The 144,179-nt window shown below is 38.7% G+C and overlaps 1 protein-coding gene and 1 non-coding gene across 9 annotated transcripts; both read right to left on the bottom strand.

Annotated features, from left to right (window-relative positions):
• Positions 1–78,189: 78,189 nt before the first annotated feature.
• On the bottom strand, positions 78,190–78,293 carry LOC126061857 (U6 spliceosomal RNA). The gene has a single exon (XR_007513907.1). It is a non-coding gene; the product is annotated as a U6 spliceosomal RNA (small nuclear RNA).
• Positions 78,294–89,789: 11,496 nt separating this feature from the next.
• CD55 (CD55 molecule (Cromer blood group)) lies at positions 89,790–134,399 on the bottom strand. 8 transcript variants are annotated; one of them, XM_049858013.1, is made up of 11 exons: positions 134,076–134,397; positions 133,417–133,599; positions 131,805–131,996; positions 131,012–131,111; positions 129,865–129,950; positions 111,507–111,620; positions 110,460–110,846; positions 107,377–107,397; positions 94,441–94,513; positions 92,327–92,431; positions 91,129–91,216 (listed from the first exon to the last, which is right to left on the bottom strand). In XM_049858013.1, exons 1-10 carry the CDS (start codon positions 134,161–134,163, stop codon positions 92,371–92,373), a joined length of 1,305 nt encoding a protein of 434 aa, XP_049713970.1. In that variant the 5' UTR covers positions 134,164–134,397; the 3' UTR covers positions 91,129–91,216; positions 92,327–92,370. The 8 variants fall into 8 exon arrangements, with proteins under 8 accessions (XP_049713969.1, XP_049713976.1, XP_049713972.1 ...); XM_049858012.1 differs by lacking the exon at positions 92,327–92,431 and having other exon boundaries at positions 89,790–91,216; XM_049858014.1 differs by lacking the exon at positions 94,441–94,513.
• Positions 134,400–144,179: the final 9,780 nt, after the last annotated feature.

Below are 144,179 nucleotides of genomic sequence, written 5' to 3'. Positions count from 1 at the left end.
TGATACTTGAAGGGGCTGTAACTCCTCAGAGGTTTCAAAAACAGAGACTCTAAAAGACCCATCATGCTATCACAGGATGTTCCCTTCTATTTCAATTTAAGAGCCCTGTTCCCGTGGGTTCTGACACCAGAATAAGATTTCTGTCTTTGGGAAAATCACAGGCAGTGCTCATTCTGATATCATTACATGTTAATATCAATTTACTTAATGATTTTCTCATTCATTCATTGTACATGTGTTTATTGAACACATAGTGTGTGCCAGGCACTATTCTAATTGCTGGGGATAACAAAAGTGAGCAAAACAGATAAAAATCTCACTCTAGTGTAATTAAGTGATACCAAAGGTTAATTGCAGGCCTCCAATCTCTGTGAATAACTAATTTCTGACATGTTCTAGCTCCCAAAACATGTCAATATCATTGAAACCTCACCTTTTTTTTTTCTAGGAAGCACATTCTGTTGTGGAAGGTGATAGTTCATCAGATCCATAACAAAGCAGAATTTATGTGGGAGATGAAATGTGGGGTTCAGAAAAACAACAAAAGGTCAGTCTCCTTTGCTGATGAGAGAGACAAATCCTTGTCAGTGGTCTTCAACTCTGGATGCCTGTTAGAATCCCATGGGAAGTTTATGAAAATAAAACTGGCTCATTCTCTGAGTTTCTGATTGAACGTGTCAAAGAAAAGCAGCAGTAATTCTAAAGAGCTCCTGAAGGAGTTAAATGTGCTGTCAGGGTTTAGAAGCATTAGGCTTGCTTTCCTTGGCTCGTTTTTCTGATTCCAACTTTGTCATTACAAGTGGCCTTCTGGGGACTAGACCCTGATTCAGAGAATTGAGGAGAGGCTTTGCGTAGGAGACATAAATGTGCAATTACACAAATATGAAATTATATAATTTTATACAACTATGAAAACAGTTTCTTGGGAGTTCTGTTATTATGATTATTTTCACCAGAGAACAATGCATGTTTCTTATGCTGATGAAAGTCAATCACTGAAACTGTAAAATCAAGGATTAGGTCTTGGGATGTGGCCACACAAATACTAACCTTGAGAAACCTTGTTTGGATGGCCAGCCAGCCTGATTTCCCCACCATCTCACCCTTGTCTTCTGCCTTATTATGTCACTCCACATAAAATCCTTTGATTTCTCATTATCCTTAAGTAAAGCCCAAATATCTTAATATGACTGAAGATGAATTTGACAAACATAAGATTTATAATTAGGAACCTCTGGCTTCTTCCTCTATCTTCAGTTTAATGTTATCGAATTGCTGGCATTTTCCCCTGAATACGCCAGATTTGAGCTTTTGGCCTTGAACAAGCTGTTCTCTTACCTAGAATATTCTTTCACCCCCACTACCAGCACCTCTCTCCTGATCAATCCTTACTTATCTTGCAGGTTTCAACATAGAGGTCATACCTGCTGGGAATCCTTCTCTACTCTCTAAGACTAGATCAGTTGCTTTTACTAATTACCTGTTCTAAATATTATTGGAGCTAGAAGGGAGTTTTCAATGGATGCTAAAGTTTGCAATCAAATTTATATTTATTAGAATAGAATAGTAGTCATCTATTGTCAGCATTTTTCATCTCAGATGGAGAGTCATCCCTTTCCTACCCATACGAAGTTACTTTCATTTGTCCAAATGCATAGTGCTTTCTCTAAAAAATTTAGGTCTTCTGTGTTTTTTTTCTCTGTTTAGAACCTTCTTTTCCTCATTCATGAGTTGGACAGACATTAATTGAGCATTTACCTCAGAAGAAAAACCTGGCGATCTACTTCCAAAAAATTAGCTTTTGAAAATCCTGCGAAGCACAGTTCTACTCTGACACACATGGGGTCACCACGAGTCAGAGTCGATTCGACAGCAACTAGTTAGGACCCGTGCTGGGTTTGGAGAAATAGCCTTGACAAAGCACACTAACTCATCTCTATGTAGGCTTCACTTGTTCCAAGAGGTGTCCTGCTTTCTCACGCCCAGGTCTCCATGGCACTCTGGACTGCCCTGTAACCCAGGACTTTTGATACCCTAGAACCCCCTGTTTACTTGTCTGTTTTAAAATCTGTGAAAGTAAATCTAGTTGACTTAATAGCATCCCCAGTATCTAGGCAGGCTGGTACCACAGTTAGGGTTTAATAAATACTTGTGGAAAGAATAAATTTTTTTCTATACTAATGTGAAAGTATTTGAAATTTTGAAGGTGACAGTGAGATATCTAAGTGAATTTATTCTATCTACAGCCAGGAATGTGAAACGAGGGTTTGAGGAGAAGACAGAGTGAAATGTGTATTGGGAATTTGCAGCACAGAGAAGATACAGGAAACTAAGCAATGAATAACCATGACCCTTCTGGGTAAATAACCATGAAGGGAGAAAAAGGGAAGCACTGTGCCTTGGGGGATGTCCTTTGTCTTCTCTACACACCTAAAGCTGTTCACTGTAAGTACTGAGATTCTCTGCCTGAGGGAGCATGGGTCTCTGAGGGCAAGTCAGAACTGGAGTTGGAGGAAAAACATCCCAGCCCTCTTCCCTTCTGTTGGGATAAATTTGAGATGGGCTTTTTACAGCCTCTCAGAGTTCCCTGGTGGGATTGGATGCCAGTTGCCTCCAGTGGTAACTTGTGAGATAATGCATGCTTTATTGGTTTCTTTCCTTCCCCTTCTCACTTCGCCAGGCTGCTACTAGTGTCTCCTGGAAATCACCCACAAGCGGACTACTTGTACTCACATTTGCCTCTGCCTGAGCCCAAAACAAGATAAGGGCTAATGAAAGAAGCAGGTTAAGTGTAGTTTAAAAACTTAGTGTATTGAGATATCTGTAACCTAGAGAAGTATTTTAAATAGGAGAATGTCTACTTCCCTAGTCATGTCCACACTGCACACGGTTCTTATGGTGGAATCAAGGCAATCCAAAAACTTCTGCTGAGTGCTGTGGGGGGATCCCAAAAAAGATGCAGAGGAAGGACTTCTCTTGGCAAAATCAAGAGTAAGCACAAACATTTTTTGTGATTCTGACACCACCGTTTCTTGGAAATTGCCATTTATCCTCCTCCTCCCATCCCACACACAAACGTATTCTAGATCTTCTTAATTTTTGTAGCTTCCCCAAACATATTTGAGATTTGAGGTCAACTTTGTTGTTCCAGTCAAGTGTTCTCTGTCCCACTTTCTAATTCTACACTTTAAAAAGTTCTACTAAAAAATTACACAGTACCTTCGTTTTTTATAAGATCATTACATAATTCCAGCATATGTTTTCCCTAAGTGTTTCCTTTTTATGAATTACTACCCTTTCTAAATATTTTATGGTATGGTTAAACTATATTTTACTCATAAAACTTCTTCTACCAACCCTCTGAAGTTTACATTATATACGGATTTTCACTTTTGGCCAAGTATTCAATGTAACTCTTTTTAGAAGCATTTATTATTTGAACAACTTTATTTTAAAAAAGCCCATAAGCTACTCTTCTCGAAACAACACTGTATATATTTTATGACCTTATTAGTCTTTATCCAAACTCAAAAGTAATTTTCCTAGTCGTTGTATTAGTTTCTGATTGCTGCTGTAACAGATGACCACAAACTTAGTGGCTTAAAACAACAGGAATTTATTCTCTTACAGTTCTGAATTCAGTAGTCTAGAATCAGTTTCACTGGGCTGAAGTCAAGGTGTCAGCAGGACTGATTCCTTCTGGAAGCTCTGAGGGGAAATTTTGTTTTCACTGCCTTTTCAGATTCTAGTGGCTGCCTGTGTTCCTTGGCTTGTGAACCCTTCTTCATCTTCAAAGTGCATCACTCCACCCTCTGCTCTTGTCGTCACGGTACCTTCTTCTCTGCCTCTGACTCTTCCTTCTTCCTTCTAAGGACCCCTGTGATCACACCAAGCCTATCCAGATAGTCAGGATAATCTCCCCTATCTCAAGATCCTTCACTTAATCACACCTGCAATGTAGCTTTTGTCATATAAGGTACCATTCACAGGTTCTCTGGATTAGGACATAGGTTTCTTTGGGTACCCTTTATTCATCTTCCCACAGTAAAACAAGGATCCTTTATGTTTTTTTATAATTTTATTATTTAAAATTACTTTCATATCAATTATTTCTTTTAATCCTCACAGCAACTCTGTAATATACATACTATTTTTTCACTTACGCTATGTTTTAACCTTTTTTTCATGCATTTCTGAAGTCTTCATATGTATTTAACATTCACATAAAATTCTACCAAATTTATATTCCAAAGTTTACTTAAGCCATTTACCTGATTTAGCCACAACTTCATATTCCTATCCAAAAAGGTTGAATTATGGCAACTAGTTAAATTTTAACCTTATACCATTCCTATATGGTCACTATGAGTCGGAATCGACTCGACGGCACTGGGTCTGGTTTGGGTACCCTTTCTATAAAAGTCTCATTTTACAATAGCTGGTTGTTTCCCAATTTAATCGGTTGACCAAAATCCTGATTCCCTACTTATGTGCACCATAATGTTCCCTCTTAGACATTAGTTTATTTGAATACTCTTCTAAAATGTATTGCATTTTTAACTTTAAAATTGCCCCATGACGTTAAATTATTTTAAAGCCAATAATGTGATGCTACTGTAGTAGTAGAGGGAAAGTGAAAGCTTTTTATCTACAAGCACCCCAACGAAGTGTTTTTATGCATCTAAAGGTTTTTTCTTTGTAAAATTGTCCTGTTTGTACAGTAAATATTCTGGTTCTCTTCCTATTTCTTATAGTCTACTTATTATATAAACAGAATCTCACTAAATACTAACCTTGAGATCCTAGATTAAATTTCCACTCAATAGCCTGAATTTAGCCCCCAGCTCTTTTCTTTTACTCTTGACTTGCGTCAGTCATTTGAATCTCCCACCACCTCCTCTGTACATGCCTTCTATGTGAGAAGCAAATCACCATCCAGTTCTTATTGTCAATACAGAGGATATTAACTGTTAATTACATCTCTGTCACCGCTGCCTATTTCCATTTATATGGGGCTACTTCTGTGGTGGCTTGCATGTTGCTGTGATGCTGAAAGCTATGCCACCATTTCAGAATATAGCATATGATCGAGAACCGATGGTGTTGAAGGAAGAAATTCAAGCTGCACTGAAGGCGTTGGTGAAAAACAAGGCTCCAGGAACTGACGGAATGCCAATTCAGATGTTTCAACAAATGGATGCAATGCTGGAAGCACCCATCATCTATGCCAAGAAATTTGGAAGACAGCTACCTGGCCAAGCAACTGGAAGAGAGCCATATTTGTGCCCATTCCAAAGAAAGATGATACAAAGGAATGCAGAAATTATGGAAAAATATTATTAATATCATATGCAAGTAAAATTTTGCTGAAGATAATTCAAAGGCAGTTGCAGCAGTTCGTTGACAGAGAACAGCCAGAAATTCAAACTGGATTCAGGAGAGGACGTGGAACCAGGGATATCATTGCTGATGTCAGATGGATCCTGGCTGAAAGCAGAGAATACCAGAAGGATGTTTACCTGTGTTTTATTGACTGTGCAAAGGCATTCGACTGTGTGGATCATACCAAATTATGGATAACATTGCAAGGAATGGGAATTCCAGGACACTTAATTGTGCTCATGTGGAACCTGTACATAGACCAAGAGACAGTCATTCAAACAGAACAAAGGGTATTGTGTGGTTTAAAATCAGGAAAGGTGTGCATCAGGGTTGCATCCCTTCACCACGCTTAGTCTGTACGCTAAGCAAATAATCCTAGAAACTGGACGATATGAAGAACTCTGTATCAGGATTGGAGGAAGGCTCATTAACAGCCTGCATCATGCAGATGACACAACCTTGCTGCTGAAAGCGAAGAGGACTTGAAGTACTTACTGATGAAGATCAACGGCTACAGCCTTCAGTATTGATTACACCTCAACATGAAGACAACCAGAATCCTCACAACTGGACTGATAAGCAACATCATGATACACGGAGAAAAGATTGACTTTGTCGAGGATTTCATTTTACTTGGATCCACAATCAACACCCATGGAAGCAGCAGTCAAGAAATCAAGACACATTGCATTGGGCAAATTTGGTGCAAATGACCTCTTTAATGTGTTAAAAAGCAAAGATGTCACTTTGAGGACTAAGGTGGGCCTGACTCAAGCCATGGTATGTTCAATCTTCTCATATGCATGCAAAAGCTGGACAATAAATTAAGAAGACTCAAGAAGAATCGGTGTCTTTGAATTATGGTGTTGGCGAAGAATACTGAATATACTATGGACTGCCAGAAGAATGAACAAATCTATCTTGAAAGAAGTACAGCCAGAATCCTCCTTAAAAGTGAGAATGGTGAGATTTCACCTCATGTACTTTGGACATGTTATCAGGAGGGACCAGTCCCTGGAGGAAGATATCATGTTTGGTAAAGTTACTGCCTGTTGCCATTGAGTTGATTCCAACTCATAGCAACCTTATAGGACAGAGTAGAACTGCCCCATGGTGTTTCTAAGTAGTGACTGGTGGATTTGAACTATAGGCCTTTTGGTTAGCAGCCTAATGCCTAACCAAAGGGTTAGCATAAAAGAGGAAGACCCTCAATAAGATGGGTTGACACAGGGGCATCAGTGATGGGCTCAAACACATCAGTGATTGTGAGGATGGCACAGGACTGGGCAGTGTTTCGTTCTGTTGTATGTAGTGTTGCTGACTCGACGGTACCTAACAACAACAGCACTTTTCCTCAAAGGAGCCCTGATGATGTGGTTACGCCCTTGGCTGACAACCAAAAGGTGCGTGGTTCAAATCCACTAGCTGCCCCTTGGAGAAAGATGTGGCAGTCTGCTTCCCTAAAGATTACAGCCTTAGAAATCCTATGCGACAGTTTTGTGCTGTCCTACAGGGTCACTATGGGTCGGAATCGACTGGATGGCAATGGATTTTTGTGTTCTGGTTTTTACTTTTCCTCAGAATGGCATCCAAGGTATGCACTTGAATTTTCCTCTCCTTCAGGACTGAGACTGGGGGCTCAGATTCTGGTACTAGTTCTATCACAAACAAAAATTTGCAGTAAGTCACATTATTCTCCAGACCTTCATTTTTTTTTTTTTGGTAAAAAATCTGCTTCCATAAAGATTACAGCCTTGAAAAACCTATGGAGCATTTCTACCCTGTCCTATAGCGCTGTGATGAGTCAGAATCAACTTGATGGCACCTAACAACAACAAAAAGTTAGGGAGGGTTTAAACTCTATAATCTTAAAGATCTGTTTCAGTGCTTGTACTTTCTGAGTTATAAGGCTCCTCCTCAGCACTGTCAAGACTGATCTAATGACATACCAAGTGTTGGCAAGGATGTGGTGCAACTGAAATTCGCACACACTGCTTGTGGTACTGTAAAACGGAGCAATCACTTTGAAAAAGTGTTTGATATTTTCCTAAAATTTAAACATACAGTTATCATATGACCCACTAATTCCAGTCCTAAGTACTCACCCTACAAAAATGAAAACTTATGTGTATACAAACACTTGTACATGAATGTCCATAGAACTTTATTTGCTGTAGCTGAACACTGGAAACAACACGAATGCCTATCATCAGGTGAAAGGATAAACAAATCATGGTGTATCTAGGAAATTAAACACTATTCAAAAATAAGAATAAACTATGACTATGTGCTTAAAAAACAAACAAAAAAAAAAAAACAACTGATCTAATGAAAATGGGTCTAGAGCCTTGACTTAGAAATTCTGACTTTATCCCAGCTTTTTCAGTGAACCACTCTTGCTCTAAGGAAACAAATCACTCTCTGAGGCCCTGGTGCCATATGTTTGAGTACATACAGTTAACCAGATTCCAGAAATGGATAAAAGATACTACATAAACAATTCCCGTTACTGGCTTATGTTAATGCTGACTGAAGGATATTGTGTTCTGTGAAATTTTACTCATAAGCAATTTTCTTTCTAATAAGTTTTTTAAATGAGTGGCAATCAGACAATACATTTGGATATTTGGACAAAAGATCCTTTGCTCCCTTTTGGAAAATCCCTGTATCGGACCAAGAAAGACCGGTGCTTTCTGCAGGATAGTAAAGGAGTATTCTATTTGATCCCGGGACTTCCAAGACATCTAACAAACACTGATGTTCTTAGTTAATCTAGTGGAATAAGTCTTTATTTTGTTTTATTTTATTTAGTCCTTCTAAATTCCCTTTCAGGTCATATTTTTAGAATATTTATATAAATTATTTTAGTGATAAATTATACATGTAAATTAAATCTTAACCTCTTTGAATACGCCATTAGACCATTTGGCCAATGGCATCATCCTTTGTAAGTATTTGGAATTATAGGATTTAGAGTTGGAAGAGACTTTTAGAAATAATGCAATTCAGTGGGTTCTGAACAGGGCTGGTTATCATCACAATTACCTAAAAGCATGTCAAAGATACAGATTCTTAGTACCACAATCCAGTCCAAGTAACTCAGAAACCCCAGGCGGAATCTGTGTTTTTTCTTGTTTGTTTGTGTTTTAGGTCAAAGTTTATAGCTCCGGTTAGTTTGTTATCAAAAATTTATACACACGTTGTTTTGTGACATCGATAGCAATCCCCACAATATGTCGGCACTCTCTGCCTTTCTACCCCAGGTTCCCCCTGTCCATTTGTCCAGTATTCCTGTCCCTCCCTGCCTTATCCTCTTGCTTTTTGGCAGGAGTTGTCCATTTGGTCTTTTGTATTTGATCGAACTAAGGAGCGTGTTCCTTACATGTGTTACTGTTTGTTTTATAGTAGGCCTCTCTAATTTGGGGCTCAAAAATGGGCTCTGAGAGTAGCTTCAGTTCTGAGTTAGCAGGGTGTCCAGGGGCCATAGTTTTGGTGGTTCCTCCAGTCTCTGTCAGACCAGTAAACGTGGTCTTTTTTTGTGAATTTGAATTTTGTTCTACATTTTTCTCCCACTTAGTCTGGGGCTCTTTATTGTGATCCCTGTCAGAGTGGTCGGTGGTGCTGGGCACCACCTAGTTCTGTGCTCGGGCTGGTGGTGGCTGTGGTTCATGTGGCCCTTTAGTCCTTTGGGCTAGTATTTTCCTTGTGTCTTTAGTTTTCTTCATTCTCCTTTGCTCCAGATTGGATGGGATCAATAGACGTATCTTAGATGTCTGCTTGCAAGCTTTTAAGACCCCGGACACTACTCACCAAAGTAGGATGCAGAACATTTTCTTTATGAACTATGTTATGCCAATTGACCCCTGAGAGAAATATGTGTTTTTAATGATCTTCCCAGGTAATTATTTTGATATAGTTGACTTGGCAGCAATACTTGAAAAACTTTTAGGGGGCCACTGAACATTTTAATCCTCTGCCTTATGCAAGACTCTGCTTTAACATTCTCTCAAAACGCTTTACTTGCTCCCTCTTGACTTGAAATTTATTAAGGTATTCTGTCATTTCTTGTTTTGGCATGGGGACAAAACTTGCCTACTTTCTGTTTTCACCCATTGGCTTTAATGCTACTTTACATTTTGGCACCAGGTTATAATGTCCTTCTCTTCTATGTTGTTGTTGCTGTTAGGTGCTTGCTGCCGAGTTGGTTCTGACCCATAGCAACACTGTGAACAACAGAATGAAACACTGCACGGTCCTGTACCATTCTCACAATCATTGTTATGCTTGAGCCCATTGTTGCAGCCATTGTGTCAATCCATTTCATTGAGGGTCTTCCTCTTTTTCACTGACCCTCCACTTCACCAAGCATGATGTCCTTCTCCAGGGATTGATCCCTCCTGATAACATGTCCAAAGTATGTGAGACTAGTCTCACCATCGTTGCCTCTAAGGAGCATTCTAGTTGTACTTCTTCCAAGACAGATTTGTTCTTTCTTCTAGCAGTCCACCGTGTATTCAATATTCTTCACCAACACCACAATTCAAAGGCATCAATTCTTCTTTGGTCTTCCTTATTCATGGTCCAGCTTTTGCATGCATATGAGGCGATTGAAAACACCATGGCTTGGATTAGGCTGACCTTAGGCTTCAAGGTGAGATCTTTGCTTTTCAACACCTTAAAGAGGTCTTTTGCATCAGATTTACCCATTGAAATGCATTGTTTGATTTCTTGGCTGCTGCTCCCATGGGTGTTGATAGTGAATCCAAGTAAACTGAAATCCTTGACAACTTCAATCTTGTCTCTGTTTATCATGATGTTGCTTATTGATCCACTTGTGAGGATTTTTGTTTTCTTTATGTTGAGATGCAATTCTTACTGAAGATTGTGGTCTTTGATCTTCATCAGTAAGTGCTTCACGTCCTCCTCACTTTCAGCAACCAAGGTTGTGTTACCAGCATAACGCAGGTTGTTAATGAGTTTTCCTCCAATCTTGATGCCCCGTTCTTCTTCTCAGAGTCCAGCTTCTTGGATTACTTGCTCAGGGTACGACTGAATAGGTATAGTGAAAGGATACAATCCTGATACACACCTATCCTCACTTTAAATCACACAGTATCCCCTTGTTCTGTCTGAATGACTGCCTCTTGATCTATGTACAAGCTCCTCGTGAAAGCAATTAAGTGTTCTGGAATTCACGTTCTTCACAGTTTTATCTATAAGTTATTATGATCCACACAGTCAGCGCCTTTGCATAGTCAATAAAACATGGGTAAACATCTTTCTGGTATTCTCTGCTTTCAGCCAGGATCCATCTGACATCGGCAATGATATCCCTGGTTCCACATTCCTCTTCTAAACCCAGCTTAAATTTCTGACAGTTCCCTGTTGATATAGTGCTGCAGCCACTTTTGAATTAACTTCACCAAAATTTCACTTGCGTGTGATATTGTTCAATAATTTCCTCATTCCATTGGATCACCTTTCTTGGAAATAGGCATAAATATGGATCTCTTTCAGTCAGCTGGCCAGGTAGCTGTCTTTCAAATTTCTTGGCATAGATGGGTGAGCACTTCCAGTACCGTGTTGTTTGTTGAAACATCTCAATTGAGATCCTGTCAATTCCTGGAGCCTTGTTTTTTGCCAGTACCTTCAGTGCAGCTTGGACTTCTTCTTTCAGTACCATTGGTCCCTGACCATATGCTACCTCTTGAAATGGTTGAACGTCCACCAATTCTTTTTGGTATAGTGACCCTGTGTATTCCTTCCATCATCTTTTCATGCTTTCTGGTTTGGTTAATATTTTCCCCATAGACTCCTTCACTATTGCAACTCAAGACTTGAATTGTTTCTTCAGTTATTTCAGCTTGAGAAATGCTGAGCGCGTTCTTCCCTTTTGGTTTTCTATCTCCAGCTCTTTGCATGTGTCATTATCATACTTTACTTTGTCTTCTGGAGCCACCCTTTGAACACTTCTCTTCAGCTCTTTTACTTCATCATTTCTTCTGTTCGCTTTAGCTACTTGACATTCAAAAGCAAGTTTCAGAGTCTCTTCAAACATTCATTTTGGTCTTTTCTTTCTTTCCTGTCTTTTAATGACCTCTTGCTTTCTTCATGTATGATGTCCTGGTCTTTTGTTATTAATGTTCAATGCGTTAAATCTCTTCTTGAGATGGTCTCTAAATTCAGGTGGGATATACTCAAGGTTATAAACCCTGGTGGCATAGTGGTTAAGAGCTAAGGCTGCTAACTAAAAGGTCGGCAGTTCAAATCTACTAGGTAATCCTTGGACACCCTATGGAGCAATTCCTTTAGGGTCACTATGAGTTGGAATCGACTCAGCGACAATGGGTTTAGCTTTTTTTTTGTTTTACACTCAAGGTTGTACTTTGGATCTCATGGACTTGTTCTAATTTTCTTCAATTTCAACTTGAACTTGCATGTGAGCAATTGATGGTCTGTTCCACTGTCAGCCCTCAGCCTTGTTCTGACTGATGATATTGAGCTTTTTCTCCATTGTCTCTTTCCACAGATGTAGAATTTCCGTCTGCAGAAGTTGGTAAAAATTTTCATTTTCTTCACCTTTGTCCTTCTATAGGCCAAGCATTTTACTTTTTTAATTCATTATATTATGGATTCAAGTTCTTATACTATTTTCTTCACTCACTACTGAATACAACCCATGTGCTCATGCTCCTTCCAGAATGTGCTGGGCAAAACTGACCTCAGTATCATTCAGTATAACCAGTGCAGAGAAAGCTAAGATTATCACCTCCCTTCTCCAAAATTACTACACTGTATTGTGGTAATTGTATCTTGGATCACTGACTTGTGATCCAAGACAACACAAGCGATTTAGAAGGTTCCATCACATTGTAGACTCATATTGAGTCAATTAAATCCTGAAGTTTTTTCAAACATTTTGCACTTAAGCCATGTTGAACTTATGCATTTCAACATTTGAAAATTTAAAGAAAAAATGAAGTACTGATGTTTGTAGCTATACTTGTAACATTTTTGTTGCTGTTGTGCTTTAGGTAAAAGCTTACAGCTCAAGTTAATTTCTCATTCAAAAATTTATACACATTTGTTTTGTGACGTTGGTTGCAATCCCCACAATGTGACAGCGCACTTCCCCTTTTTACCCCGGGTTCCCTGTGTCCACTCAACCAGTTCCTGTCCTTTCCTGCCTTCTCACCCTGCTTTTGGATAGGGGCTGCCCATTTGGTCTTGTATATCTGATTGAAAAAAGAAGCACATTCCTCATGTGTATTATTTTTTCTTCTACAGTCTGTGAAATTTTTGTCTGAGAAGTGGGTTCTGGGAATGGTTTCAGTTCTGGGTTAACACAGCCTCTAGGGGCCATAGTTTTAGGGGATCCTTCAGTCTCTGTCAGGCCATTAAGCCTGGTGTCTTTATGTGAATTTGAATTCTGTTCTCCATTTTTCTCTTGTTCTGTCCTGGATTCCCTGTTGTTTTCCCTGTCAGGGCAGTCATTGGTGGTAGCCAGGCACCATCTAGTTCTTCTGGTCTTGGGCTGTGGGATCTCTGGTACATTTGGTCCATTAGTCTTTTGGGCTAGTATTTTCCTTGTATCTTTGGTTTTCTTCATTCTCCTTTGCTCCAAGTGGGTTAGGACCAATAAATGTATCTTAGATGGTTGCTCGCAAGCTTTTAAGACCCCAGATGCTACTCACCAAGATGGGATGTAGAACATTTTCTTTATAAACTATGTTATGTCAGTTGACCTAGATGTCCCCCAAAACTATGGTCCCCAGGCCCCAGCCCCAGCAACCCTGTCCCTCAAAGTGGATGAGTCTAGGAAAGTTCTTTGCTTTGTCCCAGTTGTGCTGACTTCCCCTGTATTGTGTGCTGTCCTTCCCTTCACTAAAGTTGACCCTTGTCTACTATCTAGTTAGTGATTTCCGCTCCCCCTTTCCCCACCCTCATAACCATCAAAGAATTCTTTTTTCCGTGTTTAAACCTTCTCTTGGGTTCTTATAATAGTGGTCTCATATAATATTTGTCCTTTTGTGACTGACTTATTTCACTCAGCATAATGTCCTCCAGATTCATCCATGTTGTGAGATGTTTTGTGGATTCATCATTATTCTTTTATCATTGCATAGTATTCCTTTGTATGTATGTACCATAATTTTTTTTATCCCTTCATCTGTTGTTGGGCATTTAGGTTGTTTCTATCTTTTTGTTATTGTGAATAGAGACGCAATGAACATGGATATGCGTATGTCTATTCATGTGATGGCTCTTATTTCTGTCAGGTATATTCCTAGAAGGGAGATTGCTGAACCATATGGTATTTCTATGTCTAGCTTTTTAAAGAAGTGCCATATTGTTTTCCAAAGTGGTTGTACCATTTTACATTCCCACCAGGAGTGCATAAGAATTCCAATCTCCCCACAACCTCTCCAACATTTGTTATTTTGTGTTTTTTGGCTTAGTTCCAGCCTTGTTGGGTGAGACAGCATCTCATTGTAGTTTTGATCTGCATTTCTCCAATGGCTAATGATTGCAAGCATTTTCTCATGTGTCTGTTAGATCCCTGAATAACTTCCTTGGTGGAGTGTCTGTTCATATCATTTGCCCACTTTTTAATTGGATTATTTGCCTTTTTGTCGTTGAGGTATTGCAGTACCTTGCAGATTTTAGAGATTAGACCCTTATTGGATATGTCGTACAAAAATTTTCTCCCAGTCTTTAGGTTCTCTTTTTACCCTTTTGGTGAAATCTTTTGATGAGCATATTAGGAGCTCCCAGTTATCTATTTAGATTTTTGTATTTAAGTCTTTGATTCATTTTGCGTTAGTTTTTGTGTATGGCATGAGGTATGGATCCTGCTTCACTTTTTAAAAAGATATACACCAGTTATGCCAACACCATTTGTTAATGCACTTTGGGTCCCTTGCTCATAGGTGAATGGATTAATGCCAGGGTTCTCAATTCTGTTCCACTGGTCTATGTGCCTGTTGTTGTACAAATACCAGGCTGTTTTGACTACTGTGGAGGTATTGTAGGTTCTAAAATCAGGTAGTGTGGGGCCTCCCACTTTGTTCTTCTTCTTCAGTAACACTTTACTTATCCAAGGCCTCGTCCCTTTTCATATGAAGTTGGTGATTTGTTTCTCCATCTCATTAAAAAATGCCATTGGAATTTGGATCAGAATTGCATTGTATCTGTAGATCCCTTTGGGTAGAATTGACATTTTCACAAAGTTGAAAGTTCCTATCCATAAGCATGGTATGTTTTTCCACTTATGAAGGTGTGTTTTGGTTTCTTGGAGTAGTGTTTTGTAGTTTTCTTTGTATAGGTCTTTTACATCTCTGCTTAGATTTATTCCTAAGTATTTTATCTTCTTGGGGGCTATTGTTAATGGTTTGATTTGGCGATTTCCTTTTTGAAGTTCTCTTTGTGGGTGTAGAGGAATCCAACTGATTTTTGTATGTTTATCTTGTATCCTGAAACTTTGCTGAAATCTTCTATTAGTTCCAGTAGTTTTCTTGTGGATTCTTTAGGGTTTTCTGTGTATAAGATCATATATCATCTGCAAATAGGGATTATTTTACTTCTTCCTTGCCAATTTGGATGACGCTTTTTTCTTTTTCTTGCCTTATTGCTCTGACTAGGCCCTACAGCACAATGCTGAATAAGGGTGGTAATAAAGAGCATCCTTGTCTGGTTCCTATTCTCAAGGGGAATGTTTTCAGTCTCTCTCTGTTTAGAATGATGTTGCCTATTGCCCTTGTATAAGTGCCCTTTATTTTGTTGAGGAATTTCCCTTCTATTCCTATTTTGCTAAGAGTTTTTATCAGGAATGGGTGTTCGACTGTCAAATACATTTTCTGCATCAACTGATAAGATCATGTGGTTCTTTTGTTTTATTTATCTGATGGATTACATTGGGTATGAATCCCACTTGGCCATGATGCATTATTTTTTGGATATATTGTTGAATTCTATTAGCTAGAATTTTGTTGAAGATTTTTGTGTCTATGTTCTTCAGGGATATTGGTCTGTAATTTTCTTTTTTGTGGTGTTTTTGCCTGGCTTTGGTATCAGGGTTATGCTGTCTTCATAGAATGGGTTATGGTGTATTCCTTCTTTTTCCATGCTCTGAAATACCTTTAGTAGTAATGGTGTTAACTCTTCTCTGAAAGTTTGGTAGAATTCTCCAGTGAAGCTGCCTGGGCCAGGGCTTTTTTTTGTTGAGAGGTTTTTTTTTTTTTTTTAACATCTTCAATCTCTTCTTATGTTTTGGGTTTGTTTAGTTTTTTTTTTTTTTTTTTTTTTTTAATCTCACTTTGTGTTCATTTATGTAGGTAATGTGTTTCTGGTAATTTGTCCATTTCCTCTAGGTTTTCAAATTTGTTGGAGTACCATTTTTCATAGTATTCTGTTTTGATTTTCTTTGGGTCTGTTGTGATATCTCCTATCTCATTTCTCATTTGGGTTATTTGCTTCCTGTCCTGTTTTTCTTTTGTCAGTTTGGCCAGTGGTTTGTCAGTTTTGTTGATCTTTTCAAAGAACCAACTTTTGATTTGGTTGATTCTTTCACTTGTGAAGATTGATGAATCCCAAGATCAGCAGGCAAGACCGCAGGTAAGCTGCTAGCTCAAGTCCCAAGAATCAGAGATCAGATGAACAGCTGCCAGCTGTAGGATCCAGAGTGAGCAAAAAGCCACAAGCCTTGCCAGATCTTCCACTTATAATTCATTGCAGGCCACATGACCAAGGAAATTCCCTTTTGACTTGTTGGCTACTAACAGCAGAACCCATGGTAGAGACAATCACATTATATCAGATCTCATCATGGAAGTGATCAAACATCATATGACTGCCAAACCACTGAGAATCATGGCCCAGCCAAGTTGACACACAACCTTAACCATCACACCATGTATTTGACATTTTTTCCTTGTTGTTTCCGTTCTTGGTTTCCAGTTTTATTGCGTTATGGTCAGAAAAAAATGCTTTGTATTATTTCAGTGTTTTGGATTCTGTTAAGACTTGCTTTGTGTTCCAAAACGTGGTCTATTCTGGACAGTGTTCCATGTGCATTGGAAAAGAGTGTATACTTTGCTGCTGTTGGCTGGAGCGTTTTGTATATGTCTGTGAGGTCAAGTTAACTGATTGTGGCATTTAGATCTTCCATATCTTTATTCAGTTTCTTTTTAGATGTTCTGTCCTTCACCAAAAGTGATGTGTTGAAGTCTGCTACTATTATTGTGGAGCTGTCTTTTTCTCTTTTCAGTGCTATTAGAGTTTGTTTTATGTATTTTGGAGCCCTGTCATTGGATGTACATATATTTATTATGGTTATATTCTGGTGTATTGACCCTTTAATCATTATATAGTGTCCTTCCTTATCCTTTGCGGTAGATTTTGCTTTAAAGTCTATTTTTTTTTGGAGGTGAATATTGCCACCCCTGCTCTTTTTTGGTTGTTGTTCTCTTGTTATATTTTTTTCCATCCTTTGAGTTTTAGTTTGTTTATGTGTTTGTGTCTAAGGTGTGTTTTTTATAGAGAGCATACAAACAGATAGTGTTTTTTTTTTCAATCCATTCTGCCACTCTCTGTCTCTTTCTGGTGCATTTAGGCCATTTACATTCAGTGAAATTATTGATACATATGAGTTTACTGCTGTCATTTTGTTTTTTTTTTTTGGTGTTGACAATTTTTTTGTTCCACTTAATTTTCTGTGCTGAGTTCTTTTTCTTTATGTATTTTCATCTTTTTTGTTAATGTTGATTTTGTGTTTGCTGTCTTTATATTTTTTTCTTTTTTCTTTTGATGGGTGAGTTTGTTAGCTTACTTTGTAGTTACCTTGAAATTTATCTTTATTTTTCTAAGTTTTAACCAATCTTTTATTTCTTGATATTGCCTTAACTTCCTCTCCTTATGGAAGTTCTATGACTACACTGTTTATTCCCCCTTTTTTGTTTTGACGTTGTCATCATTTGCGTTTAGATGTCTCTGGTTCCCTGTTAGGCTTGATTTTTTTTTTTTTGTGTGAATTCTGTATCTGGGTTGATAACTTGTTGATCTTCCTGTGTCTTAGTCTTGGATTGTTGTCTGATATTGTTGTTTCTGTAACCAGAGGACTCCTTTTAATATTTCTTGTAATTTTAGTTTGATTTTTACAAATTCCCTTAACTTCTGTTTATCTGAAAGAGACCTAATTTTGTCATCGTATTTGAAAGACAATTTTGCCAGCTAAATAATTCTTGACTTGCAATATTTTTCCTTCAAGGCTTTATATATATCACCCCCATTGCCTTCTTGCTTGCATGGTTTCTGCTTTGTAATCACAGCTTAGTCTTATTGGTTCTCCTTAGTAGGTGATTTTCTTTTATCCCTAGCTGCTTTCAAGAGTCTTTGTCTTTGGTTTTGGCAAGTTTGATTATGTTATGTCTTGGTGACTTTCTTTTGGGGTCTACCCTGTATGGGATTCATTGAGCTTCTCAGATAGGTATCTTCTCATCTTCCATGATATCAGGGAAGTTTCTGCCAGCAAACCTTCAACAATTCTCTCTGTGTTTTCTCTTATCCCCCTCTGTTCTGATACTCCGATCACTTGCTGTTTTTTCCTCTTGATAATGTTCCACATAATTCTTAGGCTTTCTTCATTTTTTAAATTCTTTTTTTCTGATTTTTCCTCAAATAAATTGGTGTCAAGGGATTTATCTTCAGTCTCACAAATTCTGACTTCCATTGTCTCAGTTCTGCTCCTATGATCCTCTATTGAGTTGTCTAATTCTGAAATTTTTTGTTACTCTTTTGGATTTCTAGTTGCTGTTTCTGTATGGTTTCTAGCTGCCTGTTAATATTATCCTTTTGTTCTTGTATTGTTTTCCTGAATTCCTCTATTGCTTTGTGTGTTCCTTGGCTTGGTCTGAGTTTTGCCTGACTTCCTTCCTGATCTCTTGGAGAGCTCTGTATATTAGTCTTTCTAATTCTTTCTAGGGTAATTGCATAGCTTTATCTTCCTCCAGAAGGTTTCCTGGTTCTTTATTTTGGTCACTTGCTGGAGCCATCTTGACCTGCTGCTTTATATGATTTGATATTGACTCTTGTTTCCTAGGTATTATATTTATTTGTTGTTTGTTTACCGTGTCCTGACTTTTTCTTTTGTTTTGTTTTGATATGCCCAAGTAGGCTTCACATGTGAGCTACTTTGGTTGTTGGCATCTTTGAAGCTCTTACATCCTGTCCCCAGGTGGTCAGAGCAGCTACTAAGTGTGTGAGCCCAAGAGTCTGTTCACTTTTCTTGTAGGGGTGCAGCACAGGTGCCATGTCTTTGGTCACTGAGTGTGTAGTGCAGACTCTCACCTACAGTCCTAGGTAGGCAGGGCTGCATAGGGGTGTCTGGAGCAGGCACAGATATCTGGCTGCAGTGGGGGGCTATGTGTGGAGAAAGACAGGGGGCTGACGGCTGTGGTGGAGGCTGTGTCCCTGTCTCTTACAGCTGGAGGGTATTTCAGCTGGTCCTTGGACACCTGGTGCTGTTGGCTGGAGGGACTGGGAGGCACCATTAATTCTCAAACCCCTGTTGTGGTGCCTAGATGGAGTGGGTGGTACTGTCAACCCTCAGGCCACAGGTATGGGTGGGTGAGATTCCTGCTTAGGGGTCAGGTTAGTGTCAAATGTCATGAATCTGCAGTTCCTCCTGGCTGTTGCATTTGAAAATGGGCTTCAGGTGTATGCCCTGCTGTTTCATGCTAATGGGGGCTTGTGGTGTTGAATTGGCCCACACAAGTCTGGGCAGGGATAAAGGGCACTACACTGCATGTCTGTGGACTCCTTATGCCAGTGGCTGGGTGAAGGGACAGAGCCTCCTGCCCCACCCTAAGTTCCCAGCTTAGGAGGCGTGGCTTTTCAAATGCCTCAAGACTGACCTGGGAGCGGAGAGCCCTGTGTTCCTGGTTTAGAAGACACAATTGTTGAGTACCGTGGGACTGGTGTCAGAGTGGAGTGGGTGGGGGGAGGGTGAGGGGAAGGAAGTGCTTCTCTACTGTGAAACTTTGGAATGGGGAGGAGTTATTTTGCCCCCACATTTTTTTTTTTTTTGGTAGGTTAGAAGCTTGTGCTTAACTTCCACAGGTCTGGTGTCGCTCCTGCTTGGTTCTGGAGGTGTGCCCAGATTCCCTGCTGCTTGGCTGCGTCCAATGTGGTGAGGCTCTTCTTTGAATGATGCTGCCTGCCTCAGCCCATGTGCGCTGCACAGACTCAGCTAGCGGGGCCTGGTGAACTAGTGCTTTGTACTTCTCTGCTACTTATGACTTGCCTCTTCTTCCGCCTGTCGCTCAGTCCGATTCTTCAACTTCATCTTTGATGATTAAGGTTCCTAGATTGTAATATATGATATATTCACTTTTTTTTGGGGGGGGGGTCTTTGTTGTAAGAAGGACAATAGGAAGCATCTGACTACCATCTTGGCCCTGCCTCTATACTTGTAACATTTCTTCATGTCAGATTTGAACCTAATGTTTTCCTAGGTCAGCATTATTTTGGAGCCACGTGTCTGTCAATTTGTCATCCTGTGGTGGCTTCTTGTTGCTGTGATACTGGAAACTATGCCAACAGTATTTCAAATACCAGCAAGGTCACCCATGGTAGACAGGTTTCAGCTGAGCTTCCAGACCAAGGCAGACTAGGAAGATCTACTTCTGAAAAAAATTAGCCAGTGAAAACCTTATGAAAAGCAGTGGAACATTGTCTGATATAGTGCAGGAAGATGAGCCCCTCAGGTTGGAAGGCACTCACAATACAACTGGGGAGGAGCTGTCTCCTCAAAATAGAGTTGACCTTAATGATGTGGATGGAGTCAAGCTTTTGGGACCTTCATTTGCTGATGTGGCACAACTCAAAATGAGAAGAAACAAAACTGCAAATATCCATTAATGATAGGAGCGTGGAATGTATGAAGTATGAAAGAGAGACTAATCCCTGGAGAAGGCTATCATGCTTGATAAAGTAGACGGTCAGCGAAAAAGAGAAAGACCCTCAACGAGATGGATTGACACAGTGGCTGCAACAATGGGCTCAAGCATAACAGTTGTGAAGATGGTGCGGGACTGGGCAGTGTTTTGTTCTGTTGTACACAGTGTCACCATGAGTCAGAAATGACTCTACAGCACCTAACAACACAACAGCATTATTTCAGCCAGTTCTGGCTATTCATTCCTCCTTCATGTCAATCACAAATTTAATACACCTGACAGAAATGATCCTTCTAAGTCACTGAGAATGCCAGAGCCAATGGGCTTCTATCTGGGATGAACTATCAATTGCTAGGAATAATTATTTTGTGAGGATTAAAGTAAAAATAAAATAAGTTTAAACACAAACTTGTAGATCATGCATGTACTTCATAGTAGTATTTGGAAGCTGTTGAACCACATCTTTAAACACGTGGACTTCAAAAGGGTTTAATTTCCTCTACCTGTAGTTTGCGAGAAGTGCCCTGGTGATGCAGTGGTTAAGGTCTTGGCTGATTACCGAAAGGTCAATGGTTTGAACCCATCAGCCACTCAGCAGGAGTGATATGTGGCAGTCTGCTTCCGTAAAGATTACAGCCTTGGAAACCCTATGGGGCAGTTCTACCTATAAGTCAGAATTGGCACAACAGTAATGGGTTTGGTATAGTTGGTGAATCTTATTAATATTTCACTCCAGCTATTCTCTGGTTGATCTGACTTACACAATAAAATTTACTTCCCGTCTACCCCCATGGGTTTTTTTCTTAAACTCTCATAAGAGTTCCCATGAGAAATAGGAAACAGGGTACATTGCACTTGCTTTTCAATTCTTCTTTTTCTGATGTTTCTTAGGTTAAGGAGTGTTTTTGACAACAGAAACTTTGAAGGTTAGTTTTAAATCTGTGATTGTTTTTTAGTTAAAGAATAAGGTAATGTTAGCAATAATCAGGTAATTTGAATCAAGACTAAATACATGGTCTTTAAACCAAAATAAAAAAGTTATCTCTTTTATGGCACTTAAAGATACAACTAGTAGACAGTTTGTTTTAGAATTTCTGTGAAGATGGAGATCTAATTCCAAATTCTTTCTATGCTACTTGATAAACCACTTGCAATTTTTCTCTCCTTTGGATTCATATTGCTATTTTGGTAGTTTTCACCATCATCATCTCTGTCCTAGATCTCTACAATAGCTTCCCAAATTGTGTCTCTCATTCTCTCTCTCTTTTTTAATTTTTTTTTTCAGGTTCCAAAACTCAGATATGAAGATGTATGTAAAAAAAAAAAAAAAAAGTATGTAAGCAATAAGAAAACTCTGAATTCCATTAACACAAATAATTATACTATTTTATAGTAAAGTCTACCATACAATTATAATAATGTTACACTAAAATTATAATCTGTTACTCTTATAATACAGAAATTATAAGTTAGGCCCCTTTATTTAAGACAAACAAAAGGTAAAATAATGGCATTGTCTTAATATTCTAAAGTTATTAAAAAATCTATCAATTATTTCTGTGAAATGTAAATTTGGGCTCCATTTGTTTGTATAGTCTGTGGCCCCTTCTTCCAGCACTCAGTTGGTTCCTTTGAAATTTCTGGCACCAGAAGTTTGTAATGAGGAATTGAGAAGTCAAAGGCAGATCAACTGAGGAATACTTTCCCACCTCTCAGGGCAGTGGTTCCCATCCTTGGCTAATCATGAGAATCACTTGAGAAGTTTTTTTTTTTTTTTTTAATATTCTCACGTTTCCCCTGAGACCTATTGAATCAGGTTACCTGTGGGTAGGTTCTGGTCTTTTATAAATTTAAAACGCTCCCCAGGTGATGCTGATGATCAGTCAAGGCTGTGAACCAGCCATAAGAAACTCCGGTAAAAGGGTAAATTTGAATGCCATTGAGAGGAAGTATGCAAGCCTAAATATAAGTTTTACAGTTGCTACTGGCTAAAGACATGTAAATAAAGTCTATGAGAATGAATGCAAACCTATTCCTATTGGACTTATTTTTAAGAATAGTCTAACACCAATGTCAGATTTAAAAACCATTATCGTCATTTTAATGGGTAATGTTTAGCATGATTCCAGGTAGACACATCAAACAAACTAGTCCTATGGCAACATCCTTGACCTTGTTGCTATATTTGTTAGTTGCTGTGGAGTTGATTCCAACTCATGGCAACCCTGTGTGTTACAGAGTAGAACGGCTGCATAGCGCTTTCTTAGTTGTAATCTTTAGGGAAGCAGATTGCCAGGCCTTCTCTTCCATGGTAATGGTGGGTACGTTTGAACCGCCAACCTTTAGGTTAGCAGTCCGTGCAAACTATTTGCTCCACCTGGGGACCTACCCCTTGTTATGTCCTAATATTGCAAAATCACTTATTCAAACATCCTGCTCTCTTTCTATAATTTCCTGCTATGATTCAGCTTACTTATTCAACTACTCCCTCTTGATCATTTTTTAACCTCACGGGGACATTCTGACTCTCTTCTAATCAATCTATCTACTCTTTATTGAGTTCCTTCCCCAATCACCTTGAGACTATAAACCATAAGTTGAATAACAATTCTGCCAGTACCCCAAGATCCTTCACCTCCGTATTTTCTCATCAGAAGTGTTTAGAAACCCCTCAGATTAGATCAATCCTACTTTCTGCTTTCTCTGTACCTCAGCACTGTCATAGAAAATCACGCCGTAGGTCACTCTGGCGGTACTATAAACCCAGGGTAACCAATTTTAAATGCATCCTGAATCTTGCATGACAAAGAAGTTTTTTCTTCTGGTTAACTCACTTTACCAATGATTACTTCATACCTTCTTTATGCTCCTCAAGCCTCTACCACCTTGCCTCTTTCCTGCCTTCCCGATACATACATAGCAGATGAACTTACCTCCTTCTTCACAGAGAACAAAGAAACCATTAGGGGTATACTCTCCCAATTTCCTGCTACCAATCCCATGAATCCGTCTGCACAGATCTTTTTCTTCTCCCCTCCTGTGTCTTTTATTTAAGGTCAAGCCTTAAGTCTTGGATTCTGTTCCCACCCAGCTTCTCAGAAACATTACACTACCAGTTAATTCCTCCCTCTTGCCTGTATATTCAACTGCTTTCCCACATTGGATCATGCCTTGCTAAAATTTAAACATGCTAAAAATGTTTTAAAGTTTTTTTTTTAACCTCTTATATTCAGACTCCTTTCTAGGTAATACTTCCAGAATCAAAATTCTTAATCCCTCGAAGGGTTATAGATGCCCTATCCTCTTCAACGTGTTTTCCTAATACTTTAATCTGGCCTCTGCCTGTCTCATCAAGATTAACACTTACCTCCAAATTACCAAACCCAATGGATATTTTTCATTTCTGAGTAAAATCTGACATTGTTAATAACTCTTCGCTTCTTGAAACAGTTTATTTTGCTGGCTTCTGTGATACTATTATCTACGAGTTTTCTACCTAGTTCTCAGGCCGCATTTCCTTTATATATATATATATATGTATATATGTGTATATGTGTATATGTGTATATGTGTATATGTGTATATGTGTATATGTGTATATGTGTATATGTGTATATGTGTATATGTGTATATGTGTATATGTGTATATGTGTATATGTGTATATGTGTATATGTGTATATGTGTATATGTGTATATGTGTATATATGTGTATATATGTATATATATGTATATATTTGCAGATTCATCTTCCTTCCCTGGCCTTTAAATGTTGGAGTTTCTCTAGGCTCAATCCTAGACTGTCTTTACATTCTATCTCCACAGGCAAATATACATATTATCAAGTATATATAAACAACTTAAATTCTAAATCTAGCTTTCACCTCTCTTCTAAGCCTAAGACCCTTATATGTGTTATTTTTCATCTCAGTGTGGACACTTCAACCGTAATATATCAAACACCAAACTTTTGGCCTTCCCTCTAAAATTTGTCTGTTTGTTCTCTTCCAACGTTTCCAATCTCATTGAATAGTACCAACATGTATCCAGTCGCATAACTCAAAAATCTTGGATTTATCCATACCTTTTTTTTTTACTCTTTTCACACTCTAATATTTAATGCATCTTTGAGGTTCATCTAGGCTTTATTCTAAATACTTCTTTAGTCAGCTCACACTTTCAATATCTTCTGTCACCATATTCCAAGCTACCTCCATCTCTAACCTGAAAAAATACCCTAGCCTTTTAACTGATTCCCCTTCAACTCTAATTTCTCCCCCATAAAAAAAAAAAAATTTCTCCCCCATGCTAACCCTTTTTTAAAAAATTTTGATGAAAATATACACATCAAAACATTCATCAATACTATAACTTCCACTTTACAATGCAATGAGATTGATTACTTTTTTCATGCTGTGCCACCATTATCACTCTCCTTTAAAAAATATTTCACCACCATTAACATAAACTCAGTCCCTCCCCAAAAAATAATTTCCACTTTCCTCCTTTCTCCCATCACTGGTAACCATTAATAATCTTTGGTTTCTATATATTTGCTTATTTCATCTAAGTGAAATTATATAGTATTTGTTCTTTTCTAACCGACTTATTCACTCAGCATAATGTGTTTTCAAGGTTTATCCATATTGTGGCATGCATCAAAACTTCGTTTTTCTTTTTTCTTTACAGCTGCATAGTATCCAATGTTTTGTATGTATTACATTTTGTTTATTCTTTCCTCTGTTGATGGACATTTCAATTGTTTCCGCCCTTTGACTATTGTGGAAAGTGCTGCAATGAACACTGGTATGTGATTTATGTTTGTGTTCCTGCCTTCACTTCTTTTGAGTATATACCTAGGATTGAGATTCTGGGCCTTATGGTAATTCTATGTTCAGCTTTTTGAGGAACTGCTAAACTGCTTTCCACAGTGGCTGTTCCATTTCACATTCCCACCAGCACTGGATGAGGGCTCCAGTTTCTCCACAATCTCATCAATACTTGCTGTTTTCCATTTTTTTGATCAGTGCCATTCTAATAGAATGATATTGGCTGCTAACTAAAAGGCTGGCATTTCAAATCCACCAGCTGCTCCTTAGTAACCCTATGGGGCAGTTCTACTCTGTCCCATAGGGTCACTATGAGTTGGGATTGACTTGATGGCAACAGATTTGGTCTGTTTGTTTTTTTTAAAGGCTAATGGTGTTAAATATCTGGACTCTCCTATGGAACACAACTAGTGGGCAGGTGAATAATTTGTATGTAATCTACTTCCGAATTCCAGTATCTCCTAGTGTTTGAATAACAAGGAAAAAAATTATCCTTTGTAGTTACATTTCTTCCCTCCTTTGTATAAGTCCATATTTCCATTTGCTATCATTTCCCTCTGCCTAAAGAACTTCCTGTAACATTTCTTATAGTGAAGTCTGCTGGTGATTAATTCCTTCAGCTTTTATATACCTTAAAAAGTATTTTTCCTTCATTTTAAAAATTCATTTCACTAGGTATAGACTTAAATCAACAGACTTTTTTTTCCCCAGTACTTTAAAGGTGTTGCTCCACTATCTTCTTGCTCTCATTGTTTCTGACAATAAATCTGCTGTTAACCTTACTGTTCTTTCCCTATACATAAAATCTCCATTTTAGCTGGCTGCTTTTAAGATTTTCTGTGTATAATTGGTTTTGAATACTTTTATTATAATGTGCCCTAGCGTAGTTTTTTTTTTTTTTAATATTCCTTGTGCTTAGGGTTTGTTGAGATTTTCTGATCTCTGCATTATAGTTTTTATCAAATTAGTAATATTTTTGGCTATTATTTCTTCAATTTTTTTTTCTGTCCTGCCTCCTTTTCTTTGAGGACTCCATTACTTGTGTATTAGATCACTTAAAGTTATCCCACAACTTACTGATGCTGTTCCCTCCCACCTCCCACCCCCCCACCCACGTTTTTCATCTGGTTAGTTTCTGTTGCTGTGTCTTCACATTTACTTATCTTCTGTTTGGCAATGCCTAATCTACTGTTAATCCTATCCAGTGTATTTTTAATTTGAGACATTGTAGTTTTCACTTTCAGACGTTCAGCTTGGGTCTTTTTTATATCTTCCGCATCTTCACTTATCTTTTGGAACATATGGAATATGGTCATAATTATTGTTTTAATGTCAGTGTCTGCTGGTTCTAACATCTATGTTAGTTCTGAATAGGTTTCAATTGATTTCTTTATCACCTTATTGTAGGTCATATTTTCTTGCTTCTTTGCATGCCTAATAATTTTTTATTGGATTCTAGATATTTATTGGGTGCTGGACATTTTTTACTCTGTAAATATTCTTGAGCTTTGTTCTGGGGTGCAGTTAACTTAATGTAGCAACAGCTTGATACTTTTGGGTCTTGCTTTTAAGACATTTTAGGTGGGATCGGAGCAGTGCTCAACCTAGTGCCAATCATTCTCACTAAAGAGCCAAAACTCTTCTTATACTCTACCTAATGCCCCCATGAATCTTGAGGCTTTACAGCCAAGATTGTGAAAACAGGCACTATTTCTGTGAGCTATAGGCACTGTCACTGCTAATCATTTTGGGTGGCTTTTTCCCCACCTTTGGACACAGGTATTTTTCTCACATGCATACATGGATTGGTGCTTAACTGAATATGCAAGGGTACTTTCTGCAGATCCCAGGATTCTGTTTTTTGCAGTTCTCTCTTCTCTGTGTCTTTGTATCCTGTGAACCCTACCTGTCTTGGTCTCCCCAGACTCTCAGCATCATCTCCTCAACTCAAGAAGTTCACTGCACTGCATGTGGGTTTCCTCTTCTTGTGGAGCAGCCTGGAAATTCTTTCAGTAAGGTAGGGCAATCACAGGACTCACCTAAGTTGTTTCCCATCTCTCAGGGATCACTGTCTTTCATTATCTGATGCCTAATGTCTTCCAAATCATTGATTCATAATTTTTTTTGTCCACTTTTGGTTGTTACAGGTGGGAGGGTGAATCCAGTCTTTGTTCCTCATCTTTGGTGGAACTGGAATTTTCCTTAGTGTTTAAATACTTCCCTCTACAATATGCCAAGGAGGTTCTGGAATCACAATTTTATTCAGCATAGGCCACCCTTGATTCCAGATATCAGCCAACCAATGCTCAATGAACAAACTGTTAGAGCTACTCCTAAATGCTTAAGCTAATGCATCAAATCCAGAATCTCATTAATGAACCCATATTAAATCTGGCAAAACTATGACACTGTATTTCTTTCATTCTGATCCAATACTGTTATGCTCTACTCACATTCACATTTCCCAGGTTTCTAAGGATGTAAATTGTAAAAATATTGTAATTCTTTTCATGTATATGGTACCTCCTCCCAGATCACACATATGCTCAACCCCTGTGAAGTGATATAATTTGGGAACAGTTATGGGTCTAGAAGCAATGAGAGTTGGTGATGTTTGTTGTTGTGTTAGTTGCCATTGAGTCAGCTTCAAGAGTTGTTGGACTTGAGTCTTAATGAGGATCAACATTTTTCTACAAGATAACTTTTCTGGGACGTTCCTTAAAGTTTCTTCAGATAAGATGAAGTTAATTTATTCAGACAGGAGAGGGAAAGCTCCTTCAACTGGCAAAGAAGAATCAGCAGAATTTGGGAGTTTAAGGTCCTCAGCTTCATTGGAATCTGACGATATGTTTCCACCCCAATTTTCACGGTCTCTTTTTAAGTCAGTGCTTTAACTGCAATATATAAGACATATGAGGCCGTGAATTCGATTTGCACTGAAACTCCACCACCCTAAGGATTTGACTTTAGGTTTGTTTTTCAGAAATTTTGGCCTTTTGGCTACAGGATTTAGAGTCTGTCACTGTGAGGGTTTTCATCTTTTGAGGTTTTTAGAAACAGAATCATAAGTTCCAGCTAGAACCTATGACTCAAAATCATCTTGGAAAGATTGCTACTGAATGTAAACCTTGATAAGAAAAACACATTAGTTAGCTACAATAATGCTACCCATCCTAGTGCAGTGCCTTATCGGTAAGTTCTTTTCTCCTGTTTATGCTTCTGCAGGTTGACACAGTTTGGCTGATCTAGGATGGCCTCAGTGGACAAGTCTGCTTTAGGAAAAATTGGCTGCGCTTGGCTCCAGGCTATGGATTGGATTTAAGTCAGCTCCACATGTTTTTATCCTGGGGCCCAGGATGAAGGTCAGTGGCTGCTCAGGGCATGCTCCTTTCATGGCAGGTTATTGAAGTGCAAGAAGGCAAGTTCAACTGCAGGTGCACGATGGAGGTTTCTGCTTGTATAAAATGTGATAAAGTTCCATTGGCCATAGAAAGTCGCTCGACCAAGCCCAACATCAATGGATGTGGCAGGGTGGATAAACTCACTTACTGTGGGAGGGTAGTGAATATCAGCTAAATTATTTTGGGTCAGATAATTTGACTTCTAGGGATCTATTCTAGAGAAATAATCAGAAGTGTGTTCTAAAGTTACTAGTCCCTGCATTTATAGCATGATAAAAACAAGCAAATAAATTATCTGAATATCCAACAATAAAAGATAGATGAGTAGGGAATATTATTACAGACATTTACAAAAAATAATAAGGAAAATATTTATAAAATATTGAGAAGTGAAAAAAGCAGGATGCAAAAGGAAAAAAAAAAATGTCAGTTATAAGACCAAACTTCCCAGCAGTTGCTTCAGCATACTTGAAGAATAATAAATTTCTTCATAGGGAAAAATTGTTCTTTTGTTTAGGATGATCTCTAGCTCTAAAAAGGAAGGCCACAGGCCAGTCTAGGCAGGGAGAGGTTTAGAAAAACCAGGAGTCAAATTGCTCAGTATAATAAAGTAATAAGAGTTTTCAGATTTAGTATCGGCAGCCTAAAAGATAGGCTGTTGGAACACTTGATCAGGAAAGACAGAAGAAGCAAAAAGAGGCTCAACTGCATGGCAGCAGGCCAGGGACTAAGTAAAGATTGCTTCTCTAATAAAAATAAACATCCTTTAATTTCAGGGAAACATTTGATCTTACTTTTTAACTTTACATTTCATATATTTCTATTACATGATGTTTTTAATTAGGAGAAAAGAACATGGTAAACACTCAAAATCAGGTAACATTTGGATAAAAAATAATCATCACTTTACCCATTGGTTACAGAACTGGGGCCTGATTGTTTAACTAATTTGTTGGATTTTAAACTGGGATCAATGTGGGTGGGTGAACTTGAGCAACAGTGACATCCCTTATTCATTTTCCAGTTTTTTGGAATAAAATACCTCTGCTATTACTAACAGATTCCTGGGTGAAGCATATGGTTCGTTCTCAACTACTAACCAAAAGGTCGGTGGTTAAAGCCCACCCAGGAGCTCCATGGAAGAAAGGAATGGCAATCTGCTTCCATAAAGATTATAGCCAAGAAAGCCCTGTGGAGCTCAGTTCTACTCTGTAGCACATGGGGCCACCATTAGTCTGAATCAACTTGATGGCAACAGCTTTAGGTTTTTTTTTTTACTATTATTAATACTCCATAAAATACTTTTTTTTAATGAACATCTGTCATCAATATGTTTAGGATGCTTTGGAGAACGTAGGAGTGGGAGCTAGCTGATAAGAGGAAACAATAGCAGGTGTGGCAGGTGGATTTAGGTGCTCTAGAGCAACACTGCAGGCCCTGGTGGTACAGTGGTTAAGTGTGTGGCTGCTAACCAAAAGGTTGGCAGTTTGAAGCCACGAGCCACTCCTTGGAAACCCTATGGGGCAGTTCTACTCTGTCTTGTAGGGTTGCTATGAGTCTGAATCTACTCAACAGCAATGGGTTAGAGCAATACTGTGGGAGAAAGATGTGGCAGTCTGCTTCCATAAAGATTACAGCTTTAGAAACCCTACAGGGCAGTTCTGCTCTGTTCTATAGGGTCGCTGTGAGTTGGAATTGACTGGATGGCAGTTGGTTTGATTAGAGGAATACTGTCCAATAGAACTTTCTGCAATGACGGAATGCTCTATATCTGTAGAGTCTAGTACAGTAGTCACTAACTACATGAGCCTATTGAATATTTAAAATGTAACTACTGTACTTGGGGAATTGAATTTTCAATTTTGCTTAATATAACACCTAAAATTGAAATAGCCACATGTGGTTAGTGGCTACAGTATTTGGCTATAGCACAGAGCATCTAGACAAAGCCAAGACCAGTGGGGTGAAAAATAAATAACCAGAAGAACATAAATTCAAAAAAGTCAGTTCTAGTAGAGGGGGCACTGGACTTCTGGAAGTCACATGGAATAGAAACTTAAAACATCTAGTTACTAAAGAAAGGGCAGCTCTAAAATGTTGGAAGATATGGAAACAGTAACGTAACATGTACGTTGTAGAACTTAAAGTTGTAAAATGCATTTCCGAAAGTAAAGATTGTAGGAATATATATCAAAATGTTAGCTTTAAGTGATATGATTAATAATTTCTATTTTTTCTTTGTACATTCTGTATTTCTCAGTTTTTCTCCATGAGCATACATAAGTTTTTATTTTTTAAAAATCTGATTGTTTATTCGCCTGAATAATATTTTGAGTGTTTATGATCTGCTCTGTACCCCTAGCCCCAAATTTCCCCATTTATTTCCCAGATTCAATTGATCAGGTAACTGATTTTGTGACTGTGTGCTTCACTGCTTCTGGGAAGGTATGAGGTTGACAGGAAAGCAGAAGTTGTCTGCAGGATTTCCGGTCTTTTGTTTGATGGTATGAAGGTTTGTAAAATTTTTAAGAGCAATTAGGGGTTTGGAAGAAACAGGGGATGAAATTTCCCTCAGAGAGCAAAAAGATTTCTATGGCACAAGAGAGAGATACATTTCATAGTACAGGGGACCAGGAATGGGCTCTCTGGGAGTGCCGGGGTCTTGCACAACCTCAGAGTTAAATGACGGCACGCGACATCTAGGGAGCAGAAATGACAGGTCTTACAGTCCCTGCCTTACAAGGACATCTTATTTCTCAACTGTGGCATGAAAGCCACAGAGGACGTCTAACAGGTGTCAGACAGTGGCAATGAACATTTTAGTGATAACTCATGTGGCCGAAAGGGCCCAAGTCCCAACCCTGCGTAAATGCCTTGCACTTTGGTACAACCCTGAGTTTGAGGTGAGGATACAAGACGGAATGAAAATGGAATTTTCTACCAGCTGGCAAGAAGGAGTTTAAAACTGACATTAAATTGACTTACAACTTTTTAAAAAGGACATGCAATGGGAAGAAAGAGACTAGTAATATAAGCCCCTTCCTTGACAAAGAAAATATGAAGAAATGAATCTCTTTTTAAGAAAAGAAACCAGTTTGAGTACAAGCATACTGTGAAGCAATTGCTTAGACTTTATCTAGATGCTAGAAATAGATTCTGCTCCTAAACGTTCGCAGTATTTTGTGGGTCTTCAAGCTCAGTAGCTGGATGATGTGGGCTGAATTTTCAGCCGCCCATTCAAGTTGCCTTTTCTTTCTTACGGATTCATCCTTCTGACATGAGAAGTCAGCCCTCAGATATGTAGAGCCTGTCTTTATCTCTTTTTAAAATATATACATTCTAACCTCAATATTCCCACTTTTATGCCTTTTTTTTTTCTTTACTACTTTAAGGTTAGCAAAAGATATTTCAGATAGTCTGGGGTCTTGAATGTGGGTAGACTAGGAGCTGGCGAGAGTTCAGGAATTGCAAATGACTTAAGATGTTAAGAATGTAGCAATGAGAACATATATTTTTTCCTTTCCCCTCTTCCTTTTCCTCTCTGTGTCTTTTATTTTCTAATATTATAAAAACTCAGTTTGATACTGATCTTTGGGAAAGCATTGTCTCTGCTGATTTTCCACATTGCAATGGTATGTAAAAGGCATATATTAAGAAAAGTCCTTTTAAGAGTTTCTAATTCTAAACGAAAGTAGCAATCTATCTTTTGTGCTCTATTTCTCACACGCTGAGTTCATGGACAGAGATTCATTTTTACTGCCTTTAAATAAGTACGTTCTATCTACAGTTGAGATTTTAGACCCCTCAAAGTTTTAGATAAACTTGCCTCAATTTGCATTTCACCACCTGGGTCCATTCCATGATTTTAGCAAATTCGTAGTATTTCTTCATGGCTTCATCTGTATCCACTTCTCTATCTACAGGAGCCCTAAAGGCATGGTGTATCACGTTGATCTGGTACAAGATTCTACCCCTTTCGGCTTCTCAGTAAGTTTATTTGTTATGATCCAAAATGTGGCTCCAGGCATAAATCCAGGACAACTGTTGTTGTTCGTTGCCATGGAGTCTATTCTGGCTCATGACGTGTCAGAGTAGAAGCCACCCAATTTCTTTTCTTTCTCTCAAGGACCATAGTTCTGCTCTGGCTATTATTTGAGGTCTGAAAAGATTTGCTTTGTATATTTTACCCATTTTTCTTGTTTTTTATCATGGCAAGGCAAGTCTGGTACCAGTTATTTTATCTGGCCAGTGTGGCAGTGTGATTTACTATATTTTTAATTTTTAGAATTTCTGGGTTTTTTTCTTTTAAAATGTGTTCAAATCTTTTCACTGTGACTTTTTCTTGCATTAAGCTTTCTTTATTCCTTACTTCTCTTTGAACATTGTAAACATTATCACTTTAAAGCATTTTCATACTTTTCCATTAACTGTATTTCTTTGGGTATGATTTCTCTAGTTCATTGCATTATCTCTCTTCTAGTTCATCATCTCCTCTTAAAGGTTGTAGTTTTTTACTAGGAAATCTTCAGCAGCAGCTGTTTCCACAGGGATCCAGTACACTGGTTTTTGGAGGTTAATCTGTGGAATTAAGCGTGTTTGACTCTGCCTAAGCCCTAAGATGATTAAACACTCAGCTGCTGACTGAAAGGTCAGCAGCTCAAACCCACCAGTTGCTCTGTAGGAAAAAGATGTGGTAGTCCGCTTCCGTAAAGATTCCAAAACCAAAAATCCAAACTCGTTGCCTTGAGTCGATTCTGACTCATAGCAATCCTATAGGACGGGGTAGAACTGCCCCATAGGGTTTCCGAGGCTGTGATCTTTACAGAAGCAGACTGCCACATCTTTCCCCTGTGGAGGGGGCTGGGGAGTTCCAACTGCTCATCTTTTGGTTAGCAGCCGACAACTTAACCACTGCTACCAAGACTTCTTCCCTGAACCTTACAACCTTGGAAATCCTATGAGCCAATTCTACTCTGTCCTATAGGGTTGCTATGAGTCGGAATCCACTCAACGGCAACGGATTTGGTTTTTTGGTTAAGCCCTAAGAGTTTCAGTGTTTGTAAGACTGTATCAGTTGGGGTTTTCCACATAGACAGGATAATGCAAATTCATTCTCCACCCTGAGCAAGGTTCAGCGGTAGGCTTCCTATTTCTTTTTTTTCTCCCAGAGCACAAAGTAGCTAACCTGCTTGTTGCTGCCTCACTGGCTTAGTGGCCAGAGTATTCTAGATTGTATTTCAGAACTCTAGTGTGTGTTAAAACCACGGCCCCTCAGGAATTTACCTCAGTTTGATTCCTCCATGAGTCACTCACTGGGGTTAACTCTTGCTCACTACCTTGATTTTGAATATTTCTTTCATTTCTTTTACCTGGGGATTTCCCTTTCTTAATTTCAATCTCAGCTATGTATTTAAAAAATTAATTTGGGTTTATTGCATCCAATTTTTCTAATTATTTTGTTTTTAAGATGGGGAAGCTTCCGAAGTAGCCCAGTACTGTATTGCTTTGAGGTGTATGCAGTATTAAACCAAAGAAACCAAACCTGTTGCTGTTGAGTCAATTCTGACTCAGAGCGAACCTATAGGACAGAGTAGAGCTACCCCATGTGGTTTCCAGGGAGCGCTGGTAGATTCTAATTGCCGATATTTTGGTTAGGAGTTATAGCTGTTAACCACTATGCCACCAGGGTTTCCATGTAGTATCAGGAAGTATATTATACTGTCTCTCAAGTCATACATTTTCCCGAATCATCCATTGTCTTCAACTTTTAGTGCATATATTCTTTCTCTCATGGTTTGTTCCATAAAGAATTTAAGTCTGTGAATTTACTCTCTCATTTGATTGTAAGATACTTAATGGCATAGGCCGTGTTATTTTTATTTGTATACTCTAGTACTCCTAATGCAACACTAGCCTAATATATTTGGAATAAATATCTATTGAAAAGAACACAGGAGCTCTTAAAAATTTCATTATGAACTTACATTTTTTTTCAGGTTTTCAGAATTCGTTTTGTATTACATGGACAAGAAAGTTTCCAATGTATTTTTGACTGAGAATGAACTTACATTTATTAAGTTCAATTTCTTTAAAATGAAATTTAAGATAAGAGTTTGCCTTTTTTGTCTCAAAATAATTGTTAAATATTTAAGTATACAAATTTTCTCTGCTGATTTGAAAATATGAAAACCTCTTAGTGAGAAATGATACCTAGTCAAGCAATACTTCAACCAACTAGAGTAGGAAGTGACAAAATAGATTCAATTCTTTTAAATTTTATTTGTTAAAACCATGAAATAATTCAGACATACAAACATATATACAGAATGGCATAATAAACACCCAGCAACCAGCATTACAAACAAAACCTTGCAAGTGGGGGTGTGAGGTCAGGGAGAAGTGAGAGTGGTGCTCTCAGCAGGTTGCTATTGGACTAAGAGGAGAAGCATCAGGATTTGGGCCACAGCAGAGTGGGATGCAGGGGCAGGGAGACCCTTCTATGAAGAGGAGGCAGGAACTGATAGGCACTCTGAAACTTCTTCACACTCATTGCATGTAACTCCACAAGGACTGGGTGTCTCCCAGGAGACTTATGTAGTACAGGGACCGATTGAGTCTCTAGTTGATCTCCTAACTGGAAAGTCCTGGGATAGTTGGAGGCCCTCCATCCCTCCTTACTTTAAGAAAACCCCTAAAGACCCTTAGCTGGAAATTTGTGCAGTGGAATTGCCCCAGACTTTCCTGAAGGAGACAGGACTTCTTGTTGCCTTTTTTTTTCTGCAAAGGAGTTAGATCATTTGAAAAACTTGGAATTCTGGATAGTTTTTTAGGGGATTGTTCTCAGGCGGAGGACACAAAGAGAATGGAGGGGCATGGCATTAATTTTGGAAACCTGAGGAGCATGGCAGGGGAACACTGGTTTGGGCTCCTGGTTCCTCTATCAGGCTCCTAGGAAACTACTCTTCAGAAGGGTCCAGGGTCCTTATGAGAAGCAAGCAGTGAGGGGCAAGGGCAAGTTTTAGGAGCAAGAGGGCCTCAGCAATGAGCAGCACAGCCTTGAAGGACCTCACTGCCTGACTGACATAGTATTTTGTAATATTTTCCCCCATATCAGAGTCCTACAACCATTTCCTTCTACATGCATTTTCTTCTTTCAAATAAAAGAAAGCCAAACACAGAAAAAAAAAAATTTAAGACAAAAGTTTACCTTTTTTGTCTCAAGGTAGTTGTTAAATTGTTAAGTATTTAGTATATAAATTATCTCTCAATTAGTAGCCATTAAAGACAGAGGGCAATGTCCCATCCCACGAGCAATTCCTCCCTCAGAGAGAGGCTCCAGAAGAGCACCCCAAAGAAAAGAACTCAAGCCACGTGATGACAAAAGCTAAAAACATCCACATAGCTGCAATATCTGAGAAACTTATCTAGATTAAAATTTACTGAATAAAAGGAAGAAGAAGGCCAGCAGTGATAAGGGTGATTTTTTTTAATTGTGCTTTCAGTGAAAGTTTACAAATCAAGTCAGTCTCTCATACAAAAATTTATATACACCTAGTTGCTCTCCCCGTAATGAGATAGCACACTCCTTCTCTCCACCCTCTATTTCTGTGCCCATTCAGCCAGCTTCTGTTCCCCTCTGCCTTCTTCCCTCCAGACAGGAGCTGCCCGAATAGTCTCATGTGTCTACTTGAGCCAAAAAGCTCACTCCTCACCAGTATCATTTTCTATCCTATAGTCCAGTCCAATCCCTGTCTGAAGAGTTCACTTTGGGAATGGTTCCTGTCTTGGGCTAACAGAAGGCCTGGGGACCATAATCTCCAGGGTCATTCTAGTCTCAGTTAGACCATTAAGTCTGGTCTTTTTAGGAGAATTTGAGGTCTGCATCCCACTGCTCTCCTGCTCCCTCAGGGGGTCTCTGCTGTGTTCCCTGTCAGGGCAGTCTTCGGTTGTAGCTGGGCACCATCTAGTTCTTCTGGTCTCAGGTTGATGTAGTCTCTGGTTTATGTGGCTCTTTCTGTCTCTTGGGCTCATAATTACCTTGTGTGATAAGGGTGATTCTTATTTGGTCACAAGTAATTCCAGTCCCATTTTGCTTTTAGTAGTGGCTAAGAAGGAAGACAGCAAGTTTGAGGTTAGATCTTTGAGTTTTGTAGCTCATTTTTTAAAGGACTGCATGGGCTGAGGAGTGGGTTTCTAGGCAGAAGTTAAGAGAAATTGAGGTTACAATTGTTCTTCTGCAGAGTCTATGCTCAGAATCTGCTTTTCCACAAATACATACATGCAAGTACTTAACACTTGGGCGACCCAATTATTTTCTCCTTTGAATTTTTTGTTGATACCATGTGTTTTCTCTAATGGAAGACCTACTGATTAAAGGACCAATTCACAATTTTTGTTATGAGTTATGGATTTTGATACCCATTATCTGGAATCCAGTATGTCCCAGCTGACTCCATGATATCCATTATCTAGGATCACATATGTCCTAGCGGTTGCCAGGATATAACAAATTCTACATACATGAATCAATGAATGCATGGTAAGAATAACATAGGACTTCAAGTCTCTTGAAAAGTACCACTACAATGCATTATTTCTTATTAGAAAGACACTATTTAATGTTCAGAAGCTAGAAAAGAAGGGAGCCAGTAACACTTGGAAACAATGAATGGCATAAAAGAGAAAATGGCCACTATGACTGAATGAAGACTGGCAATAGCTTATTCTCAGGATAAATATGTTCTCACAAGAACATAGTAACTGGAAAACATACTTAGGAGGCTTATCTCACTGAAATAAAGGCAAACCTGTCAAAAGGTTAGAAAATTCACAAATCTGAGAGGTATCACCTAAGACAATGCTCAATCTACATAAAAATAAGGCTCCCGCTCAGGATTTTTTAGTTTCATGCATTTCAAAATGCTGCCACCTTGAGGTTAAATGCATTAAATCGGGTTACCTTCTTCCCAAAGAACTCCAGAGGCATAAAAAGTACTTGGCATACTGTATATCTGTGAATCCCCAAAGGGTTAAGGTACCACTGAACTGAGACAAGGAAGCTATGTTTGTTCAGATGTTATGAAACTTTGACAAGAAGGAGAAAAAGATGACTCAGTTTTTATTTCTGTCTATTCCTGTTGTTTCATGGTTTTACACAAGTCAGAATCCCTTTGATGTGAATAGTTGTTGTTAGTTGTCTTTGAGTCAATTCTGGCTAAAGGTGACCCCATGTGTTACAGAGTAGAACTGCTCCAAAGGGTTTTCTTGGCTTTAATCTTAATGGAAGCAGATCACCAGGACTTTTCTTCTGTGGTACTGCTGGGTGGGTTTGAATGGCCAACCTTTTAGTTAGCAGTCGGCTGGTCGATAATTGTTTGCACCATCTAGAGATCCATGTGAATAGAGCATAAGGGGAAAGGGGCTTGTAGGAGAAGAAGGAGGAAACAGGAACCTCTTTAGAGGAAAGAATTTGATTTTACTCTTTGTTACAGCCAGCCTCCAGCCCCAACAAGCAACCTTCTCACACATAGTGTTTTCCACGTACAATGAACAAAACAGGTATTTAGCTGCTTCTTTTTTTGTTGTTATAAACAAATATTTCTTGAATTACACAGAATTTTCTCCTACTCCCTCTCTAAATTATGGCAGAAACCTAACTTAGCAATAATTTATGAAATAATGTTTTTAAAAAGAGGGCTGTAGAGAGAAAATGGGAAGGTGAAAAAATATACATTTGAAAAGATTGTATGTATTTTAAGCCTTTCAGATTTCTGGAGGTTTTTTTTTTTTTGATGGTCAACTACATGCAGTCTGATGTATATACTTTTATGACATATTATCCCATCTTATCTCCTTATAAGCTTCTGACATTCAGTGACCTCATTGTTCACTTTATTATGTACTTTACAATACCTAATATTTCTATTAGACTTAAAGATGTATACAAATTTAGCTCATTTTATCATCCTAATTAAAAATGGGAGCAGGTCTTACAAAAAGTAGTGAACTTGGAGTCAGGAAATGTAGGATAAATTTCTAGCTCTGGCATTTGCTTGTTTATTGATGTGGTTATTGTTAGGTGCTGTCTAGTCAGTTCTGACACATAGTGACCCCATTTACAACAGAATGAAACACTGCCTGGTCCTGCACCATCCTCACAATCCTTGTTATACTTGACCCCATCATTGTAGCCACTGTGTCAATCTGTCTCATTAAGGGTCTTCCTCTGTTTTGTTGACCCTCTACTTTACCAAGTATGATGTCCTTCTCCAGGGACTGATCCTAGTGATAACAAGCCCAAAGTATGTGAGACGAAGTTTTGCCATCCTTGCTTCTAAGGAGCACTCTGGTTCTGCTTCTTCCAAGACAGGTTTGTTCATTCTTCTGGCAGTCCACAGTATATTCAATATTCTTTGCCAACACCATAATTCAAATGTAGGTTTGCCTGATGTAATACGTTGTTTGATTGCTTGATTGCTGCTTCTATGGGAGTTGATTGTGGATCCAAGTAAAATGAAATCCTTGACAACTGCATTGTTTCCTCCATTTACCATGATGTGGTTTATCGGTCCAGTTGCGAGGATTTTTGTCTTCTTTTTGTTGAGGTGTAATCCATACTGAAGGCTATAGTCTTTGATCTTCATCAGTAAGTGCTTCAAGTCCTCTTTACCTTCAGAAGCAAGGTTGTGTCATCTGCATATCGCAGGTTGTTAGTGAGTCTCCCTCCAACCCTGGTGCCCAATTTTTCTTCATATAGTCCAGCTTCTCAGATTATTTGCTCCGTGTACAGATTGAATAAGCATGGTGAAAGGATGCAATCCTGATGCACACCTTTCCTGATTTTAAAACACACAGTATCCTCTTGTTCTATTTGAATGACTGCCTCTTGGTCTATATACAGGTTCCTCATGAGCACAGTCAAGTGTTCTGGAATTCCCATTCTTCACAAGGTTATCCATAATTTGTTATGATCCATACAGTGGAATGACATTGGGCAAGTTTAGATCTCTTTTTTCTTTTTAATATTTTGTTGTGTTTTAGGTAAAAGTTTACACAGCAAATTGTTTCCCATTTAACAAGTTTTATACCAACTGTTCCATGACATTGGTTACAATTTTCACAATGTGTCAATATGCTTATTATTTCTATTCAGTTTGTTCTATTTCCATTGATCTAGCTTCCCGTCCTCCTTGCCTTCTCATTTTTGCTTTTGGGTAAATATTGTCCATTTGCTCTCATATAGTTAATTGTTTCTGGGAGCTCATTACTCCTGGGTGTTATAAGTCAATCAGTCTATTATTTGGCTGAAAGGTGACCTCCAGGAGTGATTTCAGTGCAAAGATCAAAGGGTATATTAGGGCAATAGCCTTGGGAGTTCTCTAGTCTCTATCCATCCATCCAATAGGTCTGGGCTTTTTAGGAATTTGAGTTTTGTTCTACAGTTTTCTCCCATTCTATCCAGGACCTTCTATTGTGTTCCCAGTAGGAACAGTAGGTAGTGGTAGCCGGGCACCGTCTAGTTCTTTTAAATCTCTTTAAACCACATTTGCCTCCAGAGACAATAAATATCTTCCCTATTCCCTTCAAAGTGTTGTCAGGAAAGTTAAATGAGGCAATGTATATAAATGCAGAAAGTACCATAGATTTGTCAAGTGTTTATTGACGTTATTACAAATAAATGAAACTCAGAAAGATTCCATTAGAAAATGAAGGAGAGTCATTACAAATGTGTGTAAATGTTATAGCTGAGACCCTATCATATTTAAGACAGTCCAAGAGCTCGAAGAAGGTGTGGATAAGTGGCCTCAGCTCTAAGGCCTGGTAGGGGCAGAACTAGTAAGATGGCCATATAGTTCGCCAACGTATTTAATACATATTTTTTAAATTATATTTTTAGTTTCAATAGAAAAAGACCTTCTTTTTAATATTTCTCAAACTTGATGTTATCAAAACGGATGGAATAAAGTAAAATTTAAATGAAAGTTATCATTCAGTGGAAAATATTATTTCTTCCCTGTATAAAAACAACAAGATAAATTGTGGTGACCCTGTGGAAATGCAACAGGAACAACCACATTTGTTGTTGTGTGCTGTGGAGATGATTCCAGTTCATAGTGATCCTGTATTGCAGAGTAAAATTGCCCCATAGAGTTTCCTAGGCTATAGTCTTTACAGGAGCAGATCGTCAGGTCTTTTTTCCCGTGGAGTAGCTGGTGGGTTTGAACTACTGATGTTTCGGTTACCAGACAAGCGCTTTAAGTTACGCCACCAGGGCTCCTTCCCAACTGCAGTAACCCCCATTTATTCAACAATTCAGGTGTTTCACACAGGGTTGCCATGGTTTCATTTATTGTACAAATAAACCAAAAACCAAACAAGTTGCCATAAGTGGATTCCAACTCATGGCTACCCTATGTGTGGCAGAGTAGAACTGTGTACACCGTAGGGTTTTCAGTGGCTGATTTTTCATAAGTAGACTGCTAGGCCTTTCTTCCCATGTGTGTCAGAGTAGAACAGTGCTTCACAGGGTTTTCAGTAGCTGATTTTTTGGAAGTAAATCACCAGGACTTTCTTCAGAGATGCCTCTAGGTAGACTTCAACTGCCAACCTTTCAGTTAGCAGCTGAGCACTTAATTGTTTACTCAACCCAGGGACTCCTGTTGTACCAATACTTAGAATCTATGTTTACCACTAGATGGACACATAACCATAATTGATCAAAGTCTACTTGGCTGCTTAAAAGAAGGAAAAAAAACACCTGGCCCGCCAAAAATTTTACATGGAAAGGTATATATACATTGGAAAATATAACAAATTTCTCTTTGATATTTTAATATAATGTACTTGTTTAACTTCTTAATATTTTAGAAAGATGAAAAATTGACAAGTAGGAAAGTTCCAAGTACTTTCTAGATGTCATATTAAGACCTTAAATTTCTGGGATTGAAGAGCTGAAGACAGAGAAGAGAATAAAATGACACCATTCAGTTGTAAAAATAAAATAAAATAAAACAGTATATGTGAAGTTCTTAGAACAGTGTTTGGAATGTAAGGAGCCCTGGTACCTCAGTAGTTTTTTTCTCTATTTGTAGAATGGTAAAAGGGCTAGTATAATAACAAATTTTTTTATATATCACTATTTTCTTCCTCGGTGTTCAGAGTTTTTTTTTTTTTTTTAGAATATGCCTAGGTGGATGTATTTGTTTCTTTAATTCTGCCTGAAATTCTTTGATTCTTTCCTAGTTTGAAGACTTACCTCAAACTAGGGAAAATTTCCTCTGTTAAATGGAGGAATTACTGTCTACAATGAAAATATTTTCGTGTATATCTCCTGTACTTATGTATGTATATGTAAATTTGTATACGTATTTTTTATAGGATATCATAAACGTGAGAGGTATCATAAACGTGAGATTTCTAGGTTAAACACATATATAATTAAATGTCATATACTGCCAGATTACATTCCAATTGTTGAAATCCACACTTTCATTACTAATACGTTTAGTTTCACTGAAATCTTTTCAACAACGAATGCCTAAAATTTTGCCAATCTAATGAACAAAATCGTATACTAGGGGGTCAGCGAAAAAGAGGAAGATCCTCAGTGAGATGGATTGATGCTCGCTTCAACAATGGGTTTAAGCATAACGATTGTGAGGACAGGGCAGTGTTTTCTTTTGTTGTACATAGGGTTGTCCTATAGGGCCGCTAAGAGTCGGAATCGACTCGACGGCACTGGGTTTTTTTTAGGGTTGCTATGAGTAGGAACCACTTGATGGCACCTAACAACAATGACAACAAAATGAACAAAAATTAATTTCTGAATTTTTATTTGCATGTCTCTGAGTACCTGTGAGGTTGAACTTCTTTCCTTGTATTTATTAGTTCTATCCCATTTTTGCTCTGTAATTACCTATTCATATGGTTTACTCAATTACCTACTGGGTTGTTTTTCTTTTCAATTTGTAGGATTGATTTTATATTACTTTTTTTTTAATAATTTTTATTGTTCTTTAAGTGAAAGTTTACAAATCAAGTCAGTCTATCACACAAAAACCCATATACGTCTTGCTACCCTGCCCCTGGTACACTGGCCTTCAAAGCATTCAGTTTATTCAGGAAACTTCTTTGCTTTTGGTTTAGTCCAATTGTGCTGACCTCCCCTGTATTGTGTGCTGTCTTTCCCTTCACCTAAAGTAGTTCTTATCTACTATCTAATTAGTGAATGTCCCTCTCCCATCCTCCTTCCCTCCCCCGTCACGAAACCACAAAAGAATGTTTTCTTTTCAGTTTAAACTATTTCTCAAGTTCTTATAATAGTGGTCTTACACAATATTTGTCCTTTTGCAACCAACTAATTTCACTCAGCATAATGTCTTCCAGGTTCCTCCATGTTATGAAATGTTTCACAGATTCCTCACTGTTCTTTATTGATGCGTAGTATTCCATTGTGTGAATATACCGTAATTTATTTATCCATTCATCCGTTGATGGGCACCTTGGTTGCTTCCCATCTTTTTGCTGTTGTAAACAGTGCTGCAGTGAACATGGGTGTGCATATATCTGTTCGTGTAAAGGCTCTTATTTCTCTAGGATATATTCCAAGGAGTGGGATTACTGGATCATATGGTAGTTCTAGTTCTAGCTTTTTAAGGAAGTGCCAAATCGATTTCCAAAGTGGTTGTGCCATTTGACATTCCCACCAGCAGTGTAGAAGTGTTCCAATCTCTCCGCAGCCTCTCCAACATTTATTCTTTTGTGCTTTTTTGGATTAATGCCAGCCTTGTTGGAGTGAGATGAAATCTCATTGTAGTTTTGATCTGCATTTCTCTAATGGCTAATGATCGTGAACATTTTCTCATATATCTGTTAGCTACCTGAATGTCTTCTTTAGTGAAGTGTCTATTCATACTTTTTGCCCATTTTTTAATTGGGTTATTTGTCTTTTTGCAGTTGAGTTTTTGCAGTATCACGTAGATTTTAGAGATCAAGCGCTGATCAGAAATGTCATAGCTAAAAGCTTTTTCCCAGTCTGTAGGTTGTCTTTTTACTCTTTTGGTGAAGTCTTTGGATGAGCATAGGTATTTGATTTTTAGGAGCTCCCAGTTATCTAGTTTTTCTTCTACATTCTTTATAATGTTTTCTATACTGTTTATGCCATGTATTAGGGCTCCTAACGTTGTCCCTATTTTTTCTTCCATGATCTTTATCATTTTAGATTTTACATTTAGGCCTTTGATCCATTTTGAGTTAGTTTTTGTGCATGGAGTGAGATATGGGTCTTGTTTCCTTTTTTTGCAGATGGATATCCAGTTATGCCAGCACCATTTGTTAAAAAGAGTGTCTTTTCCCCATTTAACTGTGCTGGGGTCTTTGTCAAATACCAACTGCTCATATGTGGATGGATTTATGCCTGGATTCTCAATTCTGTTCCATTAGTCCATGTATCTGTTGTTGTACCAGTACCAGGCTGTTTTGACTACTGTGGCGGTATAACAGGTTCTAAAATCAGGTAAAGTAAGGCCTCCCACTTTGTCCTTCTTTTTCAGTAATGCCTTATTTATCCGGGGCCTCTTTCCCTTCCATATGAAGTTGGTGATTTCTTTCTCCATCTCATTAAAGAATGTCCTTGGGATTTGGATTGGAATTGCATTAAATGTATAGATCGTTTTTGTTAGAATAGACATTGTTATAATGTTGTCTTCCTATCCATGAGCAAGGTATGTTTTTCCACTTAAGTAGGTCCTTTTTAGTTTCTTGCACTAGTACTTTGTAGTTTTCTCTGTGTAGGTCTTTTACATCTTTGGTAGAATTTATTCCTAAGTATTTTATCTTCTTAGGGGCTACTGTGAATGGTATTGATTTGGTGATTTCCTCTTCGATGTTCTTTTTGTTGATGTAGAGGAATCCAAGTGATTTTTGTATGTTTATCTTATAACCTGAGACACTGCCAAACTCTTCTATTAGTTTCAGTAGTTTTCTGGAGGATTCCTTAGGGTTTTCTGTGTATAAGATCATGTCATCTGCAAATAGAGATAATTTTACTTCCTCCCTGCCAATCCGGATGCCCTTTATTTCTTTGTCTAGCCTAATTGCTCTGGCTAGGACTTCTAGCACAATGTTGAATAAGAGTGGTGGTAAAGGGCATCCTTGTGTGGTTCCCATTCTCAAGGGAAATGCTTTCAGGCTCTCTCCATTTAGAGTGATGTTGGCTGTTGGCTTTGTATAGATGCCCTTTATTATGTTGAGGAATTTTCCTTCTATTCCTATTTTGCTGAGAGTTTTTATCGTGAATGGGTGTTGGACTTTGTCAAATGCCTTTTCTGCATCAATTGATAAGATCATGTGGTTTTTGTCTTTTGTTTTATTTGTATGGTGGATTACATTAATGGTTTTTCTGATATTAAACCAACCTTGCATACCTGGTATAAATCTCACTTGGTCGTGGTGGATTATTTTTTTGATATGTTGTTGAATTCTATTGGCTAGAATTTTGTTGAGGATTTTTGCATCTATGTTCATGAGGGGTATAGGTCTGTAATTTTCTTTTTTTGTGATGTCTTTACCTGGTTTTGGTATCAGGGAGATGGTGGCTTCATAGAATGAATTAGGTAGTATTTCGTCATTTTCTATGCTTTGCAATACCTTTAGTAGTAGTGGTGTTAACTCTTCTCTGAAAGTTTGGTAGAGCTTTGCAGTGAAGCCATCCGGGCCAGGGCTTTCTTTTGCTGGGAGTTTTTTGATTACCTTTTCAATCTCATTTTTGTTATTGGTCTATATACTTGTTGTACTTCTGTTTTTGATAGTTTAGGTAGGTAGTGTTTTTCTAGGAATTCATCCATTTCTTCAAGGTTTGCAAATTTGTTAGAGTACAATTTTTCGTAATAATCTGATATGATTCTTTTAATTTTAGTTGGGCCTGTTGTGATGTGGCCCATCTCGTTTCTTATTCAGGTTATTTGTTTCCTTTCCTGTATTTCTTTAGTCAGTCTGACTAATGGTTTATCAATTTTGTTAATTTTTTCAAAGAACCAGCTTTTGGCTTTGTTAATTCTTTCAATTGTTTTCCTGTTCTCTAATTCATTTAGTTCAGCTCTAATTTTTATTATTTGTTTTCTTCTGGTGCCTGATGGATTCTTTTGTTGCTCACTTTCTATTTGTTCAAGTTGTAGGGACAGTTCTCTGATTTTGGCTCTTTCTTCTTTTTGTATGTGTGCATTTATCGATATAAATTGACCTCTGAGCACAGCTTTTGCTGTGTCCCAGAGGTTTTGATAGGAAGTGTTTTCATTCTCGTTGCATTCTATGAATTTCTTTATTCCCTCCTTAATGTCTTCTATAACCCAGTCTTTTTTCATGAGGGTATTGTTCGGTTTCCAAGTATTTGATTTCTTTTCCCTAATTTTTCTGTTATTGATTTCCACTTTTATGGCCTTATGATCTGAGAAGGTGCTTTGTAATATTTCGATGTTTTGGATTCTGCAAAGGTTTGTTTTATGACCTAATATGCGGTCTATTCTGGAGAATGTTCCATGTGCGCTAGAAAAAAAAGTGTACTTTGCAGCAGTTGGGTGGAGTGTTCTGTAGAAGTCAATGAGGTCAAGTTGGATGATTGTAGCAATTAGGTCTTCCATGTCTCTATTGAGCTTCTTACTGGATGTCCTGTCCTTCTCCGAAAGTGGTGTGTTGAAGTCTCCTACTATAATTGTGGAGGTGTCTATCTCACTTTTCAATTCTGTTAAAGTTTGTTTTATGTATCTTGCAGCCCTGTCATAGGGTGCATAAATATTTAATATGGTTATATCTTCCTGGTCGATTGTCCCTTTTATCATTATGTAGTGTCCTTCTTTATCCTTTGTGGTGGATTTAAGTTTAAAGTCTATTTTGTCAGAAATTAATATTGCTATTCCTGCTCTTTTTTGCTTACTGTTTGCTTGATATATTTTTTTCCATCCTTTGAGTTTTAGTTTGTTTGTGTCTCTAAGTCTAAGGTGTGTCTCTTGTAGGCAGCATATAGACGGATGGTGTTTCTTTATCCAGTCTGAGATTCTCTGTCTCTTTATTGGTGTGTTTAGTCCATTTACATTCAGTGTAATTATAGATAAGTATGTGTTTAGTTTTTTTTTCTTTTTTTATGTGTTTAGTGCTGTCATTTTAATGCCTTTTTATGTGTGTTGTTGACAATTTCATTTTTCCACTTACTTTTTTGTGCCGAGACGTTTTTCTTTGTAAATTGTGTGTTCCTCATCTTCATAGTATTTGACTTTATGTTTGCTGAGTTGTTATGTTTTTCTTGGTTTTTATTTTGAGTTATGGAGTTGTTATGCCTCTTTGTGATTACCTTAATATTTACCCCCATTTTTCTAAGTAAAAACCTAACTTGTATTGTTCTATATCGCCTTGTATCCCTCTCCATATGGCAGTTCTGTGCCACCTGTATTTAGTCCCTCTTTTTGATTATTGTGATCTTTTACATATTGACTTCAATGATTCCCTGTTTGGAGTATTTTTTTCTTTTTCAAATTAATCTTAATTTGTTTTTGTGATTTCCTTATTTGAGTTGGTATCAGGATGTTCGGTTTTGTGACCTTGTGTTGTGCTGGTATCTGATATTATTGGTTTTCTGACCAATTTCCTTTAGTATTTCTTGTAGGTTTGGTTTGATTTTTGCAAATTCTCTAAGCTTGTGTTTATCTGTAAATGTTTTAATTTCACCTTCATATTTTAGAGAGAGTTTTGCTGGATATATGATCCTTGGCTGGCAGTTTTTTTCCTTCAGTGCTCTATATATGTCATCTCATTGCCTTCTTGACTGCATGGTTTCTGCTGAGTAGTCTGAACTTATTCTTATTGGTTCTCCTTTGTAGGAGACCTTTCTCTTATCCCTGGCTGCTTTTAAAATTTTCTCTTTATCTTTGGTTTTGGCAAGTTTGATGATAGTATGTCTTGGTGATTTTCTTTTTGGATCAATCTTAAATGGGGTTCGATGAGCATCTTGGATAGATATCCTTTCGTCTTTCATGATGTCAGGGAAGTTTTCTGCCAACAGATCTTCAACTATTCTCTCTGTGTTTTCTGTTATCCCTCCCTGTTCTGGGACTCCAATCACACGCAAGTTATTCTTCTTGATAGAGTCCCACATGATTCTTAGGGTTTCTTCATTTTTTTTAATTCTTTTATGTGATTTTTTTTCAGCTATATTGGTGTCAATTCTCTGGTCCTCCAGATTTCCCACTCTGCATTCTAATTGCTTGAGTCTGCTCCTCTGACTTCCTATTGCATTGTTTAATTCTGTAATTTTATTGTTAATCTTTTGGATTTCTGCATGGTGTCTCTCTATGGATTCTTGCAACTTATTAATTTTTCCACTATGTTCTTGAATAATCTTTTTGAGTTCTTCAACTGCTTTATCAGTGTGTTCCTTGGCTTTTTCTGTAGATTGCCTTATTTCATTTCTGAGGTGATCCCTGATGTCTTGAAGCATTCTTTAAATTAGTTTTTTATATTCTGCATCTGGCAATTCCAGGATTGTATCTTCATTTGGGAAAGATTTTGATTCTTTAGTTTGGGGAGTTGTAGAAGCTGTCATAGTCTGCTTCTTTATGTGGTTTGATATCGACTGCTGTCTCTGAGCCGTCACTAAGATATTGTAGTGATTTATTCTATATTTGCTCACTGAGTCTTATCTTGTTTTGTTTTCTTTCAATATACATAGATGGGCTACAAGATTGTGCTGTCTTGATTGTTGTAGCCCTTGAGTCACTTATGTCCTATTACCAGCTGCTTTGGGCTGTTACCAGATGTATAAGTCTATGAGCCCATTCACTATTCTTGAGTAGAATCTGATTTTGGGTCCTCAAGTGTGTGGTGCAGACTGTCACCTATCCACCTAGAGAAGTAGTGGTGATAGTTGTGTGCACCAGATTCTACTAGCAGTAGGGGTTCACACTCTGGGGGGGGGCAGGATGCTGACAGGCTTCCCCCAAGTGCCAGTGAGGTAGGTATGTCTCTATTCCTGCACTTTGGTGGATGGGCTCTGCAGCTGTACCTTAGGCCCCCCAATGCAAGTACCTCCACAGATTGGTAGGTGTCACCCTCTTTAGACCCTTAAGGCAGGAGGCTAGGTGGTCTGGGGGGAGCTTCAGCCCTAAGTTCCCTGTTGTGGGTCAGTGAGGGCTCTGTTGAATACGCAGAGATATCAGACCTGGGAAACTTGTCTTTCCAGTAATCCACTAAAACAATTACAGTCAGATCCCTATCAGAAATGCCTTTGCATTGTAATAGCCACCTTGTTCCCTGTAGGGATGAAAGCCCAAGACTGTGGTTCACATATGCTTGGCTGGAGCTGGTTCTGTGTTTTTAGTCCAATTAGGGAAGGATTTTTGGTCCCTGGGTTTTTTGTAGCTGCTTCTCTCAGGCCAGGAGAATGGGTTAGGAAAAGACCAAAAAAAAAAAAAAAAAGAAAGAAAGAAAGAAAAACTGCAGTGCAGTTCACTCTCTGGCTCAGGAAATTCCAATGTTAATGAAGCTGCCTGGGAAGGGGAGGGGAGGGCTCAGATAAATAGGAGAGAGTAGCACCCAGGAATATAGACAAAGTTACTTATCTTGCTTTGGATGACTGTTTTATCTGAGATTCCCAAGGGGGGCGCGTTGAGTGTGCACGCTGGCTGGGTAGAGATTGCCCCCGAGGGTCAGGCCCGCATCCCGTGCTTGCTGTCTCAGAAGCCACGGTTAGTTCTTCCGCTCCCAGTCCAAAGCCCAGCGCCAAGGTTCCCCAGCTGGGACGCCGCACTCCTGCTCCAAAACCAGTCACTGCCTCCCGGTGACTTCTCCTCCTGTCAGCCGTGTTGCTGCGCTGCCTGCGTGCACTGGCTGGGCTTCCCCCGAGGTCAGTTCAGGGGGCTAGGGCTACACCCCGTGTTTGCACCGTCTCAGGATGCCATGCTCAGCTCCCCTGCGCCCAGTCCAAAGCCGGGCGCCAAGGTTTCCTGACTGGGACGCTGGCTCCAGGCTCTGAAAACAGTCTCTGCTTCCCCGTGGTTGTTCGTTCACAGTCTCTGTCACTCAGGTCAACTCTTTAGATCTGTGTTTGATGGTCAGGGTTCGTAGATTGTCACGTATGTGATCAATTCACTTGTTTTTCCTAGTCTTTGTCGCAAGAGGGATCTGAGGTAGCTTCTACCTAGTCAGCCATCTTGGCCCTGCCTCCTCTTGTTCTTCTTTTTGTTGCATCAAAATTTATACATCTAGATGATTCTATAGTTTTCCTGAAAGCCAAGCACAACACATAGTTTTTTTTTAAAAAAGCAAGATTAATATGTTCAACATGAATTTTTTTTGCTGTCTTAACCATTTTTAGTGTACAATTCTGTGACATTAGTTAATTCACCATGTTGTGTTACCATCACCACTCTTCATTTTCAAAAGTTTCACATCACCCCAATCAGAAACTCACTAATCCTTCAGCAAGAACTCCCATTCTTTCCTCCCCCCTAGCCCCTGGTAACCACTAACAAACTTTTCTCTCTATGCATTTGCCTATTCCAGATATTTCATACAAGTCCATCATTACAGTATTTGTCCTGACAACACTTGCTTTTTGTTTTGATTTTTTCCCCCACATGCTGAATAGTTCTAATGTCTTGATTAATTTTTTTTTCTTCTATAGCAAATAGTTCTGTTTTTTGGGAGTAGTGTGGCATATTGTCCCATTACAAATTACCTAACCTTAGCTTGAAGGCCATGCTCTGTGAGTGGGACTTTCAGTAGGGGATGCCCATGTTGGCTGTTTAACTGCACACTTAGAAAACAAAAAACGGCAACAACAACAAAAAAACCATTGCCGCAGAGTTGATTCGACTCGCCTGGTTAAAATACACTTTTCTCTCTTCCAAGACTCTCAGAACCACTATTTTGTAAAAGAAAGGAAAATGCAGGAATTTTATCGGGAAAATTATTCTAAAAGGGAGTCGATGAACGTATTTACAAAGGTTTTTAAGTGAATGTGCTAGGAGGCTGGTTAAAGTGGATCTACTGTATAGAGGGAGCCCTAGTGACACAGTGGTTAAGAGATAGGGCAAGCTACAGCTGCTAATCAAAAGGTCGGATTTGAATCCACCAGCTGCTTCTTGAAAACTCTAGGGGGGCAGTTCTACTCTGTCCTGTAGGGTCGCTATAACTCAGAATCCACTGGACGGCAAGGGGTTTGGTTTTTTGTTTTTTTTATATAGGAAAAGCCTTTTTCCTCTCTGGCATTATATGCCACATTTCATTAAAATGTGAGCGTCTATTTCCTTTGTGAATTGTGAATCCATCAGGTTTAAGGAGAATCCATGAAGTTTAAAGTGTGTCCTTGTCAAGTGCTGTCCAGTCAGTTCCAACGCATGGTGAACCCGTGTACAATAGGATGGACCTGCACCATTCTCACGTTCATTGTTATGCTTGAGCCTGTTGTTGCAGCCACTGTATCAATCCATCTAGTTGAGTATCATCTTTTTACCTGACCCTGTACTCTTCCAAGCATGATGTCCTTCTCCAGGGACTGATCCATCCGGATAACATGTCCAAAGTATGTGAAATGAAGTCTCACCATCCTCTCTTCTAAGGAGAAACCTGGCTGTACTTCTTCCAAGACAGATTTGTTCATTCTTTTGGCAGTCCATGGTGTATTTAATATTCTTCGCCAACAGCAGAATTCAAAGACATCAAATCTTCTTTGGTCTACCTTATTCATTGTGCAGCTTTTGCACGTGTCTGAAGTGATTGAAAACGCCATGGCTTGGGTGAGGCACATCTTACTCCTTAAAGTGACATCTTTGCTTTTTAACACTTTAAAAAGGTTTTTTGTAGCTGATTTGCCCAATGATTTTTTGATTGCTGCTTCCATGAGTGTTGATTATAGATTCAAGTAAAATGAAATCCTTGAAAATGTCAGTCTTTTCTCCATTTATCATGATGTTGTTTAGTGGTCCATTTGTGAGGATTTTTGTTTTCTTTATGTTGAGGTGTAATCCACACTGAAGGTGTGGTCTTTGATCTTCCTCTGTAAGTGCTTCAAGTCTTCTTCACTTTCAGCAAGCAGGGCTTGGTCATCTGCATATCTCAGGTTGTTAATGGGTCTTCCTCCAGCCCTGATGCGCCATTCTTCTTCATGCAGTCCAGCTTCTCTAATTATTTGCTCAGCGTACAGATCGAGTAAGTATGGTGAAAGGATACAACCCTGACACACACCTTGCCTTACTTTAAACCACTCAGTATCCCCTTGTTCTGTTCAAATGACTGCCTCTTGGTCTATGTACAGGTTCCTCATGAGCACAATTAAGTGTTCTAGAATTCCCGTGCTTCACAATGTTATCCATAATTCATTATGCTCCACATAGTTGAATGCCTTTGCATAGTCAAAAAACATAGGTAAACATATTTCTGGTATTCTCTGCTTTCAGCCAGGAGCCATCACACATGCTTTCTTCATGTATGATGTCCTTGATGTCATTCCAGAACTCATCTAGTCTTTGGTCATTAGTGTTCAATGCATCAAATCTGTTCCTGAGATGGTCTCTAAATTCAGGTGAGATATACTCACGGTTGTACTTTGGCTCTTGTGAACTTGTTCTAATTTTCTTCACCTTCAACTTGAATTTGCACTTAATTGATGGTCTATTTAACAGTTGGCCTCTAGCCTTGTTCTGACTGATGATATTGAGCTTTACCATCATCTCTTTCACAGATATAGTGCTGTGTACTCCATCTGGCAAGGTCCATGTGTATAGTCGCTATCTATATTGTTGAAAAAAGGAATTTACAATGAAGTCATCACTGGTCTTGCAAAATTCTATCATGTGATCTCCAGCATCATTTCTGTCACTAAGGCCATATTTTCCAACTACCAATCCTTCTTTGTTTCCAGCTTTGGCTTTCCAATTACCAGTAATTATCAATGCATCTTGATTGCATTTTTTAAAATTGCACTTTAGAAGAAGGCTTACAGAGCAAACTAGCTTCTCATTAAACAATTAATACACATACTGTTTTGTGACATTGGTTGCCAACTCCATGACATGTCAACACTCCCCCCTTCTTGAACCTAGGTTCCCCATTACCAGCTTTCCTGACCCCTCCTCTCTTCTCGACCTTGCCCCTGGGCTGGTGTACCAATTTAATCTCATTTTGTTTTATAAAACCAAAAAAACAAACCAAACCTGCTGCTGTTGGGTCGATTCCGACTCATAGAGACCCAGAGTGGAGCTGCCCCATAAAGTTTCCAAGGAGTGCCTGGCGGATTCAAACTGCTGACCTTTTGGTTAGCAGCCATAGCACTTAACCCCTACACCACCAGGATTTGTTTTATAGGTCTGTCTAATATTTGGCTGAAGGATGAACCTCAGGAGTGACTTCATTACTGAGTTAGAAGTGTGTCCAGGGGCTATACTCTCAGGGTTTCTCCAGTCTCTGTCAGATGAGAAAATCTAGTCTTTTTTTTTTTGAGTTGGAATTTTGTGCTACATTTTTCTCGAGCTCTGTCTGGGACTCGCTATTGTGACCCCTGTCAGAGCAGTCAGTGGTGGTAGCCAGGCACCATCTTGTTGTGCTGGACTCAGTTTGGAGGCTGTGGTAGTTGCGGTGCATTAGACCTTTGGGCTAATCTTTCCCCTGTGTCTTTTTGGTTTTCTTCATTTTCACTTTCTCCTTGATTGCATGTTTGATCAATTTCAGATTGCAGATGTTGGTAAAATTCTTCAATTTCTTCATCTTTGACCTTAGTGGTTGATGCATAGATTTCACTAATAATAGTATTAATTGATGTTCCTTGTAGGCATCTGGATTGTATCCTGTCACTGACAGTGTAGTACTTCAGGATAGATCTTGAAATGTTCTTGTTGATGATGAATGTGATGCCATTCTTCTTCAATTTGTCATTCCTGGCATAGCAGACCATATGATTGTCTGATTCAAAATGGCCAATACCAGTCCATTTCAGCTCACTAATGCCTAGGATATCAATGTTTATACATTCCATTTCATTTTTGATGATTTCCAGTTTTCCTATATTCATACTTGGTGAGTCCATGTTCCTATTATTAATGGGTGTTTGAAGCTGTTTCTTCTCATTTTGAGTTGTGCCACATCAGCAGATGAAGGTCTCCAAAGCTTGACTCTATCCACATCATTAAGGTCAACTCTGCTTTGAGAAGGCAGCTCTTCCCCATTCATCTTTTGAGTGCTTTCCAACCTGAGGGACTCATCTTTGGCACTACATCAAACAATGTTCTGCTGCTATTCATAACGTTCTCACTGGGTAGACCCCTGGGTCCTTCTTCCTAGCCTTAGTTTGGAAGCTCAGCTAAAAGCTGTCTGCCATAGGTGACCCTGCTTGTGTCTGAATACTGGTGGCATAGCTTCCAGCATCATAGCAACACGCAAGCTGGCAGATGCATGGGGGAATGATATGTATAGAAATTGTTAAATAGGAACCTAATTTGCTGTGTAAACTTTCAGCAAAAACACAATAAAATATTATAATAAAAAATAATTATTGCTGCTTTTTTTTCCTCTCGAGTAAATTTAAAATCTTGATCTGATATCACAGGCTTTTGTGTTCTGAAAAGGAGATATAAAAGGTGAATGGGGAGGTAAACAGAGGAACAACATATAGAGTGTTAAATTACAGATTCTGGAGTTAAGTTATAATAATTTAACAAAGATTTTATTTGGGAGTAAACCAAATTGCTGAAGTTAAGGAAGCCTGGCACTTAAGAAGAGATACCTAGAACTTCAGTCTGAGAAAGAAAAAAGAAAAAATTAAAAACCGAACCCTTTGCTGTTGAGTTCAAGTCATAGTGACCCTATAGGCCAGAGTAGAATTGCCCCACACGTTTTCCAAGGCTGTAATCTTGAGGAAAGCAGACTACTGGTGTTGGACTGCTTGAGAATGGATCCCGGTACTTCCACTTATTAGTTGTGACCCTTGGCAATTCAATTAACCATTCTAAGTGTTAGTTTTCTTTTCTGGAAAATGGACATCATGATAGTCCTGGAAAAGAAGATCATCACATGCCAATATTCCATTTGTGAAAAGATCTCTTATGTACTTTTCCTTTCTCATATTGTAACTTTTAAACTTCTTAGGGCTGCTGATGAAATTTTAGAGCTTAGTCTAGAAGTGCTGGTGAAAAGAATTTCAGAAAAATAAGAGAGGAAACATTCCCTCTTTCCTTTCAGCTTTGAGAAAGCAGATACTCTTCCTCATCATAAAATTAGCTCTGATACTGGACGATGGGTTGGAGAGGGATGCTGGTGAGGAGGGAGCTTCTTGGATCAGGTGGACACTTGAGACTATGTTGGCATCTCCTGCCTGGAGGGGAGATGAGAAGGTGGAGGGGGTTAGAAGCTGGCGAAATGGACAAGAAAAGAGAGAGTGGAGGGGAAGAGCGGGCTGTCTTATTGGGAGAGTAATCGGGAGTGTGTAGCAAGGTATATATGGGTTTTTGTGTGATAGACTGACTTGATTTGTAAACTTTCACTTAAAGCACAATAAAAATCATTAAAAAAAAAATTAGCTCTGATAAAATAGTGGCTTGGAAACACTCACAAATACTTCAGTCTTACTTCACTCCCTGCTGTGGAGACTTGTGTTAAAGGTGTAATCCTGTTCTTTTTCCTGCTTCATAAAAGTAGGTCATTTAAGACACCAGGACTTCAGATGTAGAACATCTGAAAGTATAGGTTTATGTTTGATTGTCATAATAATTTCAGACCTGGTTATAATGTTTAAATCCACATATCTGTTATAAACACCTGTGAGTCTTATTTTTACTGTTGTTAACCCTTTATTGAATCTTGGAACAGGATGTGCCCACAAACATTTTCTGGTTCTCAGGTTTCTCGTGAGGCTACTTGTCCCACTAAAAGTATATGCCGCCCTCCACAGGGGGCTTGTGTAATGGTGAAAAATGAAAGAATCATTCTTTAGTGAAACTTCGCTAAGGTAGAAGGCTGATGTATAAGACAGCGCATCCAGGAAGTGTGACTGCGTCAAATTTTTTTCTCTTCTGGATTTTGTACAGTTAGATAAGACTCGTAAGCATATTTATGTTTTCATGTGTGATAGGGAGTTCTGGTGGGTTTGGTTTTGTGTGTGTGTGTGCCATATTTGGAAAACCAGAGGTGTCCAATTAACCAAATGGAATATTCCCGCAATAAATTGTGACTCCTGTGATCCCTGGGACATTGTTGTCCCACAAACCATGGCACCAGAGTGCCACTAGCAACACATGGGAACATGTAATCCCAGATAATATTTTTCAAAATTCATATTACTAACCAAAAATTAAAACACAGTCCACTAAACTGCATGTATTCCACTACTGAGAACATATACCTCCAACAAAACAGTCACACCACAAAAAAATTAAGTCTTGAAAGAGTTTTAAAGAGAGGCAAAGCTTTGAAATTTTCTTCTTGCCCATTACTTATAGAGATAAAATAAAACCCATGGCTTTGTTGGATCCCTTATTCAAAGAGAGAATTAAAGAGTCTTTGTCTCTTTAAATTACCAATTGTTTGGGGGATTGAATGATTAAGCTGAGATGGGGGAAGTAAACCAGGATAGAGAGGTGAGATTAACCTCCATTTCAGGCAGAGGGAAGACTGCCTGAAGCCATCTGTCTCTAACCTGCTCCGAGCAACCTTGGTATGAGCTGATTTTTGGTTGAGAGAATGTGCGGAGCCATCAGCATAAGGAGAACTTCCTGTCTATGGTAGTTGCTGGTTGTTACTGAGAATACCAGTACCAGTCGCTGTCCAGTCCGGTTGGATTCATAGAGACCTGATGTGTGTCAGAGTAGAACTGTGCTTCACAGGGTTTTCAACGCCTGGTTTTTCGGAAGTAGATTTCCAGGCCTTCCGTTCAAGGTGCCTCTGGGTGGACTGGAACCTCCGACCTTTCATTTAGCAGTCTAATGCGTTAACCGTTGGCACCACCAAGGGATTCCATTACTGAGGAAGGATCCATAGAATTAGCCTGTGATTTTTAATTTAATTTTTTTATAGCATAAGGCAGTCTTCAAGCCTTTGAAATGAAGGAAGACTGGTTAAATTCTGTTCTTTTAAAATCCATGGTTTTTGTTTGACAGTTCCCCAGGTTAGAACCCTAGTGTGATTAAAGGCATCTAATTAAAGCTGAAAACTGAGGACTCTGCAGAGGGAGGTTGGGTTTTCCTCTGTGAAGGAGACCTGCAGCAGTGCTCCGGAGGTAAATCTCCACCCTCGGCAGGTTCCTTCCTCAGGAACAAGGAACTACCACCCCCTGGTGGAGAAAGGCACCAGGGCTTTTCTGATTCACAGAAGCTCATCGCACGGCTTTCTCTCCTGAACGTGGGCTTCGTGCCTGCTGTCTTTACAGTCACTCCACAAGGTCAGACTTCCCTGCTCTGGTTCGGAGTGTACTTTTCTCTCTGCTTTCTTTTCCTTGGATGAAAAGGAAACCCAGAAACCTTTACTTTGCCGAAGCATTTGAGGAAATTCTTTCACTGAAGGTGACCTATTTTTCCTCCTTGAGTGAACGCCTGTGAATTGAGCAATGGGGAGTGAAATGAGTATATTGAAGATAACCCAGATATATTCTAAATCTAACCCAGTTTTTATGGGAGGAAAATTTGATGAAGATCAGCTTGTGTATCTAATTCTTAAATAGAAAGTCAATAACCTCTCAAAAGCAATGGAATTTCTGTAGTATTGGTATAAGTAGATGACTTAATGCTTATATAAACCTGCAGGAGTCTCAAAGGCTCCAAAATTAAGAAATCAAGACAACACCCCTAATGTTTTAAATGTGCAGCCTCCTAAACAAAAACATTAATAATTAAAACAGCAAAAACTCTCCTAGAAGAGGAGAAAATGAAAGTACACGTCTTGTGACCACTATATTTGCAAAAACAGCCATTATTTATATAGGATGAAGAAATTAATATTTAGAGGACCAACTTTTAACACATATTCTCTATTTGAAAATGTTGCCTTCCAAATAAAAAACTGACTTATTCAATTGCATTATAACATCGTTAGCTGAAGATAAATTGTACTCTAACAAAAGGAAAAACAAAATACATACAGAAAAACTAAATTATTAATGAAAACATTTTTCTATCCTATTGTTTTTTTTGTTTCCTAACCTTTAAATAGATGAGAAAAAGGGAAATATAACTATGGTTTAAAGTCCTCAGTGTCCTTGCTGAATTATAATATAGAGAAAAATAACATATAAAGTAGCAACACTGCAGTAATGAATGGCCATAAAAAGGCCAAAGGAGTAAAACAACCACAGGACATATTAGGCCTAAATTCTTTTCTCTAGTGAGAAGATAAAATCTAAGCATATAATGCCTATATAAAAGACTTCAGAAATGTGCTTTATTTTTACTTATTTTCTAATTTAACAAACATAGTTTACTATGTGCCAGGCACTAGTCCAAGCAAAACAAAAAAAAAAAAAACCCAAATCCATTGCCATCGAGTCAATTCCAACTCATAGTGACCCACAGGATGGAGTAGAATTGCCCCATAGGGTTTCCAAGGCTGTAATCTTTATGGAAGCAGACTGCCACATCTTTCTCCTACGGAGCAGCTGAGCTACTTTTTGGTTAACAGTTGAGCACTTAACCACTGTGCCACTAGGGCTCCTTAGGCACTATTCTAAGCACTGTAGACATGCTGACATATCTAATCTCACAAAATCCTGTGAAATTGTTAAAATTCCTAAAATTAAAAGTTAGTACACAAAATATCCCTTTAAAATGTAATTTAAGTGAATTTATCTAGTATTCTGTAAACTAAGAGGACACAGTGGATGTGGCTACTATATTTATCCACTTACAAGTGATACTTCAGCACTTGCACACTAAAATGACCACTGAGACCCTGCCATACTCGACACTCTCAGAATCAGAACAGATTCATTTATATTTTGTATAATTTTAATGTTAACTTTATTTCTTCTTATTACACTGCATTGAGAAAATCAAGCTTGTGATTTTTTATTTCATTTTTTTAGATTTAATAGGTTTACATCTTTCCAGTTCAGGGCTCTGGGCTACCAACCGTCTACTGCCAACCCTGGAATTTGTGAATGCGTGGGCCCCTGTGACAGCTCTCGTCCATTTCTTCCACATGTGGTACCACCTCTGGACTGTAGCACCTGAGGGAAGGAAGGTGGTAGCAGATGTCCTGTATCCTGCATGCTCCCCAATGCTCACACTGAGGGGCTGGCCCATGGGTCAGTTTTCCAGGGATGGCTGCTTCTATCTCCTTCCAGAGCTTTCAAGATTGTTGCTCCACAAATTTAATGTCCTCTCTTGCCTACAATCTATGTATGGATGCTGTCATGGATCAAACTGTGTCCCCCAAAAATATCTGTCAACTTGACGAGGCCATGATTCCTAGTATTGTGTGATTGTCCACTATTTTGTCATCTGATGTGATTTTCCTGTGTTCTAAATCCTATCTTTATGATGTTAAATGTTAATGAGACAGGACTCAATCTACAATATTAGATTTTGTCTTAAGGCAATCTTTTTTGAGATATAAAAGAGAAGTGAGCAGAGAGACATGGGGACCTCATACTCCAAGCAACAAGGGCTGGGAGTGAGCACGTCCTTTGGGCCCGTGGTTCTTTCGCTGAGAAGCATCTAGTTCGGGGGAAGATTGAGGACAAGGACCTTCCTCCAGAGCTGACAGACAGAGAAAGCCTTCCCCTGGAGCTGGCACCCTGAACTCGGACTCCTAGCATACTAGACTGTGAGAGAATAAACTTCTGTTTGTTAAAGCCATCCACTTGTGGTATAACTAAGATAGATAGGGAGCTCTCCCAGGTCAATCTTAAGCCAGGCTGGAGGAGAGATAGACATTCCTTGTAGGAAAAGGACTGCTTTTTCACTCCACCAATGAATTCCCAATTTGTCCTTCTTGCTGGTGGCAATGTATGAAAGACAGTAAACATTGAAAGAAATCTTATTCTAGGAATTCAGCAATTAGGACCTAGACCTAGAGAGTTCAAGACTTAGATACTACATAAATTCTAAATGGTAAATCTAACATGGCTAGAAAATGAATTATGATTGTTTGCATTTTTCCTACCTAGATAACACTTGTGTTTGTGGCTTTTACCACTGAAGCACACTAACAACCTTTGAGAATCATTGGAAGCCACCAGTGTTCATGGGTGGCACTATGGATGATCAAAGTCATAAGTGATGGTATAATCAACATCAGATGCCATTTATGGTATTCGGTAACCACAGGGGCAAGCAGCTCTATATATAAAAAAAAAAATATATAGCATGGCAATATAAACAGATTCTGAAGAGCCAAGGTAGTGTGAGTAATATTAGTGTTTCTACCTTTTCTGGTGGTAGAAAATGTGAAATACTCAGGAATGGCACATTTAGCACATTTGACAAGAAAAACATGAAGGATCTAGGATTTGAACAGGAAGATATGGCTCCTGGACATTATGAAGAATCTTCATATGCCCTGATTAGACAGTAACAAATAAATAAGTACCCTTTCTCTAACCATTATTCTAAATTTTCATTGATAAAATGATTATACCTCACATGGCTCCATATATTTTGTAATGCCTTTTAAAAGCAAATTGTTTTTACAAACAGGTAGCTGAGATGTCTAAACCAGCAGGGGGCGCTTTAGTTGCTCAGCCTGATTTCTGCAAATTTTTCAGTCCCTGTATCTCCTTTTTTTTTTTTTTTTTTTTATGTATCTCCATGCCTGCCAGCAAATCTGGTAATCACTCTAGTTTTACCTGGAAAAAATAGGTCCTCACTCCAATGCTGCCTTTGTGCACACTTGGGGCTACAGCTCCCCCTTCCCTGATCATTCCTATTCGGCACCCATAGGCATTTCATCTTCCAAAAATTTGACAAAACCTGGCAGCTGTTGGCGCCTGATCCAGGTTATGTCGCAGGCTCTGTGCACACGGCAGTTACCAAACCATAGAAAAAGTGGCACATTCTAGAGACGTGTGCTCCTCAAAGTCACAAAGCTGAGCCTGTTTTCCGGTGTCACTGAGGGACTGGGTCAGAGCCAGAGGCATATTGAAGGTGTGGCAGGTACAGCACGCGCCCTGGGCGCCGCCTGAAGGGGGCACCAATGAGCAGTTTCTGTTAACTCCATCAAGCACAGTAGACACAGAGGTGTAACGCACGGGGGCAAGGAGGGCACCTGCTCCCAGGCGCAAGTCCAAGGGGGGCACCAGACGAGGTGCTGAATGACGTTCTGAGGTGCCACGAATATGAAAGGCGTCCGACTGACGCGGCCGGACAAGATGGCGGAAGGCATTTCTGCCGATGTGTCAACGCCATCAGCATCTATTCATCTTGAAACTGGAGGAGGTGCAATTTAGAGATTGCCCCTGGGGGTTTGTCACCCTCCCTTGGGGCCTGCAGGGGTGCAGCTGCAGTGCTTCCATAGGCACTATTTCCCGAAGATAGCCTCTGCATCAGAGCAGCCACCTGGAAGACCGCTTCTGGGGAAACTGAACTGAATCTTACCTTGCTGAGGGATGCTGAAGGATGTGACTAATGACATGCACTAGATACACTATCAAGGGTAACCACGGGTTTTTTGTTTTTGTTTTTAATTGTGCGTTAGATGAAAGTTTACAGCGCAAATTAGTTTCTCATTCAAAAATTTATACACAGATTGTTCTATGACATTGGTTGCCATCCCTGCAATGTATCAGCACTCTCCCCATTTACCTTTACACCTGGGTTCCCCACTGTCCATTTGTCCAAATTTCCTGTTCCTTCCTGCTTTCGTCTTTGCTTTTGGGCAGGTGTTGACCACTTGGTCTCCTATACTTGATTGAACTAAGAAGCACGTTCCTCACATGTGTTGTTTGTTTTATATCTTTGGCTGAGAAGGACTTCGGCGGTGGCTTCAGTTCTGAGTTAGAAGGGTGTCTGGGGCCATAGTCTCAGGAGTTCCTCCAGCCTCTGTCAGACCAGTAAGTCTGGTCTTTTTTCTGTGTCTGTGAATTTGAATTTTATTCTACATTTTTCTCCCCATTTCTGTTGTAATTCCTATCCAAGTGGTCAGTGTTGGTAGCTGAGCACCATCTAGTTCTTCTGGGCTCAGGATGGTGAAAGCTGTGTTTCATGTGGTCCTTTAGTCCTTTGGGGCTAATATCTTCCTTGGATCTTTGGTTTTCCTCATTCTCCTTTGCCCTGGATGGGATGGGACCAAGAAGTATATCTTAAATGGCCGCTAGCAAGCTTTTAAGACCCCAGATGCTACTCACCAAATTAGGATGTAGAACATTTTCTTTATGAACTATGTTATGCCTGTTGACCTAGATGTCCCCTGAGACAACAGTCCCCTGCCCTCAGCCCCAGCAACTCGGTCCCTCAAGGTATTTGGATGTGTCTAGGAAGCTTCAGTGGCTTTGTCCTGATCAGGTTCTGCTGACTTCTCCTACACTGTGTGTTGTCTTTTCGTTTGCCAAAGTTTGCACTTGTCTACTGCGCAGTGGTTAAGAGCTTGGCTGCTAACCCAAAGATGGGCAGTTCAAATCCATCAGCTGCTCCTTTGAAACTCTATGGGGCAGTTCTACTCTATTCTGTAGGTTGCTATGAGTCATAGTTGCTATGACTTGATCACAGTGCGTACTATCTAGTTAGCGATTTCCCTCCCCACCACTGCCCACTGTCATGACCACCAAAGAAAGTTCTTTTTTTTTTCTGTGTGTAAACCTTTTCTTGGGTTCTTATAATAGTGGTCTCATACAATATTTGTCCTTTTGTGACTGACTTATTTCACTCAGCATAATGCCCTCCAGATTCATCCATGTCGTGAGATGTTTTGCAGATTCATCATTGTTCCTTATCATTGCACAGTATTTCATTGTGTGTATGTACCATAATTTGTTTATCCATTCATCTGTTGACGGGCATTTAGGTTGTTTCCATCTTTTTGCTATTGTGAATAATGCTGCAATGAACATGAGTGTGCATAGGTCTATTCGTGTGATGGTTCTTACTACTGTAGGATATATTCCTAGGAGTGGGATTGCTGGATCATATGGTATTTCTATTTCTAGATTTTTAAGGAAGTGCCATATCATTTTTCGTAGTAGTTGTACCATTTTACATTCCTGCCAGCAATGTGTAACGGTTTCAATCTCTCTGCACCTCTCCAATGTTTGTTATTTTCTGTTTTTTTTTTTTTTTTAAATAATGTCAGGGTGATATGGTATCTCAGTGTAGTTTTGATTTGCATTTCCTCACAAGCATTTCTTCATGTGTCTGTTGGCTGCCTGAATGTCTTCTCTGGAGAAGTGTCTGTTCATATCCTTTGCCCATTTTTTTAAATTGTATTATTTGTCTTTTTGTTGTTGAGATGTTGAAGTATGGACCCTTGTCGAATATGTTGTAGCCAATTTTTTTTTTTTTCCCCAGCCTGTGGCTTCTCTTTTTACTCTTTTGGTGAAGTCTTTTGATGAGCATAAGTGTTCAGTTTTTAGGAACTCCCAGTTATCTGGTTTATCCTGGTATTCGTTCATTGTTATAGTTTGTATGCTATTTATGTCATTTATTAGGGCCCCTAGCATTGTCCCTATTTTTTCTTCCATGATCTTTATCATTTTAGGTTTCATATTTAGATCTTTGATCCGTTTTGAGTTAATTTTTCTGTATGCTGTGAAGTATGGGTCCTGTTTAATTTTTCTACAGATGAACATCCAGTTTTGTCAGCGCCATTTGTTAAAAATACTGTCTTTTCCCCATTTAATGGACTTTGGTACTTTGTCAAAGATCAGCAGATCATAGGTGGATGGATTTACGTCTGGGTCATAAACTCTGTTCCATTGGTCTTTGTGTTTGTCATTGTACAAGTAGCAGGCTGTTTTGACTACCGTGGCTGTATAGTGAGGCCTCCTATTTGTTCTTTTTCTTCAATAGTTTGCTTATCTAGGGTCTCTTTCCTTTCCATATAAAGTTGATTAGTTTTTCCATCTTGTTAAAGAATGCTGTTGGTATTTGGATTGGGATTGCATTACATCTGTAGATTGCTTTTTGTAGAATTGACTTTTTCACAGTGTTGAGTCTTCCTATCCATGAGCATGGTATCTAACTAGATAGGTCTCCTTGGATTTCTTTCAGTAGTGTGTTGTAGTTTTCTTTGTATAGGTCTTTTAGGTCCATGGTTAGATTTATGGCAAAGTATTTTATCTTTTTAGGCATTAATATAAATGGTATTGTTTTCCTGATTTCCTTTTTGAAGATCTCTTTGTTGGTGTATGGAAACCTTGGTGCGTAGTGGTTAATACCTATAGCTGCTGACCAAAATGTTGCCAGTTCGAATCTACCAGGCACTCTTCGGAAACCCTATAGGGCAGTTCTACTCTGTCGTATAGGGTCGCTATGAGCTGGAATTGACTCAATGGCAATGGTTTTTTTTTTTTTTTTTTGGTTTGTTGGTGTGTAGAGGAATACAAATGACCTTTGTATGTTGATCTTGTATGCTGCTACTCTGCTCAATCTATTAGTTACAGTAGTTTTCTTGTAGAACCTTTAGGGTTCTCTCTCTATAGGATCATATCATCTGCAAATAGGGATAATTTTACTTCCTTTGCAATTTGGATGCCCTTTATTTCTTTTTCTTGCCTTATTGCTCTTGCTAGGACTTCCAGCACAATGTTAAATAGGAGTGGTGATAAAAGGCATCCTTGTCTGTTCCCATTCTCAGTGTGACTGCTTTCAGCCCCTCTCTGTTAAGAATGATGTTGGCTGATGGTTTTGTATAGATGCCCTTTATTGTTTTGAGGAATTTCTCTTCTATTCCTATTTTATTGAGAGTTTTTATAAGGAATGAGTGCTGGGCTCTATCAAATGCTTTTTTTACATCAATTGACATGATCATGTGATTATTTTCTTTTGTTCTATTTCTGTGGTGGATTGTCTTCGTTGATTTTCTCATGTTGAGCCATCCTTGTATACCTGTTATGAACCCCACTTGATTGGGGTGTATTATTTTTTTGATATGATGCTGAATTCTGTTGGCTAGAATTTTGTTGATAATTTTTTCATCTATTATCATGAGAGATTTTGATCTGTAATTTTCTTTTTTTGTGGTGTCTTTGCCTGGCTTTGGCATCAGGGTTATATGCAGGCTTCATAGAATGAATTTCTATGTCTAGAAATAGTTTGAGTAGTACTGGTGTGAACTCTTCTCTGAATGTTTGATAGAATTCTCCAGTGAAGCTGTCCAGGACAGGGTTTTTTTTGTGTGTGGGGGGGGGGGGATTTTTTTTTTTTTACCTCTTCAATCTCTTGTTATGGATCTGTTCAGATTTTGTATCTAAGTTTGTGTTTGTTTAGGTAGGTAATGTGTTTCTAGAAATTTGTCTATTTCCTTTGGTTCTCAAATTTGTTGGAGTACAATAAGGTGTGCCTGACCCAAACCCTGGTGTTTTCAGTTGCGGCATATGCATGACAAAGCCGGACAATAAATAAGGAAAACTGAAGAAGAATTTATGCCTTTGAATTGTGATTTTGGTGAAGAATATTGAATACCCTATGGACTGCCAAAGAATGAGCAAATCCATCTTGGAAGAAGTACAACCAGAATGCTTCTTAGAAGCAAGGATGTTGAGACTACATCTCACATAGTTTGGACATGTTAAATCAGGAGGGACATCCCTGGAGAAGGACATCATGCTTGGCAAAGTAGAGGGTCAGCGAAAAAGAGGAAGACCTTGAACAAGATCAATTGATACAGTGGGTACAACAACGGACTTAAGGCTAACAACGATTGTGAGGATGGTGCAGAACCGGGCAGTGTTTCCTTCTGTTGTGTGTAGGGCTGCTAAGAGTCGGAACCAACTTGACAGCACCTAACAACAATAACAACAATTTTTCGTAGTACTCTGTTATGATCCTTTTTATTTCAGTTGGATCTGTTGTAATGTCCCCCATTTCCTTTCTTATGTGGGCTGTTTGTTTCCTTTCCTGTTTTTCTTTTGCCATTTGGACAATTGTTTGTTGATCTTTTGAAAGAACCAACTTTTGGTCTTGTCGATACTTTGAATTGTTTTTTCTGTTCTCTATTTCATTTATTTCTAGTCTAATCTTTATTATTTTCTTTCTTCTGGTGCCTGTGAGCTTTATTTGCCGTTCTCTTTCTATTCGAGTTATAGGGATAATGTTTGATTTTGATCATTTTGTTTATTCTAAATTTTTATTTATTTATTATACTTTAGATGAAGCTTTACAAACAAACAAATGGCACACATTGTTCTATGACATTGGTTAACAACCCCATGACACATCCACACTCTCCCTTCTCAACCCTGGGTTCCCTATTACCAGCTTTCATGTTCCCTCCTGCCTTCCAGTCTCTGCCCCAGGGCTGGTGTGCCCCTTTAGTCTTGTTTTGTTCCATGGGTCTGTTCAATCTTTGACTGAAGGGTGAACATCAGGAGTGACCTCATTACTGAGCTGAAAGTGTATCTGGAGCCATCCTCTAAGGGTTTTTCCAGTCTCTGTCAGGCCAGCAAGTCTGGTCTTTCTTTTTGAGTTAGAATTTTGTTCTACATTTTTTTTCAGCTCTGTTCAGGACCCACTATTGTCAGAGAAATCAGTGGTAGTAGCTGAGCACCATCTAGTTTTACTGTACTCAGTCTGTTGGAGGCCATGGTAGATGTGGTCCAATAGTCCCTTGGACTAATCTTTCCCTTGTATCTTTAGTTTTCTTCATTATTCCTTGCTCCTGAAGGGGTGAGACCAGTGGAGTATACTATATGGCTCCTCACAGGCTTTGAAGACCCCAGACACTACTCACCGAAGTAGAATGTAGAACATATTCTTTATGAACTATGTTACACCACTTAAGGTTGATGTTCCCAGAGTCCACAGTCCCCACAGCTCTCAGCCCAGCAATTCGTTTCCCCAGGGAGTTTGAATGCGTCTATGGAGCTACCATGACCTTGCCTTGCACAGGTTGTGCTGGCTTCCCTAGTATTGTGTACTGCCTTACCCGTCACCAAAGTTTCCACTTATCTATTGTCTACCCTTGTAACCATCAAAGATTGTTTCCTTTTGTATGTAAACCTTTTCGTGAGTTTTTATAATAGTGGCCTCATACAGTGTTTGTCCTTTTGTGATTGACTTATTTCACTCGGCATAGTGCCCTCCAGATTCATCCATGTTATGAGGTGTTTCACAGATTCATTGTTGTTCTTTATCTTTCCGTAATGCTCCATTGCATGTACCACAGTTTGTTTATCCATTTATCTATTGATGGGCATCTAGGTTGTTTCCATCTTTTTGCTATTGTGAACAATGCCACAACGGACATGCGTGTGCATATGTCTATTTGTGTGATGACTCTTATTTCTCTAGGATATATTCCTAAGAGTGGGATTGCTGGATCATATGGTATTTCTGTTTCTAGCTTTCTAAGGAATCGCCATATCTTTTTCCAAAATGGTTGTATTATTTTGTATTCCCATGAGCAGTACATAAGAGTTCCGATCTCCCTGCAGCCTCTCCAACATTCATTATTTCCTGTTTTATTAATTCGTACCAGTAATCCCGGAGTGAGATGGTATCTCGTTGTGGTCTTGATTTGCATTTCCCTAATGGCTAGAGATTATGAACATTTCCTCATGTGTCTGTTGGCCACCTGAATGTCTTCTTTGCTGAAGTGTCTGTTCATATCCTTTGCCCATTTTTTATTGGGATTATTTTTCTTTTTGTTGCAGAAGTGTTGGATTTTCTTGTAGATTTTAGAGATTAGACCTCGTCTGATTTGTAATAGCCAAAAACTTTTTCCCAGTCTGTAGGTTCTCTTTTTACTCTTTTGGTGAAATCTTTTGATGAGCATAAATGTTTAATTTTTAGAAGATCCCGGTTGTCTAGCTTATCCTTTGTAGCTTGTGTTTGTATCCTATTAATGCAGTGTATTAGGGCCTTTAGTGTTGATCCTATTTTTTCTTCTATGAACTTCATGGTTTTTGGCTTTATATTTAGGTCTTCGATCCATTTTGAGTTAGTTTTTGTATATGGTGTGAGGTATGGGTCCTGTTTCATTTTTTTGCAGATGGACATCCAGTTTTGCCAGCACCATTTGTTTAAAAGACTGTCTTTTCTCCATTTGATGGACTTTGGGCCCTTGTTCAAGATCAGATGACCATAAAAAAAATAAAAATTTTTTGGATCAGATGACCATAGGTGGATAGATTTACATATGGGTTCTCAATTCTGTTCCATTGGTGAATGTATCTGTCGTTGTACCAGTACCAGGCTGTTTTGACTACTGTAGCTGTATACTAGTTACTGATATCAGGTAGTGTGAGTCCTCCTACTTTATTCTTCTTCAATAGTGCTTTACTCATCTGGGGCTTCTTCCCTTTTCATATAAAATTAATGATAGGTTTTTCCATCTCTTTTAAGAATGTTGTTGGTATTTGGATCAGTATTGCATTGTGTTTATAAATCGCTTTGGGTAGAATTGTTATTTTCACAATGTTGATTCTACCTATCCATGAGCATGATATGTTTTTCCATTTATGTATATCTCTTTTGGTTTCTTGCAGCAGTGTTTTGTAATTTTCTTTGTGTAGGTCTTTTACATCCCTGGTTAGATTTATTACCAAGTATTTTTTTTTTTCTAGGGGCTATTATAAATGGTATTGTTTTCCTGATTTCCTTTTGTCATTGTCTTTATTGGTATATAGGAATCCAACTGATTTTTGTATGTTTATCTTGTATCCTGCTACTCTGTTGAATCTTTCTATTAGTTCCAGTAGTTTTCTCATGGAGTCTTTTGGGTTTTCTAGGTATAGTGTCACATCATCCACAAATAGGGACAATTTAACTTCTTCATTACCAGCTTGGATGCCCTTTATTTCTGTTTCTTGCCTTATTGCTCTAGCTAGGACTTCCAACACAATGTTAAACTGGAGTGGTGATAAAGGACATCCTTGTCTTGTTCCTGTTCTCAGGGGGAATATTTTTAGCCTCCCTCCATTAAGAATGATGTTGGCCTGTTTTTTGCATATATGCCCTTTATTATTTTGAGAAATTTTCCTTCTACACCTATTTTATTGAGAATTTTTATCAGGAGCAGGTTTTGGACTTTGTTGAATGCCTTTTTTGCATCAATTGTTATATCATGTGATTCTTTTATTTATGTGGTGAATTACATTGATTTTCTAATGTTGAACCATCCTTGCATACCTGGTATGAATCCTACTTGGTCATGGTGTATTTTTTTTTTTTTTGATATGATACTGAATTCCATTCTTTTTTGATGTGTGCATTTATTGCTGTAAATTGACCTCTGAGCATGGCCTTTGCTGTGTTCCAAATGTTTTGGTATGATGTGTTTTCATTTTCATTTGATTCTAGAAATTTTTTTAATTTCCTCTTTGATTTCTTCTATCACCCAGTGTTTTTTAAGCAAGTTATTATTCATTTTCCATGTATTTCATTTTTTTCTTTGCTCTTCCTGTTTTTGTTTCTACATTAATGCATTGTGATCAGAGAGAATGATTTGTATTATTTCAATGTTTTAGATTTCATTGATGGTGGCTTCGTGGCCTAAATGTGTTCTATTCTGGAGAACATTTTCTGTGCATTTGAAAAGGATCTATACTTTACTGCTGTTGGGTGGAGTGTTCTATATATGTCTATGAGGTTATATTGGTCGATCTGTATCTTTGCTGGGTTTCTTTCTAGATGCTCTGTCCTTTCCCAAGAGTGGTGTGTGAAGTCTCCTACTGTTTTTGTATAACTGTCTATTTTTTCAGTGTGGTTGGAGTTAGTTTTACGTATTTTGGAGCCCTATCATTGGGCATGTAGATATTTATTAAGGTTATGTCTTCTTGGTGGATTGTACTTTTAGTCATTATATAATGTCCTTCCTTCTCTTTTAGTGTTGATTTTGCCTTAAAGTCTATTTTATCTGAGATTAGTATTGCTACTTCTGCTCTTTTTTGGTTACTGTTTGCTTGATATATTTTTTCCATCCTTTGATTTTTAATATATTTTTGTCTTTGTGTCTAAGGTGTGTCTCTTGTAGACAGCATATTTGTGGGTTGTCATTTTTTTTTTTTAATTCATTTTGCTACTCTCTGTCTCTTCATGGGTTTATTTAAGCCATTTACATTCAGCATGATAATCAATAGGTATGAGTTTATTGCTTTCATAGTGTTGTCCTTTTGTGTGTGTGTGTGTGTGTGGTGCTGATGTTTTCTTTGTTTTTCTTACTTTCCTGTGCTGAGTTCCTTTTGTTTGTGGATTTTCTTTTCATTTTTATCACTATTATGAATTTTGTGTGTACTGATTCCTCATGTTTTTTTCCTTTTTATTCCAATGAGTATGTTTATTAACTTTCTTTGTGGTACTTTGAAATTTACCCTTATCTTTCTAAGTTTAAAACAGTATTTTATTACTTGATATCACCTTGACTTCCTCTCCATTTGAAAATTATATACCTACACCATTTATGCTCCCTTTTATTGTTTTGACATTTTGTCATTTACAGATCGATGTCTCTGTTTCCCTGTTTTAAGTCTTTCAGCTTGGTTTTATTGTTGAGAGTTGTTTACCTAGGTTGGCATATGGTTGATGCTGTCATGTGTCCTAGACTCATGTTGTTGTCTGATGTTGTTGGTATTCTAACTGAAGGACTCCCTTTAGTATTTCTTGTAAGTATAGTTTGGCTTTTATGATTTCTCTTAATTTCTGTTTATCTGGAAATGTCCTAATTTAAGCACTGTATTGAGAGAGAGTTTTTCAGGATATATCATTCCTGGTTGGCCATTTTTCCTTTCAAGGTTTTATATATGTCTTCCTATTGCATTCTTGCCTGCATAGTTTCTGCTGAGTAATCAGAGTGTAGTTGTATTGTTTCTCCTTTGTAAGTGACTTTTTGTATTTCTCAAGCTGCTCTCAGGATTCTTTTTTGTCTTTGGTTTTGGCAAGTGTGATTGTTAAGGTTTTGTGTCTACTTGGCTGGGCCATGATTCTCAGTGGTTCGGCAGTTATGATGTAGTTTGGCAGCTATGTAGTGATGTTATCACTTCCATAATGAGATCTGATATAATGTAACCAGCTCCATGATGAGACCTGCTTTGAGCAGCCAATCAGCTGAAAGGGACTTTCCTTAGGAGTGTAGCCTGCGTCAATATATGTGGAGTTTCTGGCAAAGCTCGCGGTCTTTTGCTTACTCTGGATCCTGCATCTGGCTCCTGTTCATCTGACCTCCGGTTCTTGGGACTTCAGCTAAATACTGACCTGCCGATCTTGGGATTTGTCAGCCTCCACAGCCCTTGAGCCAGTGGCCTGCTTACCTGCCAATCTTGGGGTTCATCAGCCTCCACAGCCTGTGAGCCAGTGACCTGCCTGCTTACCTGTTGATGTTGGGTCCGTCAATCCCTGCAGCTATATGAGTCAGGAGAGACTTCCAGCCTGACCCACAGGCTTGGAGCTTTCCAGCCTCTACAATCACACGAGCCATTTCCTTGGTACGAATTTCTCTCTCTCTGTTTATAGATACACGCTTCACTGGTTTTGCTTCTCTAGAGAGCCCAGCCTAAGATAGAGTATGATGATGATATGTCTTTGTGACTTTCTTTTGGGGCCTATCTTATACGGGATTTGTTGAGCTTCTTGGATGGTCAGCTTTTCATCTTTTATGATATTTGGGAAGTTTTCTGCCAGCAAATTCCTTTGAGTATTGATTTCTTTTTTAATTGTGCTTTAAGTGAAAGTTTACAATTCACATCAGTTTCTCATACAAAAACTTATACACACATTGTTATGTGACCCTAGTTGCTCTCCCTATAATGTGACAGCACATTCTTCTCTCCACCCTGTGTTTCCTATCAGCCAGCTCCTATCCCCCTCTGCCTTCTTATCTCACCTCTGGACAGGAGCTAACCACTTAGTCTCTTATGTCTACTTGAGCTAAGAAGCACACTCCTCACCAGTATCATTTTATGTCTTATAGTCCAGTCTAATCTTTGTCTGAAGAGCTGGCTTCAGAAATAGTTTTAGTTTTGAGCTAACAGAAAGTCCAGGAGCCATATCCTCTGGGGTCTCTCCAGTCTCAGTCAGATCATTAAGTCTGGTCTTTTTACTAGAATTTGAGTTTGCATCCCACTTTTCTCCTGCTCCATCAGGGATTCTCTGTTGTGTTCCCTATCAGGGCAGTCATTGGTGGTAGCTAGGTACCCTTTAGTTCTTCTGGTTTATGTGGTCTTTTCTGGCTCTTGGGCTCATATTTTCCTTGTATCTTTGGTGTTTTTCATTCTCCTTTGCTCTAGGTGGGTTGGGACCAATTGGTGCATCTTAGATGGCCACTTGCTAGCTTTTAAGACCCCAGATGCCACTCACCCAAGTGGGATGCAGAACATTTTCTTAGTGAAATTTGTTATGCCAATTGACCTAGATGTCCCCTGAAACCATGGTCCCCGGACCCCCACCCCTGCTACTCTGATCCTTGAAGTGTTTGGTTGTATTCAGAAAACTTCTTAGCTTTTTGTTTAGTCCTGTTGTGCTTACTTCCCCCGTATTGTGTGTTGTCCTCTTTGCCTAAGATAATTCTTATCTACAATCAAGTTAGTGAATACCTCTCTCCCTCCCTCCCTACCCTCATAACCATCAAAGAATGTTTTCTTTTGTGTTTAAACCTTTTCTTGAGTTCTTATAATAGTGTTCTCATACAATATTTGTCCTTTTGTGACTAATTTCACTCAGCATAATGCCTTCCATATTCATTCATGTTATGAGATGTTTCATGGATTCATTGTTGTTCTTTATTGTTGCATAGTATTCCATTGTGTAAATATACCATAATTTGTTTTATCTATTCAGCCATTGATGGGTGCCTAGGTCGTTTCCATCTTTTTGCTATTGTAAACAGTGCTACAATGAACATGGGGGTGCGTATATCTATTTGTGTGAGGGCTCTTGTTTCTCTAGAATATATTCTAAGGAATGGGATTGCTGGATTGTACGGTAGTTCTATTTCTAGCTTTTTAAGGAAACACCAAATAAATCACTAATGTGGTTGTACCATTTTATATTTCCACCAGCAGTATATAAGTGTTCCAGTCTATCCACAACCTCTCCAACATTTATTGTGTTTTTTGCATTAGTACTAGCCTTGTTGGGGTGAGATGGTATCTCATTGTGGATATTGATTTTTTTCCTTCTTTTTTTTCCAACACTTCCAGCTGCTTTCACATCTGAGCACCACTGAAAATAGTGATATTTCTATGGTATCCTATGTAAGCTGGAGGGTATTTCAGAGCCCCTATTTAGGGCCTTCAGTTTGGATTACAGCTGAATATGAAGACAAGGAAAATCCTCACAACTGGGCCAGTAGACAACATCATGATAAATGGTGAAAAACTGAAGTTGTCAAGGATTTCATTTTATGTGGATTAAAAATCAACATCCACAGGAACAGTTGTCAATAAATTGAATGACATAGTGCATTGGACGAATCTGTGGCAAAGATTTCTTTAAAGTCTTAAAAGCAAAGATGTCACTTTGATGACTAAGGTGTCCCTGATCCAAGTCATAGTATTTTCAATTGCCTCATATGCATGTGAAAGCTGGACAACGAAAAGGGAAGACCAGAGAACAATTGATGCATTTTAATCATGCTGTTGGCAAAAAATGTTTAATATACAGTGGACTGCCAGAAGAACAAGAACTCTGTCTTGGCAAAAGTACAGCCAGGGTGCTCCTTAAAAGCAAGGATGGCGAGACTTCATCTTGCTTACTTTGGACATGTCATGAGGAGGAATCAAATTGCTGGAGAAGGACATCATGCTTGTTAAAGTAAAGGGTCAGCAAAAAAGAGAGAGACCCTCAATGAGATGGACTGACACAGTGGCTGCAGCAATAGGCCCAAACATAGCAACAATTGTTAAGATGGTACAGGATTGGGCAATGTTTCATTTTGTTATATATAGGGTCACTATGTGTTGGAACTGGTTCAACAACACCAAACAACATTTAGGGCTTGGTGAAATTCATTATATTAAAAATATTATATAGCCATGATAAGAAAAATGAAATAGAAAGAATTGGGAAAGACCTTATATATTGACTTTATATGAAATTTCCAAATAAATTATATTCAAAATTTTAAATGACAAACATCATCTTTTCATTTGTATAGAGTTTCTATGTAACTTTTTATAGAAAGTTTTGTGCTTGAAGCAATCCATGTAATTCCTGATTGAAATCTGATGGTCACCATCAAAGAGTATTTTTTCTTGCACAATTTGAAGACATCTTTAACAAGTCCAATTTTATAACATTCAAAATTACACTTAAAGAATTTTGCAACTTTTTTAATGGTGAATTAGTTGTGATAATGCATATTAAGTACTTTCCTATTAATTATTTCAAAACACCAATAAAGTTCTAATTTGCAGAACATGCATAGATTGATAGAGCAGTCACTCTGTAGGTAGCTTGGAGAGCATAACAAAGACACATTTTACTTTCTGATACTAAAGTATGTCACTATTGACAGCACCATTGTCTTCCTTACCACGGCTATGAAGTCCTTTGCAATCTAGTTCCTGCCTACATCTCTTGCTTCACATGTAACCACCTACCCCACCCCCATGCTAACACACTTTGAGTTCTCTTGCTATGATTTCTTTTAACCTCCAGGAATTTGCATGTGCTGTTCCTTTTTATTTACCCTGTGTTCACCTGCCTAACTCTTGCCTCTGGAGGAAGAGACTGTGTCATATTCAGCACTGTTTCCTTAGTGTTGCCATGAAGGCACAGAGTAGAAAAATTACTATTTGTTGAATGATAGAAGTAAAGATGCTACTTTTTGTGGAAAGAATTAGGGAATTGCAAGAGCTGGCATTTCAGCTGGGTTTTGAAGAATGTAGAACATTAGAGCATATGAGTACACGACTGTAGAAGGCATTTTGTGTGCACTAAACAGATGACCAAATGGATAACCAAATGGATAGGGTGTAGACTGTGATTAAAGGGAAGTTCTCCAATTTGGCTCAAGTGTCAAGGAAGAGTGTAAGATAGTATTTGATTGGAAGGCTAGAGTTAGATTTTAGCAAATCTTAAATGAGAACACAGGTCTGAAATGTATTCTCCAGATAATATTAATTCAGTGAAGAATTCTGAAAATAAAAGTAACATTGTTAGAGTTCTACCTCTGAATATTAGTCTACATCAATGCATGAAATAATGAATTAAATTCCTGAAAGAAATGAGTGAACGGCCATACCATCTCCTATCCATACCATTTTATAAAAGGATTTCCCACACATATATCTGGTATGTCCATTTGTTGTGCAGGGTAAAGGAGAGAAAGGGCATAAGTACATCAAACAGAAGAAAATAAGAATTTGCCGTAATAACATGTTAACCTCCCAGAGTTACCAGGGCAATCAACCACCCGATCATGTGATCCTGGTGACCCGACTAAAGGTATTTATCCATCATTTGCTTTTATCCCCCAGAACCCGAAAGTTTTGTATCAGTTAATTAACTCAAAATTATGTCTTTTGTATAATGAATGTCCATGGCTTATCAATACTTTAAGGTATGTATAAACCCACGGTTTCTCATTTATGTTGTAAATATCTCCTTCCATTGCGTCATTTGAGTTGCCTTTACCAGAAGTTTTTTTTTTTTTTTTTTGCTTTAACAAAGAGAAATTTATTTTCTCACAGTCTAGTAGGTTACAAGTTCAAATTCAGGGAGTCGGCTCCAGGGGAAGGCTTTCTCTCTCTGTCGGCTCTGAAGACAGAGGTCCTTGCCCTTAATCTTCCCCTTGTCGAGGAGCTTATAAGGCACAGGGACCTCGTGTCCAAAAGATGCACTCTGCTCCCTGTGCTGCTTTCTTGGTGGTATGAGGTCCCCAACTCTCTGCTTGATTCTCTTTCCTTTTATCTCTTGAGAGATAAAAGGTGGTGTAGGCCACACCTCAGGGAAACCCCCTTTATATTGGATCAGGGATATGACCTAGTAAGGGTGTTACAATCCCACCCTAATCCTCTTTAACATAAAATTACAATCACAAAATGGAGGACAACCACAGAATACTGGGAATCATGGCCTAACAAAGTTGATAGACACATTTTGGGGGGGATATAATTCAATCCATGACATTCCACTCTTTGCCTCCTCAAATCACATCCTTGCAACATACAAAACATATTCATCCTATCATATCATAGCAAAAGTCTTAACTCCAAGTCCAAAATCCAAAAATTCCTCTTCATCTGTGAAATCGATAATACAAGTTATCTGCTTCCAAAGGCACAATGACAGAGCAGGCACAAGCTAGACATTTCCATTACAAATGGGAGAAATTGGAGGGAAAGACGGCACAAAGGGCACCAAGCAAGTTAGCAGAACACATTACATTAGCCCTCAAGGCTTTGAAAATAATCCTCTGTTCTCTGAGATAATTTACACAATGGCCCTCCCCTCGAGACTCTAGGTATTGGCCACACTCTCTAGATTCTGAGTGGAGGCCCCTTGGCCCTGGGTTCAGCTCCACCTTCCAGGTCCACTGGGTCAGCAACTCTGCTCCCTTGGCTTTAGGAACACCATTCTCCTCCTTCATCTGAGTGGCAACTCCACCCTTAGAAACACCAGAGGCCATGGCTCCACGCTTTGAAACCCCCGAGGTCACGGCCATATCTTTTGAGACTGAGGCAGCTTGGCTTCTTGTGTTGTTTCTTCATCTTCTGCTTCCTGGTTTCTTGGCCTCTTGGGTCCTAAGGCCTCACGCCCACATTTGCCCAGCTGGGGCAAGTGTTCCAAAGCTCTGTAGCTCCACCAATAAGTGCCTGAAGGAACCCCACTCCTCAAGGAAGCCTCCTGAGCACAGGCACTCAGCTCTTTTGCTCCAGGTCAGCTCCAGTGTTGTCTGGTGCTGGTCTTCTGGTTCTGCTGCTTCTGGCCCTCTGTTGCTGCTGCTCCTCTATCCATCCACAGTTGCAAAACCACTTCCACATTTTAAGTACCTGTTAGAGCAGCACCCCACTCTCTCAGTACCAAATTCTGTCTTAGTCATCTAGTGCTGCTATAACAAAAATACTACAAGTGGATGGCTTTAACAAAGAGAAATTTATTTTCTCACAGTCTAGTAGGTTACAAGTCCAAATTCAGGGCATCAGCTCCAGGGGAAGGCTTTCTCTCTTTATAGGCTCTGGAGGAAGGTCCTTGTCTTCAATCGTTCCCTGGTCGAGGAGCTTCTCAGACGCAGAGATCCTGTGTCCAAAGGACGTGCTCTGCTCCTGGTGCTGCTTTCTTGGCGGTATGAGGTACCCATACCAGAAGTTTTCAATCTTTGTTTAACCATTGATTCTCAAAGTTCAGCTTGTATCAGAGTCACCCTGAGGGCTCATTACACCAGAGTGCGGAGCCAGACACCAAGATTCTCTGATTCAGTAGGTACAGTGTGGGTCTTGAAAACTTGTATTTGTAATAAGTTCCCAAGAGATACTGATGCTGCTGGTCTGGAGCCCAAATGAGAATAGTTTTAACTTTTATCTTGTGGCTCCTAGGTTTCTGACTTAGTTTAAAATGTGTCTATTTTTAAGCTATTTTTCTTCACTTCTTTATTCTATATCACAAATCCTTACTTCACTAGTCTTAATTTTCAAAAAAAATCCTCACATTTCCTTACATTTATGAATTCATAAGCAAAAAAATATATATTCCTCTGCTTTTTGGAAGAAATATATTAAGTTGGACCCATGGATTGTCCACGTAAAATGTCTTCCTAAATGAATTTGATTTCCTAAGAATTACAGCCCCTAATCAGGCCACAATTACTATACCCTGCAATTTCTGTACTAACCTCCGTAAACTTTCACCTAAAGCACAATAAAAAAGAAAGAAAGAAAGGGAGGGAGGGAGGGAGGGAGGGAGGAAGAAAAGAAAGACAGACAGACACCATTCTTCTGGACCAGGACTTTGAACCCGTTTATTCTGGTTTGAACCTCTGGCTGAGAAATTGCATTTCTGGCAAGTTCCCAGACAATGCTAATACTGCTGATTAGGGACCAGTTCTGAGAACCACCAGTAGAGCAGTGGTTCTCAAACTTATTATACATAAGAATCACCTGGGAATTTTGTTAAAATGTAGATTCTGATTCAGTATACCTGGGGTGGGATCATTAGCATTGCATGGGAACTTGTTGGAGACGCATGTTCTCAGCAGTGGTTCAAACTGGAATGGGCTTGTTTGAAGCCCTGTTCTGAGCCTCTTAACTGAAGTTGAAGTTACGCTTTCTATTAAACAAAAAAACGCATTTCTCAAGATAATGGCACATACTTGATAGGTGGGTGAAAAAAATTAAAAACAAACAGTAAGTTTAAGGTAGATAGTTATATGATAAAATACAACAACGTGTTAATGGTAGACTTTAAATGATCCTGTATGGTTATTCATTATAAAATTCTTTTAACTTTGTTGTGTGTTTGAAAATGTTCATAATAAAATGTTGGAAAAAATAAGGATTTAAAAAATCTTTTCAACACCTCATCTATATTTTTTATCACAAATACCTTTTTAGGCCTTGTCTCCCCAAGCATGGGCATAATGTGTATCTTCATAATTCCATGCTTGTCATCCTTGCGCAGGGGCCGTGCTCATCTCTGTATCGTTCGAATCTTAGTATATGTGCTGCCATATTTCTCACTATCGTATATTACCTTTTTAGTTTACTCTTTTATTTTGTAATAGTATTTTATTGTTTTAGGTGAAATTTTACACAGCAAATTAAGTTCCCATTTAACAATTTTATACACGTTGTTCTGTGACATTGGTTACATTTTTTGCAATACATTGGCTTTCTCATTATTTCCATTCTGTTTGTTCTGTTTCCGTTACTCTAACTCCCTGCCCCTCCTCACCTTCTCATCTTTGCTTTAGGGTTACTGTTGACCGTTTGGTCTCATGTAGTTATTTAAGGAAGCACAGTACTCATGGGTGATACTGTTTATTTTATATGCGAAACTATTATCTGGATGAAAGGTGACCTCTGAGAGTGGCTTCAATTCTGAGTTCAAAGGCTGTCTTAGGGTGACAGCCTTAGGACTTATAGTTCACTCTTGCTAGCACCTCAATTCTAACAATCCCTTCATTCCATTAAGACCTACAAAAAATTGATCCTAATACTGTAAGTGTTTCCTACCACTCACATGCCCTCATTTCCTTCCTGACACAGCTTAGACTGTATGGTCCTTCATAATAACTTTCTTGTATACATGCTCAACTCCTGCCTTGTATTTACCTGGAAACACCCCAACCCTGGTTAAATCCAACTCTCTGTTTTTCCCGAGCCTGTATTTAGGCAGCGAAACATGACTGAAGGAAAGCTCACAGCCAAGCTTAATGGTTGCAGTCTAAATTCATGAGCACCCACCTCAGTTTAACACAGCCCACCAATTCTACTAGTCCATTCTTTTTCTTCTTTCTCTTCAAACACCTCGTCACTTATCCTTATTCTCACGATGACCTTGCTTTCTATGTCTTTGAGAAAATAAGAACAATCTGAAGAGAATTTCCAAAAGCTGCCACCATGCCTCCCCATCCACCTGCAAGCGTCACTTATACGCTACCTTCTCTCTTGTTAACTATCTACCCCTGCTCTATCTAAGGGCAATGTCCCCACTGGTGTGCTAATAATAGATGAAACTTACCAAACACTCACTATGTAGCTGGCTGGCTGGCACTATTCTAAGGGTTTCATGTTTACTAACTTATTTAATTCTCATTGAAATCCTATGAGATAGGAACTGCTATTATCAGCACTTCACAGATTAAAAACCTGTTGTCAGGGGAGCTGAGCTGAGAGAGCTGAGCTGAGCTGCCAGGTGCCTGAGTGGCATCAGCGCAGATATGGGGTTCATCTCACTTTCGAGCAAGCCCTGAACAAAAGGCTCCTGCAGTTTTATGAACCCCGGGGGCCAGGGGGAGCAGAGGGGGCAGGGCTACGAGTGGAAAAACACTGCGTACTGAGTCAGAGTGGAGAAAAACATCTTCATGGTTTCCCTCCTTCCACCTGATAAAGAGGTTTCCACGGAGGTGCCTGAGGAAGGCCTCTGCCTGAGGCCTGATAAGGAGGCCTCATCATGGAGGTGCCTGGGCTAGGAATGCAAATATGTAAAACAGCACTGCTGGTGGGTGCCAGGGCTGAGTCCTTGGGTGACTCCCTTCAGAGACAGCAATGCATTGGCTGTGCACCTGGTCTAGTGTTAGTGTGGGGGAGGGGGGTTAGTTTTCTCCCTGAGGACTATGGTCAGGCCTAAAAGATCACACACAGGTTTTCAGCCAGGAGCCAAACTCTTCACCTATGTCACATAGATAATTAAGGTACACAGAAAAAACTTTTCCTAGAGTCACACAGCTGATAAATGGCAGGACTACCATAATAGCTGAGCCAGCCTGTCTCCAGAATCCATGCCCTTAACCACCAGCTTTCATCAAGGTCACCAATGACCTCTTATCATGTAAATCCTAATGTGAAATCTTACTTTCTTCACTTGGATTCCTTGACACATGTTCTCCTACTCATGATTCCCAAGTATATATCTTAAGCCAAGACATCTCCCCTGAACTCCTGAATGGATTTGTATTTATGTATTTATGACTGCCTACAATCGGATCGGCTCGACGGCAGTGGTTTTTTTTACACAACATCTAGAGGAGCAGTGATGGTTCAGTGGTACAATACTTGCCTTCCATGCAGGAGACCCAGGTTCGAATCTCGTCCAGCACACCTCAGGTGCAGCCACCACCTGTTAGTGTAGGCTTGAATGTTGCTTTGATGCTGAACAGGTTTCAGTGGAGCTTCCAGACTAAGACAGACTAGGAAGAAAAGCCTGGAGATCTACTTCTGAAAATCAGCCGAGAGCCCTGTGGATCACAATAGTCTGATCTGCAGCCAATCATGGGATGACACAGGACTGGATAGTGTTCCGTTCCATTTAATATGGAACTTGACTACTTGAGTTGGGGCCAACTTGACTACAGCAAACAACAACAACACAGTACTCTGATGCCTAAAAGACATCTCAAACTGATCATATCTACAAAACAAATTCCTGACCCTTCTGCTACCAAAAAAAAAAAAAAAAGTCTTCCCCATCTCAGTAAATGGCAATCTCACCCTTTCTGTTGCTTAGGACTAAACCTTGATGTCATCCTCAACTCCTCATCCTATCTTTTTTTTTTTTTAATTAACTTTTATTGAGGTTCAAGTGAACGTTTACAAATCAAGTCAGACTGTCACATATAAGTTTATATACACCTTACTCCGTACTCCCACTTGCTCTCCCCCTAATGAGTCAGCCCTTCCAGTCTCTCCTTTCGTGACAATTATGCCAGCTTCCAACTCTCTCTATCCTCCCATCCCCCCTCCAGACAGGAGATGCCAGCACAGTCTCAAGTGTCCACCTGATATAATTAGCTCACTCTTCATCAGCATCTCTCTCCTACCCACTGTCCAGTCCCTTTCATGTCTGATGAGTTGTCTTCGGGAATGGTTCCTGTCCTGTGCCAACAGAAGGTTTGGAGACCATGACCGCCGGGATTCCTCTAGTCTCAGTCAGACCACTAAGTATGGTCTTTTTATGAGAATTTGGGGTCTGCATCCCACTGATCTCCTGCTCCCTCAGGGGTTCTCTGTTGTGCTCCCTGTCAGGGCAGTCATCGATTGTGGCCGGGCACCAACTAATTCTTCTGGTCTCAGGATGATGTAGGTCTCTGGTTCATGTGGCCCTTTCTGTCTCTTGGGCTCTTAGTTGTCGTGTGACCTTGGTGTTCTTCATTCACCTTTGATCTAGGTGGGTTGAGACCAATTGATGTATCTTAGATGGCCGCTTGTTAGCCTTTAAGACCCCAGACGCCACATTTCAAAGTGGGATGCAGAATGTTTTCCTAATAGAATTATTTTGCCAATTGACTTAGAAGTCCCCTTAAACCATGGTCCCCAAACCTCTGCCCTTGCTCCGCTGACCTTTGAAGCATTCAGTTTATCCTGGAAACCTCTTTGCTTTTGGTCCAGTCCAGTTGAGCTGACCTTCCATGTATTGAGTATTGTTCCTCCCTTCTCCTAAAGCAGTTCTTATCTACTAATTAATCAGTAAAAAACCCTCTCCCACCCTCCCTCCCTCCCCCCCTCGTAACCACAAAAGTATGTGTTCTTCTCAGTTTATACTATTTCTCAAGATCTTATAATAGTGGTCTTATACAATATTTGTCCTTTTGCCTCTGACTGATTTCGCTCAGCATAATGCCTTCCAGGTTCCTCCATATTATGAAATGTTTCACAGATTCGTCACTGTTCTTTATCGATGCGTAGTATTCCATTCTGTGAATATACCACAATTTATTTAACCATTCATCCGTTGATGGACACCTTGGTTGCTTCCAACTTTTTGCTATTGTAAACAGAGCTGCAATAAACATGGGTATGCATATATCTGTTTGTGTGAAGGCTCTTATTTCTCTAGGGTATATTCCGAGGAGTGGGATTTCTGGGTTGTATGGTAGTTCTATTTCTAACTGTTTAAGATAACGCCAGATAGATTTCCAAAGTGGTTGTACCATTTTACATTCCCACCAGCAGTGTATAAGAGTTCCAATCTCTCCGCAGCCTCTCCAACATTTATTATTTTGTGTTTTTTGGATTAATGCCAGCCTTGTTGGGGTGAGATGGAATCTCATCATAGTTTTAATTTGCATTTCTCCAATGGCTAATGATCGGGAGCATTTTCTCATGTATCTGTTGGCTGCCTGAATACCTTCTTTAGTGAAGTGTGTGTTCATATCCTTTGCCCACTTCTTGATTGGGTTGTTTGTCTTTTTGTGGTTGAGTTTTGACAGAATTATATAGATTTTAGAGATCAGGCGCTGGTCTGAGATGTCATAGCTGAAAATTCTTTCCCAGTCTGCAGGTGGTCTTTTTATTCTATTGGTGAAGTCTTTAGATGAGCATAGGTGTTTGATTTTTAGGAGCTCCCAGTTATCCGGTTTCTCTTCATCATTTTTGGTAATGTTTTGTATTCTGTTTATGCCTTGTATTAGGGTTCCTAAGGTTGTCCCTATTTTTTCTTCCATGATCTTTATCATTTTAGTCTTTATGTTTAGGTCTTTGATCCACTTGGAGTTAGTTTTTGTGCATGGTGTGAGGTATGGGTCCTGTTTCATTTTTTTGCAAATGGATATCCAGGTGTGCCAGCACCATTTGTTAAAAAGGCTATCTTTTCCCCAATTAACTGACACTGGGCCTTTGTCAAATATCACCTGCTCATATGTGGATGGATTTATATCTGGGTTCTCAATTCTGTTCCACTGATCTATGTGTCTGTTGTTGTACCAATACCAGGCTGTTTTGACTACTGTGGCTGTATAATAGGGTCTGAAATCAGGTAGAGTAAGGCCTCCCACTTTCTTCTTCTTTTTCAGTAATGCTTTGCTTATCCAAGGCTTCTTTCCCTTCCATATGAAGTTGGTGATTCGTTTCTCTATCACCTTAAAAAATGACATTGGAATTTGGATCGGAAGTGCATTGTATGTATAGATGGCTTTTGGTAGAATAGACATTTTTACTATGTTAAGTCTTCCTGTCCATGAGCAAGGTATGTTTTTCCACTTAAGTATGTCCTTCTTAATTTCTTGTAGTAGAGCTTTGTAGCTTTCTTTGTATAGGTCTTTTACATCCTTGGTAAGATTTATTCCTAAGTATTTTATCTTCTTGGGGGGTATTGATTTGGTTATTTCCTCTTCGGTGTTCTTTTTGTTGATGTAGAGGAATCCAAGTGATTTTTTTATGTTTATCTTATAACCTGAGACTCTGCCAAACTCTTCTATTAGTTTCAGTAGTTTTCTGGAGGATTCCTTGGGGTTTTCTGTGTATAAGATCATGTCATCTGCAAATAGAGATAATTTTACTTCCTCTTTGCCAATCTGGATGCCCTTTATTTCTTTGTCTAGCCTAATTGCTCTGGCTAGGACTTCTAGCACAATGTTGAATAAGAGCGGTGATAAAGGGCATCCTTGTCTGGTTGCCGTTCTCAAGGGAAATGCTTTCAGGTTCTCTCCATTTAGAGTGATGTTGGCTGTTGGCTTTGTATAGATGCCCTTTATTATGTTGAGGAATTTTCCTTCAATTCCTATTTTGGTGAGAGTTTTTATCATAAATGGGTGTTGGACTTTGTCAAATGCCTTTTCTGCATCAATCGATAAGATCATGTGGTTTTTGTCTTTTGTTTTATTTATATGGTGGATTACATTAATGGTTTTTCTAATATTAAACCAGCCTTGCATACCTGGTATAAATCCCACTTGGTCATGGTGAATTATTTTTTTGATATGTTGTTGAATTCTATTGGCTAGAATTTTGTTGAGGATTTTTGCATCTATGTTCATGAGGGATATAGGTCTGTAATTTTCTTTTTTTGTGATGTCTTTACCTGGTTTTGGTATCAGGGAGATGGTGTGGTTTCATAGAATGAGTTGGGTAGTATTCCGTCATTTTCTATGCTTTGAAATACCTTTAGTAGCAGTGGTGTTATCTCTTCTCTGAAGGTTTGGTAGAACTCTGCAGTATAGCCATCCGGGCCAGGGCTTTTTTTTGTTGGGAGTTTTTTGATTACCGTTTCAATCTCTTTTTTTGTTATGGGTCTATTTAGTTGTTCTACTTCTGAATGTGTTAGTTTAGGTAGGTAGTGTTTTTCCAGGAATTCATCCATTTCTTCTAGGTTTTCAAATTTGTTAGAGTACAATTTTTCGTAATAATCTGATATGATTCTTTTAATTTCAGTTGGGTCTGTTGTGATGTGGTCCTTCTCGTTTCTTATTCGGGTTATTTGTTTCCTTTCCTGTATTTCTTTAGTCAGTCTAGCCAGTGGTTTATCAATTTTGTTAATTTTTTCAAAGAACCAGCTTTTGGCTTTGTTAATTCTTTCAATTGTTTTTCTGTTCTCTAATTCATTTAGTTCAGCTCTAATTTTTATTGTTTGTTTTCTTCTGGTGCCTGATGGATTCTTTTGTTGCTCACTTTCTATTTGTTCAAGTTGTAGGGACAATTCTCTGATTTTGGCTCTTTCTTCTTTTTGTATGTGTGCATTTATTGATATAAATTGGCCTCTGAGCACTGCTTTTGCTGTGTCCCAGAGGTTTTGATAGGAAGTATTTTCATTCTCGTTGGATTCTATGAATTTCCTTATTCCCTCCTTAATGTCTTCTATAACCCAGCCTTTTTTCAAGAGGGTATTGTTCAGTTTCCAAGTATTTGATTTCTTTTCCCTAGTTTTTCTGTTATTGATTTCTACTTTTATTGCCTTGTGGTCTGAGAAGATGCTTTGTAATATTTTGATGTTTTGGATTCTGCAAAGGTTTGTTTTATGACCTAAAATGTGGTCTATTCTAGAGAATGTTCCATGTGCACTAGAAAAAAAAGTATACTTTGCAGCAGTTGGGTGGTGAGTTTTGTATAAGTCAATGAGGTCAAGTTGGTTGATTGTTGTAATTAGGTCTTCCGTGTCTCTACTGAGCTTCTTACTGGATGTCCTGTCCTTCTCCGAAAGTGGTGTGTTGAAGTCTCCTACTATAATTGTGGAGGTGTCTATCTCACTTTTCAGTTTGGTTAAAATTTGATTTATGTATCTTGCAGCCCTGTCATTGGGTGCATAAATATTTAATACAGTTATATCTTCCTGATCAGTTGTCCCTTTTATCAATATGTAGTGTCCTTCTTTATCCTTTGTGGTGGATTTAAATTTAAAGTCTATTCTGTCAGAAATTAATATTGCTACTCCTCTTCTTTTTTGCTTATTGTTTGCTTGATATATTTTTTTCTATCCTTTGAGTTTTAGTTTGTTTGTGTCTCTAAGTCTAAGGTGTGTCTATTGTAGGCAGCATATAGACGGATTGTGTTTCTTCATCCAGTCCGAGACTCTCTGTCGCTTTATTGGTGCATTTAGTCCATTTACATTCAGCATAATTATAGATAACTGTTTAGTGTTGTCATTTTGATGCCTTTTTATGTGTGTTGTTGACAATTTCATTTTTCCATTTACTTTTTTGTGCTGAGAGGTTTTTCTTTGTAAATTGTGAGATCCTCATTTTCATGGTATTTGACTTTATGTTTGCTGAGTCATGTTTTTCTTGGCTTTTGAGTTATGGAGTTGTTATACCTCTTTGTGGTTACCTTAATATTTACCCCTATTTTTCTAAGTAAAAACCTAACTTGTATTATCCTATATCACCTTGTATCCCTCTCCATATGGCAGTTCTATGCCACCTGTATTTAGTCCCTCTTTTTGATTATTGTGATCTTTTACATACTGACTTCAATGATTCCCTGTTTTGAGCATTTTTTTTTTTTTAATTAATCTTAATTTGTTTTTGTGATTTCCCTATTTGAGTTGATATCAGGATGTTCTGTTTTGTGACCTTGTGTTGTGCTGGTATCTGACATTATTGGTTTTCTGACCAATTTACTTTAGTATTTCTTGTAGCTTTGGTTTGGTTTTTGCAAATTCTCTAAGCTTGTGTTTATCTGTAAATATCTCAATTTCGCCTTCATATTTCAGAGAGAGTTTTGCTGGATATATGATCCTTGGCTGGCAGTTTTTCTCCTTCAGTACTCTGTATATGTCATCCCATTGCCTTCTTGCCTGCATGGTTTCTGCTGCGTAGTCTGAACTTATTCCTATTGATTGTCCCTTGAAGGAAACCTTTCTTTTATCCCTGGCTGCTTTTAAAATTTTCTGTTTATCTTTGGTTTTGGCGAGTTTGATGATAATATGTCTTGGTGTTTTTCTTTTTGGGTCAATCTTAAATGGGGTTCGATGAGCATCTTGGATAGATATCCTTTCGTCTTTCATGATGTCAGGGAAGTTTTGTGTCAGGAGTTCTTCAACTATTTTCTCTGTGTTTTCTGTCCCCCCTCCCTGTTCTGGGACTCCAATCACTCGCAAGTTATCCTTCTGGATAGAGTCTCACATGATTCTTAGGGTTTCTTCATTTTTTTTAATTCCTTTATCTGATTTTTTTTCAGCTATGTTGGTGTTGATTCCCTGGTCCTCCAGATGTCCCAGTCTGCATTCTAATTGCTCGAGTCTGCTCCTCTGACTTCCTAGTGCGTTGTCTAATTCTGTAATTTTATTGTTAATCTTTTGGATTTCTACATGCTCTCTATGGATTCTTGTAATTTATTAATTTTTCCACTATGTTCTTGAATAATCTTTTTGAGTTCTTCAACAGTTTTATCGGTGTGTTCCTTGGCTTTTTCTGCAGTTTGCCTTATTTCGTTTGTGATGTCTTTAAGCATTCTGTAAATTAGTTTTTTATATTCTGTATCTGATAATTCCAGGATTGTATCTTCATTTGGGAAAGATTTGGATTCTTTTGTTTGGGGGGTTGGAGAAGCTGTCATGGTCTGCTTCTTTATGTGGTTTGATATGGCCTGCTGTTTCCGAGCCATCGCTGGGAAACTAGTTTTTCCAGAAAATCCGCTGACTGGTACACTGGCTCCAGGCTCTGAAAACAATCGCTGACTCCCCGTATTTGTTCGTTCTCCGTCTCTAAATCTGTGTTGTTCAGAGTTTGTAGATTGTTATGTATGTGATCGATTCACTTGTTTTTCCGAGTCTTTGTTGCAAGAGGGATCCGCGGTAGCGTCCACCTAGTCCGCCATCTTGGCCCCGCCTCCTGGACTTTTTTTTTGAATTTGTATTTTGTTCTACATTTTTCTCCTGACCTGTCTGGGACCCTCTATTGTGATCCCTGCCAGAATGGTTGATAGCGGTAGCTAGGCAACATCTAGTTCTTTTGAGTTCAAGCTGGTGGGGGCTATGGTTCATGTGCTCCATTAGTCTTTTGGACTGATATTTTCCTTGTGTCTTTTTTTTTCTTTTTTTTTTTTTCATTTTCCTTTGCTTTGGATGGGATGGGACCAAAAGATGTATCTTAGATGGCCACTTGCAAGCTTTTAAGTTCCCAGACACTATCACTATTTACCTAAGTTTCTTTATGAACTATGTTATGCCTATTGACCTAGATTTCCCCTTAAACTATGGTCCCTAGCCCTCAGCCCCAGCAACTTGGTCCCCCAAGGTGTCTGAATGTGTCTAGAAAGCTTCTATGACTTCACCTTGGTCAAGTTGTGCTGACTTCCCCTATATTGTGTTGTCTTTTCCTTCATCAACGTTAACACTTATTTACTACCTAGTTAGTGATTTCTCCTCCTCATCTTTATCCTCCCTCATAACCATCAAAGGTTGTTTTTTTCCTATGTGTAAATCTTTTCTTGACTTTTTATAATAGTGATCTCATACAATGTTTGTCTTTTTATGATTGACTTATTTCACTCAGCATAATGCCCTCCAGGTTCATCCATGTTGTGAGATGTTTCGAGGATTTATCATTGTTCTTTATTGTTTTGTAGTATTCCATTGTGTGTATGTACTATAATTTGTTTATCCATTCATCTGTTGATGGGCACTTAGGATTTTTCCATCTTTCTGCTATTGTGAATAATGCTGCAATGAACATGGGTGTGCGTATGTCTACTTGTGTGACGGCTCTTATTTCTCCAAGATATATTCCTAAAAGGGAGATTGCTGGATCGTATGGTATTTCTATTTCCTCTTTAAGGAAGCACCATATCGTTTTCCATAGTGGTTGTACCATTTTACATTCCCACCAACAGTGCATAAGAATTTGAACCTTCCGCAACCTCTCCAACATTACATTGTAATCTTTATGGTTGCAGATCACTAAGTCTTTACTCCACAGAGCGGCTGGTGGACTCAAACTGCCACCATTTCGGTTACCAGCCAAGTGCTAAACCACTGTGCCACCAGGGCTCCTTCGTTGAGATACATGAAGTCTGAAATGGACACAGTGACTTCAGGGGAGAGGCGGTTTTAGTTCAGGCAAGCAGGTGGAGGGAACACTCATGGCAGCTGGATGGAGAGTGAGGCATGTGTATGTTGGGCATGAACCACAGGAAACAGCAATGGTACAAGGTGACAAAAACCATTAGTGTTCAGATGTTGCCAGAATTTGATAATGATAAGTCTGTGGGTTAAATATTGTAAAACTCAAGTTTTTTTGGCGAGCAAGTATCATTGCCAGTAACGAATAAGCATTAGTCTCAAGAGTAAATAAGCATTTGCAATCAAAGTAAAATCTCATAGGTGAGTGTACCTTGAATAAAAATTAACCTCATGACAAGACAAAGTAACTATGAATCCTACAAGAAAGTCTCATTCCCCCATACCTACTATTTATTATTTTCTTTAAGGTAACTAACTTAAATATTTTTTCAACTTTCAGCTGTATCTAGACAATAAGATATAAAAGCTATCTCAATGTATTTTATTGTCAAAATTCAATATTTTCCAATATCTAAATTATTGCTATTATAAACTGTGGGCATTGACTTTCATTTTTAACTTAATCAGAGTGGAATAGAATGTTTGTTTTTAATTTTTACTTTTACACTGACCACATCACCCACTATCCCTCTCCCCAAGCCTTTAATACTTGGAGCAGCTGCACTATTTGCAGGCTCCAATTCTGCCAAGATAACCTACTTGTCCTTCCTAAAAGGGCATTCTGTCTGGAATGCCTCCCTCCCTACCACTCATCCACTCTGCAAACAAATTTAAGCACCCTTGGTTTTCTGTATGTGTTTAACACTTAGAACTCTACATTCTTTTTCTAAATCAGTGTATTGTCTTGGACTTCCTGTGGTAGACTACAGGCGATCTGAGGGCGAATCCTGTGTTGTAGCCATTTGGTAACCCCAGAACCTAGCACGAGGTAACTTGCGCACAGGTGGCTCTCACACACATTTCTGAATAGCTGAATCAGGGTTATCCTTGCTACACCAGGAAGCACCAGGTGTCAGAGTAGGCAGAGAAGGCCCTCATATATAACAAATGAATGAATAGGTGGATATGTGCCTTATTCCAGAATTTTTAGGAGAGTTAAAAGAATTTTCTAATATCAGAAAATATTAGGACATAATTATTAACCTTGTTAGCACTGATTGCGGTGAGGCAGAAAAAACATATTGCATATTGAATTATTCAAAATGCATACTGAAGTGTTCACAATGAAATGTTGTGATGCATATGAGATTACTTTAAAATACTTCAAGAACAACAACAAAAAATAGATGAAGCAGTATGGCAAAATATTTATTGTTATATGCAGGTCTGTGTATATTCTAGTCCAGTCTCACACTTAAAACATAATTGACAATATGACAAGAATATATTAAGAATCTAGAAATTAATGTGATAGACTTTAGGTATATCAATAGTAAATAAGTTCAACCAATACCCTAATATGAGTAGACTGACATGCTCAGGAAAGTATACTACAGTATAACTTAAAAGAAACTGAAAATGTTTCACAGTATGTTAATCAAAAGGCATTAATCTAAATTAGTTATGGGGTGCAGGGAGAAACCTCTTATTTAGAAATAATTTGTTCACATTTAAGAAAAAAATTTTCAAATACTACATGAGACAATGTGATTATTTCTATCTAGGGAAAATAAATTTTTCTTTACATATCTTCTTGATTACATGAACATTTCTTGTGATACATGTAAAACCAGTATGTTCACTGACATAATATAAATAAATTAATATTACAAAAGAGCAAGACTTACAGTTTAGCTATGAATATCTCACGTCACAAACATAGAATATTTTCTTATGTTAATATTATAATATCTCTGGGTTCTTTTAAAGACACTAAGTCAACGAAGACTTCTTTCATAGGGCTCTTCTTCCCAAAAAAGATTGTCCTAAGGACAAAACTGCAGCAGATCCATCTTACAACTAATAGGCTGAGTCCTGGTTCCTTATCCGTATTTGTGTAACAAAGTTTATTCTGTATTCTTCCCTTGCCACCAACTAACCCAAGAAACTCAACTTCTTGGGTTATTAGCATGTTTTTCCTTGAAAGTATTTTGCCAACCCATTTGGACTCATTTTAATAGGATAAGGAAAGATAAAAATGCTTTATAGTCAAGGATTATTTTATAATGTGGTTCAGCTCTCTGTGGCAACTTTGCTTAGAAGAGATTGTTTCAGTTTTTCATTTGCTTGTTTTCAGTATCCAGTTAATGGTTTTTGTTTATCTTCAATATCCAATTTATGTTTTTATTTCCTTTTTTAAGTAAAAATAACTTTACCCATTTAGTGAAAAAAAAAATTACTTATTTCCTTTTTTTCTTGCTCATATTCTAAGCATAAACCATGCTCTATACATCCCTACGTATTTAGGAAAGCAATCATTCTCACTCCCGCCAGTTCAATTTTTAAGAGATTTGGGTAGGTTCAGAATGTGATTCCAGAATGAGCTCTTTTCTTCTTGCTTTGTTGACATCCCTGTGCATCTTAAAGACAATGATAACATGCACAATAAAGAGCGCTACTGCAAATATTGTGTCCACTCCTCCAGAAAGTTCTAACGAAACTAGATTATTCTCTGCACTTGTGTGCACGTCTTAGCTCTTCTTTGGCTAAATCAGCTAGCCAATGGTTACTAGCGTCATAATCAAAACTGTCAATGTTATATATGTGTGTCCTGAAAGTTAAAAAAAAAAAAATTAAAAATTATTTTATTTACTGGTGATACTTAATTTTTGAGCCTCTATGTGACAAAAGAATGAGTAAGTTAATTTGGGACGCAAAACAAATGCAAAATTAGTAAATTATAGACTATGGACAATGTCTGTAGCCATAGCGGTAGCAATTAAACACCAATTGAATTTTTAGTTTCTTGAGATTAATAGTGGCCAAGTTAGAATTAATTAAGATACTTTCAGATGAAAAGTCAACGAAAACCCCATGAGAAAACTTATGCTACCTGTGGGTTAGAGGAAAGATTGGTCAAGAGAAGAAGACACTTAAGAAAGTTTCACAGTACATTTATATCAAGTTAGTTTTGTGAAATAATTTTGTATAACAACATAAAACAGATGTCTTTTAAGAACTATAAACATAACATAAAAACGATGCTTAAAACAAATTTTCAGATTTCCTAAACATACAAAACTCTAAAAGCCACCAGACAAAAGGAGAAACAATACGTAGACCAATCATCTCATGACGCAAATAGTGCTAATGAAGGCATTCCTATTGAAAAGCCCTAATGTAGCATCCTTCCCACCATTCCCAAACCCAGTACTTGTGGCCTTATGAGCATCTAATCATTACAATAAACTGAGTACAAAGCACAAGAAGAGATGACGAGCATATCCCTGAAAAGCCAAGAGCTGGTGATGTGTTGTGCTAACGAGAGATTCCACGTGTTAGTCAGAAAGGCAGACAACAAGTCTGTCAATAACAGAGGCTTACACTTCTATAGGGTCGCTATGAGTCAGAAGTGATTTAATGGCTTTTTTTTTTTTTTTTAAACTTCTATTATCCACTAATAGTCATAGATAGAAGCCCTGGTGGCAAAGTGGTTAATAGCTCAACTGCTAAGCAAAAGGTCAGCAGTTCAAATCCACCAGCCACTCCTTGGAAACCCTATGGGACAGTTCTACTCTGTCCTGTAGGGTTGCTATGAGTTGGAATTGACTGATGGCAATGGGTTTGGGTTTTTTTGGTTTAGTCATAGATAAACCTTGAGCCAACTGTATTGACGGACGTTATGAAAATTATAGATATGTGATTGTATGAAACCATGTACCTTTTCTAATTTACCAGAAGGTCTTACTTCTGATGTACCACCAATCAAAGTTGATTTGTGACAGATAACACTGAAGCCTTGTTGTTCTCATATGTATGATAAGAGCTAAATAGTAGAGAGAGGAAAAACTAATTGAAGAATATCATTTTAATCTCAATGAAAACATGAAATCAAACATTTGCTTACAATGTCCATCCCTTTCATAAAGTAAAATGTACCATATAAACCGAGTACGTCTAAAAGAAGTAAATAAATCCTTCCGTAGGCAAACACAAGCATCACCAGATGAGGCTACATTATCACCATCACACTCAAATTTTTAAATTAAATCAATATGTAATCAGGAGAATCACCAAGTATACATAAAGTCAACTCCCACCCTAGACAGCTTACACTTAAAAAATGAGTCAAGTGGAGTGTTTTTTATGTGCACATGAAAAAGGCAAATTCCTTCTTATGGGTTTGCATGCAATTTCTTCTGATTCACAGATTGAGGAATTAGGTTTATTGCAAAATCCCAGTACCATTCAAACAAATATTCCCTCCTTCAACTTTCCAGCACTTTTCATTCTGTTAAAAATATCATGACCAATTTTCCGACCACAGTATATAAAGAAACTGATGGAAGCCAAGAGAGAGCACTTGGGGAACTCAACATATCCCACATCCCTCCTACCAAGTCCCAAGGTACAGGTTTGGGAAGGTGAATTGGTAACACTCTATTTCAAAAGGGGAGCTGGGATGAATGCAAGAAAGTACATAAGATTTGTGGTTTAGTTAATTTTCAGGGTAATTTTGCAGAAGCATCTCCATCAACTTGACACACTTTATATAACTCAGAGCACGTAGTTTTTTGCTGGGCTCTAAACCACACTTTTAAAAAGTTTCTGAAAAGTCTCAAGAGCAAGTTATATTTTATTACATTTCATTTTATAGCGCCTAACATATTTTGTTGACATTAAACAAATACCTGTAAAAACTATTTAAAAAAACAAAAACAAAATGGGATCTAAAGGTCAAATATTTTTACTAAAAGATTGAACCATTTAGTGATTTAAAGAGTGTTACATACTTTAGCCTATTTATGGGCTTCAATAATATTGTCAATTTAAGGGGAAAGAAGATTTACAGACAGTGAAAAGTACACGGCTCACATCACCCAAAGAATTAAAATAGGCATTTTAGTAACAGCATTAAATATAGTTGTTCTTAACTAATTAATGAAAAAAATGGACAGGCATTAGGGAAATTTAGAAATAAGTCTGTATGGACTCCATAATAAGCTTTTCTAACAAAAGAAAGCTACAAAAGAGGTTTCAATTTAAATAATCCTCTTTTGTCTACAGGATTCATCAGGGCCAACCATGACATTTGTATTTAATGTATTTGAAATCAATGCTGATTAGATATTTCAAATAATGCTGATTTTTTCTGTGTGTTGTTTTCTTAACATCTGAATGCTTACTATGTGCCAAGCAATGTTCTAACCTCTTTACAGACAGCACTTATTTGATCCTCACTAGAGCTGCATGAGGTAGGTACTATATTTCTCCCGTTTCACATGTGAGGAAACTGAGGCATAGAGAGTTGAGTTGCTCAGAGTCACACAGACCCCGGATGCCAACTGAGCAGTCAAGCCCCAGAACTCGCCTACGTAACCACTGGGCTCTTTTTGGCTAGATGTGGCATCCAGTAATAAATAAAACTCAGCAAAAGACCACACAGGCAATTTAACAATATATTAGAGGTTGATATTTCATAGATTTCTTTGCTTCTGTTCAACACACAGGTACTAAAATAAATTGTACTGTGTAGAAAAAAAGGTGAATTGATTGCAACAAGTGAGACTTTGGCTTTCAAATTACTTTCCTTTGAAATGTGGTTAGTGTCTTTGACTATATTGAGAAATTTTCTTAAACCACACAAACACATGCACACAGAGTCTGTTTATCCTGCATAGTAATTACAGGCAAAAGGAATGAAGAGATAGCACGTAAAAAAAAAAAAAAAGAAAAGCAAAAATGCTAAGACAGTTATCTACTGATATATTATCATGTTTTACTGAAAAGAAGATAAGAATAAATTTTTTAAAAATCATAAGAATTTCTGCTCACCCTGATTTTCCATAGTGCCAGATAATTTTGACTACAATTAGAGTACCAATTATTATAGTACCAGCAACCAATCCTTGAAGGGGAAAAATTTGATAACACAGTTAATAAAAACACAAGCAATGACATATACAATATAGTTTTGCAGTGACAAACATACTGGATATGAAGCAACTTGAAAAAAAATAGGAGACATGAATTACTTTTTGTATATGGCTTCCTTATATCATAAGTTTGACAATAAGCACTGGATATTACTTGTCCTTGTTTCTTTCAAAGAGAACTGAAATAAATACTTATAAATAAAGCATCACAATGCTCAAATAAAATTTGTTTGACAGGTTTGAGAAGGATTCTAAAGTGTTTCAACCTCACGATGCTCAATTTTAAATGTTCTGGCCACTCAAATATGATGACTGAATTACGTAAATTTACAGCTAGAAAGTATCTGGGAATTCATTGAATCCATCTGTCTCATTTTGTAGATCCATGAATTGAGTCTCAGAAAGGTGATGGTTGCATACAGGTTCATAATAAAGATAACAGATATGCAGGCATTTCCCTTTCATAGGAAACACGCCCATACCATTCTCATTGGAGCAATAAGGGTATCATATATTTACTCTGCCTGTAGAATATGCTTTTTAGTGTTCAGTCTATTGTAGAGGAAATTTCATTTAGGAAAACTAATATATAATGTAAAATTAAAAGCACTATTTTGAGTCAAAGAAAAGGAAATAACTGATCAAATAAGTTGGTCAACAACAAATAATTTTTATAGCTTGCACAGTCTTTCTTCTCAAAACCATCCATTTGCTTTTTCCCCTCACCACCCTCAGTCTCCCTTTTGCTCTACACACTTCCCCCACCCAATGTCCCGGGATTCTACTCCTTTAATCTGTACTACAAAATATAGATGGCACTAGAAAAACAACTGAAGCTAATTTGACTAATAATTGTACTGGGTTCCAGATCAGCAGAATTAGATGTCATACAATTGCACAGCCATATGGGTTCATGTTTGTAAATAAATTCTGGGTCTACTTAGGGTTCCAGAGTGAGCTAAAAAATTAAGACCCTTGGCCTCAGAGGATATCTGCAGACTCGATCCTGGAGCAAGCCTCCTTTTCAGTTCCTATGCTCTCCTGTGGCACTCCAGATGTGTTGATAAATTCAATCTCATTACCCAGAGTAGAATTTTTACATGTCTCTTTGTACTCTAATAACATCTATTTCCTTGCTGGGTAAATTTTTGCAGTATTTTACTCAACCAATTTCTTAACTGACTCCCTAAAAAAAAAAAAAAAGCCCAGTGCCATCAAGTTGATTCCAACTCATAGCAACCCTATAGCACAGAGTAGAACTGCCCCATAGAGTTTCCAAGGAGTGTCTGGCAGATTCAAACTGCCATCCCTTTGGTTAGCAGCCGCAGCACTTAACCACTATGCCACCAGGGACTCCCTAGTGCTGTATTATTAGCTTAGAAAGAGATTGTATCCATAAAATAAGTTGTGGCTTCTCATAAATTTTGGGGGTTTCTCTTCTCACTTTTTCCATTAATCTCAACATTTTCAAGTATTTCAGAAACATCCCTTTTAAAATTTAATTGATAAAATGAAGATAGTAATTCAAAAGTGACCCGGAGTATGTGGATGACAGAAGTAAAGGGCTGTTCCTGGAACACTGATCAGCAAATATGTGTAATTCTATAAGAAAGTTTGTGGAGGCTAATGATTTAACAGGAAACTGGAGAAAAACACAGAAAAATGAGAAATATAATGCAATAGCAATATAAATGTTTCCTCAGTGAATTAGTGAGATTATTATCTCTCAAATTAGAAACAGTACTTTTAGGTATAAAGGAATTGTTCGTGATCTCAAAATTCGCTTAGTATGTACAGAAAAGCAACCCAAAAGTGAATCAGTGTCAATTGAAGATTTATGCAACTTGGGATAAATTAAATCATAAAGTTATGATTCCAATGTTCCTAATCAATAATTAAAGAGCTCTAGGGTACGAAAATTACACAATTTAACAAAATTTTTTTTTTCCAAGAAAAACCAAAACAACCCAAACCTGTTGCCATCCAGTTGACTGTTACTCATAGCAACCCTATAGGACAGAGTAGAACTATCCGATAGAGTTTCCAAGGCTGTAAACTTTATGGAAGCAGACTGCCACATCTTTATCCTGTAGAACAGCTGGTGGGTTTGAACCACTGACCTTTGGTTAGCAGATGAGTTCTTAACAACTCTGCCACCAGGGCTCCTTTTCCAAAAAAAGGGAGTATTTTAATAATGTCCCCATTATATAGAAATATATTCACATACTATTTAAAACATTGTACAGCAGTTTGTCACCTATTATCTCATTTGATCACCTCCAACAACTAGAACCAAACCAAAAACCAAACCCACTGTCATTGAGTCAACTGTGCTTGGCAAGTAGTAGGAAGTATTTAGTATTTATTAAATTGCACTGAAGTATATCCTTTTGCAGACAAGAAAACTGAGGCCAAAAAAGTATAAGTCAAGCAGTTATCACTAGAGAAAAACTTATTTCTAATACCAGGTTCATGCCATGATTTTAATTGTCCATAGAATTCCCAATAAAAATACTTAAGCTTATTCAAACAAAATTTATATTAGATGGGTATTACACCACTATTTAGAATATCATCTCCATATCCAGAAGGACTCAAGTCATAATTGAAACTACAAGAGCTGGTTGTACATATAGAACTTTCAAATGGAAGGGAAGTTACAGTGACATCAAGTAATAAAAGACTAGATTAAATTTAGGAAGACGGGGTAAATTTCAAGGTAACAACAAGGAATGTTAACAAACCTATTCATCAAAATAAAGAAGAGAAACAAAGTCTCAACACACACAAAATTTAGAAAAATGAAAAAAAAAAAAATCCACAAACAAAAGGATTCAGCACAAGTAAGAGGAACAAAGAAAACATCACTACTACCCAAAAAAATCACTACAAAATGACAGCAATAAACTCACATTTATCAATATTCACACCAAATGTAAATGGCTTAAATGCACCCATAAAGAGACAGAGAGTGACAGAATGGATTAAAAAAGAAAACAGGACCCATCAATGTGCTGTCTACAAGAGACACACCTTAGATACAAAGACATAGGTATATTAAAAATCAAAGGGTAAAAAAAAGTATCAAGCAGACAACAACCAAAAAAGAGCAGGAGTGGCAATACTAATCTCAGATAAAACAGACTTTAAAACAAAATCCACCATAAGAGACAAAGAAGGACATTATATAACGATTAAAGGGACACTCCATCACGAGGACATAGCCATAATAAATATCTATGCACCCAACTACAGAGCTCCAAAATGCATAAAACAAACTCTAACAAAACTAAAAAAAGAAATGGACAGTTGCACAATAATAGTAGGAGACTTCAACACACCACTTTTGGTAATGGGCAGAACATCTAGAAAGAAACTCAACAAAGATACAAAAGATCTGAAGGCCACCATCAACCAACTTGACCTCACAGACATATACAGAACATTCCACCCAACAGCAGCAAAGTATACATTCTTTTCCAACACATGGGTAACATTCTCCAGAACAGACAACATCTTAGGCCACAGAGCAACCCTCAACAAAATCCAAAACACTGAGATAATGCAAAGTATCTTCTCTGATCACAATGCCATAAAAGCAGAAATTAATAATATGAAGAGCAAGGAAAAGAAATCAAATACATGGAACTGAATAACACCCTGCTTAAAAACCAATGGGTAATAGTAGAAATCAAAGATGGAATAAAAAAATTCCTGGAATCAAATGAGAATGAAAACACATCATTCCAAAACCGTTAGGACAGAGCAAAAGCAGTGCTCGGAGGTCAATTTACAGCAATAGATGCACACGTCAAAAAGGAAGGAGCAAAATGAAAATGTTAGCTATGCAACTTGAACAAATAGAAACAAAATAGCAAAAGAAGCTCACAGCCACCAGAAGAAAGGAAATAATAAAGATCGGAGCAGAAATAAGTGAAATAGAGAAAAAAGCAATAGAAAGAATCAACAAAACCAAAAGTTGTTTCTCCGAAAGGATCAACAAAATCAACAAACCACTGGCCAAACTGACAAAACAAAAACAGGAGAGGGTGCAAATATCTCAAATAAGAAATGAAATGGGGGTCATTACAACAGACCCAAATGAAATAAAAAGGACCATAACAGAATACTATGAAAAACCATAACAAATTTGAAAACCTAGAGGAAATGGACAAATTTCTAGAAACACACTACCTACTTAAAGTAATACAAACTGAGGCAGAAAATCTGAACAGATCCATAAGAGAAGATATTGAAGAGGTAATTAAAAAAAAAAAAAAAACTCCCAACAAAAAAAATCTGGGCCCAAATGGCTTCACTGGAGAATTCTACCAAACACTGAGAAGAGGTCACACCAGTACTACTCAAACTATTCCAGAACTTTATGAACTATGAAGCCAGCATAACCCTGATACCAAAACCCAGCAAAGACACCACAAAAAAAGAAAATTAGAGACCAATATTTCTCATGAATATAGATGCAAAAATTCTCAAGAAAATTCTAGCCAATAGAATTCAGCATCATATCAAAAAATAATATACCATGTCCAAGAGGGATTCATACCAGGTATGCAAGGATGGTTCAACATTAGAAAATCAATGTAATCTACCACATAAATAAAACAAAAGAATCACATGATCATCTCAATCAACGCAGAAAAGGCATTCGATAAAATCCAATACCCATTCCTGATAAAAATTCTCAATAAAATAGGAATAGAAGGGAAATTCCTCAACATAAAAAAGGGCACCTATACAAAACCAACAGCCAACATCACCCTCAATGGAGAGAGACTGAAAACATTCCCCCTGAGAACAGGAACAAGACAAAAATGCCCTTTATCACTACTCCTATTTATCATTGTACTGGAAGTACTAGCCAGAACAGTAAGGCAAGAAAAAGAAATAAAGGGCACCCAAATCGTTGATAAAGAAGTAAAACTGTCTCAATTTGTGGATGATAGGATACATAGAGAACGCTAAAGACTCCACAAGAAAACTACTGGAACTAATAGAAAGATTCAGTAGAGTAGCAGGATACAAGATAAACATACAAAAATCAGCTGGGTTTTTATACCCCTAAAAAAATAAAATACTTAGGAATACATAACCAGGGATGCAAAAGACCTGAACAATGAAAACTACAAAACACTACTTCAAGAAACCAAAAGAGACCTACCTAAGTGGGAAAACGTACCATGAATAGGAAGCCTCAACATTGTGAAAATGTCAATACTCCCCAAAGCGATCTACAGATACAATGCAATACTGATCCAAATTCTAATAGCATTTTTTAAAGATATGGACAACCAAATCACCACCTTTATAGAAAAAGGGAAAAGGCCTCAGGTAAGCACTACTGAAGGAGAAGAATAAAGTAAAAGGACTCACACTACCTGACCTCAGAACCTACTCTACAGTCAAAACAGCCTGGTACTGGTACAAGTACAGACACATTAACCAATGGAACAGAATCGAGAATCCAGATGTAGATCCATCCACCTAAAGTCACTTGATCTTCAACAAAGGCCCAAAGTTCATTAAATGGGTAAAAGACAGTCTTTCTAGCAAACGGTGCTGGCAAAACTGGATGTCCATCTGTAAAAAAAATCAAACAGGACCCATACCTCATACCATACACAAAAACTAATTCAAAATGGATCAAAGTCTTAAGTATAAAACCAAAAAACTATAAAGATCATAGAAGAAAAAATAGGGCCAATGCTAGAAGCCCTAAAACATGGCATAAATAGGATACAAGCCATAACTAAAAATACACAAACACCAGAAGATAAGTTAGATAACTGCGAATTCCCCAAAATTAAACACTTATGCTCATCAAAAGGCTCCACCAAAAGAGTAAAAAGGGAATCTACACACTGGGAAAAAAATTTTGGCTATAACATATCCGACAAAGGTCTAATCTTTAAAATCTATAGGAAAACCCAACACCTCTACAACAAAAAGATAAATAATCCTATTAAAAAATGGGCAAAAGATATGAACAGAAACTTCACCAAAGACGACATTCAGGTGGCTAACAGACTCATGAGGGAACGCTCACGATCACTAGCCATTAAGAGAAATGCAAATAAATCAAAGCTACAATGAGATACCATCTCATCCCAGCATTACTGGCACGAATTAAAAAAACAGAAAATAATAAATTTGAAGAAGCTGTGGGGAGGCTGAAACTCTATGCACTGCTGATAGGAATGTATAATGGTACATCCATTTTGGAAACCAATATAGCACTTCCTTAAAAAGCTAGAAATGGAAATACCACATGATCCAGCAATCCCGCTTCTAGGGATACATACTAGAGAAATAAGAGCCATTACATGAATAGATATATGCACACCCAGTTCATTGCAGCATTATTCACAACAGCAAAAAGATAGAAACAATGTAAGTGCCCATCAACAGACGAATGAATAAACAAACTATGGTACATACACACAACAGAATACTATGCAATGATAAAGAACAATGATGAATCTGCAAAATATCTCACAACATGGATGAGTCTGGAGGGCATTATGCTGCGTGAAGTAAGTCAATCACAAAAGGACAAATACTGTACAAGACCACTACTGTAAGAACTCATGAAAAGGTTTACACACAGAAAGAAACAATCTTTGATGGTTATGAGGAAGGGGAGGGAAAAACACTAACTAGACAATAGATAATTGGTAACTTCGGTGAAGGGTAAGACAGTACACAATACCGGGGAAGTCAGCACAACTTAACCAAGGCAAAGTCATACAAGCTCCATAGACACATTCAAACTCCCTGAGGAAGCAAATTACTGGGCTGAGGCCTAGGGACCATGATCTCGGGGGACATCTAGCTCAACTGGCATAACATAGTTTATGAAGAAATTGTTCTACATCCTACTTTGATGAATAGCATCTGGAGTCTTAAAAGCTTGTGAGTAGCCATCTAAAACACTCCACTGGTCCCATGCCATCTGGAGCAAGGGAGAATGGAGAAAACCAAAGACACATGGGAAAGAGTAGTCCAAAGGACTAATGGACCACAACTACCACACCCTCCACCATGCTGAGTCCAGCACAACCAGATGGTGCCCGGCTACCATCACTTACTGCTCTGACAGGGATCACAATAGACAGTTCCAGACAGAGCTGGAGAAAAACGTAGAACAAAATTCTAACACACACACACACACAAAAACCAGACTTACTGGTCTGACAGAGCCTGGAGAAACCCCAAGAGTATGGCCCCTGGACACCCTTTTTTGACTCCAGGAATTTTTTTATTCCATCTCTGATTTCTTCTATTACCCAGTGGTTTTTAAGAAGGGTGTTATTCAGTTTCCATGTAATTGATTTTTTTCCCTTACTTTTCATATTGTTAATTTCTATTTTGAGGGCATTGTGGTCAGAGAAGATACTTTGTATTATCTCAGTGTTTTGGCTTTTGTTGAGGGTTGCTCTGAGACCTAAGATGTGGTCTATTCTGGAGAACTTTCCATGTACATTGGAAAAGAATGTGTACTCTGCAGCTGTTGGGTCGAGGGTCCTATGTACATCTATGAGGTCAAATTGGCTGATTGTGCTCTTTAGCTCTTCTGTATTTTTGTTGAGTTTCTTTCTAGATGTTCTGTCCTTTACCGAAAGTGGTGTGTTGAAGTCTCCTACTATTACTGGGGAACTGTCAATTTCTCTTTTCAGCTCTGTTAGTTTGTTTTATGTATTTTGGAGCCCTGTCATTGGGTGCGTAGATGTTTATTATGGTTAAGCCTTCATGATGAATCATCACTTTAATCATTATATAGTCCCCTTTGTTTTTTATGGTGGATTTTGTTTTAAAGTCTATTTTATCTGAGATTAGTATTGCCATTCCTACTCTTTTTTGGTAGTTATTTGCTTGATACATTTTTTTCCATCCTTTGATTTTTAATAAATTTACGTCTTTGTTTCTAAGGTGTGTCTCTTGTAGACAGCATATTGATGGAGCCTATTTTTTTTTTTTTAATCCATTCTGTCAGTCTCTGTCTCTTTACGGGTGCATTTAGGCCATTTACATTCAGTGTTATTATTCATAGGTGTGAGTTTATTGCTGTCATTTTGTAGTGCTTTTTTTTTTTTTTTTGATGCTAACGTTTTCTTTGTCTCTCTTACTCTCCTGTGATGAGTTCCTTTTGTTTGTGGATTTCTTTTTCATTTCTTTTGTTTTTGTAGATTTTTTTATTGAGACTTTATGTTTTTCTTCTTTATTTTGATGAATAGGTTTGTTAACTTTCTTTGTGGTTACCTTGAAATTTACCCTTATCTTACTAGGTTTGAATGAGTCTATTATTACTTGTTTTTTTTTTTTTTTTTTTTTAATCACCTTGCCTTCCTCTCCATTAGAAAGTTCTATACCTACACTGTTTATTCCCCCTTTTATTGTTCTGACGTTGTTGTCATTTACAGGTTAACCTCTCCGGTTCCCTGTCGCAATTGTTTTGGTTTTGGATAGTCCTTGAGAGTTCATTTCCTACATTGGTGTCTGGCTGGTACAATCCTGAGTCCTAGATGCAGGCTGTGGTCTGCTTTTTTTGTTCTCAGATCGAAGGACTCCCTTTAATAATTCTTGTAGGTTTGGTTTGGTTTTAAATATTCCCTTAATTTCTGTTTATCTGAAAATGTCCTACTTTCACCATCATATTTGAATGAAAGTTTTGCAGAATAAATTATTCATGGTTGGCAATGTTTTTCTTTCAAGGTTTTATGTATATCATCCCATTGCCCTCTTGCCTCCATGGTTTCTGCCAAATAATCAGAGCTTAGTCTAATTTTTTCCTCCTCTGTATGTGACTTGTTTTTCTCAAGCTGCTTGCAGGATTTTTTCTTTGTCTTTGGTTTTAGCAAGTGTGCTTATGATATGCCTTGGTATTTTTCTTTTGGGATCCATCCTATATGAGGTTCATTGAACTTCTTGGATGGTCAGCTTTTCATCATTCATGATATTAGGGAAGTTTTCTGTCAGCAATTCTTCAATGATCCTCTCTGTGTTTTCCGTTTTCTCTCCCTGTTCTGGAACTCCGATCACTTGTAAACTTTTGATTTTGATTGTATCTCACATAATTCTCAGAGTTTCCTCATTTTTCTTCATTCTTTTTTTCTGATTTTTCCACAGAGTTGTATCCACATGTTTGTCTTCAATTTCACTGCTCCTGTTTTCCATCATTTCAAACCTGCTCCTCAGTCCTTCTATGACACTGTCCACGTCTGAAATCTTGTTGTTTATCTTTTGAATTTCTCATCATTGTTTTTGTATGATTTCTAGTTGTATTTTCCATGAATTTGGCTGCTTTTTCCATAAATTTGTCTATTTTTTCCTCATTTATGTCTGCTTTTTGCTTCAACTCTTGGATAGCTCTGAATATTAGAGATTTGAATTCACAGTCAGGTAGTTCTAGTGCCTTTTCTTCTACTGGAAAATCATCTGGTGTTTTATTCTTGATGCCTACTGGAACCATCCTCCCCTATTTTTTTTTAATAAAAATTTTATATTTTTCTAAATTATTTTTTATATTTATATTTTATTTTATATTCTTTTGATATTGTCTGCTGTCTTTGGAACACTCAGTAGTAATTTTCTTCATTTCTTGATTGTAGATTTATTTTGTCCTGTTTTTTTGTTTTATTTGGTTGTGTCTGAGCAGGTGGGCTGTGCATTCTTTGTTGTTTGCTCATCCGTAGTTGCAATACTTTTCACTTCCTTGTTCAATGGGTGGGGCCAGTCACTCAGCTATAGTGCAGTAGGGCAGGTCCAGCTGAAGGGGAGGAGCTGGGATGGGTTGTTTGTGGCACGCACTAGGGCTGACAGGGCAGACCAGGTATCATTGCCAGGCAGGTTCTGGTAGGCTGTGCCTGTGCTGCTCGGAGATGTGATGTTCAGAGCAAGGTGCAGGTAGGCTGAAAAGAGCAGGGAGGTTGTGATGTATGGAGCTAATACGGGTATGGGAAAGAGGAGAGAGAAGCAGGAACCAAAAACAAAGAAAAAAAAAAAAACACATCCCCCCCTCCCCCAAAAAGAGTGCAAAGGGAGCCTGCCATTGGAGTGGAGAGATGAGAACCCAAGAAATAAAGAGAAGCAAAAAAAAAGTGAAAAAAAATTGATAAAAATTTGGAAAAGAAAAAAAAAAAATAGAACGGAAAAGCCCCAGGGGTCCCACCAGTGTGGCTGCATAGACCAGGAAGTCTTCCAGGTTGTGCAGTATAGCCTGGCTAGAGAGGGTATAGATGTTACACAGCACAAGGTATTCAGGAGGCTGGAAAAGAAGTTAAGTATAAAGAGATGAGAACTGAAAAATGAAGAAACACAGGGAAAAAGGAAGGAGGAAAGAAGAAAAAGAAAGAAAGGGAAAAAAAAGACAAGAAATGCCCCCAGGGATCCCGCCTATACAGCTGCACAGATTGGGGGAGTGGCTCCTTGGCTGTGCAGTGCAGCCCAGCTAGAAGGGGCTCCCAAGTGTGAAAAGACAAAGAAAACAAACAAATGAAACAAAACAAAACAAGCAAAAAACAAAAAAAGCCCCACGGATCCCACCAGCATGGTGGCTGGACACCCTTTTAACTCAGTACTCAAGTTACTCCTGAGGTTCACCCTTCAGCCAATGATTACACAGGCCCATAAAACAAAACGAGACTAAATGGGCACCAGCCCAGGGGCAAGGACGAGGAGGCAGGAGGGGACAGGAAAGCTGGTAGTGGGGAACCCAAGGTTGAGAAGGGGAGAGCATTGACGCATCGTGAGGTTGGCAACCAATGTCACAAAACAGTATGTGTCTTAATTGTTTAATGAGAAACTAATTTACTCTGTAAACCTTCATCTAAAGCATGATTAAAAAAACAAAGAACATATTGTATACTCAAGTGGAGTAATACTACCTCCCAAAGGATTAAAAAAATCTTACTCTTTGTATGTAGAAAGTGCAGATATACATGCAGTAAACAGATTTACAGTATATCTGTGGTATTAAAATTTCATGGAGGGATGTCTAGAAAAAAAAGTTAAAAAAAGGGCAATAATTAAAAACATAATTGAGAAACACTGATACAGAGCCAATGGAAGAATATTTTTTAAATTCACAATTCAAGCTTCGTTTTACAAGGCAAATAAGGAAATTCTGTGATGATTAGTCAATCTTTCTTTTTTAGCAGAGTTAAATAGGAAAAAAGTTCCAATACTTCTCAAGTTCTAATATCTGCATCATTCACCAACATTGCAATGTAATCAATAAAATCAATATTCTTTCCTTTAAAGTGAGAAGTGACCTAATTCACAAAATAATTTAAGAAATAAAGATAATTTTCAAGTTTACATTTTACGAAAAAAAAAAAAAATGTTGCCGTATGTCTGATTTAATAAGGAAGAGGTTACTCTGTATTTTTGAGCAGAAATCGGAATTATAACCTACACTATGGGAAGGTTTCTAGGAAACCACAGAGTGTATCCTTAAAGAATTTCAGACACAAACTTTCACTGAATGACACTGAGCTGGTGAGAAAAAGTACATCTATTCAACTCATCACTTTTGTAAACATTAAACCAAGAAATCATGAAATTTTCATTTAGAATATATTTATTTCTATTTAAAATATAGAATAAACAAAATGAATCTCAACTCTTCGAATATTTCAAGATAAATGGTTTAGGAGAAGTTCATTCAAAATATAAAAAAACAACAACAACAAAATAAATAATGATAATAAAAATACCTCCTTTCAGCCTTATTGTCCCATGGCTAATTGACGCATGCATAGGATGAAGATATTAGCTTGTAAATACATAATCTAAAAATGTACATTTTTTTAAATTAAAGAAATACTACTCATTTGCTATTGGATTGCACACTTAACTGATATATTACTTTTTAGCATGTCAGTGTAGTTGTAACTGCTCCTTAATCAACATTTTTCTTACCATCTTTTTTAGGAGCATATTAACCTTGCTGTTAATGCATAATCATCAAATAATATGGGCAAAATTGAAAAAAGACAAAAAAAAAAAAAGGATTGGACCAAACGCTAGAAGAAACTACAACACAGTTGTATGTTTTTGGCCTCATGCCTAGAGCAACAGAATGTTTTTCTCAAGATAATTTTGCTTCAAATCACTGAAAAAAGAGAAAAACCAAACCAGTTGCCGTCGAGTCAGCTCCGACTCATGGCAACCTCACATGTGTCAGACAGAACTGTGCTTCATAAGGTTTTCAGTGGCTGATTTTGGGGAAGTAGATTGCCAGGCCTTTCTTCCAAGGAGCCTCCGGGTGGACTCAAACGCCCAACTTTTCATTTAGCAGCCAAGCTTGTTAACAGTTTGTACCACCCAGGGACTCCTAAATCACTGAAAGGTAAGGGAAAAGAAAGAGGACGCAATTGAAGTAGCACTCTTTGTCTTGTTTGGGATTAGACAGAAATCCAGAAATGACTAAGGAGTAGTTTACAATTAACCATAGAATATTTGAGGATAGAAACTGTATGAATAACTGTTTCCTTCACGTAGTTTTTCAGTACCTAGAATGATGCCTTGAGACAATGGGCATGTAATAATACTCGACTGATTGGCCAAATGACTTGAAGTTGCCCAAATATTGCCTTGGAACAAGAACACGGTTGAGAATACTTGGGAACATACCGGGCACCTAGTGGTGTCCATAAAACATGCTGAAATGCATGTACCCATTTTCTCTTTGGTAAACGTAAACACTGCATTTTAATAGTACTCCTAAGACAATTAAAAGACAGTATTCTCTTCCAGGAATATGGATTGTACATCCCACAGTGACATTTCCTTTTAACTGTCTGAGAGCCAGACTTACCAGATGTAAGAATCATAGCACCTGAAGAAGAAAAAAAAAAAAAGAATTACAATAATAAATGTTTAAGAAGTCATAGATTTGTAAGTAATTCAAGAGAAATATCAATAAGCAATACTTGAATGTTCAAAAGTAACTCAAATTTCCATAACTAAAGGAAGTAATTATAAATTTCTGAAACTAATGATACATTATTAATTTAACCATGTAACATACACAACCAATGCCTGTATTTGTTCAACAGAATCAACACTATACACATAAAAACATGATAAATAAGTACTGAATACCAAAACAAACTCCATCTTAATTTGGTTATATGACTTGATGGCAAGAAACCAGCTCGAAAGATTTAGATAGTAAATAACTACTGATCTAATCCTACTATTGAGAAGCTACTAAAAACCTAAGTCCCTTTCAGCAAACTGTCAAAATTATATTATCATATCACCTTATCACTTATACCTTTTAATGGCTATGAACGAGACATTGCAAAAATTTCTTTAAAATAAATGTATTTATAATAATAACTAAGCTGCTCACTTAAGTGAGATAAACAAATTTACTCAAAGTAACATTTAGAGCAGGCAATATTACACAGAAGAAAAGACACAGGCTTTGGAGTCAATTTTCCATTAACTACGTACTGTATATGAACTGTACAAGTTAATCCCTCATTCCTCATCCATAAAATGAAGCTAAAAATACTTATCTTGCAAGGTTGCTGTAAGGACTAGAGTTGACAAATACAAGGTGTGGGGTACACGCCACTATATTATATGCTCAATAAATGGTATTTAGTATTCTTTTTTCATTAAAGCTGAAAATGGTATATTATATTGTGCCCTGAAAGAATAAATTAGTTGTACATAAAAGAGAAAATTGGTCCCATATTGGTAGCATTTTTATCATAACAATTGCCCCCTTAGATTTAATTTCGGTATAGTTTAAATTTGTTAAATATCTTTTATCTTTTACAGAAAGAAGTATTTCAGCAAAGTTAGCTCTACAACAAATTTACATAAGATGAAACATTTTTCTTTGCTTTGCCCTATGAAGAATTGGATGTATTCAACCTAAAAATTTTGGACTGCAGAGTTGTACTAATAAAACTGTAAAAGGTCAATAAGGAAAGGGATGTACAACCATGTAAGAGTTAAAGAACTAAATTTATATATATTAACACAAATAAACCAAAAACCAATGCTGAGTGCAAAAAGTCAAATGAGATAATGAAATATGTAATATACTGTTTGTGTAAATTATAAAAAAAAAAAAACCCAAAATAATATTATCTATTATTTATGGATATATATATCTAGTACAAGAGTAAAAAAACATAGGATGAATATACACCAACCTCAGGGCAGTAACTGCCTTAGAGAAATAAGACCAAATCCGTTGCCATTGAGTCGATTCCAACTCATAATAACCCTACAAGACAGAGTAGAACTGCCCCATAGGATTTCCAAGGAGCAGCTGGTGGATTTGAACTGCCCACCTTCTGGTTAGCATTTGAGCTCTTAACCACTGCACCACCAGGGCTCCCTTAGAGAAACAGAAGTGGGGAAATGTACAAGGGAGACTTCAACAATAATATCTGTAATGTTTTAAGTTCTTAAGAATATGTGGGTATTAACAAAACAGACTTCGACGTAACAATTATGAAATCTAGGCAAAATATTAAAAAACAACCAATGCCGATGGTTTGAAGGCACTGGGGAGTGACCTAAAGCAGGCAGAAGCTGATCTAAGCCAAGAGAGTAGAAGTATATGCAGAGAGATTTGCATACATGCAACTGAGGGCACTCCCTAGGCCACATGGTGCAGGAAGTGGAAAGCCACCGTCTTACTGGTGTTCAGGCCTGACAGAGCACTTGAAATATGAGTGGCAAATCCGAAGTGCAGGCGGTGTTCTCCATTTGGCCATTTATAGTTGTTACACAAATATTTGCTTTAGATAACTTGTTGAGTTGTACATTTATGTTTTATGCAGTTTTCTATATGCCTTCAACATACATGTATAAAAAATGTATATACATGTGTATATATACACATACATATATATATACATGTATGTGTATCTATCTAATTGTTTCAACTTTTTAATATATGTTGTTGCTGTTAGTTGCCATTGAGTCGATGGTGACTCATGGTGGCCCCATGTATACAGAGTGGAACTGCTCCATGGGGATTTCAAGACTGTGACCTTTCAGAAGCAGATCTCCAGGCCTGTCTTCCAAGGAGACTCTGGCTGGGTTTGAATCGCTGACCTTTCAGCTAGTAGCTGAGCACCTGACCATTTGTGCCACCCAGGGAACCTTATATGGATAGATAGACAATAGACACAGATAGATAGTTTCCCTTGAAGAAAAAAGGAAAAAATTAGGTAGTTGCTATCAAAAAACAAAAATGTCTTTAAAAATATACTTCAGGCATGTTGTGAGACAAGACATCCTGGTGGTGTGAAACAGCAGTAATTAGCAAGAAAGGGTTCATCCGTTCATTCAATGGCTATTCCTGAAGCCTTCAGTGTACTTGACACCATTTTCATAAAAACTGCCATTTAAAGAGCCTTGTAACAATATGAACTATTTGAAAGAACCCCTGTATTTTCAATTACTTAGTAGACATTGTGGAGATGCTTTACTAAATTAGTAACTCTACAGAATTTGGAGAGATATTTTATCATGCTTGAGGGATGGGTTGGTCAATAAGCCAGAGCCAGGCATAAACCATACTTGGTTCTTTGAAGGGGTCTTACAGAATTCAGTGACTCCCTAAAGTTACTATAAAAAATAGAACTTCATCACCAACCTTAATTTAGAACTGTTTTTGTGGGGCTACAACTTTATTCTATACAACTTTCCTGTAAAATGTTTCTTTTTTAAAGATTTGCCCTAGCACCATCCAAGTCTGCCTCTTAAGAAAGTCAAAAGCATTAACACGAGAAACAAAACAAAACAACAACAACAAAAACCTGGCTACAATAAATCAGACTATTTAATTTTGCTGTCCTGGTCAAGTTCATATTTCCACCATAGCACGTAATCCGTACTCAGGAAGCCTGAAGAGTGTCAACTGACCTGAAGAAGGAGGTGTTCCTCTTCCTTTAGAGGTGCTTGTTGCATGAAAACGTGTGGTTGCCCTGGGAACAGCTAGACCCCGAATGGCTGTGATACGGACAGAGGTTTGTGTAGTCTGGAGCCCCTTAGCCACTGGGGCATGTATAGCAGTGGACTTTTGTGTTGTTGGAAGACTCTGTGTAAATGAAGCTTTTGTTGTGGAGGCTCTTTGGGCTGTTGGTGTGGCCTGTGCAGCAGAATCCTTTGCTGTGTTGGGATTCTGGGCTGCTGGCGAGGTCTCTCTTGGTAGAGCATTTGATACGGGAGGCTTTTGTGCTGTTGCTGGGACCTCTGTGGCTGAAGCATTTGCTGAGGTGGGTTTCTGAGAAGCTGGTGGGGGCTCTGTAGCTGGAAGATTTGTTAAGGTTGATTTCTGAGCAGTTAGTGGGAGCTCTGTAGCTAGGATATTTTCTGAGGTAGGTTTCTGAGCAGTTAGTGGGGGCTCTGTAGCTGGAAGATTTTCTGAGATGGGTTTCTGAGCAGTTAGTGGGGGCTCTGTAGCTGGAAGATTTTCTGAGATGGGTTTCTGAGCAGTTAGTGGGGGCTCTGTAGCTGGAAGATTTTCTGAGGTGGGTTTCTGAGCAGTTAGTGGGAGCTCTGTAGCTGGAAGATTTTCTGAGGTGGGTTTCTGAGCAGTTAGTGGGAGCTCTGTAGCTAGAATATTTTCTGAGGTGGGTTTCTGAGCAGTTAGTGGGAGCTCTGTAGCTGGAAGATTTTCTGAGGTGGGTTTCTGAGCAGTTAGTGGGAGCTCTGTAGCTAGAATATTTTCTGAGGTGGGTTTCTGAGCAGTTAGTAGGAGCTCTGTAGCTGGAAGATTTGTTAAGGCTGGTTTCTGAGCAGTTAGTGGGAGCTGTGTAGCGAGAATATTTTCTGAGGTGGGTTTCTGAGCAGTTAGTGGGGGCTCTGTAGCTAGATTTTCTGAAGTGGGTTTCTGAGGAGCTGGTGGGGGCTCTATAGCTGGAGCATTTACTGAGGTAGATTTCTGAGGACCTCTTGGGACCTCTGTACCTGGAACAGTTGCTGAGGTGGGTTTCTGAGCAATTGGTGCAGGCTCTGTAGCTTGAACATTTACTGCGGTGGGTTTCTGAACTGCTGGTGGGGCCTTGGTAGCTGGAAGGCTTTCTGTGGAGGAAAGATATTAACCATTAGGTAAATATTACTGTGCAAATTAAGACTGCTTAACTGATTGCTTGCTCCCTGGTTCTTTTTCTCTTCCTCACAAACACCTCAAAATGACCTTTAGGAAACCTAAGCCTTGTTTTGTATTTCCCAAGGACCTGAACTGCTACGTTGTTTTTGCCTTGGTACAAATTACACCTAGAGCCAACTACAGCAGAATTATACCAAAGTAGTATTGAAGATCTTATGCTGTCTTCTGTGTGAGGAAGAGAAACCAAAGTCTGGGTCGACAGTGATCTCATTCCATGCGACATCCTGAGCCTCTGCTCTTTATTTTCTCTCTCAAATTGTCTTCTTATACTCATGCTAAAACCAAAGAACAGGACACAACCACTGGACCAACTGAGATAATCACAACATGGAAACTTTCTCGAACACTTTCAGGAGAACTGCGTGAACCTGAAAATTTGTTTCACTTCTTTTTTAAAGTAATAAAAGCAATTTGAGTAAAAAACAAAAACAACTTTCCTTTTCTCCTCTTGTACTGGTTGTTGTTAGTTGTTGACAAGTTGGCCCCTGGCTCATGGCGACCCCATGCACAATGAAACAAAATGCTGCCTGGTCATGTGCCATCCCCATGATCAGTTGCGGATCAGACTATTATGATCCATGGAATTTTCATTGGCTGATTTTCTGAAGTAGACCAACAGGTGTTTCTTCCTAATCCATCTTAGTTTGGAAACTCTGCTGAAACCTGTTCATCACAGCAACAAGCAAGCCTCCAATGAGACAGGTGGTGGCTTGTGCTTGAGGTACACTGGCCAGAATTCAAACCAGGTCTCCCACATGGAAGGCGAGAATTCTACTACTGAACGTTAGTTTAGTTCCTCTTTGCATTTTAGATCAGGTAAGAGATAATGTGAAACTTAAGTTATGTTAAGATCATATTCTGAGAATTACTATTATACAAGATAACAAAAGTTTGGGATCTTCAGTGCCTGAAAGAGCCCTGGTGGTGCAATGGTTAAAAGCCCAGCTGCTAACCGAAAGGCTGGTAGTTTGAATCCACCCAGCGGCTCCTCAGGAGAAAGGGCTGACAATCTGCGTGCATAAAGCTTACAGCCTTGAAAACCCTATGGGGTGGTTCTACTCTGTCACCTGGGGTCACTATTAGTCAAAATCAACTGAACAGTCAGTACCTAACAACAACAACAGTGCCTGTGTGACTTTCGGTTATTTACTCAACCCCCTTTTAAGGAAGTAGTGGGTAAGCCTGTTTTTGCAACTTACTAGTAACCTTCAGCAAATTCTCTAATCTCTCTAAGCCTCAGTTTTGTTATATATAAAATGAGGATAAAAACAGAGGAGACTGCATAGCTTTACTCTCAGGATTAGGGAAATTACATTTATAATCCAAACTACTGCCCAGGGGCAGATTATCCAACAGGCAAGGTAAGTACAGTGCTTTCCTTGTGTTATGGGTGGACTTGTGTCCCCCAAAAATGTGTGTCAAACGTGGCTAGGGCAAGATTGTGTGATTGTCCACTATTTTGTCATCTATGTGTCGTAAATCCTACCTCTATAACATTAATGCGGCAGGATTAGAGGCAGTTAGGTTAATGAGGCAGGACTCAATCTACAAGGTTAGGTTGTATTTTAAATCAATCCCTTTTGAGATATAAAAGAGAGAAGCTAACAGAGAGACAGGGGGACCTCATGCCACCAAGAATGAAGAGCCAAGAGGGGAGTGTGTCCTTTGGACCTGGGGTCCCTGTGCTGAGAAGCTCCTAGACCAGGGGAAGATTGATGACAAGGACTTTCCCCTGGAGCCAACAGAGGGAGAAGGCTTTCCCCTGGAGCTGGCACCCTGAATTTGGACTTCTAGTCTCCTAGACCATGAGAGAATAAATTTCTCTTTGTTAAAGCTATCCACTTGTGGTATTTCTGTTATAGCAGTCCTACATAAGTACGATACCTTGCTTACCAGATTATCTGTACTGAATATTTTTTCATCACATCAAAAATTCTGCTTCCAGGTATGGCTGGCATCTGTCTCTCTCCCAACCCCATAGCACCTTCCTACAAATTTACAACTCCTCACAGGAACAGATTACCCAGTGAGCAAGGTAAACATGGACTTACTTGTGCACACTTACTAATCCATAGCGAACAATTTCACATGTGAACAAAAACCCATGTGAAATTTTTCACTACAGATTAGTAAGTAAGCACAAGTAAACCTGTGCTTACCTTGCTTATTGGGTTATTTGCCCCTGCTACTGCCACCAGCACCATCAGCACAGGTTGTGGGCCAGGCGCTCGAGTGTTGTGTTTTTTTCTCGTTCCTTTACCTATCTTACAGGACACTGTAAGGAATAACTCATAAAACACCTAGCAGATCACACAGCACTAATGGGCACTCAAAAATGATAGATATTACTAGGGTGAATGAAGGTTTTATATAGACTTTTGATCTAAGGCTCTCAGATATAAACATCATTCTTTGTTCTACCAAGCTAGTTCTCATTTTTGGTCCAGAGGATTATGTACTACTATAGAGTTTGAATTTCCTGGTGGTTGATGTTGTTCTAGTTATCTTTTTGATATTGATGCCTCGCTTGAGTCCACTGGGGTCAGAGAGAATGCTCTGAATTCCAAACTTCTGAAATGCACTGAGGCTTATACCCCAGCATATGGTCAATTTTGGTAAATGTTCCATGTGTACTTGCAAGAGCTTTGCCATATGTCTTCGTGAAATTCAATGCTCTTTTATGTCAGTTTATTTCAGAGTAATTGTTCAGATTTTCTATATCCATACTAATTTTTATTCTATTAGCTACTGAGATAGTAACTGAATTTGCCAACTGTGTGCATTTGTCTATTTCCCTTTCTGTCCATTTTTGTTATATTTAGATTGAAAGTTTGAGTGCACAGAGTTCAAATTATATCTTCCAGTTAAACTGACCACTTTATCATTAAGAACTGCTGATCTTAAAGTCACTTTGATATTAAGGTAGTTACACCAGCTTTATTTTTGTTAGTGTTTGCATAGTATATTTTTCAGTCCTTTACTTTGAACTATTCTGTGCTCTTATGATTAAAGTCTGTCTCTTGTAAACAGCAAATAGTTAGGTTTTATTTTTTCATCTAGTATGGCAATCTTAGTCAAATTACACTTCGTGTAGTTAGTGTTAAAGTTGGGTTTAAATCTACCACCTATTAATTTTCTATTTGACCCAACTATTTCATGATACTTGTTGTTTTTCTCTCTCTCTTGCTTTCTTTTGGAGCAAATAGGCATTATTATCCCTTTATTAGCTTGTTACTTATACAGTCTTTTACTATTCTTTCAGTGGCAAAATGGTGTAGCTGTTGTTAGGTGGCATCTAGTTGATTCCAAGTCATAGCAACCCTATGTACAACAGAATGAAACACTGCCTGGTCCTGTGTCATCCTCACAAATGTTGTTTGAGGCCATTCTTGCAGCCACTGTGTCAATCCATCCCATGGAAGGTCTTACTCTGCTGATCCTCTACTTCAGCAAGCATGATGTCCTTCTCTAGGGAATGGTTCCTTCTGATAACATGTGCAAAGTACATGAGATGAAGTCTCACCATTGCTGCTTCCAAGGAGTACTCTGGCTGTACTTCTTCCAAGACAGAGTTGTTCATTCTTCTCGCATTTCATGGTATATTCAATATTCTTCACCAGCACCATAATTCGAAAGCGTCAATTCCTCTTTGGTCTTCCTTATTCATTGTCCAGGTTTGACATGCTTATGAGGCAATTGAAAACACCATGGCTTGGGTCAGGCACACCTTAGTCTTCAAGGTGACTTCTTTGCTTTTCAAGAGTTTAAAGAGAACTTTTGCAGCATATTGCCCAATGCAATGGGTCATTTGATTTTATGACTGCTGCTTCTATGGGTGTTGACTGTGGACCAAGTAAAATGAAATGCTTGACAACTTCAATCTTTTCTCCTTTTACCATGATGTTGTGAGAATTTTTGTTTTCTTTATGTTGAGGTGTAATCCATACTGAAGGCTGTAGTCTTTGATCTTCATCAGTAAGTGCTTCAAGTCCTCTTCATTTTCAGCAAGCAAGGCTGTGTCATCTGCATATTGCAGGTTGTTGATGAATCTTCCTCCGATCCTGATGCCCCATTCTTCTCATATAATCCAGCTTCTCAGATTATTTGCTCAGCATACAGATTGAATAGGTATGGTGAAAGCATACAATCCTGACACACACCTTTCCTGACTTTAAGCCATACAGTATCCCCTTGTTCTGTTCAAATGACTGCCTCTTGGTCTATGTACAGGTTCCTCATGAGCACAATTAAGTGTTCCAGAATTCCTGTGCTTCACAACGTTATCCATAATTTCTTATGATCCACACAATCAAATGCCTTTGCATAGTCAACAAAACACAGGTAAACATTTTTCTGGTATTCTCTGCTTTCAGTCAAGATCCATCTGACATCAGCAATGATATCCCTCATTCCACATCCTTTTCTGAATCCGGCTTGAATTTCTGGCAGTTCCTTGTGGATGTACTGCTGCAACTGCTTTTGAATGATCTTCAGCAAGATTTGCGTGTGATATTAATGATATTGTTTGATAATTTCTGCATTTGGTTGGATCACCTTTCTTTGGAAGAGGCACAAATATGGATCTCTTCTAGTCAGTTGCCCAGGTAGCTGTCTTCCAAAATTTCCCCCGCATCTGTCAGTTTGTTGTACTGTGGGGGCTTGCATGTTGTTGCACTGTTACAAGATGTATTAGACTGTTGTTGCATTGTTGCAAGATGTATTAGAATGGTGCAGATTATCACCTTTACTACTTTTTTTAGTATTGCTAGAACCTTGGAACATTTAAAACTAATTTACCCCTTCTGCATTTTGCCTTATTGCTATTGTGCATTTCTGTCATACATATGATGCAAACCTCACAAGGCACTGCATGTGTTGTTTTGTAAAGTCAGTATTCATTTACCCTTGCAATTGTTATTTCCTCATGCATTTTCATGTTTCACCAGGGATTATTTTCTTCCTACAGGATTTCCTTTAGTTTTTCATTCAGTACAGGTCTGGTCTGTTGGTAACAAATTCCCTCAGTTTTTATTTACCTGAAAACATCTTTACTTTGCATTTGTTTTTGAAGGATATATTCGCTGGGTATAGAATTCTAGGTGAGTGATTATTTTCCTCTATCATTTTAAAATTTCTTCCTGTTGTCTTTTTTTTTTTAGATTTTTTTTTATTGTGCTTTAAGTGAAAGTTTACAAATCAAGTCAGTTTCTCATACAAAAATTTATATACACCTTGCTATATACTCCTAATTGCTCTCCCACTAATGAGACAGCACATTTCTTCCCTCCACCCTCTCTTTTCTTGTCCATTTGGCCAGCTTCTGATGCCCTCTGCCCTCTCATCTCCCCTCCAGAAAGGAGGTGCCAACATAGTCTCATGTGTCTACTTGATCCAAGGAGCTCATTCTTCACCAATATCATTTTCTATTCCATGGTCCAGTCCAATCCCTGTCTGAAGAAGAGTTGGCTTTGGGACTGGTTCCTGTCTTGGGCCAACAGAAGGTCTAGGGAACATGACCACTGGGGTCCTTCTAGTCTCAGTCAGACCATGAAGTATGGTCTTTTTATGAGAATTTGGGGTGCATCCCAGTGCTCTCCTGCTCCCTCAGAGGTTCTCTCTTGTGTTCCCTGTCAGGGCAGTCATCTAGTTCTTCTAGTCTCAGGCTGATGTAGTCCCTAGTTTGTGTGGCCCTTTCTGTCTCTTGGGCTCATAATTACCTTGTGTCTTTGGTGTTCTTCATTCTCCTTTGTTCAAGGTGGGTTGAGAACAATTGACACATCTTAGATGGCCACTTGCTAGTGTTTAAGATCCCGGATGCCACTTTCCAAAGTGGGATGCAGAATGCTTTCTTAATAGATTTTATTATGCCAACTGACTTAGATGTCCCCCAAAACCATGGTCCCCATATGCCTGTCCCTGCTACACTGGCCTTCGAAGCGTTCAGTTTATTCAGGAAACTTCTTTACTTTTGGTTTAGTCCAGTTGCACTGTGTACTGTCTTTCTCTTCACCTAAAATAGTTTTTATCTACTATCTAATTAGTGAATATCCCTCTTCCTCCCTCCCTCCTTCCCTCCCCTCTCTCGTAACCATCAAAGAATATTTTCTTCTCTGTTTAAACTATTTCTCAAGTTCTTATAATAATGGTCTTATACAATATTTGTCCTTTTGCAACTGATTAATTTCACTCAGTGTAATGCCTTCCATATTGTTCCATGTTATGAAATGTTTCACAGATTTATCGCTGTTCTTTATCGATGCATAGTATTCCATTGTGTGAATATACCATAATTTAATTATCCATTCATCCATTGATGAGCACCTTGGTTGCTTCCATCTTTTTGGTATTGTAAACAGTGCTGCAATGAACATGGGTGTGCATATATCTGTTCATGTAAAGGCTCTTATTTCTCTAGGATATATTCCAAGGAGTGGGATTCCTGGATCGTATGGTAGTTCTATTTCTGGCTTTTTAAGGAAGTACCAAATGGATATCCAAAGTGGTTGTACCATTTGACATTCCCACCAGCAGTGTATAAGTGTTCCAGTCTCTCTACAAGCTTTCCAACATTTATTATTTTGTGTTTTTTGGATTAATGCCAGCCTTGTTGGAGTGAGATGGAATCTCATTGTAGTTTTGATTTGCATTTCTCTAATGGCTAAGGATCATGAGCATTTCCTCACGTGTCTGTTAGCCACCTGAATGTCTTCTTTAGTGAAGTGTCTGTTCATATATTTTGCCCATTTTTTAATTGGGTTATTTGTCTTTTTGTAGTTGAGCTTTTGCAGTATCATGTAGACTGTAGACATCAGATGCTGACTGGAAATGTCATAGCTAAAAACTTTTTCCCAATCTGTAGGTAATCTTTTTACTCTTTTGGTGAAGTCTTTGGATGAGCATAGGTGTTTGATTTTGAGGAGCTCCTTGTTGTCTGGTTTCTCTTCTGCATTGTTAGTAATGTTTTGCGTACTGTTTATGCCATGCATTAGGGCTCCTAATGTGGTCCCTATTTTTTCTTCCATGATCTTTATTGTTTTAGATTTTATATTTAGGTCTTTGATCCATTTTGAGTTAGTTTTTGTGGATGGCGTGAGGTATGGGTCCTGTTTCATTTTTTTTGCAGATGGTATCCAGTTATGCTGGCACCATTTGTTTTAAACAGACTGTCTTTTCCCCATTTAACTGACTTTGGGGACTTTGTCAAATATCGACTGCTCATATGTGGATGTATTTATGTCTGGAGTCTTGATTCTGTTCCATTGGTCTATGTATCTGTTGTTGTATCAGTACCAGGCTGTTTTGACTACTGTGGTGATATAATAGGTTCTAAAATCAGGTAGAGTGAGGCCTCACACTTTGTTCTTCTTTTTCAGTAATGCTTTACTTATCTGGGGCCTTGTTCTCTTCCATATGAAGTTGGTGATTTGTTTCTCCAACGCATTAAAAAAATTCCATTGGAATTTGGATTGGAATTGCATTATATCTATAGATCACTTTTGGTAGAACAGACATTTTTATAACGTTAAGTCCTCCTATCCACGAGCAAGGTATGTTTTTCCACTTATATAGGTCTCTTTTGGTTTCTTGCACTAGTGTCTTGTAGTTTTCTTTGTATAGGTCTTTTACATCTCTGCTAAGATTGATTCCTAAGTGTTTTGTCTTTTGGGGGGCTACTGTAAATGCATTGATTTGGTGATTTCCTCTTCAACATTCTTTTTGTTGGCGTAGAGGATTCCAACTGATTTTTGTATGTTTTCTGGTATCCTGACACTCTGCTAAACTCTTCTATTAGTTTCAGTAGTTTAGTTGAGGATTCTTTAGGATTTTCTGTGTATAAGAGCATGTCATCTGCAAATAGAGATACTTTTATCTCTTCCTTACCAGTCTGGATGCCTTTTATTTCTTTGTCGAGCCTAATTGCACTGGCTAGGACCTCCAGCACAATGTTAAAAAAGAGTGGTGATAAAGGTATCCTAGTCTGGTTCCTGATCTCCAGGAGAATGCTTTCAGAGTTTCTCCTTTTAGGGTGATGTTGGCTGTTGGCTCTGTATAATGCCCTTTATTATGTTGAAGAATTTTCCTTCTATTCCTATTTTGCTGAGAGTTTTTATCATGAATGGGTGTTGAACTTTGTCAAATGCCTTATCTGCATCAATCAATAAGATCATGTGGTTCTTGTCGTTTGTTTTATTTATATGATGGATTACATTAATTGTTTTTCTAATGTTGAACCATCCCTGCATATCTGGTATGAATCCCACTTGGTCCTGGTGAATTATTTTTTTGATATATTGTTGAATTCTATTGGCTAGAATTTTGTTGAGGATTTTTGCATCTAAGTACATGAGGGATATAGGTCTGAAATATTTATTTATTTGTGGTGTCTTTACCTGGTTTTGGTATCAGGGATATGCTGGCTTCATAGAATAAGTTTGGGGGTTTTCTGTCCTTTTCTATGCTCTGAAATAGCTTTAGTAGTAGTGGTGTTAACTCTTCTCTGAATGTTTGGTAGAACTCTGCAGTGAAGCCTTCCAGCCAGGGCTTTTTTTGTTGGGAGTTTTTTTTATTACCTTTTCAGTCTCTTCTTTTGTTATGGGTCTATTTAGTTGTTCTACCTCTGTTTGTGTTAGTTTAGGTAGGTAGTGTGTTTCTAGGAATTCATCCATTTCTTCTAGGTTTTCAAATTTGTTAGAGTACAATTTTTCACAGTAATCTGATATGATTCTTTTAATTTCAGTTGGGTCTGTTGTAATATTGCCCATCTCATTTCTTATTTGGGATATTTGCTTCCTCTCCTGTTTTTCTTTTGTCAGTTTGGCCAGTGGTTTATCAATTTTGTTGATTTTTTCAAAGAACCAGCTTTTGGTCTTGTTAATTCTTTCAATTGTTTTCTGTTTTCTATTTCATTTAGTTCAGCTCTAATTTTTATTATTTGTTTTCTTCTGGTGCCCAAGGGTTTCTTTTGTTGCTCTCTTTCTATTTGTTCAAGCTGTACAGATAATTCTTTGATTTTGGCCCTTTCTTCTTTTTGTTTGTGTGCATTTACTGATATAAATTGACCTCTAAGCACTGCTTTCACTGTGTCCCAAAGGTTCTGATAGGAAGTGTTTTCATTCCCATTGGATTCTCTGAATTTCTTTATTCCATCCTTAAAGTCTTCTATAATCCAGTCTTTTTTGAGCAGGATATTGTTCAGTTTCCAAGTGTTTCATTTCTTTTCCTTGCTTTTTCTGTTATTGATTTCTACTTATATGGCCTTATGGTCAGAGAAGGCGCTCTGTGATATTTCAATGTTTTCAATTCTGCTAAGGCTTGCTTTATGACCGAATATGTGGTCTGTTTTAGAGAATGTTCCATGTGCCCTAGAAAAGTATACTTGACTAATGTTGGGTGGAGTGTTCTGTATATGTCTGAAGGGTCAAGTTGGTTCACTGTAGCATTTAGATATTCCGTGTCTTTATTGAGCTTCTTTCTGGATGTCCTGTCCTTCACTGAAAATGGTGTGTTGAAGTCTCCTACTATAATTGTGGTGCTGTCTATCTCACTTTCCAATGCTGTTAGAGTTTGTTTTATATATTTTGCCATCCTGTCATTGGGTTTATAAATATTTAATATGGTTATATCCTCCTGGTATATTGTCCCTTTAATCATTATATAGTGTCCTTCCTTATCCTTTTTGATAGATTTAACTTTAAAGTCTATTTTGTCAGAAATTAATATTGCCACTCCTGCTTTTTTGATTGTTGTTTGCTTGACATATTTTCTTTCCATCATTTGAGTTTTAGTTTGTTTGTATCTCTAAGTCTAAGATGTGTCTCTTGTAGGCAGCATATAGACGGATTGTGTTTTTTTATCCATTCTGCCACCCTCTGTCTCTTTATTCGTGCATTTAGTCTATTTACATTCAGCATAATTATGGATAGGTATGAATTTAGTGCTATCATTTCGATGTCTTTTTTGTGTGTTGTTGACAGTTTCTTTTTTCCACTTAATTTTTGTGCTGAGTAGTTTATCTTTACATATTGTATTTCCTCTTATTTGTTGTTGTTGATTTTGTTTCTGCTGAGTATTTTTTTCTTGTATTTTATTTTGTTGTGTAGGACAGTTTGTCTCCTTTGTGGTTCACCTTAATATTTACCCCTATTTTTCTAAATTTACACCTAACTTTTATTTCTTTATATCACCTTGTCTTCTTCTTCATATGAAAGGTATGAGACTACATTTCTTAGTCCCTCTTTATTGTTTTAATGTTGTCTTCTTTTACATAAAAACATTGCTGTTTCCCTGTTTTGAGTATTTTTTTTACCTTGATTTATTTTTGTGATTTCAGTGCCTGGGCTGACATCTGATTGCTCTGTCAAATGTTGTAGTCTTGGGCTGATACCTGATATTATTCATTTTCTAACTGAAGAACTCCCTTTAATATTTCTTGTAGTTTTGGTGAATTCTCTAAACTTCTGTTTATCTGGAAATGTCCTAATTTCACCTTCATATTTTAGAGACAGTTTTGCTGGATATATGATTCTTGGCTGGCAATTTTTTTCCTTCAATGCTTTATATAAGTCATCCCATTGCCTCCTTGCCTGCATGGTTTCTGCTGAGTAGTCCGAGCTTATTCTTACTGACTCTCCTTTGTAGGTGACTTTTCGTTTATCCCTAAACAAAAAAAAAAAACACAAACCCAATGCCGTCGAGTTGATTCCAACCCATAGCAACCCTATATCCCTAGCTGCTCTTAAAATTCTCTCTTTATCTTTGGTTTTGGCAGTTTGATTATAATATGTCTTGGTGGCTTTCTTTTAAAATCTACCTTATGTGGAGTTCAATGAGCATCTTGGATAGATATCTTCTCATCCTTCATGATATCAGGGAAGTTTACTGCCAACAAATCTTCAACAATTGTCACTGTATTTTCTGTTATTCCTCCCTTTCTGGTATTCCAATCACTCGTAAGTTATTGCTCTTGATAGAGTCCCACTTGATTCTTAAGTTTTCTTAATTTTTAAAATTTTTTTAATCTGAGTTTTCTTCAAATATATTGGTGCCAAGTGCTTTATCTTCAAGTTCAGAAATTCTGCCTTCCACTTGCTCAGTTCTGTTCCTCTTTGTCTTGAGTTGCCTAACTCTCTAATTTTATTGTTAATTTTCTGAATTCCTGATTGCTGTCAGTCTATGGATTCTTCCAGCTTATTAAATTTTTCATTATGTTCCTGAATAACATTTTTCATTTCTTCAACTGCTTTATCTGTGTGTTCCTTGGCTTGTTCTGCGTATTGCCTGATTTCCTTCCTGATGTCTTGAAGGGTCTGTATATTAATCTTTTGTATTCTGCATCCAGTAATTCCAGGAAGGTACTTTTATCTAGAGGATCCCTTGATTCTTTGTTTTGAGAGCTTGCTGAAGTGATCATGGTCTGTTTTTTTATGTGATTTGATATTGACTGTTGTCTCTGAGCCATCTATAAGTTATCATATTAGTTTATTTTATGTTTGCTTACTGTATCCTAGCTTCTTGCTTTGTTGTGTTTTGATATGTCCAAATGGGTGCTCGAGTGAGCTAGCTTGATTATTTTCACCTTTGATGCTCTGTCGTCCCGTCACCAGATGTCTAGGAGTCCATTCACTTTTCTTGTATGGATTCAGCTCAGGTGTCCACGTAGCTGCTCATCAAGTGTGTAGTACAGGCTCTGTTCTACAGTGTTAGAGGGGCAGGGGTGATTGGTGTAAGTACCAGTATCTGGTTGCAGCAGGGGGTAATGCTCTGAACAAGGCAGGGGGCTGAGAATCGTCCCCCAAGTGTCTCTGGGGAAAGTGCATCCCTCTTCCCTAGAGTGTATAGGTGGGTGGGTTCTGCAGATGGATCATGGGCACCCAATGTTATTGATTGTAAGGACTGGGAGGTACCACTTATCCTTGGATCCCTGTTGCAGGTGTCTGGGTGACCTGAGTGAAGCCACCAGTCCTTAGGCCTCTGATGTGGGTAGGTGTGGACCCTGTTTATAGGCAAAGTGGTGTCAAATATCAAATAGTAACCTCTCCACCATACAGCTGCTACAGTTGTAGTCTGCCAACAAGGCCCTATTCTCCTGAAATAGGCCCACACAGGTCCATGCAGGGGGGAAAGGTACTTAAAGTCCACGGACCATTTATGCCTGGATAGGAGCTGCTTCTGTTCTGAGCTCCCCAAGTTAGTGGAGCTGACAAATTATCCTTCCCCCCAGTTACAAATTTATTTCTTCTCCAAGGCTGGGAGGATGGTTCTAGGTGCTCAACAGGGCCTATCTCAGGCCCAGGGAAATCAACAGCCACTGAAGCTGGCTTGGGGGCGGGGAGGTGTGGTAAAATATACACAAGTACTTAGCTTTTGCACAGAGCGCAGTTCTTTTCTGGTTCCGGAGGTGTGAGTAGGCTGTGCTGCTGGCTGCTTCTCCCTGAGGAAACTGGGACCGAATGCTCGTACCAGCCCACCGCAGCTGCTCCCGGGAAGGGTGTCTGAGGACTCCTGGTGATTCAGGTCTGGTAACTCCTCTCTGCTTCTGTACCGTCTCTTCCTCCTCCTCCCACTCAGTCTGTTTTCTAACTTTGCTGTTGATGTTCAGGGCTCCTAGCTTGTCATAAATATAATCGTTTCACTTGTTTTTTTCATGTCTTTGTTGTAAGAGGGCTCGCCGGAAGTGTCTGTCTATTCCGCCATCTTGGCCCCGCCTCCTCGCTGTTGTCTTTTAATTTCCATTGTTTTTCTGAGAAATCAGTGATCAGTTTCACTGTTGTTCCTTTCCAGATAGTTGTCTTTTTGACTCTTGATGCTTTTATCATTGATTTCTTTTTCCAAAGTTTTGCTATGAGGTGCCTTGAAGTAGTTTTATTTTTATTCTACTTAGAGTCTATAGAACTTCTTGAATCTGTTGATTGATGCATTTCATCAGCTTTAGAAAATTCTCAGTCATCATCCTTTGAATATTTCTTCTGCTCCTATTTATCTTTTTCTCCTTTCTTTCTAGCGTTTATTAGAACACTTTAACATGTTTCAAATATGTCTTACATTTTAATCTATATTTTACATTCTTTTTTTCTCTTTGTGCCTCACTCTGGGTATCTTCAGTTAACCTGTCTTCCAGTTCCTAATACTTTCCATACCATATCCGAATTGCTGTTAAAACCTGTCTAATTTGTTCTTAATTTCAGGTATTATATTTTCCAGCTGCAGAATGCCCATTTTACTCCATTTTAGAGATTTAAGTTCTCTGTTGAAGTCCCCCATAACTTCATGTACTCTCTTGTCCACTTTTCCTTTATTGTCTTAACATATTAATCATTTATTGTAAAGCTCTTGTTTGCTACCTCAATTATCTGGATCTTCTTTATCTGTTTTAATTTTTTCTTTAATGTGCTCCTATTTTCTTTCTTCTTTACATGTCTAATGATTTTTTATTGTATGACATGTATTGTATATAAAATATCCAAATGATATGATCTTTTTTTTTTAATGAGAGGGTTTCCCTGCTTGTGGGCATATTGGTTGCAGGTGATCAAGTTCTCAACCTTCCAGGGATCGGGCCTGGTTACAGTTTTAGTAAAATTCAATCTACCTCTGCTCATACCTCTGTTCCTCAGGGTGGCCCTCCTGGGCTTTTGATTGGGAGCAGAGCCTGTTGTTTGGACCTGGGGTCCCTGCGCTGAGAAGCTCCTCAACCAGGGAAAGATTGATGACAAGGACCTTCCTCCAAAGCCAACAGAGAAAGAAAGCCTTCCCCTGGAGCTGACACCCTGAATTTGGACTTGCAGCCTACTAGACTGTGAGAGAATAAATTTTTCTTTGTTAAAGCCATCCACTTGTGGTATTTCTATTATAGTGGCACTAGATAACTAATATAGGTGGGTTCAAGCCACCAACCTTTCAGTGAGCAGCCTACCACTTAATCACTGCACCACTAGGGCTCCTTTTTTCTAAGACAATACAGTGAAAAAGCACTTCTCTTCATTCCAGGGGGGATAATGCCAAATGAAAAAGTGGGGAATTTGGGTGGTATACTTAGGTGATATGAACTGATCATTTTTAATAGAGTGGAGGATGTTGAATGTTGGTATTATAAAGTAGTTATTTTACTTCTAGGGTAAAAAAATTTAAGCATATATTGACTCACAGAGCCTTATAGTCAAAGTAAATTTTACTGAGGAGCCCAATTTGTACAATAAATATAAGTGGAACTATTCTAGTTATCTTGTAAATAGAGGACTCTGGCAGTTGCCCTGATAAAAAAAATCCAATGGTTCCACATTCTCTAGAGCCATGAAGTTGCTTTGTTTTGTTTTGCTTTTTAGCAGGAAAGCAACATAATCACATATATACCTCAAGTTATATTACACCAGATGCACATAAGTAATCAGAGAATACTAGCAAACTTATAAATTACTCTTGGGTCACAGATCACAGCAAGGAGCAAGAACAAGCTAATCTGCTTTACACCAAATTAGGGTGTACAGTTACTAAGCATATCACCATCAGTTCAGTTCAAAAGTTTTCTGAGCGTCTAATACACACCCAAAATTGTTCATAAGCAGAGTTGAAAACTGAATAAAATATAGTTCCTATGTCTTAAAATCTAGTGGGGAAAAGAGCCAAAGAAAGCATTCCAACACAAACTGGTAAGGATTATCACAGCAGTGTGCACAGTGGTGTGGAAAGAGAGAGGAAGGACAGTTAAGCCATCTTGGGGAGCCAGCAAAAGCTTCCAGAAGGACTATACCAAAGCAGACTTTTGATGAGGGAAATATAGCCAAGAAAAGAAAGGTGCGAAGGGCATGCGAAGCAGAGGCAGCAGCATAAGGAATGGTGTGGGGACAAGAAGGAACGTGAAGTACACAGAAAACTAAATGCAGTCTGTGTTGGTATAGCATAAGGTATGAGGCAAGTCATGAACATGAGAGACAGGTAGACCATGACTGGTCTGGACATTATAGTAAGGAGTTTGGACTTCGTAAGTGATGGGGAGATGCTAATAAGCTTTAAGATAGAAAGAGACAAGCTGCAATCATATTTCAGATAGATCACTCCGGGGAGAGTATGGATGAAACATTAATGAAGAGCAAGAATGGAGGCAGGAAGCTACTGCAATCATTGTCACCCAGAACCCAGGCAAGTGGGACTTCTGAGCAGCTCCCACCCTTCAAAGGGCCATGTTCTGGCCACTTTCTGGCTATGCTTCTCCTCACCAGTGGTTTATCATCAGGGTTCAGAGAATATCCTTGATGAGAGTGTATGCCCCTCCATTCTAGCTCATGCTCCAGAAACCAGCACCCAGGATTTCCTGTGTCTATATCCGGAATCAACTCGACGGCAATGGGCTTGGTTTTGCGGTTTAGTATACCGCTTCTGGGTTATCTGGATGGTGCAAAATGTTAAGTGCTTGACTGCTAGCTGAACAGCTGGCAGTTCTAACGCCTCAGAGGTGCCTCAAAAGACAGGTCTACTTATCTGTTTCTGAAAGGTTGCAGCCTTGAAAACCCTATGGAGCAGTTCTACTCTGGACACATGGTGTTGCCATGAGTCAAAATAGACTTGGCAGCAACTTACAACAACAGCAACATACCCCTTCTAGGGCCTGAGAGCGTCCCTTCCCCTCATCTATACTCATGGGGGTAGTTATACTGGTAAGTGCACGCCTACAGGTCCAAAGGGCAACAGAGCGGGGATAAGGGTCATGGTGGAAGTGGCTTAGATGTGCAAGCTGGGTTGTCCACTTAAACGCACCAGAGAGAGGTCCCTCATAGTGTGGAAAGAGGTGGGGGAGCTATTTGAGTGGGGGCAGGTTTTAGGCCAGGGACCTTCATTTATACTCTTGACCTGGGCCTTGAGAATAGTAGGCCTGGCCCTGATTACAACAGTCCAGATGAGGGCAGAGAACTGTATTAGAGGTCATGCAGACGAAAGGTAAGACACAGGTAAAGCAAAATGATCTAGTGATTATGTGGTGGAGGGCTCTAAGACAAAGGGAGGGTCTGGGAGGACAGCCAGTATGTGGCAGGGGTGAATTCCAGGTTAGCTGGCACCAACAGTCACTTGGAATCACATTTAAATAAGAAAACACTGGCCAACAAATGAGGAAACAGGGCTTTTTGATAGACGAGATCTAACAGTGAGGCTTACTTCAGAGGTGAACAAGTATTACCTCTGTTTGATATATAACTAAGATAATTCTTGAATGTGTCCACTGTTCTTCCTGTCTCCAACATGAGTTAATGTGCACAGATATCTGTGCATCCCCACGTACACAATTAGCTGCGCACTGGAGCAGCTAATTGTTTAAGTATTTTCCACTCCATCTCACCAGTATTGCCAAAACAGAAAAGTATCTGGTATGGGAAATAAAAACTAGAGCCTAAAGGAAGTAGGAGGAACTCCGGTGGTACAATGGTTAAGCGCTCGGCTACTAACTGAAAGGTCAGCAGTTCGAATCACCAGCTGTTCCATAGGAGCAAAGACCTGGTGACCTATTCCTGTAAAGATTACAGCCCAGAAAACGCTATGGGGCAGTTCTACTCTGTCACATGGGGTCGCTATGAGTTGGAATCGACTTGATGGCACCTAACAGCAACAACAGTAGCAACACAGGAAACAGGACTTTATAGGGAGAGTTGAAGACACTGGGGTTGCTTAGGAGAACAGACTCATTCTTGCGAGATGCAGAGGTCTGTGGTTGCTGAGTTGGAGAGATAAATAAGAGTCAGATGGAAAAGGGAAATCAGGATATTCACCATGACAGGGGGTAGGACTGGGGACTGAACGTGGCCAAGTGCAAAGACAACATGGGTGTGCAGTGCAGAAGCCCTTCTAAGCTAAGATATATCCTTGGCATCCACATTTCTGTGAAATTCAAGACAGCATGTGCTTAGGAAAATACTGCTGGGTGGTGGCCACGGGAAAGGTGGTGGTGGTAGCAAGGGAAACAATTTTAAAATAATAATAATGACAAGACAAAGGAGAAGTAGCAGATATAGAAGGTGGGAGGGGGGTGCAAGGTAGCTGTGATAGGAACGAAATCCTTGATCTCAAGGGCTTCTTTTTTTTTTTTTTGTCTTCCTGTCAGTTGACTCCACACATTTCCTACCACAGAGTGTCAATCAATAAACTCTTGTTAATTACACTAACTCCACCCTAGTTTAATAACAGCAAAATCTTCAATTTAGCGATGACTGTTGGCGTAGTGGTTAAGTGCTACGGCTGCTAACCAAAGGGTCGGCAGTTCGAATCCGCCAGGTGTTCCTTGGAAACTCTATGCAGAAGCTCTACTCTGTCCTATAGGGTCGCTATGAGTCGGAATCGACTCGATGGCACTGGTTTTTTGGGGGTTGACAATAGGGTTTTCAGAAGTCACTTGCAGTAGTATGAGTTAAGTGTAGAAAGAGGGAAGTATGGCAGAAATAAAGCAGGCATTTTAAAATGCTGTGGACCTCTGACTCTCAATTTTTATGAGACATGCATATAATGGACATAAATTAGGCTTGATAATCCATTTATGATATCATTTCTGTGCCTTTTCTCCCCGTGAGAAGATATTCAAGCACAGAAACCATATTTCTTCTTTATTATGTAACCTTATTCCTTTGGTGAAAAAAATACATCGCACTTTAAAACACTTCTAAATAATTGTCTCAGGCAACCATAATCCTAAAAGGAGGTAGGCAGGTAGGCAACACTGGTCTTAGAGAATGTGATGGATGTGAAATCAAGAGACCTGGGTTGGACGCCTTCTCTTAACCCTTGTTATGGGATAGAGAATCAAGTCCTATAGACTCTCTGATTCATAGTATTTTCATCCACAAAATCGTGAACAAAAATACTATATATATATCTTTTACTTGACTATTAAAAGTAATGGCTAGATAAAAAATGATCAATACAATACAAATGTGAGTTTGTTTTTAATGCTTATTATACAGTTAAGGATATTAACTAGCTCAAAAAGCCTTGGTGATTTATCATCACAGCTAATAAAGGAAGGGGCTTCACTAGAAATAGTCTTTAGCTAAAACAGTCAGGTTGAAAGGTGAGGAAACTATAAATATATACAGTAAATAATTCTAAATCAGCAGAAGGTAATCTGTCATTCATTATTTAGCTCCACAACCTGAGAGTTTAGACTTCTTAAAGTCTTACCTTTGCACTCTGGCAGTGGGTCTCTCCACCCAACATCTTTTCCCATAAGCAAACAGTAACTAGAAGTTACACCAACTAATTCGTACCTAAAGCAATAAGGGGAGAAAAAAGAAATAGTTTCATTTGCACATATGTGACTTCCCTCAGTTTCTTCAGAATATCACCTTAAAAAATATTTACTACACCAGTAAAAAAAAAAAAAAAAATGGAGACAAAACAAGAGAGGATAAATGGTCAATAAAAGGAAAATAAAAAATTTAAAAAGGTGGCATCCAAAGGATAAAAAGCTATACAACATAGAAGACATTTTTATGTGCATTGGGCACATGCACAAAATATGAAAGTGTTTTAAAACACATTTATATGATACAGATGCTTGCATTTTTATATTTCTGAGTTCTGAAAGATCAATACAACCCTAAGAACAACAGAATCAACTTCTATTTAAAGGGTTCAAAGCACTCTCCAGATTCTTTATTAATAACTCAAATTTTTGTGTGCAGTACAGGGGAAAAATGATACAGATATATTTATTTTATTTAAAAAAAAAAGAGACACAGAGAGAGAGAACAGAACAGCGCAACTCAATCTGCAGACACCAAGTGAGAAAATGAACGTGAAGCTTTCGGCAGTGTCTGAGACGCTGCTGATACTTAGGAAGTGACCTTCTTTCCTGACTCAGAGAACTTTTAGAAAACAACTTTAGTCAGAATGATATTAGTGCACTAGGAAAAAATGTTTTTAACTCAGGACATAACAGATGATACATAGAAAAACCACCATGCAAATTCATTCTTTAGTGAACTTGAAGATTGATTTCAGGTTTAACTCTTAAACGTAGTAATTTCTGCAAGCATTGTCAACAAATCTCTTGTTAAATTTTTTCCTTTGATAATTACTCAACATCTGAAATTTTATATTGAATCATATATGTATTGAAATCTAAAAATTTAGAGAGTTTGGTGCTGCGAGAACTCTTTCTTTATTGCCCACTTTCCTAAATTTCATTGTGATGAGTTCATGAAGAAAGGTGTTTGAGGAGAGGGGTGGCTTTAGTTCCTACCAACTCGTAAACACTGGCTATGTGTTAAATACTAATTGTTTTTTCCTTTGTTAAATACAGAGTGTTTAGCAGGCCGCAACTTACCCTGTGTTACAGGAGAAGAAGATGGCGGAGCCAAATAGTATGCCACTTGGTATATTGACATGACCATTTTTTATTTTTCCAGGATCAGGACATGCTTTTTCTAAAAGAGAATATAAACATATTTATCTTTTCATTAAGTTAGAAGGCACACACATGCACATTAATTATCTGAACCACTGATATTTCTTATGCTTAGGTTTCTTTATTCTACTATCATTTTATAATTTACCGAGTGTTCATGTAGATACTGTTTCTAGGCATGCAGAAAGACAAACATCCCCTTGAAACATTATACCCTTTTTTTCCAAAAAAGCAACATTTTTAGAATATATACTTATTTCATTTTAAACCAAACCCACTGCTGTAGAGTCAATTCCAACTCATAGAAACCCTGTACGGCAGAGCTGAACTGCCCCATAGGGTTTTCAAGGCTGAAATCTCTAAGGGAACAGACTGCCCGTCTCCCTCCTGCAGAGCAGTTGGTGACTTAGAACCAGACCTTTTGTTTACAGCCAAGCACTTAACCTGACCTTTTGGTTTACAGCCAAGCGCTTAACCCCTGTACCACCAGGTAATCTTAAACTAATAAGTGTGAAATCTGTGAGTGAATGACTATTCCTATCAAACAAACATCTAAATCTGCTTAATTTAAAATAAAAGGACTCTAATAGTTCTTTTAAGAATCACCCTAAATAACAGCATACACACATTGAGTTCCAGCATGAACGAGGGAAGAGATATCACTTTCCCCAAACACCACAGGATTAGGAATACTCTTTAACCCCACGCTCACTTTTACAAAATTCAGCAGGCTTGGACCATGTGAAATCCTGAAGGCAAGTTAGTTTTCCAGATAGAGACTGATCCTTTTCGTAACCCAAACGGCACTCATATTCCACAGTGGAACCCGCCGGGAAATAACTCTGTTTGCTGTAAGGCTGTTTGAGGGATGCAAAGACTAGCCTGGTTGGAACATCACAGCTACCTGAAAAGTAGTAACAAAGACAACAACAAAAAGTATTATCGCTTATTGTTATAATCTATGTTTAATGACCTGGGCCTTAAATCACCCCTTTTTCTATACTTCTCTGTACATATCTGGCATTTATCTATATTAATATCGCTATGGCATCCACAGTGTATCATGAGTGTCACATGCATACTTTCATTTCCTAGTCACTGGAGGCCTGTGAAGTCAACTGGGTCTGCAGATGTCACAATTGCCATTTCTCAGATAACATAATCCAGCTAAATTCCCAATGTACAGCTTGGCATAACTCGGTCACTCAAAAAATGTTAGTTCCCTTATGAGGGCCAATTATATCCAGACCCCAAGACTGATGTGCTGAACAACAAAAATAACAGTAATAATAATAGCTAATATTTACTGAATACTTCAAAATGTTTTGTTTTGTTTTTTAAATATAAACACTTTTAATCCCCACAACAACTCCATGAGGACAAGGATCACATAAGGATCAAGTGTACCTAAAAGTATAAACTGTAAAAAGTTGAACAAATGTGAATTTAGAAAGGCATGGTATAGTGAAAGGGCACTGGATTTCTAGTCAAAAGACCCAAGTTTAAACCCTGGGTCTCCCACTTAGGAGCTGCTGATGTTGAGGAAGTTATTTAACTTCTGAGAGCCTGTTTCCTCTACTGTAAAGTGGGGACTAGAGCCTGCTTACCTCATGGGATTGTGGGGAGGATTTGAAGTAATATATGTGGAAGAGTCGAAAACCATAAAACCTGATACATGTCCAAAGTTGATATACTTCATCCTACTACCTTTTCTCATGAATATATTAAAAAAAAAAAAAAAAGTTAAAAAGAGAGACTATTTCACACCTGGCTTCAAAATATATTTGTGGCAGTTTCATTACCGACCGTATCTTCCATTGATTTTGAGTCGTTCAGTCAAAGGCAGGGATCAAGTCTTATGTCACTTGTGTATCTCAACACTAACACAGGGCTTTGTATATACTAAAAGAATTTGAAATAAATTCAGAGAGCTTTTTAAAATGCCACCGCAGAGTCATGTTTGGTAAGTCCTACTTTGCAAAATGAAATTTAAGAAAATCGATCACCTATGCTATGTCTCAAGGTAACTGCCAAATATATTTATATGTAACTTACTCCCTAAACAATCCCTAGTGTTTCTCTTCTCTATTAGCCCGGACAGGAGGTGCAGAGTTAGGAAAGGCACTCTTAACCAATTAGGACCTGCTCCGGGAAGTAAGTCTTCATTTAGCTGGAGTGCGAAGTGCCAGCAAGGTGTACCCTGGGGCTTAGTAACGGTAGAAAACGATCAATTACCAGTCACTCCGAAAAAAAAAGAGGTATAAAAATAAACTTAACAAGATACATCCATTCCCATAACTTCTAAAAAGAAATAAAGAACGTACGGTTACAAAATTCTGCAACTTCTGACCATTTATCCTTAATACAGACCACGGAGTCTGGCTTGCCAGGAACTTTTACAAAGCCTTCGTTACATTTGTATGTTATTGTCGCATCTTCAGGAAAACGTGTAAGACCTCCCAAAGGTGGTTGGGCGTTAGGTATATCTGGGGGAAGGCCACAGTCACCTAGGGAGGAAAAAAGCAGAACTGAACGAAACACCGCTTTTCAATTCATAGCGACCTTCCCTTCCCAAAACCAAAGAGGGAGGTAATGATGGCTTTTGACGCCTGCTGGGGATTTGAGGAAAATTGACTCTCTTCGAGCCCTTCCTTTCCACTTTCCACGTCTGGCTGCTCTGCAAACTCAGCGCGTCTGTTTCCTCAACCTTCCACGTCTCGCCCCTAAAGCCATGCCAGTTGGGGTCCTGCACGGTAAGACCCTCAAGTGCTGATTAGCAGCGGAGATCCGCTTCCTCGTCCCAAGAGGTCATACTAGGAGCCCTGAGCCTCAAAAGTACAGGATTACGGGAACGATTACCGGTGCCCAAATTCTTCACCTCCCCAGGTCCCCAGACCCTCTCCGTCGTCAAGGAGACGTATCCGACCCCTCCCACACCGTCTAAGGATTAACCCTTGGGCCTGGGTACCCGGCCCCCACTCACCCCGGACGGCCGGTGGGCACAGCAGCAGCAGGGTCAGCCCCCCGAGGAGGTGCAGCACTGCCGGGGCACTCCGCCGCGCACGGCTCATGGCGCCTGGGGACAGGGACTCAGCCCCAGGGCTACGCGGCACCAGCAGCAAGAAGCAGGTTGGCGCAAGAAGCTGTAAGCAGCAGCGCCTAGCACTACACTCGAGTTAAATTTGCGCTTCGGACAGAGACAGGCTGAGTCACCAGAAGGGTGGGGCGAAGACGACCGGGGTGGAGAGCGGGTTTGAGCAGCCAGGTGCAGGGCGGGACGAAGGCGGGGGCTCTAGTGGCACCGGCTCGCAGGGGCCCTAGACTGGGGAAGAGGAGTCCAGGGCGGGGTGGGAGGAGCACTCTAGGGCAGGAAGCGAGAACTATTTTTTCCGCTGCTAGGGTGGGGCTGCGATGAGTGGCCAGCTGGAAAAGCAAATATCTTTTCAGTAAAAAAAAAAAAAAAAACCCTAGAGGAGCAGGGAAGAGGGGAGTGGTTTTAGAGGCGCAGGCTTTACTTCCCTAGAACCTTAACTTGTTTAAGTGGACCTTAAGCGCGCTTGAGCGCTGCAAAGCCAAAAGAGAGGTGCAGTGGAATTCAGTAGCGCGTGAGGAGGGATAATAACAAAACGAAACAGTTGCCATGGAAATCACTTCGGTCTCATGGTGACCCCATGTGTGTCAAAGTACAACCGTGCTCTATAGAGTTTTCAATGTCTGATTGTTTGGAAGTAGGTTGCCAGAATAGATTGCCAGGCCTTTCTTCCAAGATGCCTCTAGGTGAATTCAAACCTCCAACCGATGAATGCTTATCCTTCTGCACCACCCAGGGGCACGCCCTCAAGAGAAAAAACTGAGAAATAGTGCCCACCCAGGGAACTTGAGCTTTCACTATGTCAGGTGCCAACATAAGGATAAGAAAAGACGACCAGTGTGTTGTCTCCTAGATCTCTCCTCAACTTGAAAACAGCAAGTGTGGGATGACTCAAGAAAACAGGTCCCATAACACAGCAGTGAGTGAACATTGCTTTTGGGTGGGAATCCTTTCCTTGCCCAGATTTTCCTTATGTACCAAGGACGCCTAATGAGGTCACTTGGAGGCTATTCTAGCCTGACTGCAGAGAGAAATTCATCATCCAAGTATCTGCAGGCATGTGTGGGGAGGAGGGGGAAAGATGACAGAACAAAAACAGCACCAGCAAGATAATGGTAGAAGGAAGATAAGAGGACGAAGTCTTGTTACAAGCCCTCAAGAATAGGGTCAGTAGGTTGCAAGGCTGGCTACACTTCAGAATCACATGGGGAGCTTTTAAGAATCCAAATTGTCAAACAGCCCCCAGACAAATTAAATCAGAATATCTGGGAGAGGACTGGGCATCAGGATTATTTAACCCTTTCCAGGTAACTGCATTGTGCAGCCAGGTTGGTGAACCATTGATTTATATGGTCCTGACCAAACGGTTGGCAGTTTGAATCCACCAGCCACTCCTTGGACACCCTTTAGAGCAGTTCTACTCTGTCCTATATAGTCACTCACTTTGGAACGACTCAAAGAAGAAACAGCTGCAAACATCCATTAATAATTGGAATGTGGAGTGTACAAAGTATGAATCTAGGAAAATTGGAAATTGTCAAAAATGAATTAAAATCCATAAACATCAATATCCTAGGCATTAGTGAACTGAAATGGACTGGTATTGGCTATTTTGAGTCAGACAATCTTATGGTCTACTATGCTGGGAATAACAACTTTAAGAGGAATGGCATTGCATTCATTGTCAAAAAGAATATTTCAAGATCTATTCTGCAGTACAAAGCTGTCAGTGTTAGAACAATATCCCTTCAACTATAAGGAAGATCAGTTAATAGACTATTATTCAAATTTCACACCAACCATTAAAGCCAAAGATGAAGAAATTTAAGGTTTTTATCAACTTCTGCAGTCCGAAATTGATTGAACATGCAGTCAGGATGGATTGATAATCACTAGTGATTGGAATGCAAAAATTGGAAACAAAGAAAAAGGATCGGTAGTTGGAAAATACGGCCTTAGTGATAGAAATGATGCTGTAGATTGTATGATACAATTTTTCAAGACCAACAATTTCTTCATTGCAAATATCTTTTTTTCAACAACATAAATGGCTACTATACACCTGGATCTTGCCAGATGAAAGAGACAGGAATCAAATCAACTACAACTGTGGACAGAGATGATGGAAAAGCTCAACATCATCAGTCAGAACACTACCGAGGCAGACTGCAGAACAGACCATCAATTGCTCATACACAAGCTCAAATTGAAGCAGAAGAAAATTAGAACAAGTCCACGAGAACCGAAGTACGACCTTGAGTATATCCCACCTGAATTTAAAGACCATCTCACAAACAGATTTGATGTATTGAACACTAATGACTGAAGACCAGACAAGCTGCGGAATGACATCAAGGACATCGTACTTGAAGAAAGCAAGAGGTCATTAAAAAGACAGGAAAGGAAGAAAAGGCCAAAATGGATGTCAGAAGAGACTCTGAAACTTGCTTTTGAATGTCAAGTAGCTAAAGCAAATAGGAGAAATGAGGACGTAAAATAGCTGAACAGAATATTTCGAAGGGTGACTCAAGAAGACAAAGTATTACAATGACATGTGCAAAGACCTGGAGTTAGATAACCGAAAGGGACAAACATGCTCAGCATTTCTCAAGCTGAAAAACTGAAGAAAAAATTCAAGCCTCAAGCTGCAATAGTGAAGGATTCTACAGGGAAAATATTAAATGATGGGTAGCATTAAAAGAAGATGGAAGGAATATACAGAGTCACTACACCAAAAAGAATTGGTCGATGTTCAACCATTTCAGGAAGTAGCATATGATCAGGAACCAATGGTACTGAAGGAAGAGGTCCACGCTGCACTGAAGGCACTGGCAAAAAACAAGGCTCCAGGAATTGAGGGAATACCAACTGAGGTGTTTCAACAAATGGATGCAGCACTGAAAGTGTTCACTCATCTATGCCAAGAAATTTGGAAGGCCGCTATGTGGCCAACTGACTGGAAGAGATCCATATTTATGCCTATTCCAAAGAAAGGTGATCCAACTGAATGGTGAAATTGCTGAACAGTATCAGTAATATTACATGCAAGTAAAATTTTGCTGAAGATCATTCAAAAGCGGCTGCAGCAGTACATCCACAAGGAACTGCCAGAAATTCAAGCTGGATTCAGAAGAAGGTATGGAATCAGGGGTATTGTTGCTGCTGTCAGATGGATCTTGGCTGAAAGCAGAGAATACCAGAAAGATGTTTACCTGTGTTTTATTGACTATGCAAAGGCATTCGACTGTGTGGATCATAACAAATTATGGATAACATTTCGAAGAATGGGAATCCCAGAACACTTAATTGTGCTGATGTGGAAATAGTACTTAGATTAAGAGGCAATTGTTCAGACAGAACGAGGGGATACTGCATGGTTTAAAGTTGGGAAAAGTGTGCATCAGGGTTGTATCCTTTCACCATGCTTTTTCAATCTGTATGCTGAGCAAATAATCCAAAAAGGTGAACTTTATGAAGAATGGGGCATCAGGATTGGAGGAAGACTCATTAACAACCTGCATTATGCAACCTTGCTTGCTGGAAGAGCGTTATAACCTACATCATGCAACCTTGCTTGCTGAAAGTGAAGAGGACTTGAAGTGTTTACTGATGAAGATCAAAGATCATAGCCTTCAGTATGGATTGCACCTCAACATAAAAAAAACAAAAATCCTCACAACTAGACCAATAAGCAACATCATGATAAATGGGGAAAAGATTGTGAAGGATTTCATTTTACTTGGATCCACAATCAACACCCATGGAAGCAGCAGTCAAGAAATCAAACAATGCAATGCATTGAGCAAATCTGCTGCAGAAGACCTCTTTAAAGTGTTGAAAAGCAAAGATAACACCTTGAAGACTAAGGTGCACCTGACTCAATCACCTCATATGCATGTGAAAGCTGGACAATGAATAAGGAAGACTGAAGAAGAATTGACGCCCTTGAATTATGGTGTTGGTGAAGAATATTGAATATATCATGGCCTGCGACTGGGTTTTTTTTGCCAAAAGAATGAACAAATATGTCTTAGAAGAAGTACAACCAGAATGCTCCTTAGAAGCAAGGATGGTGAGACTATGTCTCACATACTTTGGACATGTTATTAGGAGGGACCAGTCCCTGGAGAAGGACATCACGCTCGGTAAAGTAGAGGGTCAGTGAAAATGATGAAGACCCTCAATGAAATGGATTGACACAGTGGCTGCCACAATGGGCTCAAGCATAACAATGATTGTGAGGGTGGCGAAGGACCCAGCAGTGTTTTGTTCTGTTATGTATGAGGTCACTATGAGTTGGAACCAACTAGACAGCACCTAACAACAACAACATAGGGTTGCCATGAGTTGGAACCAACTCAACGGTAATGGATTTGGTTTTTTGGGTTTGGGGTCAGAGTAAAGGAGCCTTGCCTTATATGCTTGGGACATGTTGTGAGGAATCAGTCCCAGAAGAAGGACGCCATGCTTGGCAAAGTACAGGGTCAGCAGAAAAAAGGAAGACCCTCAAAGAGGTGGATCGACACAGTGGCTGCAACAATGAGCTCAAACATAACAATGATTGTGAGGATGGTGCAGGACCGGGCAGTGTTTCATTCTGTTGTGCATAGGGTTGCTATGAGTCAAAGCTGACTTGACGGCACCTAACAACAACAACACAACAAAGGAGCCCTGGTGGCACAGTGGTTAAAGTGCTTGGCTGCTAACCAAAAGATCAGCTGTTCGAACCCACCTGCTGCTCTGTGGGAGAAAGAAGTTGCAGTCTGCTTCTGTAAAGGTTTGCAGCCTTGGAAACCCTATGGGCAGTTCTACTCCAACCCAGACAGTCTCTATGAGTCGGAATTGACTCAAGAGCAGTGGTTTTAGTTTTGGCTTGGGGTCAGAGTAAAGATCCACCGAGCCCATCCTGTCCCTGTCATAGCTCTATGAAACAATGATAGGAAAGCTGGGTACTCATTTTCTTAGAGAGTAACCCCAAGAACATGTTTCCCTTAATAATTTATCTAGGTCTGATTAGTAGCATCCTAGCCTAGATTTCCTTCTTCCTCAGGTGTCTTACTCAGGCCTATTGACATTAAAAAACAGTAACAAAAATATCTGCTGCCATTGAGTTGATTCCAACTCATGGCACCCCAGTGTGTTACAGAGTAGAACTGCTCTGTAGGGTTTTCTTGGCTGTAATCTTTACAGAAGCAGATCTTTAGGCCTTTCTTCCATGGAGCTGGTGGATGGGTTCGAACTACCAAACTTTTGGTTAGTAGATGAGGGCAAACCGTTTGCATCATCCAGGGACCCAAGTGAAATCTCTGACTTGTAATTATGCCTTGTTCCATGTACCAGCTGAGGGTATTTGTTGCATAGTTTTTTTTTTTCTTTTCTTTTTTATCATGATATTTGGAGCCCTGGTGGCTGCAGTGTTTAAGTATTCAGCTGGTAACCAAAAAATCGGCAATTTGAGTCCACCAGGTACTCCTTGGAAACCCGGTTGCTATGAGTCAGAATCAACTTGAGAACAACGAGTTTGGGTTTTTTTTGTTTATTTGTTTATAATGATATTCTTTCCTGAACACTTCCTGTTGGCTCTTTATTGGTTAGCATGAGCTTTATAAAGAGGAGAAAAAAAAAAAAACTTTCAACAACAGTGTTTTCTCTGACTGAACCAGAACCCCATGTTACCCAATACTGGACCCAATCCTATAGGGATTCCAGAAAAGGACTCCTTCCTATTGCCTTTCACTGAATCTAACAGCGTTAAAACGTTTTAGTTTGAAAGCCAGAGGGGAGTTTTATAATCATCTACTGTGACCCCCGTATTTGATATTGAATCAACTTACTTTTACCCCCATATCCAATATAAAAACACAAAGCATGCCAGGGCCCAGCAGTGTTTTAGAAATGGTATCAGGCTTCATTTACCCCTCCTGAGACCTCCCATAACCTCAACCACCACCCTCCTCTCCTGCTGTAGTCTTCATTCCCACGTGGGCCCATAGAATGGGTGTGAAAGGCAAGGTGACATCATAAAAAAGAGCTGAAGGTCAAGACCAGCTACAAAACTGTCAGAAGTCTTAACTTGGAGGCCTGTTAGTGCTCTGTAAATATTCATTAAGTGACTGTAACGTAGCTTTTATCCAGTGAAAACAATGAGCTCTCTGAAGTCTCAAAGAAAATTATCTCTATCACCCAGCTTAGCTACACTAACTACCCCAAGTATTCACCAGTTAAAGCACTTTGTTCTTCATAATATTTTTTTAAAGAAACTTTTACACGAAATAACTGGATAGACTCTTAAGTAATACATATAACCACCCAAACAATTTCAACATTCTGAGGGGAAAGAAAAAAAAAAAAAAACTACTATGCACGTACTCAATTTAGAAAAGGGATCTACAATAAAAGCTAAACAATGTCATGAAAAGTCAAAGAAAAAAATCGTAATTTGCTGAGGATTATTTTAAGCAATAGCCCCTATTTGTTGTTCCAACCACTTTACGCAAATTATACTCTTCAACACAACCTTGTGAAGTGGAGATAACCGTCTGCATTTTACAGATGAGGAAGTAGGCTGAAAAGTGAAATAATTTACCAAAATCCTTGAAGCTAATAAGTGGCCAGGCCAGAATCTAAACCTAGAATGTCTGATCCTAAAACTCTGTTCTACCACACTACATTATTTTTATTGGAATCAGTGAGTAAAAATTCTCCTACATGGAAAGCACTGAATTAGGTATTTTGGGAGATGCCTTGGGAACACAGCTGCTTCTAGTGTGAGCTGTAGTCCCAGATCTTTACACTTGGTCTACCAAAAACTATCTATGTGTTCTCAGTCAAGTCACTCCACCCCTCAGCTTCTCACTTCCACATTGATTAAGAAAGGGTCTGAGACTAAAATAGTTTCTACAGAACTTTCAAATTCCCAAACCAAGCTGCTGTTGTCATTGTTAGCTGCCATCAGGTTGGCTTGGACTCATGGTGACCCCATGCGTAATGGGATGAAAGAGTTGTGATCCCTAAGGCTTTCACTGGCTGATTTTCATAAGTAGACCACCAGGCCTTTCTTCCTAGTCTGTCTTAATCTGGAAACTCCCCTGAAACCTGGTCAGCATCATAGCAACACACAAGTCCCCACTGGCAGACTGATAGTGGCTATGCTTGAGGTATATTGGCCAGGAATCAAACCTGTGTCTCCCACATGGAAGACGAGAATCCTATCAATGAACCATCATTGCTGTCTCCAAAATTGTAAGTTTATGTAATTAGGTTAAAAAACATTAAGAAAATAGAAAATATGTCAATGATTTTGGCAGAAAGGGAGGACGTGGTTCTCACTCTTGTCCCAGAAGCCATATAATTACCAAATCAAAGGCTGGTCAATAAATTAGGGAGCACTTAGTACTCAGAAGCATACTAAGAAAATGCCAATACTGTGTTAAAAAATCTGTAATCTGATAGGGAGGATTTATGTGATAAATGTTATGAGGACACCACAGCTAAAGAAGTATGGGGGTTCAGAAAAGAGAGACAGGAACATGGTGATTGAGGTGGGGAGGCTTATGGCCTAGTGATTCAGCTAAATATGGCAAATTTGTACCCACACAACAAAGGAAAGAAATGAAGAAAGAAAAATGGTGTGAACACAGGTTTGGGGACAGAAAAAGGTCAGTTGATTCCAACAATAGTAAGTAGTTTAGGACTAGACCTACTGGTCTGACAGAGACTGGAGAAACCCTGAAAGTATGCCCCCTGCCCCAAACACCCATTTAACTAAGCACCGAGGTCACTCCTGAGGTCCACCCTTCAGCCAAAGATTAGAGAGGCCCATAAAACAAACAACAATACAGATAGCAAAAACATGTATATGAGACTAAATGGGCACACCAGCCCAGGGGGAAGGACAAGAAGGCAAGAGGGGACAGGAGAACTGGACGAATGGAAATGGGGAATCCAAGGTCAAGAAGGGGAGAGTGTTGACACATCGTGGGGTTGGCAACCAATATCACAAAACCATATGTGTATTTATTGTTTAATAAGAAACTAGTTTGCTCTGTAAACCTTCATCTAAAGCATAATCAAAAAAAAAAAAAAGTAAGTAGTTTAACTTAGGGAGGGTATGGGGGATTAAGGAAACCCCGGTGGGGTAGTAGTTAAGAGCTACGGCTGCTAACCAAAAGGTCAGCAGTTCAAATCCACCAGATGCTCCTTGGAAACCCTGTGGGGCAGTTCTACACTACCCTCTAGGGTCGCTGTGAGTTGGAATTGACTTGACAGCAATGGGTTTGGTTTTTGGTTTTGATGGGGGATTAAATTGTAGCAATGGAAGAACAGGCTGAGAAACAGACTAGAAAGAGGTTTGGAAGAGACTGCGCATTTTACGCTATTGAGAAATATTGGAGGACCACTGATGATTTTAGACAGGGGAGGACAAGATTACTTTGGGAGTTGTGTAGAAGATGCTGGAATAGGAGTGACTATAAGCAAAGGCCCAATTTAGCTAGCTGTACTATAATCCTATGAGGCATTGGCAGTTCAGTGATAGAATTCTTGCCTTCCATGAAGGTGATCCAGGTTCAATTTTCAACCAATAGACCTCATGTGCAGCCACCACCCGTCTGTCAGTGGAGGCTGTCAATGAAGCTTGCTATGTTGCTGAGCAGGTTTCAGTGGAGCTTTCAGACAAAGATTGACTAGCAAGAAAGGCCAGGCCATCTACTTCCAAAAATCGGCCAATGAAAACCCTATGGGTCACAATGGTACATTGTTGGATCCCCAAGCCATCGTGGGGATGGCGCTTGCATACAGCCCTCATGAGGCCCGATTCTATGGCAGCTAATAAAAACATACCCTAGCCCAGGTGTTTAAAATTAGATAACAGAAATGTCTTTCATTTTCAAATTTAAAATTAATGAAACTATATGAAGGAGAAAGTCTCGTTACCCTGAAAACACCCTGACACAATTATTAGAACCACTTGGGTTTTCATTCCTACTCTAACCAAAGGTGTTTCAGAGGAAGAAACTGACAGAACTTGGTGACTGATCAGATAAAGACCAAGGGAAAAAAAAAAAACTGTTAGAGATGACTCGGAAGCTTCGAGTCTGTGAGACTAGTGGCCCTATTAAAAGACCTCTACATTCCAGAGTCAGAAGGGAACTTGGGAAGAATTGGCCAATCTGTCTTTATACTTGTTGAGTTTAAACTGCTGTGGTGGGGTGTTTTCATGGAGATGTGCAGCATGAGGCTGAAACGTAGGACAGATAGAAGACAGAGCACAGACTGAGAGACCACTAACAAGGAGGGACCAAGGCAGGGAGTGGAAACAGAAACTCCTAGGGGCCAAGGAAGTCCACATCAGGGAGTACAGACAAGGGAAGAACAGGGTAGTGGGAAGGGAAGAGGAGCCCAGTGATAAGAAACTGTGAGTCAGATGTTATTAGTCTCATTCTAAGTGAGGCAACCAAAGCTGAGGGAAGTTAAGAAACTAGTTTCCAATTATCAGCCTTGCAACAGGTGGGCGGGGTTTAGGATCTCAGTCCTGCCTCAAGAAATCTATCTGCTCACAACACCATGCCCAGTTCCTTCCTCTGTGCTACTGGAGTCCCCTATGTGTCACTTCCTCAAATCGAAGGAATCAGTCTATCGCACATTAGCATTCATAATTCGACCTAGAATTTTCTCCAAAGTATGTGTCTTAAAATGTCCACAAAATAAAATCTGTACAATGAGGCATCTGTCTCACCGCTGCAAAGGTGGACATGCCTGCTTTGTAGCGTTAAGTGAAGTATATTTTAAAAAATAAACAAAAGCGAACAAATGAGCAGACGCCCATTTCTTATAAAGGATTTTATTCACCAGGATTCAAGAATCAAGGTGTCAGTGTACTGCAGTAGGCATAGTATTTTCTTTTTCCCACTAGGTGCAGGTTGAGCAACATCTAGAAAAAGTGGCCTAATATCATGTGACTTTTTTTACCCAACAAGGTGGCATTTTGCTCTGCAC

This window comes from Elephas maximus, chromosome 18, assembly GCF_024166365.1.
Source record: "Elephas maximus indicus isolate mEleMax1 chromosome 18, mEleMax1 primary haplotype, whole genome shotgun sequence".
Lineage (NCBI taxonomy): Eukaryota > Metazoa > Chordata > Mammalia > Proboscidea > Elephantidae > Elephas > Elephas maximus.
This window is presented reverse-complemented; position numbering and strand designations above follow the sequence as displayed.

What these genes read in the sequence shown, in the direction of transcription:
- CD55 (XM_049858012.1), bottom strand. Translation starts at nt 134,163, where the DNA reads ATGAGCCGTGCGCGGCGGAGTGCCCCGGCAGTGCTGCACCTCCTCGGG. An exon ending in GTGCCCACCGGCCGTCCGGG is followed by an intron (nt 133,600 to 134,075) that starts GTGAGTGGGGGC and finishes TTTCCTCCCTAG; the next exon opens with GTGACTGTGGCCTTCCCCCA. An exon ending in TTCTTCTCCTGTAACACAGG is followed by an intron (nt 129,951 to 131,011) that starts GTAAGTTGCGGC and finishes TTATTGCTTTAG; the next exon opens with GTACGAATTAGTTGGTGTAA.